This window comes from Megascapheus bottae, chromosome 10, assembly GCF_031878675.1.
Source record: "Megascapheus bottae isolate mThoBot1 chromosome 10, mThoBot2.hap1, whole genome shotgun sequence".
NCBI classification, from domain to species: Eukaryota; Metazoa; Chordata; class Mammalia; order Rodentia; family Geomyidae; genus Megascapheus; species Megascapheus bottae.
In genome coordinates this window covers 3,854,628-3,998,806 of record NC_143518.1, presented here as the reverse complement: position 1 = coordinate 3,998,806, position 144,179 = coordinate 3,854,628, and the positions used below count along the sequence as shown (strand labels likewise).

General features: G+C 40.6%; 1 protein-coding gene across 4 annotated transcripts; it reads left to right on the top strand.

The window, feature by feature from the left end:
* The first annotated feature begins 26,013 nt into the window (after positions 1-26,013).
* Positions 26,014-140,114, top strand: Znf608 (zinc finger protein 608). Of its 4 annotated transcripts, none has more exons than XM_090340096.1 (10): positions 26,014-26,094; positions 29,858-30,941; positions 72,989-73,244; positions 125,750-125,837; positions 126,329-128,783; positions 130,607-131,024; positions 132,008-132,180; positions 135,536-135,689; positions 137,863-137,944; positions 139,123-140,114. In XM_090340096.1, exons 2-10 carry the CDS (start codon positions 30,036-30,038, stop codon positions 139,127-139,129), a joined length of 4,539 nt encoding a protein of 1,512 aa, XP_090196222.1. In that variant the 5' UTR covers positions 26,014-26,094; positions 29,858-30,035; the 3' UTR covers positions 139,130-140,114. The 4 variants fall into 4 exon arrangements, with proteins under 4 accessions (XP_090196222.1, XP_090196221.1, XP_090196223.1 ...); XM_090340095.1 differs by lacking the exon at positions 26,014-26,094 and adding an exon at positions 28,235-28,810; XM_090340097.1 differs by lacking the exons at positions 26,014-26,094; positions 139,123-140,114 and adding an exon at positions 28,235-28,810 and having other exon boundaries at positions 137,863-137,948.
* Positions 140,115-144,179: the final 4,065 nt, after the last annotated feature.

The following is a 144,179-nucleotide window of genomic DNA, read 5'->3' as shown; positions in this document are numbered from 1 at the left end:
AGCACTGTCAAGGTCTGTTTATATTGCAGTGTGCATCAATCCTTAGTTCCTTGTTCCAGCTGAACACTATTTTGTTACATGTATATTCTGTAATTTGCTTAGCTTTTCATGTGCAGATGGGCATTTGGCTTGGTTCCAGCTTTGGCTGTTGTGAATAACACACCTAAGAAGATAGAGTAGGTTTCCTTTGTGTGTGTGTGTGTGTGTGTGTGTGTGTGTGTGTGTGTGTGTGTGTTTCCTTTGTGGATATGTACTAACAATAACCAGTGTGGCTTGAATTTAGGCACTGTCCCTTAGCTTTTTTAGTTCAAATCCGATACTCAACAACTTGAGCCAAACCTGCTCTTTTGGCTTTTTGCTGGTCTCTTGAAGATTTTTTTTTTTAAACAAACTCTGGAAAAGCCAGGTGCTGGTGGCTCATATCTTTAATTCTAGCTACACAGGAGGCTGAGATTGGAGAATCACAGTTAAAAGCCAGCTCAGGCACAAAAGTCTGTGAGACTTTCATTTCCAATTAACCACCAGAAAGCTGGAAGTGGATCTCTTCTTCAAAGTGGTAGAGCACGAGTCTTGAGGTGAAGAGTTCAGGGACAGTACCCAGGCCTTGAGTTCAAGCCCCACATCCAACCAAAAAGCAAGCAAGCAAGCAAGCAAACAAACAAAAATCTCTGGGATATGTCTGCCTTGGCAGGCTTTGAACCAGCATCCCTTCAATCTCAGCCTTCTACCTAGTTAGGATTACAGATGTGAGCTACCAGCACCTGGATAGATTTCATTTCAAGTTCCACCTTGGAATGTGGGACATAGGCAGTGTGGGAAGCTCATTTCCTTCTTGCTCATTTCTGACTTTTTAGCTTGGTTTCTCTGGCTCCAGTTTGCTCACAGTGGTTGAAAAGAGATTTCTAAACATACCTGCTTCATCACCACAAAATTCAGGTTCTGAACTTAATAGGACTGGAGACACATCTAAGGGTAGACAAAAAAAAAAAGATGCAGAAGAAAGATGGTGAGGAGAATTAAAATCATAACTTAAAAAATATACTCATTATAAAACAATCAGTTGACTCACCCAGCACTGAACCATTTTGCTCAGAGATACTAGCAGCTTCCACGGCTATGTGCATTAAGCATTTTCATTCCCTTGGTGGTCTGTTCAGTGCCATCTTCAGCATTAGAAAGTTTTAAGCTGCAATTAGATATATATTAAGCTATTAAAATATCATTGCCTTTTAATGATTTGAATCTATGAAAATATGTAAATTAGTAATGGCTTATTAAACTTTACAGTTTTGGGTTATTGTAAAAAAAATTGATCTGTACATATAAAATGTTGGGGGGAGGAAAAGCCTTTGTGTATTTTATTACACCATTCCTCAATGAGATGACAAGAATGAAAATGTTCCCGCAATTAATAATTTAAAAAATAAGTATATTAGCTCTTATGAGCAGGGACTATTTCTGTTAACACTGTGTGCAAACAGTTGTTTGGGTCTAAGCACTTTATCTCCATCTCTCTGGCACTCTATTTGTGCTTTGAAGAAAGCTCTATTCAATTCAGAGCATAAATTTAGAAAAGGTTTCCTCCCCGAAACCCTCTGAAAGCCTGTAGTTATGGTGGTTACTTAAATATTATTTCCATAGCTACACTGGCTTCCAGCCACAGCTGAAATGCATATCAACAAGCTTGGTGTGAAAATGGGAAGGGAGGAAAGAAAAAAAAGGGGAGACCAAGGACACTAATTTTCCCTCCTCCGAGTAGGAGGTATAATGTCTTTATAAAGTAATAATTAAAAGAAAAACAATTACTAGCCTCTTATCTGGACCAAACAGCTGTACTTCTCCCTTTTTGCATTAGCAGAGTTTCTAAGGTTATGACAAACCATGAAAATTGCATCTTTAGAGGAGTTTTATTCCTTTTCCTATGATTTGATTGAAATAGACAGCTACATTTTGTGTATATATAATTAGGCAGTAAAATAGGCTTTGAAGGCAGGTTTCCATTTAGTATGTGAGTCACACGTACAACAGATTTTCATTCAACAGCCAAAGACTGATCTTTTTAAAGCCTCAACTGGCTCTACATGTTTTCTGAATGCACTAGGGGAAAAAGGGAAAGGAAAAAAAAATCAGCTTTTAGCCTGTATTTCTTTTTTCTTTTTTTTCTTCCTTTTCTTTCTTCCTTTTATTTTTTTTTATCTTCTTTCCAAAGGAAAAACAATCTGAAAGGCCAATATGGGAAGTCTTTGGTGATTTAACCCTACGACAAACTGATTTTTATCGTCTTTTTTCCAGATTGTCATTGGGGGCACTGGTGAATGCTGAGCGGTTCTGGGCGTATCTAATCCTTCTCATAAAAGGCCATTGTGGCCGTAAAACTGAGACCAATGGCCTTTTCATTCTCCACCTCTCAGCTCTCCAAAGTAAGGGCACTGGGTCTCTTCATCGTGTTTTTCCTTTCAGATGCCTAGTTTCTCCCTTTAATGAGGTTTAAAAAAGAGCGAGAGGGAGAGAGGTGGGGGAGGGGAAGCACAATCCTATTTTCTCATTGGTGTCTCCATATGTGGTACTAAGTGATTTTTCCCCCCTGAACTTAAATTAGGAAGAGCTTTACCATGATGCTGTTATTTGAGATGCAGTGTTTTCATGAAAGAGATTTTCTCTGAGATCTTGTGAGCACAATGGCAACAATTCTAGATGTATTCCACTATTTTCTTTCCTTGTAATAGAAGTCAGGCCTAACTACTGTGCATCATCATGTGTTATCTGATTAAAAAGCAGTTGTCCATTAATCACCATGCTTTCATCTCACAGTATCCTTTGCTGGCAAAGCCCAAAGATAGAGAGAAATAATATCAATCTACTTGGTTGATTTATGCAAACAATAGTTGATGTTTGTAGAATGCCATTCGTCTAAAGACCTCACAGCACCTTAGGAACCTTAAACATTGACAGAGCCCAACTCCCGACATAAAGGGCACAGAAGAGCCATAGTCATGTAAATCCAAGTTTCCAGAGTGATTAGTACCCTGGTAACCAGAAGAGATGGGCTAGCTTCTCATTGCTGATGTGAAATTCGATGTTCATGCAAGAATTTCAATTTTCAATTCAGACCTATTCCTTGGGTAAACCACTCAGCATTCAATTACTTCCTGGGATGCCCCCCTGGGGAGACTAGTTTCCCAAGATGAAGGGCTTTACATGACAGGCAGGTGTATATATTTCCTCAATTGGCCTCATCTAATAAAGCTGGACATGATTTATATGTGAAAAATGTTGCCATGTTAAATAATTCAGAATGCAACTGCATCTCCTACATACACTACAAATAGATGTCAATCTACGTTTGATGCTGCCTGGATCCCCACAGGGATTTGGGATCAACTGGAAGAAAAAGATATTATTGCACTAGTTCTTTTTTTTTTTTTTAACAAGAGGATTAAGGACCAAAGGTAGCATCTTGCTCTAGTTCTAGGGAAGAAGTCTAAGGGACAACTCACCTCACTGAAGCCTATGGAACTGGGTTTAGACCTAATGACATTTTCAAAGCGGACCACCCTTCTTGGTTCTGTTTGTGAAAGGAACAGCTTCCACTGGAAGAATACGATAACCATCAGATTTCTGTTAAATCATACAAAGACTTCCTCCAGAGGGAGGACTCCAGGCTTAGATAACAAGGTCAACCTTCCAATTGTCCCATTGTTTTCCTGATACTCTCAGTTATTTTCCCTTTTCTGCCTTTTGCTACCTCCCCATAACTCTCCCAGCCCCTATTCTTTGCTCCTAAATTATGGGTTTTTATGCATTTATTGTTTTCTGTGTTGGTATTAGGGCTTGAGCACTATTCCTTAACTTTTTAAATTGGGTCAGAACTGGTTCTCTACCACTGAAGCCACATCGCCACCTTTGACTTTTTGCTACTTAGTTGTAGATAAGAATCTCACAGACTTGTCTTCCTGGGATGGCTTTGAAATGTTAATGCTCAGGTCTCAATCTTTGAGGAAGCTAGTCTACCAGCCACCAGCCCCTGGCTAAAAACTGTATCTTGAGCCATTTTAAAGTAGGTTATCTCAAATAATGTTTGCATAAGGATTGTGTTCTGCTTCCATATAAAGAGTACAGACACAGTGAGAGCTGTCTGTCTCCAGAATCCACATTCTAAATCTAACTTTTACTGCCTAACTCATTATCTCACTTTAGACTTGAAAAATGGTCCCAAAAGTCAGAATATTAAAGTAATCCTGCCTCTATCTTAGATGTATGGCCTTAGACAAATTATGTGCAAACTAAGTTTCCAAGTTTTCACTTATAAAATTGAAGGAGTTGGATCTGAATGTTCTCTAAAATATTGGCTATGGACATAGAATCTTCAGGCTAACTTTCCAAAGAATTTCTACTGTAGTAATACCTTTAACTTCATTCTTAATTTATTAAATGTTAGACTAAAGCCGAATGCCTATGGCTTTCACCTATAATCCTAGCTACTCAAGGACAAGAAATCTGAAGGTTATGGTTCAGAGCCATCCCAGGTAGACAAGTCTGAGATTCTTATCTCCAAATAACCAGCACAAAACTAGAAATGCAAACATAGCTCAAGCAGTGTAGTGCCAACCTTGAACAGAAAAGGCTGAAGGAAAGCATGAGTTTAGGTTCTAGCACTGACACACAAAAAGTTAGAATAATATGGATTGCACTGAACATTTCTTATAAGTATACACTTCTAATTTATTGATTTTTCAGCATACAATTCAGCTCATATATACATATATATCCACCTTCTCTATGAATTCATTACAGAAGAATAATTTCAGCTCTTAATATGAACACATGTATTATACGTGTTTAATTCATAGCAGTCAAGATGGAATTATGTCTCCTTATATGTTTATTTTGTAACCTGTAATCTCGGTGGACAACATATAAAGTAAAAATTCTTTGCATTTATGGATGGATATGTTAGGATTTGGAGAAAAACACCCCAAAATGAGGGATTTGAAAGCAAAATTTCTCTCTGATCAGCTCCTACTCTCAGATCTCTTACCCTTCATTATTCCCTGAAGAAAAAGGGTAGACATTTTTCTCTTCAAAGCCAGCCACAAGTCTTAAAAATACAATTCTGAGCAGGTGTTGGTGTGGTAATGCCTGAAATCCTAGCTACTCAGGGGGATCCTGACTCTGAGGATCCTGACTCAAAGACAACCCAGGCAAAGAAAGCTCAGGCTCTCCAGTTAACCACCAAAAAGCCACAAGTAAAGGGAAATGTGGCTCAAATAGCATGCCTGCCTTGAGTGAAGAAACCAGTCAAGAACTCCAGGTCCCAAGTTGAAGCTCTAGCATCAGAACAAATAAAGGAAGAAAAAACTCTGACCTTCTCCCACATTTCTCTGTGGTGGCTCTTGCTAGTTTCTTCACTCTGTCTCTTACAATTAAGCTATCTCCTTATGGTCCAGTGACAGGTCCGCATGCTGTTCCTGTCTCACGGAACCTAAAGGCATAATACAGACACTGCCATGTCTGAAAGCTCTGTGTCACATAAAACTGTGATTAAATACATTTGTTACCTGTTTCTCTTGTTAACTTGTATTTGTTTATAGGGATGTCAGCTATGACCCTTTACAGTGACAAAGAAAGGTATCTGTCAAGAAAAGTAGCAGCACTTTCCACCACAACTAGCTTTATGTATTACAAGTACATTTATACACTTTTTTTTTATACATTTATACTCTTATGATCCTCTGTACAAACTAAGAAGGTAACTAGGGCAGGCAGGTCTAAATCCTCTTAATTTATACTGGAGGAACTAGGACACAGCAGAAAAGTGAGGTGGTTTCTGTAGGCCCCAGTGTAGATAAGTGACAACTAGGCCAGAGATTCAGAATTCTAAGGTCAAGACCCAGGCTGCTTCTCTGATGCCTGCCCTGCTTGTCTCAGCAGCTGACTCTCCCCACTAGTTTCTCACTGTTGTATCTGTCATGGCTGGATGAGGCAAATTTATCTTCCCTACACCTCCCCCCACATACGGCTTTCATTGGACACAACTGGTCAAAGAGCAAGTCTATGAAAAGGAAAGTATGCACGCATGTGTACATGCCCCTTGGGACAAATGGCTTTGGGTAGACATTGGCAGTTTATGCTTGTGGATGAAATATGCTGCTGATGATAGAAAGTCCTGGTTAAGCTTGAACTGGTGCCTTATTGCCTTTTCCAAGGTGTATGTAGCCTTGTAGCTAAGTGTGCCAAATAATCAGCAAAAAGGGATAACAAGCTATAGGATCTAGTACAGAAAGGGTACGTAGCATGTTTGTTTTGGAGAAGCAGTGAAAAGTTCTTCCTATTTATAACCCTGAATGAATCATTAGGTCAGACGTTTACACTTGCTGACTCCTACTCATTTGCCTGTGTTTATCGTTATATCATGGGCCTTGTCTATCAATCTCTTTCAACAAAAAGCCTAGAGGACATAAAGATGTCGATCAAGCAGTAAAGCTCGAGAAGTGAGAAGAAAAAGACAGCATCCAGGCCTTGAATTCAAGTCTCAGTACTGGTGTACACACACACACACACACACACACACACACACAGAAACTTTAAAAAAAATTAAAATGCAAATGCTCATCATACATGGTTATAAAAGAAATGTGAATAAAAACAATCCTAAGGTACCACCTTACCCCAATCAGAATGGCCAATGTTCTGAACTCAGACGATAAATGCTGGTGGGGTTGTGGAGAAAGAAGAACCCTACTGCACTGCTAGTGGGAATGTAAACTAGTTCAGTCACACTGTAAGGCATTTTGGGGGTTCCTCAAAAACAAAAAATAGACCTTCCCTATGACCCAGCCATACCACTTCTGGGCATCTACTCTGAGCATCATAACTCAGGATATGATAAGGATACCTGCTCAGCCATGTTCATCATTGCACTATTCACAATAGCCAAGTGATGGAAACAACCCAGATGCCCCACTACAGATGAATGGATAAAAAAAAATGCGGTACATATATACAATGAAATTCTACATAGCCACCAGATAAGATAAAATATTGGCATTCACTGGGAAATGGATGAATCTAGAGCAAATCATGTTGAGTGAGAGATGTGAAGACCAAAGGAACAAAAGGCACATGGTATCCTTAATATGTGGATATTAGATCCAAACAAGAGTGGTGTCTCAATACTTGGGTACTAAAAATCATGGCCATCAACTTGGAGATATAAATATAACTATATAGACATATAAATCTATGATGGGATATATATTCTATAGACATATTGATATATAGATAAGTATGTATATGACATACAAACTCTCAGCTTAATTTTAATTTTGTTCTTAAATTTATGTGCCAGTGATTGCATATAGAGATTCCATTCTTGAACACTTGTTTGTTAAACTTGACATTTGAAATATGATGTAAAAATTAGAGTTAATAAAATCTTTTAATAAAAAGAAAGAACATGAGGACAAGCCACAGGAAGCAGAAAGAAAGCCAGAGATTTATAATTTTGCTGTGAGTCAATGCTTTGACAAACTCTTTAGAAATAATGTGCTTGATGGATGAGCTTTGGTTCTTTTTTATAAAACTTGTTTTGGTTTCTAGTTTGAAAAAAAAAATCAAAATGCCTAAATGATTTTATTTTTTTATCCCTTCCTCAGTCTTGCCTCACAGACCTCTGTCTAGTGGATCTACATGTCATATTGGGTCTTTCATTTTTTTATCTATATATTCTGTAACATCAGAGTTCACCAGTATATTGCTCACTCTGCTACATGTCTAACCACAGCTTAAGGCTATGAAAGAAACATAAATGAAGAAGAAACCATCCTGTCTTCACAAGAACTCTCAAAACACTGGGGCATAGAAGAAGGTGCCTATTATGTGCTCAATGTTTGTGTCCCCTTGAAAAACAATCATCTACTAATGTTCCTAGTGTAGTTATATTTGGAAAGAGTGACTCTAAGAGAATAAGTTAAGGTGAAATGAGTCATAAGATTGGAGTCTAATGACCAGAAATGTCTGTCTGTCTGTCTGTCTGTCTGTCTGTCTGTCTGTCTTTCCTCATTATAAGACATCTGTATGTTAGGAAGAGAACCTTCTCTAGAAATCAATCATGCTAGACCTTAATCTGGAGTGTAAACCTCAAGAATTGTGAAAAAGTCAACTTCTGTGGCTTGTACCAACTAGTCAATCTCGTGTTGTTATAGTAATCCAAGCTAATTACTACAGAATTTGAAGAACAAATATATAACAGCTTATAGCAAACTAGGTTATATATATGATACAGTGCAAAGAGAACCTAGTGGATTTAGATTTACTTTTTTGGGGGGCCAGTCCTGGGCCTTGAACTCAGGGCCTGAGTACCCGATCTCAGTGCATGCTAGGTAAGCATTCTACCACTAGGCTAAACGCCCTGCCCTAGATTTTCTTTTTAACCTTGAAAGATGTGTATTTGGATTGTAGAAACTAGTGAAAGGCATGTTGAATTGGCCGAGCACTTGCTCAACATGTTTAGATCTTGGGTTCAATCACCAGCACTGAAAAACAAAAAAGGAGTGGTAAATTGGAGATATAGCCACATGACCTTGGTTTTATGAAATAAAATATAGAAGTCACAAAGAAAAATAATGAGATGGGTTCAAATCTGTTGTCTTTCTAGCCTAAAGGAGTAGCTGTCATTTAAACGCCTCTTTTGTGCCAAATAATATTATTACATAATTGACTTAATTTTGAGCCTCCAAACACTTGTAGGAACTTGAGTAGTAGACTATGATCCCTGAGAAAATGAGGCAAAGGATGTTAAATTGTGTGTGATGAGTAACAAAAACTAGAACTAAAATTTTAACAAAATCTGTGTAATAGAAAGATTCAAGGGCTAGGAGTTTGGCCTAGTGATAGAGTGTTTGCCTAGCATGCACGAAGGCCCAGGTTCAATTCCTCAGTACCAAATATATATGTGTGCGTGTGTGTGTGTGTGTGTGTGTGTGTGTGTGTGTGTGTGTGTGTGTGTGCTGAGGCTCAAGTGGTAGAGCTCTAGCCTTGAGAAAGTCTAAGGACAATGCTCAGGCCCTGAGCTCAAGCCCCAGGACTGGCAAAAAAAAAAAAAATTCAAATAAAGTTTTCTCAGAGTCCATGGTCATATTAAAATTTTGTACTATACTCTATAGCACATATATATATATATATATATATATATATGGGTTAAAATAACCATTAGAACAACGCACAGTATAAAGTGACGTGGAAGAATAGAAAGAATGAGGAAAGCAATAGCATTTCTAGTTTTACATTTTTAGTCACTTAAGGCAATGTGTTTAGAGTTGACAGAACTTCAAATGACCCCTGTAAAGCAAATATTTGATGTGATGTTTGCTTTCGTTTTCATCCATGGCCATTGTTGGTTAGCTATTACTGTCACATAATTTTAATCCTAAACATGAGAGAATTACATGCCTTTCCCTGAATACTATCCATTTGCTTTCTTCAAATACTGGTCTCATAATATTTTCTACACAGATATAAGGTATTAGTTGATACTCTTGATTCATAAAATACCTAAGTAATTCTCTGAGATGTTCATTGAATCTGAAGCTTCTGAGGGACAGCCTAAAGTAGACCCTTGAGCAGCTATGTCTAAAATGAGAGTTCTTACAAGGTGACCAACCCTTCTGTATTTCTTAGTACCAATGCATGTAGACGTTGCCATAGCAGATAGTGCTAGTCTGGGGTGCAGCCCCAAGGGGTGGTGAGATGTCACTAATAATGAATAAATTAACACCATGAATAACACTCAAAATCAGGAAGCAGAGCTAAGCCCCTAAGGGGAGAATTATAGATTTAAACCAAGAAGGCTTAATATTGTGAAAGATTTGAGAAAAGTTCATAAATGTTTTGACATGCCTGAAATAAGAAAGAAACAAGGGTGTCCAGAAGAAAAAAAAAATGGTTTATGAAATAAAGGCCCTCAGTAAATGGGAGAAATAACATAATGGACATGCTCGTGATTCAATTAATGAACAGGAAATCTGAACCCAGAGATCTGCTAGAATTCCAGGTAAAAGGTCAGTGTAGTGGGCTGAACTGTGTTCCACCCAAATCTGGTCTCTATTTCCTCAGAATGTGAATATATCTGGAGATAGGTCAATAAAGAGGTAATTAGAGTTAAACAAGGCCACAAGAATGAGAATCTAATCATATAGGCCAGATTGGCCCTAAACCAATCTGTCTGGTAGTCTTAAAACAAGAGGAAATGTAGATACAAACAAAACACATACCTAGCTACTCTTTTCTCCAATTAATTATCCAAGAAAGTCAGAAGTAGAACTAAAGTGGTAGAGTTCTAGCTCTGAGGAGAGAAAAAAAAAAAGAACCACAGACCAACAGTCAAATGTGTGCATGCCCACAGAGGAAAGTCCATAGGAAAGTCAGAAGGTAGCCAAACCTTGATACAGACTTCCAGTCCCCAAAACAAGAAATATATTTCTGTTGTTAAAGCCACCTAGTCTGCAGTATTTTGTTATGCCAGCCCTAGTAGAACAATGGAAACAAAAAGCCTGATGCGTCTGGGAAAATAGCTTAAGAAACAGAGAAGATACACCCAGAACTTTTAACATCAATGCAATAAGACCTCCAGAGATCATAAAAGAAAGTATGTAATCAAGGAAAGTAAAAGACAAAAGAATTTCCAGAACCAAAGACACACAGTGTTGTAGGTCAGAGAGACAGGCAGAGTGTCAAGCACAATTTATTTAAAAAGACCTAGTATGGGCCAGGGCGCTCAATAGTACAATATTTCCTACTGAACATGCAGGCTGGATTCCATTCCAAATGTGACGAAAACCACATGGAATTGAATAAGTCATTGAGAATAGGTGAGGTGAAGTTCTCTTTCAACATGAAAATCAGATAATATGATATGAAACTACTCAACCTACACATGCAGTGAATTTGTCACAGCTCAGCAACAGCTCTCAATGCCTTTTTGGTCTCCCATTGACAGAATCCAAGTTAGAGCTGGATCAAAGTTTAGAAACTGATTATTACTCTTACTTTTTTCAAATAAAGAAATTGAGAGTCAGAGGAATTAGGTGGCTTGAGTGCTTTTTATTTTTATTTTTTAATGGCTTGGCTCTTCTAAAAAATATATATATGCAGTTCCCAGTTACTGTACACATTTTCAAAGATCCACATCAAAATGGGGTCTAAGTTTGCTTTGCTTGCATCTGGGTGGCCCATGCTTCAACGGACCCATATGACACTAGAATGAGTGCCTTTCCCTGTTGGAAGGATTGTTCTCAGATCATCACTTTGAGTCTCCTATGAATCCACTTGGAAGTGGACGAATCAGGGTAGCGAGTCTGCAGAGAAGGGACTACCTGACCCCTAAGAATGGATTCCCCGAAACACATATCTATTCTTTCCTTTGTTGGTTGAGACAATTATCTTGGAAGCCCTAATGTGCCACATAAGGGATCTGACTCCCTTGAGACAGCACACTACAATGGCTGTGTTGACAAGTCCTTGCTGTGCCAGATGTATGACTGAAATCATGCTGGTTCTTCTAAACTCTCCTATATTCCTAGTGAGTGTCATCAAATAAGTTCACATGAATTGGACCTTTCAAAATACTAAATATGTAAAAAAAAAAAATCACCTGTTACTGTAAGCTTCTAGGTTTGGGAGCTGCTTGCTATATAACCATAGAGAACTGGAACTGTAACTAGCATTAAAAAGATTCTCCAGGCCTCTGTCCTCAGTTGTTCTAGTTCCTTATGATTTTTTTCTCCCCCCACCCCATCTCTCTTTCTCACTTGTACCCTCTACCTATGATGCTGGTGCTACCATGACAAAAAAAAAAGAAAAGGTATTTAAAGGTTCAGATTCCCTTTAACAGAGCCAGCAAAAAAAAAAAAAAAAAAAAAAAAAAAGATCAAAAACAGATCGGAGCTGAGAGGCCAAGAACAGATAACTGATATAATTATTATGAATTATACATTAGGATTTAAGTTCTTCCAGCAAGTTTTGCAGAGGACTACTCAGATATTTTCAAGAGGTAAGAAGTTTAGTTACTATTGGTCATATACTATGATCAAATGCATTCTCTTCTATGTATAATGTTTCTGTGAATACAGTAATGAATCAGTCAATGTAGTTTCCTAAATTATTATTTGAACTACTCTTATCTTGTTTTTGGTCATGGGCTTGAACTCTAGGCTTAGGCACTAGTGCTCTACCACTTTCAGACACAGTTCCTCTTCTAGTTTTTTGTTTGTTTTGTGATTAATTGGAGATAAGAGTCTCCTTTCCTGTCCTGGCTGGCTTCAAACCACAATCCTCAGATCTCAGCTTCCTGTGTAGCTAAGATTGCAGCCTGACATGAACTATTGGTTTTGTTGTTGTTGCTTGTTTGTTTTACTATATACATAAATATGCTATTTCTTTTTGGCAAATAAGAATGTGCTAACCTGGCACTGGTAGCTCATGTCCTTAAGCGTAGCTACTCAAGAGGTTGAGATCTGAGGGTGGCAGTTCGAAGCTAGCCTAGGCAGGAAAGTCTGTGAGACTATTGTCTTCAATAAACTATTCTGAAAAAACCAAAAGTGGCACTGTGGCTCAAGTGGTAGGAAGCGTGCCTTAAGCACCAAAGCTCAGGGATAGTGTCCAGGCCCTGAGTTCAAGCCCCAGGTCCAGCAAAAGAAACAAAGTATGTTTTAAAATTAGATTCTGGTGACGGCCAGAAAAAAAAATTATTTAATTATGCTCTTAAAAGTAGTAAGCCTTATATATGGCACATAAATTATGTCTCAGTAAAGCTTTTTAAAAATCAGATATTAATGCCAAACATTCAAATTGAAAAATATATTTAAAGATCTAGGAAATGCTAGGTAGTTCATTTAATATCTAGGGCCAGGAGATTGGCTTAGTGGTAGAGTGCTTGCCTAGCATGCACAAAGACCTGGATTCTGTTCCTAGGTATCATATACATAGAAAAATGCCAGAAATGGTGTTGTGGCTTAAGTGATAGAGCTCTAGCCTTGAGAAAGCCCAAGGACAATGCTCAGGCCCGGAGCTCAAGCCCTGGGACTGGCAACTACTGTTGTCAGATGTTATATTCTTGAAACTGATTTTTAAAAAGTATTCCATTGCATTGAAGTGTGTCTTCTGTATTGCCGCTAAGAAATGCTTCTGGTTTTAACCCTCAGTGACTTGCTAACTTAAAAAAGGAATAATTCTGAAATATATTAAAAATAGTTCTTTTCCAATAATTAACCAGTGTGTATGTATGCAAGTATGTATGTATTTTGCCTGTATGTAGTAGTTATGTATGTCCACTCTGTGGCTTAAACACAGGGCCTCGTGCTCTCTCACTTTTTCTTTTTTCTTCTTCTTTTTTTTTTTTTTTTTTTGCTCACAGCTACGTTCTACCACTTGAACCATGCTTCCAGTCCCATACCCACTGCCTTTCTTTATACGGTCAACTTTCCCATGTTCCTTGGGACAGAATAAGTCTCAATAAATAACACATCAATGAACAAATAAAACAATTCTATAAACCGTATGAATCTTCTTGGATTTTCTTGGTAATATCTACGAATGTGGAACCACACCATTTCAAGACAGTTTGACTATGCCACCCACAATAGCCAATCCTTTTTACCTCAGCCTCCCATATGCTGTATTACAGACTGTGCCACCATACACAGCATTAGTTGCTCATTTTATGTTGAAGCAATGGCATATGTGGCTCAAGCATAGAAATTCAATTTAAACTCAGCCTATTTAAAATAGGGCTCTCTGGGCAAGTACACATATTATTTACCTTGGACCACCAAAGCCCACTGGAATGTCAGGTTGGATGTAAAAAAAACAAAAGATTCAAACACCCTGCTTTATCTTTGTCAAGTCTAAACCCTATTTAAAAAACAAACAAACAAACAAAAACTAGAAAAACCAGGCACTGCTTTTGCCTATAATTCTAGCCGCTCCAGAAATGGAAATCTGAAAACATAGATTAGGAGCTAGCTTGTTACGCTTATCTCCAATTAACCAGCAAAAAGCTTGAATTGGTTTTCATTTAGGTTCTCTCTGTTTTTATTCTCTGGTACTGGGCTTGAACTCAAATCTAGGTCTCATTCTTATTCTGCTTTTGAGCTCATAGTTGATATTCTACAACTTGAAACATGCCTCCAGTCCTGCTTTTTGCTAATTAATTGGAGAGGTATCTCAAGGACCATTCTGCCTGGACTGGTTTTGAACAGAAATGTTACATGTGTCAGCTTCCCAAGAAGTTAGAACCAGCATATGAGTCACTGGCAGGGTTAGTTTTTCTAAGACCTTATCCAGATATATATGATACCATGTAGATATCAGTTATTTATTACTTCCTGGATATTTTCAGTATATATTTCATATATATGCATGTAAACTGTATATGTATATATTGGGTATACATAGTAGACATATAGAAATTTAGATGTATGCAAATAACAAAGGCAGCTGTGAAATCAAATCTGGTTTTATGCAAACTTTGGTTGGACATAGGCTCAAAGGCTGCCCTTCCTTCAACTTACACAGGATTGAGGCAGACACTCAGCCTGCTGAGCACGACTTGGCCCCATATCAGCTTCTATTCCTCATCAGAATTTTTATCCATCACAGTGGTCATATCTCTGATATCCCTTCAACCTACAGCTGGTAGTCATTCTATTCAAGGGGCTTGCTTGTAATATTACCAAGCTGTACTTACACTACTGCTCTGTAATTTTTAGTTTTTCTTTTTGCTGCTACATCTGTGTTTATTTCCTCTGTCCAAAGAGACCTTTTCTTTAGCCTCATTCCAATGTCCCTCTCAATCTAATGTACTTCTTCTCCATAATCTAAATTTATTGCTTGGAATCTAAGGTTTGAATTAACTTAGCTTTGCTTCTTCCTCAGTTACACATTTTGTACTTATTACCATTAATCAATTTCTTTTCAGAGTTTGGCAAGTCCCTTATCTTAGGAAGCTTGAATTATCTCAAAGACCGATGTCTAATTCCTTTGTATGCCTCCTGTGAACTTTAAAAACACAATTGAGGTTGGCTGACTTGCTAAATGAGTGAAAAATCTCAAACTAAATCACATGATGAGTTAATATTTAGAATTTGCTTAGCATCTTGCTTTCTATCAGTGTTATGTAAGTGTTTGTTAAATAAAATGAAGGGCTGATAGGGCATAAGTTTGGATTTAGGAGGCCTATTATTATAATTAATGAAAATTGTGTCTATGATTTATTAACAGACACAGATCCTTTCCTCTTTATCACTAGAGTTCTACTAATACGGAGTCATGAGTAGATACATTCCTTTCTTCTTATATTCTGTTCCTTTTTAATTACATATCATTTCTCTTGCCGTGATAGTTAAATCCCATTATATTTAATGATTTATGCATTTTCTGCTGTAACAGTTTTATCAGTGACTCCTTGTATTATAATCTCATTATTTCACAAAATCATATCCTATTTGTTAAGAATAGAAACTGCTACCATGATTTTATCTTTGGTACTTTCTTTAGTGGCAATGTTTTAGCCTGCTTTGTGAAAAGATTAAATTTTTTTTCTTTTCTTTTTAGTCTAATTCTTTTCAGTATTGGTTATATAAATGTCTTTCACTGTATTATTTTATTTAAAGAAGTTAATTCTTTAAACTGTGTCTGTTTTATTTCTACATTTCTATTTCTTGGAGTTAGACAGAAAATACACACTAAAGAAGTTTAAATTACCAGATATTTTCCTTTATTCCAAAGTACAATATTCCTATAATAAAATAATGAATCTTTATTCCTTAATTTTTATTGACTATACTTCCTTTGGGAATGACTTTTTATTTGTTTGTGTTTATTTAATTTTTTCTGGACTGAAAAGATTGTATCAAGGAGGTTAATCTGTCCATCTAAATGTCAAGTGTTTTCCATTCAGAATCATCCCTTCCATCGTTCTCCACCTGTTCCCTCCCCTCACACTCAATCCACATTTCCTACTTTGGATTTTTTTTTTCTTGTTTACTGAAAAACTTCATGCAACAAGAACCAGTGTTCAAATGAGTTTCCTAGGTGCCTATTGGAAATACAGAAGTAGAACATAGCAGATCTTCATCTCTATATGACCTTGCCAAGTACATTTGGCCAAAACAAAATAGAACAAAATGAAAAACTCTATGTACACAATTGATTGAATGCAGATGTGATCTGCTGCCACCTCTGTGCTGTGACAATGTCATTTGAATTATTAAAACAAGGATTCCAAAGCCAAGATTACTTTGTGTTTATGAACATCTTTCCTTTCTCAAGACATAGTACCTTTTTATACCCTTTCCTTTCCTTTCCTTTCCTTTCCTTTCCTTTCCTTTCTTTTCTTTTCCTTTCCTTTCCCTTTTTCTTTTCTTTTCTTTTTCTGGGGGGGAGGGGGAAGGGTGGGTGCAAATCCCAGGTCTTGAACTCTGGGCCTAGACACTCCCTGAACTCCTTTTGCTCAAAGCTAGCATTCTACCGCTTGGACCACAGCTCCCTCTTCAGCTATTCCTGTCATAGATTGGAAATGATTCTCACAGACTTTCCTACCCAGGTTAACTTCAAACTTTGGTCCTCAGATCTCAGCTTTCTGAGTAACTAGGATTACAGGCATGAGCCACTAGTTTCTTTTCTTTCTTTCTTTCTTTCTTTCTTTCTTTCTTTCTTTCTTTCTTTCTTTCTTTCTTCTCTCTTTCTCTTTCTTCTTTTCTTTCCCCTCCTCCTCCTGCTCCCCACCTCCCCTTCTTCTCTTGGAACTCTATACCCGATCCTTTGTTCATTGGCAGACGCTCTACCATCTGAGGCACACCTCTAAACTCTTGACTTTTAATATAGAAAATTTCAAACAAAAACATGTTACATAAATAATACAACCTCAACATACACTTGACCAGCACCAATAATGGCCAGACTTGTGCTATTTTTTACTTCACTCAATATAATAATTTTTTACTTCATTCAGTATAATAATTTTTAAACATTTTTATTACTTTCCTCATCCCATGATAATTGTACTTAACTCATTAGGCCACCCTGAAGATTGAACAAATTAATACACATAAAGAAGTGTTTCTGCAACATGGTAAACCACATGTGTGTTTCTTATTATAATGTATATGGTTTTCAAAACAATTTATGGCCCCTTTCTCTCCTTCCTCTCCCTCCCCGGCAAATTTATCCATCCTTAGGATACTTTCGAGTCTTTTGGAATAACTAAAATTTTAAATGCTTTTTAAAAGTATAGGTAAAATGTCAGATTTAAATAATGAAGAGAAATACATCACCTCCTGAGTTACCCAACGGCTGCAGCCAAATACTAGTATGATTTTACCATGAGAATCTTATACACCTTACATTACCACTGAATACATGTCTCCAAACAATGTCACCTTTCACCACAACATTAGGGGGTGATTGATGAAGTGTTTCCTTGAAAGAATGAATATGGTTTAGTAAATTTATTATCCAGTATTAAATCCAAACATTTTTAATTTGTGCTATAAAAAAATCATGCAGAAGAGTAAAAGAAAGGATGACATTGATTGAGATACATTATCCTCATAAACTGATATGTAGAATTGAAACCTCCTCTGTACAACTACTTACAGATTATAAAAATAATTTTAAAATATAGTGAAGAAAATTTTGTCAGAGTAGATCATGTTTTGAATTATAAAAATTAAAATATGTTTGGAAATAATTTGTTCATTTAATTTTTGTGAGATTCCTCTAAAATGCAAAAGCATTTGAGAACTGAAATAAACAGAACACAGTAAATTTGGTTTAGACAAATTTACTTGAAAATCTATTCTTAGCATTTTCCCAGTATGATCATTATCTTCTAAGATTATGTTAAAAATAATAAAGTGTGCATTACTGGATGAAGAGGAGGAAAGGGGAGGAGAAAGGAGGTGGAACTGTGATTAAAATACTTGGAGAAAAAGAAGGTCCCAGGGACTGGTAGGCCTGCATGTGTGTGCTGAGCTGCTGGAACCAGAACATCCCAGGAGCCAGCCAATCAGGAAGGTGAGAACTACATTTCCATAACGATGATTGGCTGGTGGGCTGGAGCTCCCCTGAGCTGTAAGAGGATGCAGAGAAAATACTCTGCTGAGAAAATAGCAGAACAACTTTCTGGCTTTCTGTTGTTTATTGCATATTCTCCAAATGATTGTAGTGATTCATCCTTTAGAAAAGCTTGTTTTGAAAACAAAAGAGGCATAGTGTTGTTGGTTTTTTTTTTAAACAACAAAAGTGATACTTAAAGCTGAGTACAATAAAGCCCTTTTATTCTTTTAAAGTACAGTTTAGCTTTCTGATTTCTTCTAACCAAGCCTATTAAGACTTCTTAGGAGATGCATAACGATTATGAACTATAAATCAGACAGGATTTTCTGTTTTAGCTAGGCACAATTACTTCATTAATCTTCTGTCTGCTTTATGACATATACAGAGTACAGTTCATAAGGTGTGGGAAAAATCCCTAAGTTGTAACACCAGAAATCTAGCAAATATTTTCACCATTAAGGGAATTCTACACTTCTAAATGAAGATATCACATATGTAGGAGATTCAATTATCATTGTATTTTACATTATTCTCAAACTTTTTTGGGGGTGGGAAAGAAGTGGTTATGCCAGTCCTAGGACTTGAACTCAGGGCCGAGGCACTGCCTCTGAGCTTCTCCCCGCCCAAGACTACTGTTCTACCACTCCAGTTGCAGCTCCACTTCCTATACTTCTATTTTTTAGCAGTTTACTGGAGATAGGAGACTCATGTCCTTTCTTGCCCAGACTGACTTCACATTATGATCCTTATATCACATCTCAGCCTTCTGAGTAGCTAGAATTAAAGTTCTTCTAAAATAATTTTATTTTTTTTTTCTTATTGTTCATAATGGAAGAGGTAGAGAAAGGGAGGCAAAGAAGAAAGAATATGAGCCTGGAGATGTGGCTTGATGGTGCTTAAGTTAGAGTCTCTGGGTTTCTAGAATCACTGAAAAGAAGAAAGGGAGGGAAATAGGGAAGAAGTGGAAGAAGGGAAGAATACACAGAGGATGGAAGAAAGGAAAGAAAAAGGAAGGCAGAAGGAAGGAGGGAAGAAGGAAGGAGGAATTGATAGGGAAAGAGAAAAGAGGAGGAACAAAAACAGAAGGAGGGAAGGAAGCACAAAAAGGAAAGGAAAGGGGACCCGGGAGTTTGGCCTAATGGTAGAGTGCTTGCCTAGCATGCACGAAGACCCGGGTTCGATTCCTTGGTACCACATACATAGAAAAAAGCCAGAAATGGTGCTGAGGCTCAAGTGGTAGAGCTCAAACCTTGAGAAAGCCCAAGGACAGTGCTGAGGCCCTGAGCTCAAGCCCACGACTGGAAAAAAAAAAAGGAAAGGAGGAAGAAATAGGCAAGAGGGAGGGAGGAAGAGAAGGAGAAGAGAGAAAGTTAGGAAGGGAGAAATAGAGGGAAGGAGGAAGAGCAGGAAGGAAGAAGAGAGAAGAGATGAGAGGAAGGAGAGGAAGGGAGGGGAAGTAAAAGCATTGAGGGGAAAGGGAGGCCAGAAGTGAGAGAAAAGGAGGGGGAGAGGGAGAGAAGGGGGGTGGGGAAAGAGAGAAGGGAGAAGAAAAGACAGGAGGGAGACAAGAGAGGAGATAGACTGAGTGGAATACAATGTGTCCTGCTATGTTTTGATTTTTTTCTAGTTGGTAATGTATTTTGTTACAATTGTTTTAAATTCAAACAAACCAGTAACAACATTACCCCCTATAAGTTTTACATTTAGTATTAGAAACATTGTTTCTACAGACCATCTTTCTGGAAATGAGAAGAGGGTTGTAATGCAGATTAAGCAGAAAAGCATTTTGCAGTCTCTCCCAGTGACCGTTCCTTGGCTAGCTAACAGACCAGCCATTCAGAAGCAATTTTCTTCAGGCTGAAATTATGTGCTGACCGTGGCAGATCACTTCCCATAATAACCCTTCCCCCACCCAGCGCTAAATACAATCTGTCTCCTACTCACTGTAATAACGTGCAAATGACTGTAATTTTGCCGACAAGAAACAGCCCAAAGTGAAACGTGTCTAAACAGAGGTCGATTTGAAAAATCAGGCCTATTACCTAAATCTGTAAAATACATATTGTAATAAAACCAGCAACAGCAATCTCCAATAAGTAGTTCTTTTTTAAAAAAATGTAGCTTGTGTTTTGATCTTCTTTATGCACCCAGTTTCCACACACATAAAAGAAAAATTCCTTTCTATAAATGATTTCATTATATGTGATGTAAATTGCCTTACTCTGCTAACATATCTGCAGACCTTGCTAGGGTACCCCTTCAGATACAGACTCCACTCCATACCACACAAGCTAAGGAGTCATTGCAGACCCTTTACAGTGGTATGAAGCTCCTCAATGCTATTTTGCAATATTTTGCTAGGTTCTTTAGAAGCAAAAACTTTTCCTTTCTTCTTTCCTTTATTACTTCTACAGTATAGCTGGGCATTGAACCCTTGCTAGGTAGTTTTTCCTCAGCTAAGCCACACATCCTCAGCCCTCTATTTCAGACTTATTAGATGAATATAGTGTTCAATGTGTATCATCATTTCTCTGTGAGCTTTAATTATTTTAGTTACTTATTTACTTCTTTTTGCAAGTAGTGGAGTTTGAACTCAGGACCTGGTGTTTCTTGGCTTGCTTGCTTTACTGGCTCTCTGCCAATTGAGCCAAGTCTTCAGCTTGTCATTTTTTCTGGTTAATTGGAGATGGGACATTGTAGACTTCTATGGTCAGGTTGGTTTTGAACCGCAATCTCTGGATCTCACTCTCCTGAGTAAGTAGGATTATAAGCAGGAACTTGGCTCATTTTGATTATTTTAGGGTACAGGATTGTGCTATGGAATTAAAGGAGAACTATCATGTTCTTATGTCTGTCTTTCTTTTCTTTCTTTCTTTCTTTCTTTCTTTCTTTATTTCTTTTTTCCATGTTTTTAGATATGCACTTTCTCTCCCTCCTCCCCTCATCCTTCTACCCTTTTTCTCTTTTGGTGATGGTGGTGGTGAGGATTCTCAGAGCTCATCTTCTGAGAATATTGTCTAACTCTTCAATGACAGGAATCCAGAGGTGGATACAGTTGAAAGTAGCCTCCAGAAACTTGAACTAGATTTACACAATTGTACAAGGGCAGAGAGAGAATTTCCCTAGAAGCTCTTTAGTAAGTAAAAGTTAAGATACTACCAGTAAGTAAAAAGAATAAAGACCTAGTGTTTGTGTGGGTGTTAGATAAATCACCCCATTTACAGTCCCTAGAAACCCCTCCCATCACCTGCTGGCTGCCTGCAGGCAAAGAAACACTTAACAACCCTAGGCAGATAAGGATCTTTATCCTCTAGTTAGGCCTCCAGTAGTTTCTCATTATGCCTAAAGTAAGTTCATTTTGCTGTAATTTAAACCTAATTCCACATAGGATTTTTTTTAATAACTTAAAAAAAGTGTTTTCCTTTGATGTTGAGTAGATTTCAAGTGTTGATGCTGGCTGATATTAAAAAAAACAAAACAAAACAGGGTCAGGTACAGACTTGCTTCCAAATAAACAAAACTTAAGAAATTATTTCTGCTCCACATAAAAGTCTCTATTGCCAACTACTAGGGAGGTGAAGGCAAGGAAGTCTCCAGGTTGAGATCAGCCTGAACCACACAGCAAGACCCTCTCTCAATCATCTTTTGCCTACATTTATATTCCTTAACAACATAGTCCACATCAGAAGAGTCACATGTTACTGCCTGAAATCACTAGTTGCTACTTGAAGTTCTTGTTTTGATCAGCCCTGTATTCTGCTATTAAAAAGAGAGGGGAAAAAAACCCCAAAACCCACTGGGTTGTTTCTGCTTTTGTCTATCATGAATGAAGCTCTTCTAGAATTTGTTGTTTATTGGTGGGGGGAGGGAGGAAGAAAATTTACTGCTAGGATTTTTCTATCACCTGTTAAACATGTGGTATGGCAGAAAACAGGAAGTGGTGCTCTAAGTGGTAGAGCACTAGTCTTGAGGAGAAGAGCTCAGGGACTATGCCCAGGCCCAGAGTTCAAACCCCATGAGCAACAACAACAACAACAAAAATAGAATACAAAGCCTGGTACGGGTGGTTCATGCCTATAATTCTAGCTACTCAGGAGGCTGAGATCTGAGGATCACAGTTAGTAGCCAGAGCAGGCTGTAAGTCTGTGAGACTCTCATTTCCACTCAACTACCAATAAAATCCCCAAGTTGAACTGTGGTTCTAGTGGCAGAGTCATGAGTATAAGAAGCTCAGGCCCTGAGTTCAAACTCCTGGACCATCACACACACACACACACACACACACACACACACACACACACACACACACACTCCAAAAGTTAGGGATTCTTAATAAAAATGAAACCATGAAGCTTTTCAGATGCCAAATCTGACCAGGGTTGGTAGAAGAGAAGAGTGTAGTCACAAGCACAGACGGCCTCAATGATTCTGCATAAGTAATTGTGAGAAATGAAAAAAATATATGCTATGGGTAAGGCAGAGATGGGTTTTGTGGCACACAGAATAGGTGAGCATGATTATTAGAGGTGGGGTGACACTCTTAAAGCTCTTTGCATGTCCCTTTACATTATCTTCATGCTCTACCTACACTTATTTCCAGACATCTTCCTTTCCTCCATTAAATTTCTGATGAAGACATACTGCAATATAAAATGACAAAGTGCAGATAGTAGTCAGACTTGGTAGTTCATACTTGTAATCAGAGCTACTGGGGAGGTAGGAAGCTGGAAGATCTTGAACGCCAAGCCAGAAAGGCAAAATTAGGGAGGCCCTATAAAAAAAAAAAACCCACACAAAAAGAAAACAAAACAAAAAACCCAAAACAAAACAAACAAAAAGACCCTTAAAAACTCAAAAAGGGCTACGTGGAGAGTGCCTCTGAAGCCCAGGCCAAGTGGGATTCACTTGCCCATTTGGGATGGGGCAGGAAAGTAAACAAATGAAAATACAGTGTACCAGCATCATCAAATATATTCACATGAGTGTTTGTATGGAGACAAGTATGTTTGCTGTTACCTTGAAAGAAATGAAGAGCAATTTTTTTTTCTATAAATAGTGTTGGGCTTCCCAGTTTTGTGAGGGAAGTAACTGATTTTCGGAACTCCTAGTTAATTATCTTACTTTCAGACATCAATTAGCTGAGAGTTCTGTGATGCCTGTTGATTGGTCCCCTTGTCTAACAATAGAAAACAAACACAAGCAAAGCAGCACAACAACACCGGGGCATTCAAAAGTTTCCTGGAAGAATTTGGGAGTCAAGAGTTGGGGGTGGGGTGTAAATGGAGTGTAAAAATGTTAGAATGAAAGGGAAGGCTTTGATTTACCCAAATGGTTTAGCTAGGTTGTGCCAGTGGTGTTTATCAAAAGGTTTAAAGTTTAAAAGTAGTTGTTTAAGTTAAGGCTAGCTTAGATAATTGGAGTCTGAGGGAGCTTGAACTTTGGTTTTAGTGACACTGAATAAATCTGTGCTGCAGATTTTGTGATTTTGCCTTGACTGAGGGAGTGTATTCAAGGGGCTGTACCCTTCTCTAGTGTAAACTAGGTCTCCTTTTCTACATTCTGTTTGAAATCCTGTGGTCTTAAGAGCTAACCATTGATTTTCCTCACTCCCAAACTAATATGACACATGGAGTAGCAATGGCTTCCAGAGGGTGAATGGAGATGACACCCCAGGGACACAGGGAGTGCTTGAGAGTGGCCTGCTTCTTGAAAAAGCAATCTTCTAAAAGAAGATGAATTTAGGACGAAAATCACCAGATAGGGTGACCACACACTACTGTAAAATGTGTACATTCAAAAAATAGAAAATATAAAATCCAACACAGAGGACAAGTAGGTATTAGGAGTCTTTGTCCCAGTTTAGTTGTTAATGTATTGCTTCAATTGAAGGACAAATGGATTTAGGAAGATCTAAGGTCTATTCCAGGTTGCAGTCTTCTGTCTTACATACACTAATAAAAGATTGAAACTACCATTTGTAACTATTTGCAACATCATATCTTCTTATTCACATTAAAAGCCCAAACACGACTCTGTAACGATCACTTAAAACAACTGACATAAATAGTTTCATTGATTTACAAATAGTGTATCATATGCCATCTTCTGCTAGTTCTAATCCCCTTTATGTTTCCACCAGCTCAGCAAAGACACATTCTCACACTACCATCTCAGTAGTATTGGATTAAAACAATAACTTGACCCATTAGTTTTAAGGTGGCCACAAATGGCTTCTAAAAAGTATAGAAAGTAATAATGAAAAACTAAGCATCACATGTGTCCTAAAGGTTTAATATGTAAATCCTTACTTAAAATATGTATTAGCAATGTGCTTTCATTAACTGTTTAGAAAAGATATATACCATTAGCTTGGTTTACATTTATCCTATAATATACTGTAAAACAGTTTCTGTTTGTGGATTACAGATGTAGCATTTAGAGGATTCAGGTAATACCCTTTCACCCCCATAGGGTTAAAAACTTGCAGGGAAAGGGGAATTCTGACAATCCAGATGGTTTAATATTGAAGCCTGGGACTGTTGGAAAGGCTTAATCTTTCTAGTATATTTTATCTTTCCAGAAATCGATTTTTTAAAAAATGAGACTGGCCCGAGGAGTTAATATAGTTGGGGGTGAGGTGGCCTTTTTTTTTTTTTTTTTTTTTTTTTTTTGGTGGTGGTGTGGGGAGCGCAGAGGAGGAAGGGAGTTGCCTAAGACCAGGTGAGAAGGTTTGTGGCTAATATAAGGGGAGAACCATTTTAGTAGCGTTCCTGAAAATATTTCCAGCGTTCATGCTTTAATGGCTTGCAGCCTCCGAGTATGGAAACAAAAGGGTTACTTGCTCCCCACTGCTGCTTTTACCCCCAGATCGATTTTTCTTATTTAATCAGTGAACAAAAGAGGGGGGGGGACAGAGGGAGACAGAGACAGACAGACCAGAGACAAAGACAGACGGACAGACAGACGAGGAGGGGGCGGGGGGATTGCAGCAAGGGCAAAGAGGTGGGGGCGGGGAGGAGGGTTGAAAGCCAGAAGCTGCAATACAGAAAATCGTTCCTGGGAACAGGGAAGGGAAACTGGCAGGACGCTGGCTGCGGTTTCTTCGCCGCCAGCCGCCCTCTCCTCCCGGCTGCCCGCGGCAGCGGCTGCTCTCCGGGCTACCCCCGACCCGCCGAGCAATCGCCGGCATTCCTTCCCCCAAGACAACACGACCAAACTTGTATCTACAGACATGCTCTCCTCGCAGCCTGGTTGAGATTTGTTTTCACAAATAAGTGCTTTATGGGAATGAGGTAGGAATGGAAGCGGGCGTACCATTTCCCCCCTGCCCCCACCTCCCCTTCCTTCCCATTCTTTACTGCGGGAAGTTCCTCAACCCCCCAATCTGGTTGGAAAAATAAAACGCTTTGTCTCCACCACTACCCCCCACCGCACCCCTACCCGCGCTCAGTGTGTGTTTTATACGTGTGTGTATCTCAACCCCCTACAGTAGCCAAGAGAAAGCAGCCAGCCAATCAGAGAGCCCAGTTTCATAAAAGCTGCTCTCTGATTGGTCAAATGCGAAAGGGCACTGGGAACAAAGAAAAGTCCCTTTCAGGTACAGAGGCTGAGAGCGCCACTGCTACACTCCCCGAGTGTGTGTGTGTGTGTGTGTGTGTGTGTGTGTGTGTGAGAGAGAGAGAGAGAGAGAGAGAGAGAGAGAGAGAGAGAGCGTGTGTGTGTTTCAGTTCTGATTTCAGTGTTGCAGAACAAGCTTGAGTGTGTGTGAGCACCAGGGGAATTTTCATTTCGTTTTCTGTTTTTTTTTCTTTATATATATATATATATATAAAATACACAGAAAGGTCTGTGGCATTTGATGGTCCATCTTCTTTAATAATAAAAAAATTGAAGAGATTAGAATTTCCAAAATAAAGCGGCTGCAACCAATCACATTCAATGCAGTTAGAAGGAAAAGGTCAACTCGATCCAATACAGACCGTAAGTACGGTTGCGTGGTGTGTCTCTCTATAGCACTTAGCCGGGACTTCATGCAGGGGAATGTGCGACTTTTATGCATTGAAATGAGGAACTCGTTACAGGGTTTGGCTCCCTCCTCCCCCCTCTTTCTCTTCCTGTTAGAACAACCCAAGAAGGGTGAATTTTATTCAGTGGAGGTTGAAGCATTTGTAACTTCTCCACACAAATTAAGCTTGACTGGGCACTTGGGGTAACTTAGTGTAAATTACCTTTTGGGCTCTAACCCAAAGATAAAAAGTGGCAAAGTTACACCCCCCCCCTCCTTCCAGGCCCTCGTGTCCATTCTCCAGTGCACCTTAACCCCCCCTTCCTCCCTCTATCTGGACAGACCCCCTCCCCACCTCCCCACTACTTCCTAGCCGAGCCCAGAAAAATGGGGGCAAGGACAGGACAAGGCGATTTCTGTCTCCTGTCACGTCCTACTGCCTAATAATTTAATATTAGACAAGGGAATATTCACCCATTACATGTAATGGCTATAATTATCATTTTCCACCTTCTAAAAAAAAAGGCCAGCAGCAAAGACACCATTAAGAGAAGTGTGGGGGGGGGCGAGCCCCACCTAGCCCCAACAAAACCCACACATAGTAACATTGGGGCGTTTATTACAGGACCCCGCTCCGGAGCTGTAGCAAAGTGTTTTTCTTTGTTTAGTACACGGAGAGGTCCCTAAAATCCCCAGTGGGTAACGTGGTGCTCTACTCTCCTTCCCTACCCTCCCCCCACCCAAACCCAGGCGGCTGGGTCCCCGGGCCCCAGGAGGAAAGGGGTGTGTGTGTACGGGGAGGGAGAGAACCCGACAAATTGCAGAGAAGTTGAGGAGAGGTTTCTAAGGTGTTTTCTTTCCAACATCTGCTTGGCTCTGTAGCGCTGGTTACATTTCACTCCTTCCGAACTTGCGAGATGCTGCATCTCAGAAATATTTCACATTCATAACTTGTAGCTTCGCCCCCTCCCTCCCCCCCCGCGAGGTTGGGGGGGAGGAGGAGAGATGGGCGGTGGGGGGGGAGAGAGAGAGAGAGAGAGAGAGAGAGAGAGAGAGAGAGAGAGAGAGAGAGAGAGAGAGAGAGAGAGAGAGGAGTGTGTGTGTGTGTGTGTGTGTGTGTGTGTGTGTGTGTGTCGGGGGGGAGGGGAGAGACCTTCAGCGTTTTTGTTGTTGGTTTTTTTTTTTTTTTAAAGACCAGATCAGTATTTTCTTGATACGCTTGTCACCATTTTTGTTCTCACGACAACCAATTGAGCCCTTGATCCTCACGTGATGTGAAAGGGTTGCACTGTAACAAAATCGCTCCTTTTCGATGGTTGGTGGTTTGCTAACTTGCCCATCCCCCCCCCCTCCTAGCCCGACATTTCCAGCAAAGCGACTCTGCACTTCCAATCCATCAACAATTCATTACTGCTTTTAGCTTCCAAACGCCAGCTAATTAAAAATACTAAGCCAAGCTCTAGGGCCATCTGACTAAGCGCAGGAGGGGGTGGGCGAGGGGAGGAGGGAAGAAGGGGGAGAGAGGGAAAAATAACTGGAAAGGAGACGCGCCGTTTGCTGCGTGAGTGGGGGGGGATTTGTCCTGGAAAAGGTCGTTGTTTTTTTTTTATCTTTTTTTTTTTACTCTAATTATCGAATTACCACATGACGGATTGGCTCGCGCGACAGAGGATTTTTACCCCCCCCCCCCCCAGGGACTCTGCTAGGAACTCCAGTTCCTTTTTTCTTGAAACAACATAAAACAGGAAAACAGCACATCCTTTGGTGTGTTGTTTTTTTTTTTTTTGAGCCCACTTTAAACGCCGATGTTTTACCGACCCCCACCCGGGAGCCAAGGCTGTTATAACTGGTTTATCAGCTCACTGAATCCTCTCCTCCCTCTTCTACACCTTTCTGGCTCAGCTTCGTAGCCCATCTTTACCCCCTCCCCTTCTTATTCTTCCTCCTCCTCCTCCTTCTCCTTCTCTTCCTCCTCCTCTGCCCCCACCCCCATTTTCGTCCCTTCCCCCCTCCTCCTCCTTGTCCTCTTCCTCCTCCTCCTCCTCTCCCTCTTCCTATTCTTCCTCCTCCTTGTCTCTCAAGTTAGTTGGAGAAATCAAATCTGTCACGACGGGCGGAAAAATGCCACTTCCCGACTAACAGGCGGAATCCAGCCCAGATTTTCAATCCTTTCTTCTTATTCTTTCTTCCCTTTCACTAATTTATCGCGGTGTTAGCACATTCTGTCTTGTTACTAGCGGACGCCTGTAGGTTTGCTACACGGAATCATTACTTACTGCTCACGGTGACTGAAGTCTGGAGCTGAAGGCGGAATGAGAAGTTGGGAAAACTTTTTTCTCTAAGCTCTCTCGCTCGCTTATTTTTTTTTTTAAACACCCTATTATTCTCGATGCTTGTTAAGAAGAAAAAAAACCTCTGGGGCTTCAGTTGTGAACGTGAAACATTATCTTCCAGCTGTACAGTGACACATTTTTTTAAGGAGAAAAGGACTCCTGGTCCGTTTGCCAAAAGAGGGGGTGGGGAGGTGGAATAATGTTATCCAGTGATTATTCTGGCTGAGATGTGTTATTCGGTTTCTTCCTTCTTGATCATTTGGTGTTTAAGTAAAATGAGGCACAGGCTTGCTTGCTGAGTGGAGTGGGAAATGCATTTTGATTTGCTGGCCTAATTAAAAATGATAAAGGATTAAAGGTAAGCAATGGCTCTGCTCTGTGTGTGTATTTATATGTGTATATTTATTTATTTTTCTTGACAATCCACTGTTAAAAAGGGGCTGATCCCTTTAAAAACCATTTTAACTGCTCTTTGTCAAACACACAGTCATTTGCGGTCACTGAGGCCACGTTGGCTCAGGTCACTTAAAGTGTATGTCTTAATCAGTTTCTCCCTAGTCAGTAGCGCCGTCTTTAACAGACTGGGGATTCTGTAACCTGGGGGTATGGTAGAATTGTTTAGATGATTTTTTTTCCCCTCAAAGGGCAGATATTTAATCTTGTATGCAACACTGTCTTTTTAGTAAATGATCTTAAAGACATGTGTATGTATTTTTTTTTCAAAAAATGCATTGAGTGAAAGAGAAGACAAGGAAGAGATATGAATGTACATGGGATTATTGTTTTATTATTTTTTTTCTTGTCCCTCACTGGGAACAAAAACCAGATTGCTCAGTCAATTTGTAAAAAGAGGCACTAAAATTAGAATTTAGTAACATCATTCTGAAAACTAGACACAGAGAACTTCCAGAGTCTGGTCTTTTAAATTGCTGGAGCGAAGACATGTTTAGGGATATTTGTTCTGTGTTTCTCTTGTCTGAGTTGTTCAGGTTGTATTCCTGGGGTAGAGCTAACCCATGTGCCAGACCAAAATTTTAAACTTAAAAACAACAATCACCCCCCTCCTCAAAAAAAAAAAATAAAAATCCTTTTGGACTGCAATCAAGTCCTTAAAGATAATTTAATACTTTGTTTTTTTGGGAAAAAAAAGTGATTCTCCTTGTTTTTTTCTTTTTTAAGGTTTTCTTTTATTTACTGTAAGGTGCTTTCTATCATGGGCATCTTTTATATTTTGGGGGGGAACTGGTGATTTTTCCATTACACTTGGATTAGACTGTGGAGACAATACATAATCCACTTTACCCTTCCCTGTACTTCTACGGACTCCCCAATATTACTAAATGCTTTTGAATTGTTTCTGTGCCAATACCCAGACAAGAAATATCCGACTTTTCCCCCTTCACAGGAAAAGGTGCACCTGGACCTGGGTGTATTTTGTGGAGAAGGAAAATAAAGAAGATTGGAAGAACTGTTGTTATTCCTATTATTTTCTTTAAGAGCAATCCCAGCGGAGCTAAACGAATGTCCCCTCATCTCCAAAGGAAAGTTCATCGGATTTTTATTCTAGAGAGTTCATCTTCAGGATGTCAGTGAACATTTCCACAGCAGGAAAAGGTGTGGATCCAAATACAGTTGATACTTATGACAGTGGCGATGATTGGGAAATCGGGGTTGGAAATCTGATCATTGATTTGGACGCTGATTTGGAGAAAGACAGACAGAAATTTGAGATGAATAATTCCACCAACACCACGAGCAACAGCAGCAACTCGAAGGATTGTGGAGGGCAGGCCTCCGGGGCAGCCGGCGCGGAGGGCCTAAAATTTGCTTCTGTTCAACCCTCCGCTCCCCAGGGGAATTCACACAAAGAGACCAGCAAATCAAAAGTGAAAAGGAGTAAAACTTCTAAGGATGCTAATAAATCTCTCCCTTCTGCTGCCTTGTATGGGATTCCTGAGATCAGCAGCACTGGTAAGAGGCAGGAAGCCCAAGGGCGCCCTGGAGAGGCAAGTGGCATGAATTCAGCACTGTGTCAAAGTGGGAGCGGTGGAGGCGGCGGCTGCGGCACCCCAAACAGCAACGGTACCGGTACTGGCACCCCGACGGTCGCCGCTGGGGCAGGCTCCTGCGGGAAAAGCAAAGAGGAGAAGCCAGGTAAAGGCCAGAGCAGCCGAGGCACCAAGCGAGAGAAGGATGCAGGGAAATCCAGGAAAGACAAGCACGAGCCGCTGCAGGGCCACCAGAATGGCAGTGGAGGCCAAGGCCCTTCTGGGGGACAGCTCTACGGTTTTGGGGCCAAGAGCAATGGAGGAGGTGGCGCGAGCCCCTTCCACTGCGGGGGTGCTGGAGGTGGCAACGTGAGCATTGCTGCAGGGGAACTTGGCAAAAGTGCCCCGGATTCAGGCCTCATGGGAAACTCTCTGTTGGTCAAGAAGGAGGAGGAGGAAGAGGAGAGCCACAGGCGAATCAAGAAACTGAAAACTGAGAAGGTAGGAATACAGTCGTCTTGCTCCAGGCCCACCCCCCACTCCCCAACATTCGGGGTGCACTTGGTGTGTGGATGTGTGTGTGTGCCTCTGTGTGCCACTTCGTGCTTCTTGGTTCTCTTGTGAGCTTTCCGATTCGTGACTATATGTTATAATTGGATGAAAGGTGCATGAGGAGCTCTGGCTTGTCTCTGCTGCTTGTGGGGGGGGGGGCGAGGGGGAGGAGGGGCTGGGGTTTGGGCCTCGCGGGAGGGGAGTGAGGGGGTGAAGTGGAGGGGGTGGGAATCTGATCGAGCTCCATACCTTTGGCCCTGGAGGTAGTCTCCTTGGATAGCCACGAGCTGCCCTGTGCTTGTTAACAGAGAACCTGTTTACACACCCACTTGACTTTGTCAGGGTTCCTCCCCCCTAAAGAAAACTGTCTCGTGTTTTAATTTACTTGTGGACGTTATTGCTTGTAAGCTTACCTGTCCTTAGGTGCAGGGTTCAGCTTCCCTTTGTGGAGAGGAGTGTCCAGGTTTTAATGGACGCAACCCCCTCATCACTTTTATTGTGTACTTATTTTTTTCCAAATGTGTTCCTTCAGAAGCTATCCTTGGATGGCTTCTTCTTCTAGGTCGTTGATGTGCTGGGTCATTAGTTTTACAACTGCAGCAGAATCGGGATGGGTTTGGTGGCTGCTCAAACTTTTCTGTTCCCTCACCTACTCTTTAGCTGGAAATGGGAGAATATTATCACTTGGGCATGCACCTTCTCTGGAGATCTGGACAGAGTTTGTTGGATTGATGCTCCTGAAATGTGAAGATAGATCCAGGGCAGTAAGAATAAAGGGGAATTGTGTGTTGGATAGTTTATTTAGGCCATTTGAACCCTTTCTAGCATCTTCTTTGGTCATTGTCTTAAAGTCTGCAGTGAGACATTGACTTGGAGAATTTGTCTTCAGTGTGGTGGGGATCAGGGTTGGAGGCCTGAGTTTTGCTGGCCTGGCATTGATTATCCTGCGTTGAAGAAAATCTGAGAATGGAAGGTTTTGTATCTATCAGTGAAGTAGGGGGTATGAGTGATTGTTTTGGAAAATGAATCTTTAGAATAAGTCTATAGGTTGTGGCTTAGAAAAGCAGTCATTTTTCTGTTGGTATGTTTGTTTTTTAAATCATGTGTTTTGTGGCATGGTTGTTTGGGGATATGCTTACAAATTGATTTGCTTTTTGGTCTTTCTGACTTGATCAGAATTGGACTTGTTGGTAAATCTGTCTGGATAATGATTTCTGGGTAAAATGCTTCCATTCTCCATTCCAATTCTTTTAACTTTGTTCACGATTTAAATTGGAGTATAATAATAAAGTTGGTCGAGCGATGTGAAGATTGTAGATAGCCAGGTCAAACTTGAACACTTGAAAAGCCCTACTTCCTTAGCATTTTACAGCACTGAATGTAAATGAACTTCAAAAAAATAGCAGGATTTGATTCTGAGTGTAAATATGTAGTTTCACATAATTTCTACTAAAAGGCATTTTGAAATCTTATTACTTAGTACAGTCGGGCATTTACTTCTGTTGCCAATAGTCTTCAAATTGCAGTTCTAATCTGCTTTAACTATCTAGATGAATTGGCCTAATCCAGTGCTCACAATGGCTGTGGTTAAGGAGTCAGAGAGATTTGATTGGATTCACCGGCTGCTTGGAATGTGGGAGGTACTGCCCTTTTGCATTCCCCTTAGCCTTTTAATCTTCCAGCCAAATGTTCACATTCAACAATTTTGTTTAGCTGGCAATCGGAACATTTCAGGATCTCAAAGGCTGCTGTCATGGCAACTGAGACTAGAGCATGGTGTCAGGCACTCCAGTGTGTGTGTGTGTGTGTGTGTGTGTGTGTGTGTGTGTGTGTGTGTGTGTGTGTGTTCTTTTTGCTTTCCAGTCACAGAGAAGACTGGATGAAGAATGAAAGAATTGAATTATTTGTCTGTGCAACTGATCTTCAGCTGAAGCATTATACATGTGATAAGTTACATAAACGAAGAGCAAACTAGTTATGCTTGGTCTTGGGCCAGGGGCTAGGAGGGAGCACGGTTGCTTTTAGATTTACTTTTGGCCCTGTATGGGGTGGGGGGAGGGGGAGACTGCTCCTCTAACCTCAGCCACTGGTGATGTCCTCAGGTTGTCCTGGGATGCCTGTAAGGGGCTTGGCTCTTTAGGTGTGGGCCACTTGTGTCAAGCTGGTATTAGCTCTGGGATCTCCAAGAGGATTTCTTAAGTCGTTCCTCTTGCCCCTCACCCCACCCAAGCAGGACTTAAGAATGCTTTCATTCTTGGCACACCAAGATGGCACTCCTGGCACACATGCCACATAAAGTAACTGGTAATTTTACCAATGGTTGTGTCCAATTAGGCTTCAATTTAGAAAATATTTTCTAAGGATACAAAGATACCTATTTAGGAAGTAAAGATTTAACAGTCCAAGCTTTGCTTGACAAAATGTTTCAATTCTGAAGTATCTTTACAGAAGATATTTTTCTTTAACATTTTCTGAAACATTGTAATTTCAGCTTTCCTTGACTGTCTGGGTTTGTAAAGAGTAATTGCTTTCAGAGTAGAGATGATTAATTTTCAGCAATCAGATATGTCTTAAAAGGGTCACATGTGAAAACCAAAGGGGAGTGTATATGTATGCTTTTTCTTTTCTGGTTAGAAGGCTCACAGATTCATAAGACTGCCTGTCACCGGTTAATTTTCACAGCATGCTTAAATGTCTATTTTTGGTCTGTTTATTCTGTTTCCTCACTACACAAAGTCATGTAAAACATGATAAATTGGACCTTATGAAACCTAATTAAATCAATGAGTGTTCTACTCTTTTATGTGGAAACCACAACTATGCTGTAAAAGTCGCCACTCCCTTAATACGTGAACAAAATCAAAACATGCCATAATTCTAAGAGGGTTGAGCTATATTTCTATAGCTCATTTTGTGGTTAAGCCACCAGTGACATGTCTGAATAAGTAGATTTGACGGGTTGGCTCTTGGTTGTTAAAACCTGCCTCTCCACCTTCCCTTCCCCCTCTTTTTTCTTTTTAGCATAATAGTTTACTGAAGCTTCTCTTTAAGCATCCTCTTAGTCATCTTATAGTGTTCACTTATTATGGGAACATTCAGCTGAGTTAAATAGTTATGCTGAATACTGTACACGAGATAATTTGATCAATGAGAAATTCCAAATAATCCAGAAAAAATTAAATACTGAAACAAAATGAACACAGGAAGTCACAGAATATTCTTGGGGTTCTCTTCAGTATTCCAATTCTTTCTGTAAGACCATGCTGTTTCCTTGTTAAGATAATTCTTGTCATTCCTAAAAGCGATATCTACAGATGGGTCTGGCTATAAAAGAGGTCATTCATTGTGTTCTTACAGAAACCAATTCTTGTAGAAGCCATTTGACACTTCACTAGGGAATTCTAGTGCATTTTCTAAATCAATGTGAGCAGTTTAAGACCATATTTTCATTAATGAGCTTTGTGGGCAATATGCATTTGTTGTTGTTGTTGTTGTTGTTATTCTTTTGGCAAATATAGAGCTCTTTAGGAATTGTGTCCAGTGAGGACAGTTTGTCTATGGTGAAATGAAAAGTCAGGAAGGCTACTCACGTGCTATAATTAAAGAATAAAGTCCATTGTTGGACTTTGAAAGCTACATAAGGGATTTTGCTGTTAAAAACACTGGTAAATAAAGAGTGGTTTTCAATCAGCCTGGATACAGCATCTTACATTTATGTCAGGTTTCTCAGAGGGTGACTTAGCTGTTTGAGGTGGGCTCAGAGTAGAGCTATGCTATCTCCTTGTGGCTTGGGTGATTTAGATGGTCAGGTCTCTTCCCAACCAAGTGTAGCATTTGAAGTCTATTAGCTTTGCTAGAGAGCTTTAAAAAGATATAATTGCTAAAAAAAATGGAGCTAAAAATGTTTAGCAACTTTAATAACTTTGAAATCTGGGCCACAAAATTGGGCTGAGGGGGGCAACTGATTGTCTAAATGTCATAAGGTTAAGAATGCTCTTCAAGTGAAATTGCTTAGCTCCAAGATGGTTTTAATTAGAGTGTTATAAAGACTTATTTTTTTTCCTAAGCAGCATTTTACAGTTAGTAAATGAAATGGATGCGAAAGTGCAAAGCAGAAATCTCCCTAACCACAGAGGTGTTCAATATCCAACATGGAAAGTACCATCTGTTCTTCGTTTCCAGCATAAAAACACAGGGGTTGAATGGCTGAGATTTGCTCCAGTTTTGATGGTGTCTGTGTGCCTATTTTTTTTTTTAATTTAAAAAAGTTCACCTGGTACTTCACAGAAACTTGAAATTGCAGTAATATGAGCAACACTGTGAAAACACATGTTCCTACATTCATTTTTAACCAATTCCACTTTTACTTAAAAGACTTCCAGAAGCTCAGCTATTGACCACTTTATAATGGTTATCCAGTGCCCACAAGCACACCCCACTCTAAGATCAGTTTTTCAAAGATCTGACTAATTCGTTAGTACCTGAATTATTCTGTCAATTTTCCTCCTAGAGGCAAGGGGGGACCCTGGTCACCTCTCATGGTTAATCTATAATTGTGTGTAATAGTACTGTGTTGGTATGTACTGTATATGCACCAAGTTCTTGTTTGGAGATGTAATCTAGGATGGCTGATAATCATAGTCTTTTCAGAATAATTTTTTGGTTCCTTGACTTTTTAGTTATTTAGGATGCTTAGACATTTGGATGCTTTCTTCTGGGAGCCTTGGGTAAAACCGTATCTGGCCTTTGTTTGAGGTCTTTTATTGAAGCTAATGACTGGGCTTGTGCCTCCCTGAGATAAATGACATTATCTCTGAGTGGGCTGACAGGAAACAGACATGTTAATGGTGAAGCTGCGGGGAGGACCTACCCCAGCTCTGACAAAAGAGTGGAGATGGGACCCCTGGTTGTGGTCATTAACACATAATGCATTCCTGTTCCTCCTAAGAGGCCCTTGATAATTGGAAAGCTATTTTAGCCACAAGCACTTAAATCATAAATCTACCAGTCCTACATAGTTCCTTTGCGTTCTGAAAACTGGCAAAGAAATATGTTTTTGTGAGTAAGTGTGTGATCTACCTCTTGGACTCAGTTGATCCTGGGTCACACTGGGAAGAGTTGCAGGTAAAACTATTTCTGTCATTCAACATCTCTCAGCCATGCCCACACATTAATAAGGTGGAAAAAAAAGTGTCCCCAAGGCCTCAGAGAAGTCATTTTTTTAATAGTTGAAGATGTCTTGTGGAAGAGAGATGCAATCTATCTATCTATCTATCTATCTATCTATCTATCTATGCTGAGAAAAAAAAGATTTTGCTCAGTGATTTCAATGTGATGAAATCTGCCTTTTGAAGTGTATGCTTAAAAAAGTCCTGGGTATAATTGAGTTTCAATGCAGTTGAAACTGCTTCTTGAACGAAGATAATTGCCATGTTGAACACACTCTAGAGGTGTAGGAGAGGTTGCAGGATCATGTTATTTTATTCTTTAATATTAAGCACTGGAAGTTTTCATAGTAATTACTGTAGCACAACGTAATTTTGATTGCCAGCACTCTGAACTTGCCAGAGATCTGAACATCAAGGGTTTTGTTTGAATACTAAACAGTTGATTTCTGAGTTAGTTGTATCATGTCTGAGTATACAGATGGAAGCCAGAGTTTATAAAATATCAAGTGGAAATGATTTTTGTAACCTAGGATTATTGCACATACCTTGTAACATTACCTAGGAAGAGAAGAATTGAAATCTTTGCATCATTAATGAAAGAGGGCCTCATTATAGAGTAACTAATATAAAGATCATTCTGGTGACTTATAACTGGCATTTTGTATATGTGGATATGTGCATTAAAATGCGAATATGGGAATGGGAAAATTTGGTTGTACTAGCTTGCAAATATATATATATATATATATATATATATATATATATATATATATATATATGATCATTCCACTCTGTTGGAGCTTAAGTGGGGCCCTTTCTCTGTGGCCAATTCTGTCTCCCAGCTGAAGTTTCACTAGTGACTACTTGCTTTCTGTTGCAAGTGCTTTTTAATTTAAGCTTAAGATTTTTGGCGACCAGAACAAACCCTTTGTATCTGAATGAAAGGTTAAACTTCTCAGGGTTGGTTGATTAGCAGTGGGGCTGCTATCATGTTATTTTGAGAGCCCAAACATATTTAGAAGCCCAATGCTTCACGTTTGCTAAATCTTGCTTAGAAACTCCTTTGGGAATGTGCTGGAAGAGATTATGAGTTTGGCCTGGAGAGGCAAAATGATCACAAAGCAAATGCTTATATTTTTTATAGGTCAGTGGGCCTTGAATTGCAGGGATCTAACTCATCTGATATTCAAAAGGATCTTTTTTTTCATCCCCAGGAAAGCAAAAAGAAACTCTGAAAGTGTAGTTGTACTGGAAAACTCAAAGGAAAGATGTTCCAGTTAGAACAAATGGGCTTGAAATAGTGAATAAACACTACCAGCTTTTCAAAGCCATTCTCTCTTTGTCATCCCTCCAACCCCCTTTCAGTTTGATTATTATTCACTGTGACTATTCCTGAGCCACCATGGAGCTTTCTGTCTCCCGAGAATCCTCATTGTCAGCTAACTTCTTTTAAAAGAAAATGTACTATACCTACAGGAACATTTAAGAATAATCCATTAATGCCATATGAATGTAGTTCTTGCAGGTTCAGTGTAAATAAAAATATATCGATTATATTTTGTGTTTTCTGTAATGATTTTAGAAGACAGATATTTAGGTTGTGGAAATGGGCTTATTATGTTAACTAGAGAGCAGATGGCATGGTGCCACAGACGTATAATTTTACTTAAAGGGACTTTTAAGGTTTTGATGTGTTTTCTTTTCCTCTTATTTCCCTGATGGCTTCTTTTTATTGAAGGGTAACTTAAGGAGACCTGGTAGCGATTTTACTGCCTTCCCTGACAGTTTGAAATAATAGCTTGGTCTTTGGTTGTACTGATCTACCCAGTCAGCTTGATTCTGGTTTTTGTCATGTGGCAGTAAATTTTTTTTTTTTAAAAGTGTTTATAGAATGTTTTAAGAAATAGGCTCTTTTATATGTTTCAATTAGCAACAGACGACAGGGTTTCAGTTGGCCATACTTTCATAAACTCCTGTTCGTCCTTTTGATTAAAGCAAAATCCTGGATTGATTTCTTAGAAAAGCACATCTGGCTCTCTAGTTGTCTTCCCTACACGTTTTCTGTCCTTCCCCTTAGTCACTGAGAGTTCAAAGGTCATGTCCAAGTCGTTCCTTGTCAGGTAAGCAACCCGTGTTGCTGGGCTATTTAGTTACTTATCTCACTTTTGAAGTCAGCTGGCAGAGAAACACCATTTGTGTTCTCATAGATATTTACAGTTCAATTCATTCTTTACCTAAAACATCAATGGATGATATTTTGGATAGTAACTCCTAATATTTTCTTCTTTTCTCTTTTCCTTTTTTCATAATATGCATAGCTAGACCAGATTACTTTTACATTTCTGTCACCTCCGTGACTGATTTTTATGGATGGATTTAATGTTAAAAAACAGAACAAATATCCAGGTGCTCAGGAAGCTGAGATCTATGGATTAAATGTAGTTCAAAGACAGCCTGGGCAGGAAATCTGTGAAACTCTCACCTCTAATGAACTAACAAAAAGCCATAAACAACACTGAGACTCAAAGTTGTAGAGCACTAGCCTTGAGCCCAAAAGCTCAGGGAAAATGCCCAAGACCCAAGTTTCAGCCCCAGGACAACACAATAAAAGGAAAGGAAAGGAAAACAAACAATATCTAACTGGAAGGATAGAAAACTAGGTTTTCATTCCTTCTAGAGAACTATTTGTCCATCTCACCACAGTACATGGACAAAACTATGTTATCATATGCTGAGGTCTAATGCAAACAGAAGTTACGTGTTCTTGGGCCTTAGTTTTTCATTGCCAATTCTTGTTCTTGGGCTTTAATTTATGGCTAATTTTTTTTGGTTGCTTTTCTTTCTTTCTTTCTTTCTTTCTTTCTTTCTTTCTTTTTTTTTTTTCATTGGTTGTGGAGTTTGAACTTAGGGCCTGCATGCTGTTCTTGAGCTCTTTTTGCTCAAGGCTATTGCTCTAGCACTTTCAGCCACAGGGACACTTTCAGTTTTCTGGTGCTTAACTGGAGATAAGAGTCACAGATTTTTCAGCTGGAGCTGCCTTTGAACCATGATCCTCAGATCTCAGCCTCCTGACTAGGGAGGGTTGCAGGCATGAGCCACTGTCAATGCCTTGCCAATTCTTTTGTGATGGAAATGAAAGTCTTTTCAGCCATGAAGTAAATGGGCACAAGAAATAGAACCTGCCTCCTGAGCTGTTCAAAGGTAATCCTTGCTGATTAAAAAATAAAAAGGCCAAATAAGTGAACTAGCGAGAAAAGCATCACTGCTTAACATTCTGTGGCCATGTGTGGAAGATGCGAGTGCTTTGACAAATGTGATCTGCTCCCATAGCTAGCCTATGTCTCTTAGTATTGTTTGATGTTTTAAATAACTGATCAGGAATGCAAATCTACTAACTGCTCTGAAGGTGGAATTTCAGTTCAATGACAGTGTTTGTTACTGCTTGCTAAAGGAGGCAACATGATTGTGTGTGTGTGTGTGTGTGTGTGTGTGTGTGTGTGCGCGCGCGCGCGCTCGCTCTACTGGGGTCTGAGCATTACCCTTTAGCTTTTTCTTGAGGCACAGCTCCAATTCCCATTGGAGATAAGTGTCTCTTAGTCTTTCCTGCCCAGGCTGGCTTCGAACTGTGATTCTCAGATCTCAGCCTCCTGAATAGCTAGGATTACAGGAGGGAGCCAGTGCAACCTTATTTTAAGAGAGAGCAACTGAGCTTTTTTCCTGCAGTAAAATCCATCTGGGCAATTGACTCCATTTATATTCCTTGCCCCAGACCTTCCCTCCTCTCCCTTGAAGCCACAGCAGATGCCAGGCACTGAGGTAGGGAGGAAGCAGCTGTCTCCAGGACTCCATTCGGCTTTACTCTTCATCAGCGGCCGGCTTTGGCTTCCCCTCTCCTATCTCAAACCTAAAGCTGCTTTTCTCTCCCAGTCATTTTTACATCCTCCTGCTTATCAGCCTGTGGGTTTTCTATCTTATCGGTAGCTCTGGCTTCTTCTGGGAGGCGGGTTTATTGTTTTCAGAGTGGGAGCAGATGGGGCGCCCAAAGCCGCGGGGGGGGGGTGGCCTCTGGCTCGGGGTTGCGCCGCGCGCTCCCGGCAGGGCGGCGGAGACGCGCCCTCCTTCCTGCCTGAGACCTGTTTATGGCCCTGAGCGCTGTAAATCTGTCAGCCCTTCGCGACGCCTTCACCTCTTTCTTCATTTGCTGCAGCTTCTAGTTTGACAACGTTCCCCTGAGGCGGAATTCTAATCTGCTTCCAATTAGTTGCAAAATGTGACTGAAATTTCCACATTATGACTGTTGTTTTACTTGCACGCACACATCTAGAAACAAATTAATCCTCTTGAATATTTACTTTTTTTTTTTTTTGAGGCCTCGAATTTAAGGGGAAGAGTTTCTGACCGTTAGGAATGTCTTCAGGATTTGCCATTTCCCCTCCCCCAAAGCCACATCTAGCTTGATGTAGTGAAAGGAAATTGAACACCAACGGCTGGGGTCTTTCTCCATCGCTTTGCCAGCCTGTGCCACCTTCCTCAAGACTTCCCTAAATGTACTGCACATGGTTCAAGTTTTGCAGATCAATTTTGTAGTATTTCTAGAATAAATAAGCCAAGCATCGTTGGTTCAGAAGGGGCTCCAGTGTACTGTTCTAATGGAACACAAGTGCACACAAATTTATTTCTAAATATAGCTCAAGTGCAGTTGGCTAAAACACAGACACATTTGTCTATAGTTTTACCTTCTCATTTGATATTTAAAATCCCTCCCCCTCAAAAAAAACCACCAAAATATACCAATTGGCTGATTATTTGACTTGATAAATAGCAGTAGCTGTGAGTGTTGACTGTGTGGAAGTCTCTGAAGCAACCTCTCCTGTTGCTGAAGCACAGCACAGCTCTGTGACTTAAATCTCCCCCTTCTACCTGTAATTCTAGCTACTCAGGAAAGCTGGGATCAAAGGAACAAATGTTTGTGAGATTTGTATGTTTGGTTAACCAGCAAAATGGCAGAAGTGAAAGTGTGGCTAAAGTGGTAGAGCACCAGCTTTGAGCTCCAGAGCCAAGAGCTTGAGGCTCTGGATTTACACCTGAGAACTGGTGCCAATATATAGATCTAAAAAATACTGTTCTGACAATGGTCTCAGAGGGCTTAGTGTTTTCAGAAAGGTGTGACTCTTAAGTTAAAGAATGTAACTGGTGAAATTTATTGGTGCATTTTATAGCAGATGTTGGTTCTCATTGCATCTGGGCAGATAGATACTAACAGTGATAATGGGCTTTAAAGAGGTGCGCTGGACTTGATAGCTGGCAAGGTGGTTATGTTGCTTATGTCACTATTAGTTTCTAAGTACCACTTTCACATGTAAATGGATTCTTTCATTGTTTCAACCCCATTGCCATATATCATATGTCATACATATTATGTCACATATAATAGCAAAAACTAATTTTTTTACTACCCACGTGTGTGCTAATTTTCATTCATTAATCAAGAGGTGAAGCATTTATTTTAATGGGTAAGCCACTCACTTTGCATCATTTATCATATATTGAGTAAAATTATTTAAATGATTATTTGTTTAAATATTATTTTTAGCAATGCCAGATCCATGGAGGAAATAGGAAAGCTTTTTGCACTGCTTTGTTTTTCTTCTTACTCAATGACTGCTAATAGGAAGAAAAATAGCCCGATTGAAATCCTTAAAAAATTTAAAATGTGGGTCTTTCAATTTGTAGAGACCTCCAGGGTTTTAAAAAAGAAAAAGCAAGCAAGAAAAGAGTAGCCCCATAGTGCAGCCTTCACAATAGGAATGATTGTGGTAACTCTCTAGTCCTGGGGTACACTAATTACCCTTTAATGAGGTCAGTCTGCCTGGCCTTTTCCTTACCTTGAGAGGAAAGCACACATGACAGTTGGAGTTCAAGTGGATCTTGCTGTATTTGCAACTTAGCATAACTGTTCTGAAGGCCCCTAGGGTGCTGAGTTGGGGCTGGGGCATTTTTGTTGGAGGGTGAGGGAGACTCCACAGAGCTCTTCATTATCTACAGAAAAGCCACTATGCATCTTGGAAGCATTATGTGCTTTTGTTGATGGTGCATAGTTTTATAAACTCCAAATGAGCTTATTGCCTTTTAAACCATTTGGGAGAACTAAATAATGAAAGAACCTAGAAGTTTTGGGGGTTGGGTAGCTGCCAAGCAGTTTAAAAAAAAAAAAACAAAAAAAAAAACCTATGAATGGTTTAATTGTAGAGCAAACCATTTGTTTACAGATTAAGATTTATTCGGTTGGTCACTAAATCCTATGGGCCTGGAGGTGAAAGAATGAGACTGAAAGGTACAGGAATTGAATACCCAGTGTTATGTTTTGTGATCTTGCTCAGCAGCTTTTCCCTCCTCCTTTTGTCCCTCCCTCCAATCCTCCCTCCCGCATCCAATGAGGCAAAAGAGGAATGAATTTTTCAGTGGCAAGACCTGTCTAACTAACTACACAGTTTAAACTGTGAAAGAGGGAGGAAGGAGAAGGCAGGTTTTTCTTCTTTCGAAATATTTTGTTTTATATCTTTAAGTCGTTGAACAAAGGGGTTTCAATCCAATAGGAGTTTATAAATACATCTCGCTCCACTGTTTTTCTTCATCTCTCCAAACCCCCATTCAGCCACTCAAGTTACCTGTTTGCATTTTCCCATGTGTACATTGAATATAATGACTGTATTTATTCATCCACCCTCCCTCTTTCCTTTAGTCTTCTCTCCCCTTCAGTCTCCTTCCCCCACCTAACTAACCTCTGCCCATGAATGCAGGGTCTTTTTTTGCTGCTGGAGCAAGACGTTAAAACCCACATTCTTCTGAGAGAACAATGACAAGATTATGCATTTTCCCATTTGTTGGAACATAGGGAAGTGGTAGTGAGATGAGGAGTGTGCAGAAAGAGGGTAGAGGCTGGAGAGCCTTTGTGGTTCTAGTCCTAGACAATGATATATCATGAATACTTGGGGCTGGATTGCAGACCCCCCCATTTCACACAACTGAATTGAAAGGGTCCCCCAGGAATGTAAATGAGGCCGTGTAGTCACAAAGTGAGGGGAGGTTGGGGAGGTTATTGCCTAGCAGCTTTATTTTGGGGCCTGAGTGCTATCTCTTAACTTTTTCTGCCCAAGGCTAGCACTCCATCTTTTTGGTGTTCAACTGGATGAGATTCTCATGGCAGGGGTGGGCGGTGGGAAATGGGGACAAAAACATGAGAAGGGGTATCAATGTGTGTGCGTAATGCACCTTCTATCTGGCGAATATAACTAACCCTTCTATTAATTACAATTAAAAAAAATTCTCATGGACTTTCCTGCCCATTGTTGGTTTCAAACTTCACTTTGCAGACCTCAGCCTACTGCTTAGTGAGGATTACAGGTGTGAGCCAATGGGACCCTGCAAGATTGCATCACTTTTTATTCCAAACAATGGCTGATAGGTTTATTAGCCATCTCCTTTGTGTTATGTGAGCAACTGGAATGGAGGAGCTAGGGACCAAAGAAGGTATGAAACATAAAGTCTAAGTGGTTTCAGTCTTACTAAATAACTAGGGACTTTTAAAATAATGCTTTGTTTATAGCCAATGTTTTTCTATTTAAAATTTCTGTATTGGTGAGGAATAAGACTGAATTTTACTTCTATGAGCATCAGCATAATTAAAAAAAAAAACAAACTCCAGACTTTAAAATCTCATGAAACAACACTTTTTATAGTGACTAAATAGACTAAATTTGTGGGAACACATTTTCAAGAAAATCAAGCCAAAACAAAACAAAAATCCCATCATGTTTTACAAATTCTGAAAATGCTCACCTAAATTTGATCTCTTTTGGTGTCTGTTTAAATGCTAATGTGTGCTCAGTATAGGTTTACTTAGCAAACCAAAATATAAATGCAAATCAAGCCCCTTGTAAGAAGCTGTGTAAGCTTGGAATCCCTCTTTCAGGCTTTTCTGGAAACAAAGTCTCTTACCAAATTGTCAGTGCTCTGCACTATCCCTGCTTCCAGAAATTAAAAAAAAAAATCACCTAAATATAAGATTTACTTTTTAGTTTAGATTTATATGTATTATGAAGAATGAGGTGTTAGTCACACACTGCTGGCTCATACCTCCAATCTTAGCTACTCAAAAAGCTGAGATCTGAGGATCATGGTTCAGAACCAGCCCTTGCCAGAAAGTTGGTGTCCAATTAACCACTAGAAAATCGGAAGTGGCGCTGTGGCTCAAACTGGTAGAGTGCTAGTCTTGAACAAATATTGCTCTCTTCGTGCTTTCTATTGGCCATATAAAAGGAAAATTCAACATGCCTAAGATTTCAAAAAAAGCCTAACCTAAGAAGTTCTGAAAATGATTTTTGTAAATTTGCTTATACTGGTGTCTAATTCTTTTTATTTGAACTTGATTAAAAGGCCCGAAACCTCATCTGAATGGCTAGCATGTGAATCTGTAGGTTAGCTATAAATTCATGTACAGTATTTCCTCATAGGAACCTGTGCTTTCCATTTATCTGGAGTTAGTTCAGTTGTGGAATCACTCTCAGCAGATAACCTCATTCAACTTTAGACCGATGGTAGTTCTTACTACGTTCAGTCAAATACCACAGATTGAGTGACTATACACCATCATTTGCCTTGTTGGATTTCAACAAGAATATATTGAACACGTTGAATTTTCTTCTTCTGACGCTTGTAGTAAACTCTGAGAAGACTGGAAGACTTAAAAACATAGACACTGGCTGGCCACAGTGGCTCATGTCTGTAATCTTAGCTTCTCAGGAGGCTGAGATCTGAGGATCATGGTTCCAGTCAGCTAGAACAGACAAGTCTGAGAGATTATTTCCAATTAGCCACTAAACATTATAAGTGGAGACATACCTCATCTGGGAGGGCACCAGCTTTGAGTGAAACAGAAAGAGTGCAAGGCTATGAGTTTAAACTCCAGTACCGGTACACACACACACACACACACACACACACACACACACACACACACACACAACTGTCTAGTATTTTTACCAGTATTCAGCATATAAGTACAGATCTCTTCCACTAACTTTTTAGTTTGACAAATAGCTTGCCAACCCACTAGTGGTAGGAAAATTAAAAGAAAAGAAGGGGGGGTACTGTTTTGTCTGAAACGCTTTTGAAGAATTCCATTTTGAATTTGTTGCAAGTCACTTTGAGATGTAAACAGTAATACCAACTGAACAAATAGTTGTTCTGTGTAGTTACAGTGGACTCCATGTTATCTGAGCCTGACTGTGCGTGTATAATTGGAGAGATTATTGGAGAGAGGGTGTTTTGCTGTGGTAGATGTGGTTTAAATCCTAGCACAGAGCATAGCATTTAGTTTCTCAGCTTACCCACAAAATCTGTGACTAATTTAGTGAATGTGAAAATTTTTGTCCAGATGGTTAGGTTTAATTGTAAAAGCTGGAAAGATTTCAAAGCACCCTTTGGGGGGAGAGTGGTGAAGTAAGTAAACAACAACAACCAAAAAAAAAAAAAGAATTAAAAGTAACGATGAATCACTAAATATAGCATATTACATATTTTATATTTATAAAGTCAGCCATATATATTTAAATGCACATACATGCCGACAAAGAAAAGCTTAAAGAATTGATTACAGCAGCATAAAAGAAAGATCTAGAAGAGGAGTGATTGACATGTTTTTACTCTGGCTTTTGTTTCTTTCTCTCTTTAATTTATTTTTTGTGTTGGAGCTTGAACTTAGGGTCAGAGTGCTGTTCTTGAGGTTTTTTTTTTTTTCTCAAGGCTGATGCTTTATCATACGCACACATACACAGACATACACATGCACACACTCACATACTGTGTTCTTTTTCCAAGTGTTTCCTGAGATATGTGTGTGTGTGTGTGTGTGTGTGTGTGTGTGTGTGTGTGTTTGGCTGTTTCTAGTCTCAGAATAGGTAGGTTTTTCCTAATGTGTGTTAAGGAATTACTTCTGGTTACAGATACTTCTTTGTAAAAGGCAAAAGTAACACTCACCAAACATAACAACCAGGCCTCCTTTGGCTGGTGTATTTGATTGGATGGTGTTCTCTTTCCTCTGGTGTGTGTGAGGCCTAACCCAGCTTACTGTCTGCACATGGAAGATGGGAGCCCAAAGAGGGGCCAGGTAGGTGGTGGTTAGAGATGAATTAAGCAAGCTTCCTTCTGAGTGTCTATATCTCCTTTCCACTTCTTATGTTGAATGGCCAAGTCAGCTTAAAAACAATAATCTGAACTGATCCTTCCTTCTTCTGGTTGCTTCATTATTGTTTAAAGGATAGAACATATATATATATATTATTTACATATATAGAGATATACATATACATGCACACATATATTTTATAAGCATGTATTCATTGTATGATGGAAGTTTCATAAGTATGTTTCACACCAGAATCCAGTGCATTCTGATCCTGCTCATTCTTTTCTTCTATCACTCACCCTGTCCCATTCTCCTTTCTTAAAACAATTTCAATGGATTTTACTGTTCAATTTCCATACATGTAAATACACTTTATGGGCTACATTCATCCTCATTTACCCTGTTCACTAGCCTTCCCCTCTCTCCCCCCCCCTTCCCCTTCACAGCCTGTTTTCCTTTCTTGTCATTCATTTTATTTTGAGTGTGAGGTAATTGAACCAAGGGTTTCCATCCTTTTGGATATGCATAAATTATATTTTGCTTAGAACAACACCTTTCATTGACCTAACTCTTGAGCCTATAACATGTCTTAGAAACTGGTACACTAATTACAGGCTTTTCAATGAACTTTCTTACACTCTGTTAACAACTCAGTGAATGACCCGCAGGTGATTTTAAGATGAAAATGCCATTTTTCACCAAGAGTGACTGATAAAGACCAAAGTTGTTGAGCTCTGATTGTGAAGTCTATGTAGGATTGTAGGCATGTGCCCTGTCCCTCTGCTCTGTGAGACTTCTATTGATAGCAGCTGCTAGGAAGGGGTGAGGCTAGGAAGGGGAGGGGCTCATATAGTTGAAGCTCCATTACAGGGTGGGAGGGGAGTGTCAAGTACAAGCTTGAGGTTGGAGAGAAAGAGCAGATTCAGCATAAAGAGCAGGGTCAGCAGATTCGGCATCCATCTGCCTCTCAGTGGAGAGGAAACCAGAGCTTGGAATCCTGATTGATTGGACGTTTGCACTTTTTTTTTTTTTCTGGACGTGCTTCCTAGTCTTTTTCTTGGCTGACTGCACATGCTGTTAAATCCACTCAGATAACACATATGGAATGTGTTTTGCACAGACCATATCCAGATTGACTTGGGAGTGGGGCACGGGCCTGATTGTCCAGGGGCTTTTAGGCCATCTTAAGTTAGGATGCAAGTTTTGATTATCTCAAGAAATCTTTTCCAAAGCCTGAGCAAAGGAAGAACATTTTTCCTATTCAGTCTTTTTATGTTGTGTGGGCACGTGTGTCCCTGTGTGTGTTCCTATGTGAGTGTGTGCATGTGTGTGTGAGTGTGCTGGTTCTAGGGCTGGAAGAGTTTCTCCATCTCACTTGGCTTTATCTCTCAAGGCTGACACTATCACTTGATGCATTTTTTTTTTTTTTGGTCAGTTGTGGGGCTTGAACTCTGGGCCTGAGCACTGTCCCTGAGCTCTTCAGCTGAAGGCTACCGCCCTATCCCTTGAACCACAGCCCCATTTCCAGTTTCTAGTAGTTAACTGCAGATAAGTGTCTCACTAGTGCCCAGGCTGGCTTAGTCTCCTGACCAGCTAGGATTACAGGCATGAGCCACCACACCCGACTGACACTGTCACTAGAGTCACATCTCCATGTCCTGCTTTTTGCTGGCTAACTGGAGATCAATGTTTTTCAGATTTGTCTGTCTGCCTCAGATGTCAGATCTGAGATTCTCTGATCTCAGCCTCCTGATTAATTAGAATTTGAGATGAAATAGAGATGTGAACTATTAGTGCCTGGCTTCTTATTGACTGCTACTTGATGAAAATTGTGTGTGTGTGTGTGTGTGTGTTGGGGAGGTGGGTGCTGGGGCTTGAGCTCAGGGTCTGAATGCTGTCCTTGAGCTTTTCTTGCTTGAAGCTAACACATTCTACCACTTGAGCCACACTTCCACTCCTGACTTTTATTTTTTCAGTGGTTAAGGAGGGGGTTACATAGAGCTGAGAGTCTCACAAACTTTTCTGTCTGGGTTTGCTTTGAAATGCAATCCTTCTATCTTAGCCTCTTGAGTAGCTAAGATTGCAGGCCTGAGCCTTTTAAATCTCACAGCAGACTTCTCTAGTAGTTACAGACAGACATTCTAGGAAGTTCTTGAATTATCCAGAAGCAAAGTTAAGATAGGACTCGGAGTACTGACAGAATGACAATTAAATATCTGGGTCTTCAGGGTAGGTGGGGTCAAGGACTTTAGTATAATTTATGTTTTGATGTTGGTTGCAGGCTTGGACTCTTGGCCTAGGTGCTGTCCCTGAGCTCTTCAGCTCAAGGCCATGGTCCTACCCCTTGAGCCACAGTGCCACTTCCAGTTTTCTAGTGGTTAATTGAAGATAAGAGTCCCACGGACTTCAGTGCCTAGACTGGTTTTGAACCTTGATCCTCGGATCTCAGCCTCCTGAGTAGCTAGGATTACAGGTCTGAACTATCATGCCCAGCTCTCTTGACTGTTTTTATAATGAGCTGTGGCATGCAAGGGAATGTTAATTATTTTTCCCTGTCCCCCATACATGCAAATATTTTGCACTGTATAATTAGTTTTATAATTTGATTCTTTTTATGGCTCCTGGGTTTTGTATTGGTGTAGAAAGACGTTTTCCTCCACGATTATTAAACATTTTTTCCTTTTATTGTTTTTTAATGATACTGACTCATCTTTGTAAAGATTAACCAAAAGTTAGAGTATTCACTTTTCTTGTGGCTCAGAATCATATCTAAGTAAAAAGTTTTGATCTAGTATCTCAAATTCTTGAGCTTTTATGTAAACATTATTATTATTATTATTGTGTGTGTGTGTGTGTTTATGTGTGCACACGTGCTGGTTCTGGCACTTGAACTCAGAGCCTGGGCTCTTCCCCTGAGCTTTTTTGTTCAACGTTAGTGCTCTACCATTTGAGCCACCAATCTATTTCTGGTTTTGGTGTGTGAGTGCCTGCCTAACTGGAAATAAGAACCTTCCTCATTTTCCTGCCTGGCTCAAGCATAATTTATTGTTCAGAGGTGTGTGTCTCAGTTCTCTGAGGAGTTCTTAATTTTGTTCATATATCCATATATATAGTACCAGGCTTCTTGGTCTAATTCTGATTATCTAGTTGCTTTGTGTGCAACTAGAAACAGCTCCTAGCAGTTAAATCTGAAGATCCAACCCCACTTCTCTTTCTCAAGGGATAGATGATAGGAATGTTTATTACAGTTTTTTGTTTGTTTGGTTTTGTGTTTTAAAGATGAATCTTTAAGCTGGATGCTGATGGCCCACATCTATAATTCTAACTATTCATGACACTGAGATCCTGATGACCGAGGTTCAATATCAGCATAGGCAGGAAACTCCTTCCAAGTACAGAAAACTCTAGCCTGAGCAAAAAGCTCAGGAATAGGGATGGGAGTTTAGCCCAGTGGTAGAGCGCTTGCCTAGCATGCATGAAGACCCAGGTTCCATTCCTTGGTACCACAAACAGAAAAAAAGCCAGAAATGGTGCTGTGGCTCAAGTGGTAGAGAGCTGTAGCCTTGAGAAAGTCCAAGGATAGAGCCTAGGCCCTGAGTTCAAGGCCCAGGACTGGCAAAAAAAAAAGAAGAAGCTTTGGGATAGTACCCTGGTTCTGAGTTCAAGTCCCAGGATTGGTACACACAAAAAAAGTGACACTGTTCAAAAAAGAAATACACTTATTACCTGACCTATGTAACTGTAACTTCTCTGTATATTACCTTTACAATAGAAATTTTTTTTAAAAAAAGAAAATTAGTATAATATTACCTTATCTACACTTCATTAAGATATTTTACAGGTGCTTAATTAGTATACACAGTCAAATAAGAGGTATTGCAGAAAGGATGGATGATTTACAGCTCAAGCCTGTAGAAATATTTAGAGCCAGCAAATAATTTCAGTGTCTCCTAGAATCCCGGAGCAGCAATGTTCCTGGAGAGGTGAATTGCTTAAGTAGCAGAGAGGAGTCAAGACTGCTTGGTTAGCCCTTTTGGTTTAGTGGATGTAGAAAATAGCTGTGGAGGCAGGAAGAAAGCCTGCAGTTTCTTCAGTGTGCTTTTGAATTGCTGCTGCAGGTCTGCTCTGACCTTGGGCAAAAGCACTGTTTCTAGGCCTTAGTTTCTTCTTGAGGGTTCTTCCAGTTTTACAGAGAGTTATAATAATTTCCCCCATTCCTACTTACTGCGCTGCAGATAGATATGTATTATCTATACTTTTCCCATTTTATTTTATTCTGTGACTTTTGAGTGTATGCTTTCCTGGCCAGTTTGAAAAACCTCTAAAGACAGGGCTCCTTGCTCCTTATTTTTTGTTTTGTTTTTTTTCTTTCGCTTAGTAGGGTTACAGAATTTTAGGACTGGCTCCATGGGTGCTTTTGTCTTTTTTTTTTTCCAGATAAAGATCAGAAGCAAAAGCAGAGCTTTGAATCATGAGTGTTTTTATTCTATCTTACATTTATGTGGCATTTTTAATTCTTTATAAGTAATACTATCTTCTGTGTAGTCAATCACATGGCACCTGCTTTTTATTTTATTTTATTTTTTTCCTGATAGAGTCCGTCTGTTGAATTTTAAAGAATAAAGATAAAGATGATTTACCCACAGGGGTTTTGCAGTGTCAGAATAACAGATTGCAATGGCAGCCTGCTTGCTGGCAGATTTTTGTCTGATGATTTCTTTGTTACCCATGAAACCCACAGGGCTAAAATGGAAGGCTACTCTAAAAAAAAAAAAAAAAAAAGGAGGTGGGGAAGTCATTATTTAAACGATAAGAGAAGAGTCTCTATACATAGGAAAGTTACATCAAGTCCAACAATTTAGTTTGCAAATTAAAAAACAAAACCAAAAAACCAAGCTCCAGTTAGCAGCATAATGAGTGCTTAGGAACTCAAGCATAAATTTGCTAGTTTTTCTCTGTTGATATTTATAAAAGAACTCAACGCTCAGTCCTGCCCAATCTGAGGACTTTCACATATAATTGTTGATCTTATTTTGCTGTCATTAATTGCCATTACTATTGTTAATATGAACAGGTAACTATTGTTAACATGTGTGTGTGTGTGTGTGTGTGTGTGTGTGTGTGTGTGTGTGCGCATCTGTGGGCCAGTACTGGGCATTGAACTCAATGCCTGGGCACTGTGCTTTAGCTTTTCCACTCAGGGTTGGTATTCTACCACTTGAGACTTAGTTCCACTTTGGTCCTTTTGGTGGTTACTTTGAGAGAAGACTGATAGACTTTCCTGCCAATACAGGCTTAGCTCTCAGCCTCCTGAGTAGCTAGGATTACAGGTGTAAGCCACCAGTATTGAGTGGTGCTTTGATTTTTATTTTGAAGTTGCCTTTTAAGTTCAATATGTTCTTAAATTATATTTCTTCAAAAATGTGTATTAACCAGTAGACTGCAATTCTACATGTTTACTGTGAGAGTCTTTTTACCTGAATGAGTTCAGGTAAATGCTGACAATGTATTGCATTGATTCTGGTTCTTGTAGTTTTTCTAAGACCTTCACATTTTAGATAGTTTTTTTTGCTGGAGAAGTGGTTAGTGAGATGTCAGTTACATTGTAAACCATGTGGAAGACAGGGGCCAGCAGTTGTTCATTGGAGCTAAGAGTTTCTCGCTGGTTTCGAACCAAATGGCCATCATCAGATCTCAGCCTTCTAAGTAGGTAGGATTACACACTGGGCCTCTTGTTGGCTTTTATGACAGTGTTTTAACAGTTATAAGCCATATTATTACTCTGGATTATAGGCAAAGAAGCTGAGGTTTGGAACAAATGTCAGTGCCTTGAGTTTCAAACGCTTCTTGAAATGTACATGCATATTGTCCTTGAATTTACTGCTGTGTCAGTCCTTCTCTCTGAAGGGTTTTACTGCATACTTATGGACTGTCTCCCCAGGAATTTCACAAAAAGAAGAGTGAGAGCAATAACAATAATAAAATAAAAAAGGTTCACTGGGTGCTTAACTACTCAGGAGGCTGAGATTTTGAGGATCATAGTTCCAAGCCAGTCTACACAGAAAAGCCCATGAGATCTTTTTCCAGTTAACCACAATAACCTGGAAGTGGAGCTGGGGCTGAAGTTGTGCAGGCTCTGAATTCAAGCCCCAATACTTGCACAAGAAAGGAGAGAGAGAGAGAGAGAGAGAGAGAGAGAGAGAGAGAGAGAGAGAGAGAGAGAGAGAGAGAGAGAGAGAGAGAGAGAGAGAGAGAGGAGGGAGGGAGGAAGGAAGGAGGGAAGGAAGGAAGGATACAAATCTTTACTCTTATAATTACAGGCTCTCTCAGACTCCACAAAGTCTTTGAACTCCTGGTGGAGAATCTTTGATTTAAAATTGCTTGTCAACAAACCCTTGAATTAAGTGACTTGCTCAGGGGCCTAACTACTGAGAAGTAACAGGAACACCAGCCTTCCTTTCCTTCCCTTAATTTTTTCTCCACTACCCCATGCTGGTTTTGAAATGTGGAACAACAAATGAAATAATAGTAAATATAGAGTGTTTTACAAATTGAAATGCAAACAAATCTGTGAGTGGCAGGGAAATCCAAGCCACATATTTTGTAGAGGCTTATGTTCATCTATTAGGGTGGGTGCTGGAACCCCATTAAATGCTTACTTACCAGCTGTTTGCTTTAATCTGATCATTTATAAAAATAGAGCAATCCTCTCTGATTTATATGTATTATATATATATATATGTTAAGTATTTGTAGAAACAAAGTGAATACTGTGCCTGTAGCTTATATCTTTGCAAATGTTCTCTATATGGGCTGGATGAACTGATTTAAAAATCCATGAAATTTACATGTTTTTTTTTTGAGATACTAGTCGGAAAGGAGAAATATCAGTATAGAACTAATTAGATTAATTGGAAGCAACCAATTAATATGCAGGTTTATACTAGTCTTTTTTAAAATTATATTTTTTTACTAGCTTTAAATAGTTATACAAAACATGTCACTTTATAAGTATGATGGATCTTGATCAATGTAACCCCCTTTCCTTATTCTCCTCCCATCTCTCCTAACTCAAATAACTCCCTCAATTAACCTACTTATACATTTACATATGTACATTGATTATCATAAGTATATTCATCTACTCTTCTCTCCATTTGTCCTAGTAGTGTCTCTGAGTTAAATTGTGGTGAATGGTAGAATTCGATTCTGCAAAGTTTCTGAATCAGAGTGTAGGAGTGGTTGTGTGTATTTCTATTGTGCATGTTAATTTAAAAATAATTCACAAGCTAGGCACCAGTGGTTCACGCCTAAAATCCTAGCTACTCAGGAGGCTGAGATCTGAGGACTGCTGTTTCTGTTAGTTGGGACAAGAAAGTCTGTGAGAGGGAGGGAAATGGGAACATGTCATAAGAAAGGGTATCAATGTTTGTGAAGTTGTACACCTTCTATCTGGTGAATATAATGTAACCCTTCTATTAATCACAATAAAAATTATTTTAAAAAAAAGCAAGTCTGTGAGAACCTATCTCCAATTAAGCAGCTAATAGCTGGAAGTGGAAGTATGACTCAAAAGGGTAGAGCTTTCTGAGAAAAATCTAAGAGACAGCATCAACACTCTGAGTTCACTCAGTACTGGCATATGTGCATGAACATAGACACACACACACACACACACACCTGCATATACACACATTCAATAGTGACTTCATTTCTATTATTCTATCATTCTATCTGACATGGAGAAGGCATGCCTGTCTTTATTCACCAAATCTCAGTTTTGCAGACCTTTACACATTCCCATATGTTAGTGAAAAACATTTTTCAAGAAGTTGGCAGTATTATACTTTGTAGCTGATGCCAGCTTTTCCTTGGGCCAATTCATGGGGGTGGGGAGGAGGAAGAGAGAGAGAGAGAGAGAGAGAGAGAGAGAGAGAGAGAGAGAGAGAGAGAGAGAGAGAGAGAGAGAGAGAGAGAGAGAGAGAAAGAGAGAGGGAGAGAGGAAGCACCTTGTTTTAGTGGCTGAATTACTTTGACAAGCTCTCACCTCGCCACTCCTCTTATTAATATTCTTTTTGATGTGAGCTTGTAAAACAGAGGATTGGCTGTTAATCTCCAAGATCTCAAGGGCTTTTGGCAGTGGCCCATAATTGATGTGTTCACATGGCTGTTGTCTGACTACTAATGATTAGACAGCAGTGCAGTGTTATCTACCAGCTAAATCAGTGTTGCTTATAAATCACACTTGATAAACTGCAGTTTCATTTCTTCAAAGAGTCCCTGCATGTCTACATACTTTGATAGAAACTGCCAGAGGCATTTCATGCTTCTATGACAGCTCTGATTAGGTTTATTTTTCATCGCGGTTGACAAAACATTAGACTGTAACTTGTGTGAAAGAGAATTTCTTTTGTCCCTCTAACAAGGCACTGGGCAAAGGAGAAGCAGGAGAAGATGCCGGATTCACAAAGGGAAGGATGGTGGGTTGTGTCTTTGTCTTGGCTGCTAAGCTAAGGTAAATGGAATGGGGCCAAGGCACTCTGGAAGAAGAGCAGAGGCTAAAAGAGGGAGTTGTCAGAATGGACGCATGCGCATGTGCATAACCTGTGCACATACCAGTACTCAGGGCCTGGGTACTTTCCTCTTAGCTTTGTCAGACTTTGGTAAAGGCTGGCACTTTACCACTTGAACCACCTTCCTCCCTCCCTCCCTCCCTCCCTCCCTCCCTCCCTCCCTCCCTCCCTCCCTCCCTTCCTTCTTTCCTTCCTCTCTTTGTTTTTTCTTTGTTTTGGTTGTTGTTAGCTAATTGGAGATGAGTCTCAAGAACTTTCCTCCTGGTTTTAAAGCACAATCTAGACCTCAGCCTCCAGAATAACTAGGATTAGAGGGGGAGCCACTCGTGCCCAGTTGATTTTAACTAGAGGAATTTCTTAACTTTTTTTGTTTTTTTGCCACAACTTCTGTGGGTTAAATTTCTGAGATCATTTTACTGATTTTTCTGTTAATTTTTCCTCCTTTTTTTTATCATTAATCATTCTTTGCTTTTTGATATCAGAGTTTTAGATTTCAAAGAAATGGTCATCTGAATTGTGATGCTAAGAAACAGATTATATAACAACAGATCATAGTTCTTTTAAAAGAGTTTATGTTGTCTTAAAGTATATCAGAAATTTTAGCAAGATCCATGACTTCTATTCAGAGTCAAATTGGGTTCTGTAACAAAAATCAAGGGTAGAAGATTTGTGCATATTCATAAAGAATTATAGAGAGTTATGAAAATGTGTCCTTTTGTTTTTTCTGCTAGTAATAGGGCTTGAAATTAGGGGAGGGAAATGGGGACCATGACATGAGAAAGGGTATCAATGTTTGTGAAGTAATGCACCTTCTGTCTGGTGAATATAATGTAACTCTTCTATTAGTTACAATAAAAATATATTTAAAAAAAGAAATTAGGGTTAGGGAGCTCTCCCTTAGCTTTAACATTTTTTGATCAAAGTTGGTGCTGTGCCATTTGAGTCACACCTCCACTTCTGGATATTGATAGTGAACTGGGAGCCTAAGGCAGTAGAGTCATTGTGTGTTTTGTAATTATTTACTACTGCACCCATTTTTCAGTTAATCTCTGGAGGCAATGTTCCCAGTCAATGTAGCTCAAAGCAACTGAGGACTGATTTAGAGTAGTTGGCTGGTTCTTCAGAGCATTGGTTTTTATTCATCTTGTGGGGGAAGAAGCTAGGCCAGTGTTTTCACCTCAGGTTACGCATTAGAATCCTGTCATCTTGAACTGGCTTTTTCCTCAAAGCTGGCACTGTACCACTTGAGCCATACCTTCACTTCCACTTTTTAATTAACCACTGTTTGCTAGTTAATTTATGATGAGTATTTCACAGTTTTCTGCCTGCGCTGGCATCAATCCTTGATTCTCAGATCTCAGCCTCCCAAGTAGCTAATCTTACAGGTATGAGGTACTGCATCCAGCGAGAAGGTTGTCTTTTAACATCTAGCCTTAGGACTGGGGATGTGGCTTAGTGGTAGAGTGCTTGCCTAGCATGCATGAAGCCCTAGGTTCAATTCCTCAGTATCACATACACAGAAAAAGCCAGAAATAGTGCTGTGGCTCAAGTGGTAGAGTGCTAGCCTGGAGCAAAATAAGCTCAGGGACAGTGCCCAGGGCCTGAGTTTGAGCCTCAGGACTGACAAAAAAATAAATAAATAAAAATAAATAAAACCTAGCCTTAACCCAGAATAACTAACTTACATTATTTATGGATCTGCCCATAACATAGTTCATTTAAAAAAAAAGAAGTAAAGCTCCTCAAGTTATAATGCATAGCAATTTTAGAAACTAGGGACACAGACAAAGCGATTGTGCATTTTATTTAGCCAAGGAAGAGTAAAATCAAGTTCATAGCTGGGCTTGGTAGCTCACACCTGTAATCCTAACTATTCAGGAGGCTGAGATCTGAGGATCATGGTTCAAAGCCAGCCTGGGCACTAAAGTCCATGAGACTCTTCAGAAAACCAGAAGTGGTGCTGTGGCTCCAGGGGTAGGGTGGTAGCCTTGAGGTGAAGAGCTCAGGGACAATGCCCAGGCCCAGAGTTAAGTCCTACAACAACAAACAAGAGTCTCAGACTTTACTTCCTGGACTGGCTTTTAAATTTGATCTTCAGAACTCAGGCTCCTAAGAAGGTAGGATAAAAGAAATGAGTTACTATTGGTTGACCAGACAAATATATGAACACTAAAGCTACTGGAAAAAAATTCAGTCTTCAGATCAAAACACTATCAGAAAGCTGAAATTTTATACCTGGAATTCTAGGATCCCTTAAGGGTGGTTTGATATGAGCACTGTTTTGGGTTTCTTTTTTTTTTTCTTTTTTCTTTTAGGTTTTAGTGCTGTCATTAAAACTAGCACTACCATCAAGGGATGGATGTTTATCGATGAGTACTAAGATGATTAATAAAAATGATTTAGTTAAGTTGCTTATCTCATGATGCTTGGTAGTTGAAGATAATATCCTTTTTATTAAATGAATTTTAATGTAAGTTACTTTGGTTAAGGTTATTAGATTTTAATGTCCTAGAAAAATACCCATGATTAATTTAGAGAAGGTGATCATCTAGTTATTTAAAGAAGTGGTCCATTTAGTTTTGACAGATAAAGCAACTACATCAGAGTCCCTAAATGTAGCTGTGAAATGTAAGGAAAGAAAGAACTAATAGATGTGGAAGATAGTTTTCATTATATGAAATGTATATGGTTATGTGAGAGGCAGATGGTGATATTAAAAACCAAAAATAATGAGTATGTTTTTTTAAAAAGTTTTTATTCCATCTTTAATTAATGTTTTTTTTTGGTTAGGGATAAAAGCAGTACTTTGGCCTACAAATTTTAGAAAATGCATCAACATTATGGAAAAAATCAAAATGCATTCTTTAATTTGAGAAGTTATCAGTTCTTCTTGGCTGATTATTTAAATCACGATTCAAATTAACATGATTTAAATTTAGCTTGATCTAAGCTAAAACTGTTTGCAGGTGTTTGTCTACCTACTGGAAATAATGTAACCTTCAGGAAATGTATATTAATTTATACCTTAGACATGAGAAGCCTGACTACAGAGTGCTGATAGTTTGATATTAATATAAAGAATATATCCCCACCCACTTTTTTGCTTTTGCTTTTGCTTTATTGTGACAGTACTGGGGCTTGAACTTAGTGCCATGATGCTGGGTCCTATCTTTTAGATTTTTCATCCAATGCTGACTCTAAACCAGTTGAACCACACCACCATTTTCATCTTTTTACTGGTCGATTGGAGATAAGAGTCTCAGGGAAATTTGGCTGGGCTGGTTTTGCATTGTGAGTCTCAGACCTTTACCTCTGGAATATAGTTAGGCATATAGCCTCTTAGTCAGGAATACACATGAGCCTGTGGTGTCCAGAATCACTTGTGTTTTAGGGACCACATTATATAAAATGGCTTAGTCATTGTAAGAAACTATGGCAATTGAGATCATCCTCTATAAAAAACTGTGTCCACAGTTCATTTTGGAGCTCATCTCTTAGGTAGTATTTGTGAGCGATGAAATTATGTTAATCAACTTCCCAACTGAGTCTTAATAATTTCTTATCTAGAAGATATTCTGAAAATAAACACATATATACAAATACATAATCTGAAAAGAGATTGTATCCTACTAACAGCTCCTTGTACCACAGCCTTTAGTAATTTCTTTGTCAATCTCAAAATGAAATGAATTAAAATCTATGCAATTACAAATGGAATGTCAACATTTCTTTTCACTGATATTTTTGCATGCTTTTAAGACTATTTTCATACAGTCCATTGCATTTTTGTGGAAGAAACCCTATAAACGAGCTGGACAACTCTTCTAAATTCCATTTCTAGATCTCAATACACGAAGTTCTTATTACTCTTAGACTGAGATCCCTCCTTGGATATCATCTTTGAGAAGAGGAGGAGGAAGAAGAAAAACATGCTTCCTCAAAATAAAATCACGTTCTATACTTGGCCCTAAATAACTGTAAGGATTCAGTTAGAAATCGGTTTCAATTTTCATCACACTTACCACCCTGCAAAAAACATCCTTTTTCAAGAGTTATAGTAGCATGGCTTTTAGTATGTTTAGCATGGTGAAAAGTTGAAAAAAGCCATAAGTACTGGCTATCACTGGGAAGAGAGCATCAAGTGGGTGATCTGAGAGTACCCACCAGCTTTATGATTCAGTTCTCATTTTCTTCTGGGCTGCTAATGGCACATTAAGAAAATGACATAGAGCCTGATTTCCTCAAAGATCATGAGTCACTTAGGAAACAGGATGCTGGGGTAGAGTAGTGTTTCTTTATCAAGATTGGGCCAGAAGATTCCCAGCTAGTCAGGGAGCCTCACTAACTGCCATTGACTATTAAGCCAAGTTTCCCTTTTGGTAGATGGAGGGTAGGAGACTATAATCAGAGTGTCTCCCTTCTCCCTCCCTCCCTCCCTTCCTTCCTTCCTTCCTTCCTTCCTTCCTTCCTTCCTTCCTTCCTTCCTTCCTTCCTTCCTCACCCTCTCTTCCTCTTCCTCCTTCTGTATGTGTGTGTGTGTGTGTGTATGTACTTGTGCATGCATGTACACACATGTCTATACTGAGGCTTGAACTCAGGACCTCTCACTTACTTGGTTTGCTTGCTCATGGCAGATACTCTACTTCTTCAGCCATGTGCCTCTATTTTTTGGTGGTTTACTGGAAATAAGAGTCTCTCAGATGTGACAGAGTGGGCTGGTTTTGAACCTCAGTCCTCAGACCTCAGCCTCCTGAGTAGCTAGGATTACAGGCCTGAGTCAACAGTACCTGGCAGCTGGCACTTTTTTGACTTCATCTTAGAGAAGGCAAAGTCAGTCCTCAGTCCATTCTGTGTGTTTAACTGACTGGAACCTCCCCAGACACCCCTCCTCCTCGTCTTCACCACTGTTGAAGTCCACAGCTTCTGCGCCTTTCCCTCAGTACTTAATTTCTCCTTGGCATCTCACCCCTTCCACTGGCTTCATTACTCTCTCTGTCATGGACTTTAGACTAAATCACACCCTTGAATTCTATAATTTTGTATCTGTCTGGTAGACCGCACCCTCCAGGCTAGCCCTCTGTCTCAGCTCCTCAACAGAAACGGACATCTGGACTTCTCTTCTCGTTTATCCCCACCCCCCACCTTCCTGAGTCCAGCCCAGGTTCCTCATTCTCCCCAGGACTGCCGGCTCTTCCTTGGAGTTCTGTTACAGCTTCCTAACTGTCTTTCTGCCTCTCTCCTCTCCTTGCCCATAGATTCTAATATGCTTTTTACCAGATGAACAATCCCTATAGTACAAAACCTCCCCACTTTCTTTCAAAACCTCACACCCAATCCTGGTTCTCGGCCTGCCCTGGGCCCATCCTAGGAGCTGATTCTTCAGTCTTAGCTCCCCCCTGTTCTTCTTCCTAGGCTCCTCAAGTTAGCTGGCTTCCCAGCCCCTAAGCTGAATGTGAATCCAGATTGGCTCAGCTCTGAGGCTCAAGCCTCCAATCCCTTCACCAGACCAAGAGCAGCACAGTTCTTAGCCTAATCCACCTCAGCCTCATTCCCAGCCCCACCCCCTGGGTAGCTCCCATGATGCCCTGGGCTTAACTGACCATCTCAGCCCTGACTACATACTCACTGTTCATTTCTCTCATCCTGCTGGAGTTCCCAGAGGGTTCCTGAATCAAGGCTTGGCACTTGGTGGCACCTGGATAAGAGAATGACTTCTCCAACTGTGAGCTTTTAAGGCACTTTTCTTAGAGAGGGAGAGCAGGAGGTCAATGTGTGTTCCTCACTGTCACAGGCTAGGTTCTTATACTGCCTTTGACGCCCTTGTTGCTGTCAGTTTTCTGTATTAGGAGTTGAACTAAAGCATCTTCCATTTTGTGCCCTTGTCCTCAGCCATTGGTGTTTGTTTACTTTCATACCAAAGCACAGTAGCTAAGCATCTTTGTATTAAAAAGTCTTCAAAGGATGTAAATAATGCTGGTTCATGTTCATATTTGGGTTTCTAGATGAATAGTGATTGTGTTATTCCATGGATACAATTTCAAAAATAATCCACAGAGACTGTTAGAAAAGAGATTATTTCTGGATTTTCAGATGTCCTTTGTTCTCAGGAAAATACTTCTGAACCTGTGTGTGTGTGTGTGTGTGTGTGTGTGTGTGTGTGTAAACTTGAAGTTTTTTTTCTATCCTGGTATATATCTTGGCTGAGGGCCACAACAGGTATTAATAGCAGAGTCCCTGGATTTGTACTTGTCTCTCAAAGATGACTTCAATTTCCTTAGTTCATGAGAACTAAGCAGATGAGAAAAACTTCCTTTGCCTTTCTGTAGAGATTTGCTAAGAACAAATGTGTCTGAAATAGAAGGGTGGTAAGCTTTAGGCATGTATGAAAATTTTGTGTTGGAGAGAAGGTCAGTGGTAGAACCATCTGACAGTATTATGAAGCTTTAGATTCACTCTCCAGTATGGAAAGTGAATATATCATGTATATATGCACACATATATATGATATCCATATACACAGACCCTATATATAAGTAGTTGCATAAGAGTGTTATGATTTTATTCAACTTTCACTCTTCCATCCTTTGATAAACTCTGGTGAGCTCAGTAAGTTACATGCAGTCAGTATTTGGATCAGTATTTGCCATCAGAATTCAGAGATAGGGAAGGAAAAAGAAAACATATCCACTAAGCCTACCAGACTTGTATTGAAATTGGGGAGCTATATGAAGACTTCGCAGAGAGGCCTGGGGTGGATGGTGAACGATTCCTAGCCAGGAGTGGTGCTACAAATTTGTAGTCCTAACACCTCAGATGCTGAGGCAGGAAGATTGCATTTTTGAGGTCACTTAGGACTATGTAATGAGTTCAAGGCCAGTCTTAACTCAGTAGCACCCTGTCTCAAGAATCTAAGACAGTGACCAGGTGCTGGTAGCTTCACTGGAATTGTAGCTACTCAAGAGACTGAGATCTATGGATCATGATTTCTAGCCAGCCAGGGCAGGAAAAACTGTGAGATGCTTCTCTCAAATTAACCAGCAAAAAAGCCAGAAGTAAAGGTGTGGCTCAAGTGGTAGAACATGAGCCTTAAATGAAAAATCTAAGCTAAGCAAGAGTGGAAGGTAAAAGTCCCTGAATTCAGTACTGTCATACACACACACACACACACGCACACACACACACACACATTACTACTACTACTACTACCACTAATAATAATAATAATAATAGCAAGAACAACGATTTGTGGCTTTGGTGGTTTGTCTTTCTGCAAATCACCTTGTGAATCCGCATTCCTCATTCATTCATACATTCATTCATTTAGGGCTGGTCTGGGTCTTGAAGTCAGGGCTGGGTGCTGGGTGCTGTTTCTGAACTTTTCTGCTCAGGGCTGGCACTCTACCACTTGAGCCACAGCTCCACTTCTGGCTTTTTGGTGGTTAACTGGAGATGAGTCTCATAGCCAGGATGCCTTGAAATCATGATCCTCAGATCTTAGCCTATTGAGTAGCTAGGCTTACAGATGTGAATCGCTAGTGCCTGGCTCATTTAACTTGTTGTAAGAGGCGTGCTTTATGTCTACAATTCAAATGTTTAAACTTTTACTTTAAAATACTCATTTTGGGGGACGGGAGTTTGGCCTAGTGGTAGAGTGCTTGCCTAGCATGCACAAAGACCTGGGTTCAATTCCTCAGTACCACATACATAGAAAAAAGCTGGAAGTGGTGTTGAGGCTCAAGTGGTAGGGTGCTAGCCTTGAGAAAGTCCAAGGACAGTGCTTAAGCCCTGAGCTCAAGCCCAGGACTGGCAAAAAAAATAAATAAATAAAATAAAATACTAATTTTAGGTGATTGTAAATGAAATTCCCTAAAGACAAGGACCACTTTATTCTGAGGGGAAAAAAGGGGAAATGGAGGGGTTTTCACCCCTCCTTAAATAGATTCCTTACTCCTGAACCTCCTGTGTTCTTAAAATTGTGTCTGCCAATGCTTTTCTGATTTCAGCTTGGCTTTGAGGAGAAATGGGAAGGTCCACAAAGAGAGTCATCATTTCTAGCAATGGTGAGGCAGCCCTAAAACTCAGGCATTATTCTCAGCATGTGACACTTATCTGGTGTTCTTGGGTGCATTCTGGGTAAGCAACCTTCAGAGTTTGCCACTGAGCTCTCAGGACTGGGAACTAGATCCAAGCAATAGAAATGGAATTTGTGTGAAGCTTTTCAGGAATTGCAAAGGATTATTTGAAGAAGGCAGGTTTTCTAGTAATTTACAATGATGTCTTTTCCTTGTGGCTTATTTTCCTGTTTGCCTTTGGCAATAGGATGAGTGGAAGTCAGAGAACCCTTTTAAACTGGGTATGAAAACATGGTCATTTATGGCTACTATTATAGCACACCCAGCTCTCCGAGCAGTGGAAGATGTCAGCGACACTTTTAGAGCAGATTAAATATCTATGGCTCTGTAATGACAAAAATACATTTTTGGAAGGCAGCAATGAGGCTGGGTGTGAGACATCTGATGGGCCCGGTGGCAGGCTTCCAAACCCAGGTCTCTGTCCTTTTTGCCCACAACAATGTCATTTTGCTGGGAGTCTGTGTTTGGACAGCTGTGTGTGTGTATGTGTGTGTGTGTGTGTGTGTGTGTGTGTGTGTGTGTGTGTGTGTGTGTGGTGTGTGTATGCACCTGTGCAGGCCCTAAAACCAAGGACCTGTATTATCTTCCTTAGCTTTTAGCTCAAAGTTAGTGCCCTTCCACTGAGTCACAGCTCCGCTTCTAGCTTTTTGGTGGCTAATTGGAGATAATGAGTCTTATGGCATTGTTTTTTTTTTTTTTTGTTTTTCCTTTTTCTGGCTTCAGACCATGATCCTCAGGTCTCAACTTCCTGACTAGGTACGATTGCTGGCATGAGCCACTGGTGCCTAGCTGTGGATGGCTTTTGAGAGGAACTTTAGTTTGGCTTCATAATAAAAATACTGTAGGCACCGAGTTGAGTAATTTAATTATATCCTGTCTGTGCATGCTTATTTCCTTCTGTTGGGCTTTGAAAACTGTCAAGGCTGGGGAATGAAGTTAAAAGTTGTTGCTGTTCCTTAAATTGTGTTTTATGCCTGTGATGGGTCCTGGTGCCTCAGCGCTGTGACTTGAACGCAATCCCGCTGTGGGGGTGATCAGGAGCCATGATACCTTCCCCCCAAGTAGTACCTTGGAAGTTCTGGATTCTAGACGTTCTGGGATCTCAGCATGCCCAGAGTCCTGGCTGGATATGGAAACAGCCATCTTACTGATCCAGGCCCAGAGGCTCAGAAGCTCCTTAGCAGCTGAGGCTAAGGAGCTTCTGAGCCTTTTATTTAGGGTAGTGGTGGTTTTCATAGATGGTAATGAGAAATAACAAGAGATAGAACCTCCAAGTATAGGTAGATAGTTGTAGTTCTTAGCAGAGTTTAAACATAATAGCAACAAAGAACCTAAACTTGAGCTCAGAACTAGCTTCCTTCCTTCCTTCCTTCCTTCCTTCCTTCCTTCCTTCCTTCCTTCCTTCCTTCCTTTCTCTCTTTCTTTTCTTTTTTTTTCTTTCTTTCTCTCTCTCTTTCTTTCTTTCCTTTCTCTTTCTTTCTTTCTTTCTTTCTTTCTTTCTTTCTTTCTCTTTCTTCTTTAGTGGTGCTGGAAGTAGAACCTAGGGTATCATGTATGCTAGAAGCATTCTACAACCATGTAGAATGCTACCAAATGCTCTACTACTAAACCCTGTCTATACTCCCCCCTTTTTTTTTGCACTGATTATGTTCAGATAGGGTTTTTTTCTTTTTTCCTTTATTTGCCAAGGTTACATCCTCTGTTTCCTAACATAGCTGAGACGACAAGTTTGCACACTAAGCCTTGTGTCTTCTCCTGAGATGAAGTATTGAACTTTTCATTTTTCTTTCTTTCTTTCTTTCTTTTTTTTTTTTTTTGCCTAGGCTACCCTGAAACTGCTTTCCTCTTCACCTCTGCCTCCTAAGCAGCTGAGCTGCAAGGCTTGGGAAGCTCTGGTTTGAAAAGGGAAGGATTTCCCATCTATTTCAGATTTGTCCAGTCTGGCTTCAAACCTCAGTATTCTAGTATTAGTATCTGGAATTCTCACTGGGGTTGGTGAGGAACATTTCTAAAGAGATTGCAGTGTTTACAGGGAGGACCTTAAATCATAGGATCTTAAACTATAGGCAAAAACAAAAAAAGATCAGGTGTGGCATCAAATGCCACAAAGGTTAGTTTCACTTAGAGTTTCTTTTCACCTCTCCTTCTATGTTATTATTCGAAGGAGATTGCTTTTGACTGACTCATGAAGGTTTCAATTCTGGAGCAGCTACACTGTCTTGAATGAGCTTTCAGCTCTCAAGCTTGAGAAGTAGTTGACAGATAAGAGAATAAAATGCAGGGAAAGATAAGTGCCTTGGAAGATCTACTCTGAGATCTTTTGTTGCGTCTGTACAATGGGTCTGAAAGGGGGGTGGGGTAGAGGAGGTCCAGTATGTAGTGAGAATTTACCACCTGGTTTGCACAGCAAGCTGTAAAGCACATGTTGCTTTGATCATGGTCCTGAAAAGTATCACATTTACAAGAAGCAGATTAGGAATGATCAAAGTTAAGGCTGTTCAATTACCTGTCAGGAATAGAAACTCAAACTTGATTAATTTTGGAAAAAGTATCAGTACCTAACTTAAGGGGGGGAAAATTGGTTAAATTAAAGAAATTCTTGATGCTTCCAATCTTTACCAAATAGCTACAATTACGGCCTTGGGCCACTGTGCCTGCTAAGGCAAGTGTTTTTAGACCTTGCCTGCATTATTAAGGTCTGTGGCTACGGTCACCTCTAACGGCCTGTGACTGTTTCTGTGTAGTACAGTCTCTGTCTAGTGCTTTTAAAATTAAAAAGTGACTGTGGGACTTCTCCCAAACCAGCCAAAAATACCAGGACATGGAAGAGATGTGAACAGTAACTGTGACTGTGCCCCAGCAGGCTCATCAAACATGAAAATGTTGAATCTGAGCAAAATGAACCATCATTTTCCCCTTTGGTTGTTGGCAATTTTAGACTCCTGGGATGGAGGGGTTAAGCACAGGACAGCTGTGGAGATTTGTGGTGACAGATGGGAAAAGCACAGAGCCAATGCCCCTTGTCAGGGTTCAGCCCTGAGCCAGGCCAAAGGAAAGGGATCTCTGTGCATTGAGGAGGTCTCTGGCTTGTCCTGGGTATCCCTTCTCCTTCCTGGCAGCTGAGGCCAGCTCCTGCCACAAGATGTCTCTTTGTGGTGGCCCGGTGGGACAGGAGACCTCTGCATCCACGGTCAGTTTCCTGGGCCTACACAGTCAGAAGCTCCAATGGTGGCAAGCTGCCACTAGCCGCACTCCAGCTTTGGAGCCGTCTTGACCAATCAGCACTCAGGAAGCTCTTGAAAGAAGGTGAACAGAGAAAATATTGCCAGGACCTCTGCAGATTTTCTCTTTCCAGGCCTCTGATTACACACACTAAGTGCTGCTATCTGTGTAAATAACCTTCTCCTCCCCACCTCCCTCCAAGCTCTCTGCTCCCCCCTCCCCTGCTCTTAGGTTCTCTGGCGTGATAAATAGCCAGGCTACTGCTCAGCGTGCACCAACACCTGGGAATAATCATGCAAAAATAACAGTGAGAGACTGCCGTGCGTCTGTTCTTGACATTAACTTTCCTCAGTTTGACAGGCTGCCACCACCAGCTGTTAGACTTATGGGTCTTTTTCCTCGCTCTCTCTCTCCCTCTCTCTCTCCCTCTCCCTCCCTCTCTCTCTCTCTCTCTCTCTCTCTCTCTCTCTCTCTCTCTCTCTCTCTCTCTCTCTCTCTCTCTCTCTCTCTCTCTCTCTCTCTCTCTCCCTCCCCCTCCCCCCTCTCCTTTTCCACTGGAGATGGCTTTCTTTCCTGCTTTCCTCTTTGGCCCTCTAATTAGCTTACATCAGTGTCCCATCCAGATGACAGGAAAGAGCTTTGGCAAAAGAACCCTTGCTAAAATGGGCCAATTCTTCATTCTGATTTTTCAAATTCCAGTTATTAGTGCTATTGAGTTAATATTCCCCTCACTGATTTTTAAATGTCCAATTAGAACTATATTAGAGTACTCCCCCAGAATGGTATTCATAATAACGTTCTCTCACTCTCTCTCTTTCTCTTTCTCTCTCTCTTTCTTGCTTTCATTTATATAGGTGTTTGAACTCAGGAATTCCAGCTTACTTAGCTTGGTTGCTTGCTTGTTTGGCTGGCACTCGACCATGCCTACTCTACCACATGAACCATGCCTTTAGTCTGCTTTTTCTGGTTGATGAGAGATGTCTCATCAACCTAGGCTGGTGTGAATGTCCACCTTCTAGAGCTCAACTTTCTGAGTAGCTTGGATTACAGGCATGAGCACTTGGTGTCTGACCTTGAATGTCTTTCGCATGTAGCAAAGTCTAACATTTGGCTGTATGCTATGCAAACAGATCACCTATTGATTTCTTTTTAGTTCAGAGCTCCAATATCCTTGTAATAATGAGAAAAATATCGACCAGAGCAGTGGCTCTTAATTATTGAATACTCTCCTGTACTTGGCTCTTCTTTCTTTGTAGTAGTCATATTAGCTAGGTGCCATTTCCAAATTATAGATGAAGACTGTTCTGGAGTGCAAATGGCTTGCTTGGTTTGCTTTGGTGAATGCCAGATGTGGGACCAACTCCAAAGATCGTTATGTGCCCCAGCCCCTACTGGCTTCCACAAGGCCCTTCTTTTTGTACTCAGGCCACCTAAGGGGCTGTACAACTACAGGTGTGATTCTGCTGTTGTTATGAGATGATGTGATGAGTGTCACAGTGGAGCTGGGTAAGCATTCAGCCCAATGGAGTGAGAAAGAGATGGCATGGAGCCTGGCCACGCATCGTGCACATTGATCATGTCTCAGGCGAACGTCATAGAGTTTAGGTGCGCATGAATAGACGTTCTGGGCAGCAGTGCATTTAGAACTTAGAAGATTTGTACTAATTTAAGGTTCATCCATAGTTCCCTGCAACATGCCCAGCATGGGTACAAAACTGTAAAACAGGGGTGGGTGTGGGTGTGGGCAGTGGATGAAAGGCAGAATTTCCCCAGGCTCAGCTTCTTGTGGCAAAGTCTCTTTTACTTTCCACTTTTAACACACTTTAACCACACTTAGCCATGCCTTTGGAGGGGATTACAGATTTATGTTAAATATAGTAGGATATAAAAAGGAGCTTTGTACGGTTGTTCTGGGGTTAGAGAGCTGTAATATCACACATAGCAGACCAGGGACTTACCTTTTCTTTAGAAACTTTTCCTTCTTCTTCTCTCCCTTCTTTTGTCTCTGTCTTTTCTCTTTCTTCCCTCTCACATTGGGTGAGCACCTCACTGAGTGTTCTGAAGCTTGGTGGGACAATTATTTTCATCGTTCCTGACATGGGGCCTCAGAGCAGCCTGGAGCCATGCTTAGGTCCCACCCAGCAGGGATTGATAAGGCTAGGACTTGAACCTTAACTTTATTACTTGGTATCCTGCTCCTTCACAGGAGGACACCCATAAAACTGGTCACCAACTGTCGTGTGTGTGTGTGTGTGTGTGTGTGTGTGTGTGTGTACGCGTGTGTGCAGTGTTGTATAAGTGTGCACAGGTGTACATACGTGCAGATTTTAGTGCCAAGAATGGGGTTGAACTCAAGGCCTGGGTGCTGTTTGTTTTGTACTTTTTGGGCTCAAGGCTAGTGTTCTACCACTTGAGGTATGCCTCCTCTTCTGGCTTTTTTTTTGGGGGGGCGGGCGGGGCTTAATTGGAGATAAGAATCTCATAGGTTTACTGGGCGCAGTGGCTCATGCCCAGCCCAGTAGCTGTAATCCTAGCTACTCTGGAGGCTGAGATCTGAGGATTGCAGTTCAAAGCCATCCTTGGCAATTCAAAGCCTAGACTCTTATCTCCAATTAATCACTAGGAAATGAGGCTGTGGCTCAAGGGCAGGGTGGTAGCCTTAGGCTGAAGAGCTCAGGGACAGCATCCAGGCCCATGACCCCTCCCCCCAAAAAAATTTAAAAAAAGAGTCTCATAGGTTCTCCTGTCTGGCCTGGCTTCAAACAGCAATCAATCCTCAGATATTAACTTCTGAATAGCTGGGTTAGGTGCATGAGCTGAAAGTGACCTGAGAAATCAGGGTGGCAGGCAAAAATAACTATTGAGGCCAGGCACGGTGGTACATCCGTAGTGCCAACTCTTGGAGGTTGAAATGATTGGTCAAGAGTCTGAGGCTATATAGTGAGATTGGCTCAAAATCAGTTAAACAAGCCACTTAATAGTCTTTAAAATCTTATTTTACATATGATCCTTGTGGCTTTGTGCTTGACATCATGAGATAGACAAAAGAACTGAAGTGTTTGGAGGAAGAATTGACCACATGGTTTGAATTATTTCCTTTCTACAACTTTTTTTTTTTTGTGGGGGGGGAGTAGGTTAGATTCTTCCAGTGTAAAGTATGCTACTCTGAGCTGCCATGAGTTACACGTGCCACAAATGCTACATTGCACAAATAATGGCCAATATTATCTGTGGAGAGCTGGGCAGGTAGCCTTCCCTCTGGAACCTTCTCAGGTTTGTCTCAGGAAAGGACAGCAGCATGCATTGAAGTCTATGGCTGTGCAAGTCCAATGAGAAGGCTGAAACCCTGTCTAGCTCTGGGGTGAATTCTTTGTGGAAAATGAGCCCTGCCCAGAACATTATCTAATCAGTATCTTAAGAGAGGATGGAAATTCATTCTCTAATCTTCTAAGTATTGGCAAATCACTGAAATGTTTTTAAAGGTACTTGGGTAAAACCCTTCTGGGCGGGGTGGTCATTCCCCACCCAACTCCACTTTCCATTTAGTGGCCTCCAGGGAAGAGAGGCCTACCGCAAACCTCATGGGTGGTCATTGTGCTCACCTCTCCTCCCCTATCCTGACATTTTGTATGAGGAGGTCTCCGGGAGATGACAAGGGCTCCCTTTCCCCTCTTCCCTAGTAGGATTGATCTGGTACTATAGAAATTTTGAGCTAACATCAGGAAAGTGGCACAACAGGAAAACTAAGAACTTGAACTTTGGTTTAAATTGAAGATTCCAACACGCAAATTTAAAGGGTTAACACTGAGGTGCTATCCTATTTTTGGTTGAGCTGAACTACAGCCTTCTCATTTAACACTTGTTGGATGTGCATCCCAGCTCCTTTGTCAGAATATCATCAACTCTGACATTTTCTTTAGCTGGGACTGGCCATTGAATTCAGAGCCTGGGCGCTGCCCCATAGTTTTTTTTTTGTTTTTTTTTTTTTAAAGGCTAGTTACTAAGTTAGCCAACTCTTATTTCCCACATTTGATAAGTAATTGGAGATAAAGAGTCTGATGGATTTTCCTTCTCAAGCTGGCTTTGAATCTCACAAATCAGAACTCAGCTCCCTGAGTAGAATTATAGGCATAAGGCAGCAGGCTGGCATCTACTCACACTTTTTTTTTTTTTTATTGATTATTGTTAAATGTTCATTGCAGCAAAACTTTTACTTCTTGGTAGTCTTTTTAAAATATAGGGAGGTTTTGCTCAATATTCTTACATTTTAAAGTCTTGCTTTATGTCCTAAATTATGATCTGTTTTTGAAAACTTTCATTCTAGCAATTGGTAAGAAAAATGTTTGAATTCCATGGCTGTAGGGTGAAATATTCTGTGACTGGTTAATCTGCTGATTAACCACTCACACTTTTATCATTACCTTTTCCTTCTGTTGATGGAAAAAGACACATTTAACCCATGATCTTGAACCTCCAATGGAAGTTGTATTTCTTCTTTCAATATTAATGTAGGCCATTAATCAGGCCATGTAAAGACTATTTTCAGAATATTGTTCCATTTAGTTCTGTTGGTTGATATATATATAGCATCAGTTGATAGCCAATTTATAACTAGCCCTACAAATTAAGATGTTAGGAAACATGCAAAAAACATGACAGTAAGTGATGTCTAATTTTCTTTTTTTCTTCTTCTTTTTTTAACTTTAGGAAGTGGTTTTAATATTTCCCAGCTTTTCAGCTGTGAACACTACAAGGTAGCCTTGGGTAGTTTTCTCTATTTAAATTTCCTTCCTCACGACCTCTTTCCTCATTTGTCAGCCCAATTTTGAAATAGAAACTATCAATAAGAACTTTGATCTGCATTAAGCTGCAGCTACACAACAGCATAAATCATTATGACCTGTGGGTCGGGATTGCTCAGGGCTTTTCTTTCCTTGGATTCTGCGACCAAGAATGTCAAATAAAAAGCAGTAGGCAAAAAAAGCTTGAGGGTAGTTTGGAGAGCCGGAAATTTGATTTCTTGTAGCATGCAGATAGGTGAAGGGCTATTCTGCATCTTGGATAACTCAGGCAAATGAAGGGCAGTTTATCATTTTCATGAAATGCAAACTGTAGTAGACAAAGTCCCTAGGGTCATTTGAACAAGGAGCCACCTAGGTGACTGCTTCAACAGTTCAATTAGGAGTTGATATTCTCATCTGACAGTCTGGAAATATAGTTCATGTCTGTCTGTCTGTCTTTTTTTGTCTAGTTTTTAATTTTTAAGTTTCTATGCGTTGGTATTGGTGTATGAAACACAGGCCTGGGTAGTGTGCTTTACCTTTTTACTCAAAGTAGGTCCTCTACCAGTTGATTCAGAGCTCTATTACTGCTTTTGTGTGTGTGTGTGGGGGGGGTTAATTCGAGGTGAGATTCTCTCTGGCTTGTCTGCGTTGGCCAGTCTCATGACTAGCTAGGATTATAAGCATGAGTAACTGGCACTGGCTTTACTATTCTTTTAAAGTACTCATAACTATATATTAGCACTGCAGCCAAATGCCTATGAAGGGTAACTCATGATGTATCAACAGCAGATAAGATAGCATTTTCCCAGAATGATCTCTTCTGCATTATTTTTAACATTGACAGTTGGTTAGCCCAGCTGACAACATACACAAATGCCACGCCCATGAGTAGCAGGAGCAGACAGAAAATCTGGACAAAGATGCTTTGTGAGGCCTTTTCACAAGAACAACAAACCCCCAAAGTATCTGAGGATTAGAGCTATTCTATAACAGTCCAACTAGTTGATTACTTAGTGGCCAAATGGGTTGAGGTTATCGGTGTATAGATTTTGGTTGTATTATGGCCAGACTTTTAAACTTGTGAAGAAATCCTTTACTTCCCTTCTGGGGATCAAGGTACACCTAATGTCTTATCTTTCTCCATCATTCAACTTGCTGCAATGTAAGAGAGGACTCCTGGGCCTTGATCAAACCAACCCATGATCTTGAAATGTTTAGTCACCAGATATATGCATTGGCAAAAACTCACGGTCTGTTGATATTGAGCATGTACATTTATTTTTCTTCTTTACAAATTCTGCTAAACTTTGCAAAAGTTAATTAAGAATTGCTGTTGCATATATGTTAATAATATCCACTTTGTGTTTTGGTGTGTGTAATCAAGTTTATATGTGTTACATATTCAGTAGACTTAAGTTAATATATTTAAGTAGTGATTTAATTCATTATGGTTTATAAAGTGCTTGGAAAACAATTTTAGTCTGTTTCCTTTGCTTTAAGTGTCCAATAATGTAAACACAAATGTTTATTGAAATGTTTTTTGAAATGTTTATTGAAATGTTTTTTGAAAAACACGTTACAATTTTGAAAATAAGATTTCAATCTGAGTGGAAAATAGTCTTACTTTTGCCCAGTATTTTTTATTCACATATTGAAACTAAAAAGGTTGTCCAGTTGTGAATTTTGAGCATAGAAAGCCCACCTGTGATTCAGGAAGAGTGCATTCTTAGGTTTATCTCGTTTGCCATGAAAAATGAAAACGCTTGTTTCTGTTCTACCCTGTATTTTTGGCACCATTCAAGCCCTCGATGCACATGGTAATTGCCAGTGGAATTTGGAATGGTGATCTGTTCTAGAAGGATGTAAAGAGATTGCACTGCAGAGAACTGGCCGCATGCAGCTCCACTGCAATAAGCCTGTCTGTCTTTCAGGTTGACTCCCTGTTTACAGTGCCGGCACCACCACCGCCGATTTCCAGCAGTCTCACGCCTCAGATTCTACCCTCCTACTTTTCCCCAGCTTCATCCAATATTGCAGCCCCCGTGGAGCAGCTTTTGGTTCGGACTCGTTCCGTGGGTGTCAATACGTGTGAAGTTGGAGTAGTGACAGAACCAGAGTGTCTTGGGCCCTGTGAACCTGGGACCAGTGTGAATTTGGAGGGAATCGTGTGGCACGAAACAGAAGAAGGTAAATACAATTTCTTATTATTGTTTTTAATTTATATCCCTCTGCCTTCCTCATCATGACAGCTTTCTGTCCCCCTAGGAAGGGGAATTGCTTGCATGATATATTCAGAGAGGACACAAAAATGATGATTGGTCACTCTGGATTTTTGTTGAACTAAGAGCCATGCTGAGCTTGGTGTAAGGCTGTTTTTACATCCAGGAGCTGGAATCCATAAAAGAGCTTCTGTTCTCTTGGCATAAGCATGGAAAGATTATGACAAAAGCAGGAGCTGGAAGAATGTCTGCACCTGTTGAAATGAATCGTGAAAATGTGGGTAGGGAGATCTCAAGGTTATTTTATTCTTTGAGTGCCGACCAACCTGTCTTAATGTGGTTGTTTGAGACTGCGGTTTATATTTATGCCTCTGAACCAAGCAAGATTTCTTGTACGTGGTAAGGATTGTTGTCAGGATGTGATGATGGCTGGTTGGTGTTCAAAGCTGATGAAGCCAGGGCCAAGGGCTTGAACCCTAGGGGAGGCAGCCATCTTTCTATGGTCAGAGAAAAAACCTTTTCTGCTCCTTAACTCACTAAGCCATTTGGCAAGTGCCGTCTATTAGTCACACAGAAATGAGGTGTAAGGGAAATGGATCCATTTATCATTGCTATTTCCTAAGTATAAATCAGAGCATGTGCCAGGCTGTCACTGGATCCAGATCAGCACAGGGCCCATCTTTTGGCACTAGGTCATCAGCTACAAAGTTTCAGATGGCTTCTGTCATTAACAGGCTAACAAATACTGATGACAAATTACCAAAAATCTAGACATGCTTTGCTCTGTCCGTTCAGATGAGAAGAGCAAATGGATTTCAGGGAGAGGTGTGTTCTGCCTCTCACCCTCCTGGGGTACAAAGAGGGAACTTTCTTCTCTGCCATTGAACTCGGGTTGTCAGAGATAAACAGGAGAGCTGGTATTGAGTGACTCAAACCTGTCATTTAAACTACTTAGGAGGCTAAGATCTGAGGAACATGATTCAAAGTCAGCCTACGCAGAAAAGTCCCTGAGACTCTTATTTCCAATTAACCACCAAAAGGACAGAAGTGGAGGTATGGCTTGAGTAGAAAAAGCCAATCAAGAATTTGAGGCCCTAAGTTCAAGCCCCCAGTACTGAAAGGTGCAAACGTGCGCATGCATGCATGAGTGTGTGTACACACACACACACACACACACACAAAGAGAGATAAAGGAGAGAGTTGTGGACATAATAGCAATCTCTGAGAGCTGAGGTTCAACTATTAACTAGGTTCCTCAGAGACAAGAAAAATGAATGGAGGACTGGAATGAAGAAGTAGAAGAAGGCAAAATAAGTACAGAAGAGTCTGAGGGGATGAGAAAGGGGAAATTCTGGTATAGGAGGAAATTACTGACAAAACTAATAGTCCAAACTGGTTGAAGAGGGACAAAGATTCTTAGAGAAATCTTGGCATACAGCTTATTACATTATATTGTAGGCTTGTGTGATCTGTTTTCATGAATAGACAAAACATTTTGTAGATAGTGTCTGTAAGGAAGAGAAAGTGAGTAAAAATACTAGCTATGTGTACTCTCTTGTACATCCGCATGAAAAGAAACAAAGCCTTACTTAGTAAGGTCATTTTAATTCTTTCAGGTACACATTTTTTTTCCTCGACAGCAAGAAAAGACTTAAAAGAAAAGAAAGAAAAAGACTTAAAAGAAAAAGAAAGAATAGAGGCTAACTTCCATACACTTGATAATCAGATTTTTTTCACTTGGAATATTTATGCAGGCAAATTAGCACCCATCAGTTTATTGTTTGTCAACATTTTACTTACACAAGGTGGGATGGGATTGTGGGTGACAGATATTATAAAGCTAGCCACAAACTTTCTGGGTCAGCTTGGGTTTGTTTTTCCAATTGCCGACTTAGTTTTGACTTTTACCTCAGCCTCTAGTAAGAGACGGGATTATTTAGAAAATAAAAATTGGAGTCATGTACCGGTGGCCCACACTTGTGAGACTTTTATCTCCAATAAACTACCCAGAAAAAGCTGGAAGTGGTGCTGTGGTTCAAATGTTAGAGTGCTATTTTTGAACATAAAAAGGCTCAGGGACAGCTCCCAGGCCTTATACTGGCACGCTAAAGAAAAGAAAAGAAAAGAAGAAAGGGTGAAGGAAGGAGAGGAAGAAGAGAGAACAAAAAAGAAAAAAAAATTAGTTTCAAAAATATATGTGTGTGGTATGAAATGTGTCAGAAATACACTAATGATACTTTGGTTATATGCTTAAAGTGCTTTAAGAGATTATTTTAGTGCATATACACAGAGTCTGAGCTATGGTGTATACATTCATGTTGCTGTGCTTCTGAGCTGTTGCACAGGGATCTCAAGGGATGTGTGTTTTGGCATTCGTAGACTGACTCCTAACTTCAAAAGGCAGGATTTTAGGTAGATAGTCCAGGACGTTGGCAGTTCCAATTTTTCCTTCTGAGCTCACATTTTCCAGGATTTGGAATGTTGGGATATTTTTCGGTAGAAATAAGGTCTTAGGGGGGCTGGGAGTTTGGCCTAGTGGTTAAAGTGCTTGCCTAGCATGCATGAAGACCCGGGTTCGGTTCCTCGGTACCACATACATAGAAAAAAGCCGGAAGTGGTGCTGAGGCTCAAGTGGTAGAGCCCTAGCCTTGAGAAAGTCCAAGGACAGTGCTCAGGCCCTGAGCTCAAGCCCAGGACTGGCAAAAAAAAAAAAATAAATAAAATAAAATAAAATAAAAAAATAAAAAAAACAACAAAAAAAAGAAATAAGGTCTTAGACTTGCTAATCCAAGTTATTTTTTGCTGAATAAACAGAACTCACTACTGTTGAGCTTAAGAATTTGTCTTTGTGAGGACTTCGATCACAAGATATATTTAATGCACAACCATTTTTAATAGAATTTCTTTTTCTTTTTCTTGGTACAGTGTGGTGAAAGCCTTTGCACTAACTTAAAAAATTAAGCTCAGTTGACCATTAATTTTCCCTTCAGAAAAGACACAGACAGACAGACAGACAGACAGACAGACAGACAGACAGACAGATGGACCCATACACACACATATATGCACAAAGAACTAAAACATTTGGAAAGAGTTATATAGCAGACTATTTGAGGCAGAAAGGAGGTAGAAGGTAAGATTCAGTAGTTTGTGGTGTGAGGTTTCACTAAGCAAAGAATTGCCAATGGAATGCATATAAAACTGCCAGGTGCCTTTGACTAATGTCCCATGGGTTGAGGTGAGTAAAATCCTTGCTCCGATACTTTGGTTTTGACAGTATTATAGAACTGATCATGTTATTCGCAAACCTCATCTGTTACTTGCCTCCACACGTGTGTGAAGAGTGTAGATGCCCGTGTTTTAAGATCATAGAATGTGAAGAATTTGCATTTGTGCTCTTTGGGGGAGTAGTGAATTGCTTTTTGGGGATCAGCCAGATTGGAATGTGAAATCTTGATTTAGTGCTTGAAATTCATCGCTCAAAAAAGGTTCATTCAGTGAAGTTTCTGCTCCAGTGCTGCTGTTAGCGTGCATTTCCTTGTAGTGTAAGGACCAAGTTGTGCTTGAGAGGGGTGCTGCAAGTGAAGTTCCCTCGGGAAAAAGTTAGTGGGTTTCAGATCATGTGTAACAAGAGAGAAAAACGATAATACACTTGGATGTTTGCTCATTTGACTCTGATCTTTCTCCTTTAAGGTGAATGCATAGAAGTGATGCTGTATTGTTCAAAATTGCTCTCAGATGTTGGAAAGTATTTCCTTAGTATTTTGTTTTTAACATTTGGGACACACATGCCTATGTATAGTTATTTGTTTGAAAATTTACTCTATTTTTAGGAGGGGGAACCAATGTAAAAACCATGATGTATCGGGCAATATATGTAAATACACATGTTGACTTGGCTTCTTAGCTCTTTTGAATGTGTTTTCCTTTTGTATTTTACAGAGTCATTTTTATTGTGTTTTTTTCTCCTTTCTTTTGTGATCACACTAGAGAACACACTTGGTTCCGAGAGGCCAGGTCACCTATTATTCTGCCTGTCATTCTATTGTGCTAATTCTTGCTCTGTCATTCTCTAACTGTTGAGCAAAGATATTAAAGAAGTGGAAAAGCAACACTGGCATTTGCCAACAATGGTCATTTAAGCATGCCCAGGTCATAGGACAGTGCTTTCCTATGCTGTGCCTCCGAATCATCTGAAGAACTTTCAGAACATGCAAGTGACACTCCAAGGACTGAGTAGTCAGGGTTGGCAGTTGGGTCTCCTTTGCCCAGCACATGCTGGTGCTTTATCAGATTTCCTAAAGTGATAGCAATGGAAGGCAAGGCTGATGGCCAGGGTCTGAGGAAATCGAGGGGCACCTGAGCCCTTCTCACATTCCTTCACCTTCTGCCTTTAAGGGAGCCACATGTATACTATGGCTTCATGTTCCCAACATGCTACCCTTTAACTTCAGAGACAATGAAGCTGAAGTATGGCACATGAGCACAGTCCTTTGAGGTGGTGGGAATTCGAGGACCTTCATGAACAACTGATTTACTCTACTCTTCCTGTTGTGCACATGGTGGGACTAGACCGTACTGTTGGGTTCTCAAATGGTTTTGGTACAATCATTTAATTTCTACACAGTCTCTGCTGAAGTGCGTGCGTGCGTGCGTGCGTGCGTGCGTGTGTGTGTGTGTGTGTAGTGGGGCTTGAATTGAGGGCCTAGGTGCCATCTCTTTCTTTTCTTTTGAGTCAAGTTGATGCTCTACCCACTTGAGCCACAGCTCCACTTCTGGCTTCTTGCTGGTAAATTGGAGATAAGAGTCTCATAGATTTTCTTGTTTGAGCTAGCCTCAAACTGTGATCCTCAGATCTCAGCCATCTGAGTAACTAGGAGCCACTGGTGCCAAGCTCCTGCTGTATTATTTTTGGAAGTGTTCAGAAATCCATAGTCGTAAGGAAAATAGTTAATATCCCAGTATAGAATTGTACTTAGAGAATATGTTTAATAAAACGACTTTGTCCCATGCGTGAGAACAGTATGTTGAAGATTATTTAACTGACATTCTGTGTGTTTCTTTACTAAGGAAAGAAAAGTGGTGTGTGTGTGTGTGTGTGTGTGTGTGTGTGTGTGTGTGTGTGTGTGTGTGTCTGTCTGTCTGTCTGTCTGTCTGTCTGTCTGTCTTTGTGTCTATGTCTGTGTCTGTTACCAGGGCTTGAATTAAAGACTTTGAGCTTTCATGGCAGATGTTCTACCACTTGAGCCAACTTTTCCCTGGTAAATGGGTGATGCAGGTTTGTAGACTTTCTTCCCCAAACTAACTTGAACCATAATCCTTCAGTTATCAGCTTTCTGAGTACCTGGGAAAATAGGCATGATCCACTGGGTCCTGGCAGAATTAATGTTAAAGGTAACTAGAGACGTAAATGCATTCTTGTGAGATAATTACAAATGCTCCTAAATTCTTCTGTTTCTCTTTTATCTCCAAACTAGTAAAGGCAATATAAGAAAGGACAAGCTAATTCATGAGAAGGTCTTTGAACCTAGGCTGCTGAGGCTGGCTCTAACCTAAGGCACTATGCTTCCCATTCTACTCCACATCCTTGCTAATCATATTATTTCAAGAAGATCATTGCTCTTGAAATCCTGATGAATTTGAGAAGAGATTACACATTAATCCAGGATTAATTAATATTTTCAGTAACTGAATTTGAGAGTCCTAAGATATTTAACAGAGTGAGACATCGTTGAGGTATATTTCTGTGTTTTTAGACATTCAATTTTGATTCTTAGGAGATTAAGATGATCACTTCCAATTTCCACTTTTCCTTACCCCCCTCAGCCTCGGTGATCAATTTCCCTGAGCATCCACGATGGCTAATTGATACTGCTCCTTACCTGTTCTGAGAGGGGATAGCCCAGCCCTCATTCAGTGTGTGAGTCTGGCATGTGACTAGTGCCACTCTATACTCTGGGCATGAGCTCTCCTCTCCCATTCTTGGCCATTTTGCTGTGAGGGCATCTAGTGAGAGTATAGATGATTTTTTCAGGCAGCGTTTCCTTGTGTTTTTCCCTGGGCTGACCTGGGACAGTGATGTCCCTAAGTAGGATTCCTGTGTAGCTGAGATCACCAATCTGTTTGGCATTTCACTGCCCTTTGGCCTATAGCCTCCTAGCTATACTCCCCATCAATTAGGATTATGGCATGAGCCAATAGTGAACGTTATGTTTCTTTTCTTGTGCTGGGGGTTGGAGTGGTTTATGATATGTTGCCAAGGTGACTTGAACTGAGGAGCTCAAGCAATTCTCCTGATTCCATCTTATAAGTGCTTGGCATTCTGGGCACATGCTATTGCGTTAAAAAAAAAAAGTAAAAGTGGTTGAAAGATACGCAACGAACAATAGAAATCAGCAGAAAAAAATTATTTTTCCTTTTTGTTTTGGCCAGTCTTAGGGCTAGAACTCTAGGCCTGGGCACTGTCTCTAAGCTAACACTCCACTACATGAGCCACAGCTCCACTTCCAGCTTTGTTTGTAGTTCAATGGAAATAAAAGTCTCATGGACTTCCCTACCTGAGTTGGTTTTGAACCTAGGATTACAGGCATGAGCCACTGGCTCCTTTCTTTTGAAGATGGAGAAAACGGATGTTACCCACTTCATGGAAAGGAAGAATGGAGGTGCAGTAGATAGGTAGTAATTACTGAATGGAAGGAAAGAGGAGCAGTTGGTGCTGCTTTCCTGGGTTTTGCTTTATTTCTATATTTTCTTGTAATATGTTTTTCTCATTAGATAATGCAGCCAAATATCGGATGCAGTGAATGATTCTGTGTTTCGCTGGAAAGCAGCAGGACTGTCTCTTTACGTCTTGCCAATGTACAAGAAATAAGCTGCTATTAAGAATAATTTAACTTGAAGTCAGGTACTATTAGTCCTCTGATATCTTTAATATTATAAGTTGATTAGTATCCATTGAGCAACTTCTTGGGCTTTTGATTAAGATTATATTGAACTTGTAGGTCACATTGGGGACCTGATTTTGAGATATTCCATGTGTGTTTTTTTCTTCTTTCCTCTGTCTCTCTCAAAAGCATTCCCTCCCTTTCCTTCCCTCCTCCTTTTTTCCTTTCCTTTTTGTTTCCCTTATAAAGATTTAGTACATATTTGATTACAATTATTTCAGCTTTTGTGATGCTAATATAAATGATACTGTATTTTAATTATAAATTACACTCTTAATTTCTGGTATATAGGATAGGGATCACAGTTTTTTATATTTAATCATATACTCTGAACTTTGTCTTAATCTCTTCTAAATAATTACATTTATGGTCATTGTCTTTTTTTTTTTTTTTTGCCAGTCCTGGGCTTGGGCTCAGGGCCTGAGCACTGTCCCTGGATTTTCTCAAGGGTAGAGCTCTACCACTTGAGCCTCAGCACCACTTCCGGCTTTTTCTATATATGTGGTACCAAGGAATCGAACCTGGGTCTTCGTGCATGCTAGGCAAGCACTTTAACCACTAGGCCAAACTCCCGGCTCCCATTGTCTTCTCTTAATTATGATACAAGCATTTCGTATGCTATTGAGCCACGATTTGTGTCATGTGTACTGCTACAGGTTTATATTCCTAGTACTTGTGAGGCTTAGGCATGTACCATAGCATTAGGTTCTCATCTTTGGAGGATCACAAATTTGAGGACATCGTGAAACAATGTCCAGCTCGAGTGACAGCAAACAAAACAAACCAGAAAAGAGCACCAAAGAAAACAACAATAACAACAACAACAACAACAAAACTCAAACCAAAAAACACCCCAACAAAACCACAAAATCTCCTCTGTTCTCTTCCTCCCTCCCTCCCTCCCTCCCTCCCTCCCTCCCTCCCTCCCTCCCTCCCTCCCTCCCTTCCTTCCTTCCTTCCTTCCCTCTCTTTCTTCTTCTCTTTCTTATTTTCTGGCTTGGCTTTGCTTGCTCAGCTTGCTTGTTTGGCTGGCGCTCTACCATTTGAGCTACAACTTTAGTCTGTGTTTTTGCTGATTATTATAGAGGCAGCTTCTCAAGAATTTTTCTGCCTGAGTTGTCTACAAACTATGACCCTCCAGATTTTGGCCTCCATAGTAGCTAGAATTTATAGACATGAACTACTTACTGGTCCCTAGCTAAAAATATGATTTTCTAAGACACAGTTTCCTTTGCTTTGAAATATTCCATGCAATGAGTACAGAGCATGAAAGCTTAAATTCATTTTTTGTGTGCATTGGAGATTTACATTGACTTTAACTTCTTCAGATAAATATAAATAGGAGAACAGGATTAGGTAGATTATCTTTGCATATGAAGGGTTTAGCTTTTTTGTGTTATGTGTTTGGAATTATTTTGTTCATATCAGTTTTCAAGAAATTGAGTTTCTGAATCAGTGAAAATGAACATCTTTAATGTTCCAGAACATTCATTGCTTATCTGCTTTCCTAAGGGATTGAATCAGTCTGTCCTTTCTGACTAGGGAATGCCTGAGTCAGCCTACCCGGCTCACAGTGATGTGCATGCTTGCTGTATCAGTGCCCAGCTCTTACTCTTACTAAAAAGAAAAGGAGACGTTCCCTTTGGAGTAATTGTCACAGCTACTGAGCAAGAAAAATCACCCGCAAAAGTGGCACTGGTAGGTTTGTGTCTCAATCAACAACTTTGCTCTGTGTGTCAGAAAGGTTTTGATATCACTTCTGCATATGTCTGGAATGTAGCATTGGGTCATCTACCCCATCCAGCCCTCTCAGACACAGGGGAAAGAGGTGAGAAGACTTAAATATGAGGAATCCAAACATGTGGTTGAGAATTTTAGTATGTCAACTATATATTGGGAACTGGGGAAAAATGAGCCTCTGGGATTGTGTCACTGCTCATGTCTCTTTTCTGATGAAGGATGGTGCATATATGTGTGTGGGTATTCAAGACACACACACACACACACCTGCTGGTAGTGGGGCTTGAGCTCAGAGCCTAGGCATTGTCCCTTGATTTTTTTGCTTAAGGCTTGCCTTCTACCACTGCACAACAGCTCTACTTCTGGCTCTTTGGTGACTAATTGGACATAAGAGTTTCACAGACTTTACTGGCTGGGCTGGCTTTAAACTGTGATCCTCAGATCTCAGTGTCCTGAATAGCTAGGATTACAGCCATGAGCCACCAGCATCCAATAATATACTTCTTGATATACAAACACAGTGTGCAGAGTTCCTTGTGACACACCAGGCCCTGCCCTGTCCTGTGTTACTTCCACCATTGATTTCCTCTCATTATTTCTCTTCCCCTGGAAGAAGCAAGAAGTAGCCAGGCAGCTTTCACAAGAATACTCACCAAGCATTCCCACATGCCCCACTCCAGCCAGCCTTTCTATTCTCAAATACCTTTGGCTGTATTACCTTAGAAAAAGGAAAATAAGCTATAAGATGGCAGAAGGTAGATCATAGGTTTCCAAAAGCTTGTTCTTAGCAAAGAAAGTTGGGGAAAATAGGCTCATGGGTATGATTACTGGGTAGTTGGCAGAGTCTGACATAATCCCGTTAGGAGCAGATAGGCAGTGTTGTGAGGTTAGGTGAAATCCTGATGGCTCGTTTCATAATTTCTCATAGCTGAAAAGTAAATCCAACAATGATCTACCCAGGACAGCCTTATATAGTTCTTTTATAATTCAGCCTTCCAATTCAGTGTGCAGCTGAGGCTCCTACCTGGGAACTCAGCCTTCTCAGCTGACATGTGGCACTTTTGCTGTGTCTGTTATTAAAACGCATGAAGAACTTTACATGGTAAGTCGATTCCTCTTCTTGGGGGGAAAAATGCTTAGATGCAGTCTAAACCAAATGAGTAGAGAAAGTGTGTTTTCTTCTGCTTTTCTGCCTTCCCTGGATTGGAGTGTGTGTTCGTGTAGATGAATATAACTAGTTATTTAAAGAAATATGCTAAACAAACATTTGCCTGCCAGTTTGAGGTTTTGACTGAAATGTGGGAACTCAAGTCAGCTTATAGTGAGATTTTTTTTAGAACTTAATATTCACCAAATATTTTTACAAAAAAAATACCCCTAACAGAGCTTTTAGCTATGTCTTTGTTAACAAGAAGAAAATAACCAATCACCCTCCCACCCCCGTGCCATGTCTTTTGGCTCTGTGGGAAGCTTGGGTACTGCCAGCTGGAGCCCCGGGGACTGGCATGCACAGCTGTCATGTGGATGTCTTCTTGAAAGCCATGTTGACAGACCACCTTTGAAGTAAGTCAAGTCAAAAGAGCTGACTGAGATGGTTGCACGACCGTCACTTGAAGAGAAGCCCAAGCCTGTTTGGAAATCTAACGAAATCCAGAAGTAGGCACTTTGCAGATTAGGACTAACCAACTAGTATACAAGTAAGTGAGTGGCTTCTAATTGACACCTGTCAAACTGTTGTTGTTATTATGCTGATAACGAGGGCACCAATTTAGGGCCTGGGCACTTGGCTTTTTGCTCAAGTCTAACACTCTACTACTTGAACCACAGTTCCACTTCTAGATTTTGCTAGTTGATTAGAGATAAGAGTCTCATGAACTTTACTTCCCAGGCTGGCTTTGAACCTCCATCCTCAGATCTCATTCTCTTGAGTAGCTAGGATTATAGACATGAGCCACAGGCCCCCAGCATAAAATTGTCTCTTATCCAAACAAACATGAGAGTCAATCACAAAACTAGGCTGTGCGACACTAGAGATTGAGAGCTTTGGCTTGCTCTTCTCCAATCCCACAACCAAGATGTCTGCAGGAAGATCAGGGCAAGAGACACTTTGGAGAAAACAAATGCATCTGGGTATTAAAGCACAAACTAGGCCAGAGGTCAGGGGACGAGGCTAGTTTTGGGGCTGTGAACCTCTTGGAAAACACTGGAGCCATGTTGAATTTGTCTCTTGGGAAGAGAAAAACCACAAGGGATTTTTTTTTTTTTTTGGTAAAGTTCTGAGTTGATAGTGGGACAAATACCCTAATGAGATTAAGGTAGAAAGAATTTGTTTTCAAAGAAGCAGAATGTGTGAGCACTTGAAAATTACCTTGGCTGTACGTTAATTTTCAATGAGTCAGGTGGCCGGTGAAGTCCCAGTAAATTGCTACAGAAGACTTGAAACTATACCTTTTAATAGAGTTCACTTTATGTCTGGCTTTTGAATAGAATGTCTTTTTGTATGTGAGCCGTAGCTACGCATCCAGTTTTTTGCTGGTTCACTGGAAATAAGAGTGTCATGGACTTTCTTGCCTGGGCTGGCTTTGAACCAGGATCTTAGCTAGATTACAGTAATGGTTTTGTTTTTTTTTAAATGAATGTTGTTAGCTGAGCTTGCAATTTCTTGTAAGTGGCATGTTTCTAAGTATGGATTCCAATAGAACATATCATAGGTTGAATGTCACCTTTGAGATGGTGCTTTAACATCACCATTTTTATTTTCTCATACTGAGCAAAATCAAGTATGGGTAATAGAGGAGTCAAGAAGGCATACAAAGGAAAACTGAAAAACACAATGTTCTTCAGCTTTAGTGATGTCATTGGGAGATAAGTCTACTTATCTTGTCCACATGCTCACCTCACAGGTAGAAAGGAGGGTAGGCTGGATTATGCTAGGATGTTCCTTTAAGGAATTCATCCTGACAGGTAGTTATGATTATAAAGTATTAGGTCAGAGCCAGACATGGTGGCGAATGCCTGTGATCTCAACACTCAAGAGGCTAAGGCAGGAGAACTGAAAGAAAAATCAATAAATTCAAAGCTAGCCTAGGTTGCCTACATGGCAAGACCTTGTGTCCAAAAAGGAAAAAGTAAAGAATTGGAAAAAAGTAAAGAATTAGTCGAGATAGCTAAGCCAGTTGCTGGGAGTTTAGATTTTGGCTTGTTTTTCAACAAGGCAACTTCTCAGTTGTTTTTCTTTCTCTAGGTTTTATTTTGCACCTATACTAGGGCTTGGTCTCAGGATCTGGACACTGTCCCTTAGCTGTTTCATTCAAGGCTGGCACTCTATCACTGGAGCCACAGTTCCACTTTTGCTCTGTGTGTGTGTGTGTGTGTGTGTGTGTGTGTGTGTGTGTGTGTGTATGGTTAGTTGGAAATAAGAGTCTCAGACTTTCTTGCCCAAACTGACTTTGAATGGAGATACTCAGGTCTCAACGCTCCTGAGTAGCTAGAATTACAGGATACTGTTATCCATTTTTTTTCCTCTAGATTTGAGTTTATCCCAACCCTGTTGAACTTTACTTACAGAAGGAACAGATACGGTAGACAAGGTTGCAAGGGGGCCTGCTCAGGCTAACTAGTTGGTGTATTTTGGAAAGGGAAAAGGGTAGGGGTGCTTCTAGAGGCGTGTCAGGAGCTTGTCAGGAAGTCCACGTTGTATTCCTTTGCTCTAGGAATTCTGGCAACCTGAGTTATTGGAGTTGTATGTTTGGTGCCATTGGCATTTGTTTCATTCTGCTCATTAATGAAAAGTGACAAAAGGATAGCAGGAGTACCAAGCCAGTTGGGAAGCATATTAAGATTGATTACAATCCAAAGTGGAAATATTAAAATCATGGGAGGGTTGCCGAAGCCTTCTATTACACATGAATGTTCTCCCACCCCACCCCATAAGTTTTTCTGGTTTGACAGTACCTGGTTTACAAAAAGCACATTTGGAGTAATATGTCTTTATAAGAGAACTAAACCAAAGGATTCTTTTATGTTGCACACTGAATGTTGTTTCTGATGCTCTTTTGAAAGTGCACAGCTCCGGGCTGGGAGTTTGGCCTAGTGGTAGAGTGCTTGCCTAGCATGCATGAAGACTCGGGTTTGATTCCTCGGTACCATATACATAGCAAAAAGCCAGAAACGGTGCTGTGGTTTGAGTGGTAGAGATCTAGCCTTGAGAAAACCCAAGGACAATGCTCAGGCCCTGAGCTCAAGCCCCAGGACTGAAAAAAAAAAAAAAGAAAGAAAGAACGAAAGTGCACAGTTCCATAAACTGGTAAAAACCTGTCATATTTAGATTAAAACTATTTGTCATTTTTCTTGACACTTTTCTAATCTCTTTGGTTAGCAGTTTTAGAAATAAAATGTATTGTTGCAGAATCATTAAGAGTTCTTGGGAGTTTAGTCATAGCTACTCCGATGTAAATTGTTCAGAAATCATAAGAAAAACCAAATTAGAACAGTAGCACACTTGTTATACCCCAGAGGTAACTTTTTTGATGTGATGTGCCAGCTTTGGGGCTTGAACTCAGGACCCTAAATGCTATCCTGCACACAGCTTCTTCAGTTAAGGTTAAGGTTAGGGCTCCATTGCTTGATCCATACCTCCACTTCTAGTTTTGTGGGTTTTGTTTCTGGGTTTGGAGAAAAGATTCTCACAGGTGTTCCTGTTCAGGCTGGTTTTGAATTGTGATCCTCATATCTCAGTCTCTTCAGTCCTAAGCCATTTATGCTACAAGGAAAGGAAACGCTGCAACCATCCTCTCATTTCCCATTGTCACCATTTACTGTAGTAATAGATATGTGCTGGCCTGGTGAAATTCTTTCCTCTGCTTCTGTAAATATGATCCCATTCATTGTGGAAAAGAATGCATTTTATATAACTTGAAAAATATGGTGTAGATCAAAAAAGCTTTGGAACTTGTTCCATCAGATACAAGGGGAAAGAACTGTGGACGACAGAATTGGATTCGATGTCAAGAAAATCAGGTTGTTGACGATCATGGTAGCACAGGCCTGAAATCCCTGCATGCCTGGAGGCTAAGGCAGGAGCATCAGGAGTTCAAGACCAGCCTTTGTGTCTTGCTATGTACCAAGACCCTGTCTCCAAAAGGGGCAATGAAAGAGAGGGAAAGAGAGAAAAAACATAGAGAAAAGAGCCTACCATCTGGCTCTGTCCCCTTCGTTCTTGGCCAGACTTCCCTCTTGCTTGGGTAAACTGATGGAGGGTAAGAGTATGTGTCTGCCAGGACACACCTGAAGTTTAGGTAGCAGAGATGTGTAACATTCTTAAGCTGTTCTGCATATCAGAACCATTTCAAACTCAAAAAGATTGTGATGAAAATTCTTAGTAAATAGCCAACCACGATGATAGTACTCTTAAAGAGCCCGGGCTAGTTTAGTGGCAAGTCCCGTTGAATGAGTGGACATGGCTTGACTCTCCCCAGAATGCACCAATGTGTAGGAGGACTCTTTCTTGACCTGGACTATTTGTTGTGTTATTAGTACCATTGGTAGAGTGGGGGGGGGGCATCTGATCTGAGTAATCAGACACATTGGGATGCTCTCATCTCCTGCTAGGAAGTATAAGCCTATGAGAGACAAAAGGGAGGAGAGTCCCAAGATTTAGGTAGTAGTAGCATCAGATCCAGGTCTAGGACAACAGCTCCCCCCTGCCCCCAACACTGTCTAATGCATATACACAGTGCTCCCCATTCCTCAGGCTACTTGGACATACTGTGACTCCCCCTAAAGTGAGCAGAAAACTGCTACACAGATGCACTGGTGCCTAGAGTTATCACAGAAACGCAGCTTCGTTCTCTTTTAAACTTCTGTTCAGTTTACATATGCATATAGTTTAAAAGGCCTTTAAATTCTAAAAAAGCCTAATCAAAAAATTGTTTTATAATTTCATCTTTCCTGCTTCGCATCACTTTTATTCCCCAGAGACACCGATCTATTTTGAACTTGCCTTTTTCTGTTTTTTAAACATGTGTTTGTAAGAACATTTCTTGATTTACTTTTTTCTAGTTTAGCTATTTTAGAAGATAATAATTTGACTCTTGTACCTTTCCCAAAACAAATATTTTTTTTCCCCCTATCTGTCCTCCCAGGGTAGTTCTGAGTTATGGAGTGTCTATTGCAATGTGACAAATTATTCTAAAACATAACAGTACCTTAAAACAAGCAGGTTTTCTGGCTTACGAAACTTGGCTGTGCTTCTAGGACAAGTTCTCTTGTGAGTTAACTGAATAGAGCTGAAGACAGCTGAAGCTGAGGGATCTGCTTCCATGCTCACTGATAAGGTTGTTGGCAGGCTGTAGTCCCTCTGGCCTTTTGGGGCTGGGGCCTTAACTCCTTGCTAGACCACCTGGCCCTCTCTATTGAAGAGAAGCTGTTTTGAGCTTGGAACTTGTTTTTCTATTGAAATAGAGCGCAAAATAGAATTTTTTAAATAACGATGGTAGAAATGTTAACATTACATCTGGATGCTAGTGCCTCATACCTGTCATCTTAGCACTGAGACTAAAATCTGAAGCATCATAGTTCATGGCCTGTCCGGAAAGAAAGGTTTATTAGGCTCCATTTCAGCAAAAAGTAGATAGGTAAAGGTGTAGTTCAGGTGGTAGAACTGATCAAGTACTGTGAACAAGTACAAGGCTCCTCATGCAAACCCAGTATAAGGAAATAAAGGAAGAAATGAAATGATAGTTCATTCGCTACATTCATTAGAAGGAAATCCCACTGGAGGGATATCATTCAGGCACCAAGGTGGGGAGCGATTGAAACATATCAGGACCCCATCTTCTTAGAGACTTAGAACAAACATTTGGTGTTAACAATAATGTCAATAATGGCTTTCTCCCTGGAGTTAATACTTTATTTTTTTTCTAACTGTTCTGTACCCATCACTCGTTTATTATCAATTGTTTGCCAGAATTCTAAATGGTTCTCAGTGTGTGGAAGTACATCCAGTTCTGTGTGCGTTTAATTTTTGGACTGCTTTCTCCCCTTAGTCTGACCTGCTCCAGTCTCTACTGACTACACAGGCTTCATTCGTAGTTGTCCTACTCTTAAGATCTCTCCGAGGGAAAATTTCTCTCTCTCTTGAACTCCTATAACTGTCTTCTTGTTCTGTCCCCTCATTGCTGTGGATAATGTCTTTTGATAGTTTCCTCATCAGAAGAAACAATTTTGAAATCTCAAATAGCTAAAAACATGTTCCTTTTCCATTCAGGCTTGATTAATAATGGGGATAGAGGAAGACTAATGGGGATGGACTTTTTGGAGCCTCTGAAAGTGGTGCTGAGCTGCCAAGGTAGTCTTGGAACACTTCAAGGTCATTCCCACTTGAGGTAGTTTGATTTCTGTGGCCATCTTCCTTAACCTTCATCTTTGTCTTATCCTTCTGACATAGCTCTGTGGCAATCTTTACCACAAATCTTTTAAGAAATCTGTTGTGTTGAGCTTGGTCCACTCATTGGAAACTGAAGCCCTGTAGTTACAGAGATTGGATAGACAGGTTTCTGTGGACAGAATATAATGGATATTTCATGTTCTCTCCTTTTAGAACTCTTTTTATTTAGAACTTTGTTTCAATCTTCTGATCCATTCTCTCCTTCTTCAGAGTTCTGACTTGCAGGGATTTCCTGATTTCTGGGGATTTTCCCCCACCTATTTTTTTTCTCCAGTCCTGGAGCTTGAACTCAGCACCTGAGCACTGCTCTTGGGCTTTCCTTAAGGCTAGAGCTCTATCACTTGAGCTACAGCACCACTTCCAGCTTTTTCTATGTATGTGGTATGGAGGAATTGAATCCATGTCTTCGTGCATGCTAGGCAAGCACTCTACCACTCCAGCCCCTCCCCCACCTTTATCACTGGATTTTTTTTCCCCCACAGACAGATCTATTCTAATTTTTTTTTAATTTAGAAAGCTAATTTTTAAGCATCAGGATTGTTCCTTATAAGAAGGTTCCTTTTCTCGTTTCATGAATCACTTTTCTGAAACCTTTCTAATGACATTTTCTCTTCCCAGAACAATTTCTCATTCCTGTTACATTTCTTTTTATTTGAATGCTTGATTTGGCCTCCCTATTTCATGCTTGTGACTTTCCTACATGCTTGACGATTCTTGATTGGCTCTTTCTAATAATGGGGTGTGAAGAAACTGAGTTGAAGTTTCACACGCGTCATTGGAACTTGTTGGTATAAGCATAGATTGTTTCCCTTCAGACTCCTTGAGCTGTGCCTTTTGGAATTTGAACTCAGAGCCTTGCACACGCTAGCAGGCACTGTCCCAGTTAAGTCACACCTCTAGCTTATTTTTTTATTCCTCCTGTAACTATATTTCTTATAGAGCCTTGCATTTTGCCCTGGGGCTGGCCTCCAACCCGAGTCTCCTACCTCTCCTCTTCTCCCAGCCTATGCACTTAGCTGGTGTGACAGGTGCTTTACCACCCTGGCTCATGTGCTGAGTTAGGATGTTGCTTTTTACTCAAGCTGGCCTTGAATTACAGTCTTCCTAAATTGTCCCCACACTATCTTGTATTCCCAGCGTATTCTACCATGTCTAGTTTTTGCTTTATATAAATCTCAGAAACAGTTGCTCTGTTTTTCTGACTACCATCATTCTTGGTATGAATTTTAGGAGGGAAAAAGGAAGAAGATTTTACTCTTCACTCTACAAACTTTGACTTAATCTTTCTAGGCACTTTTTTAAAAAAGTGGTCATAATATCCTCATCTTATAGATAAGAAAATGCTCAAATAGCCCTACATTCCTTTTTGATATTTGATAGCTGTCATCTGTTTCAAGGCCTGACATTGAGATAATTTTGGTCTGTGTAATCATAATGATCATTTCAAGTTTGGAAATATTGGGTAATTTAACTTATTGTTATAATTTATTCTGTTCTTCCAAGTGTGGTTTTAGTTACACGTGGTTTTCAAAAATACTATGAGGTTGAGAATTTAAAATCTTACAACAGCACTATACAAGTGGCAATGAAACATTTTTCTCTTGCCATTAGTGTGGGGAGAGGAAACTAACTCAGGACCCTGAATCCTTACTTGGCTTTCTTTCTCAAGGCTAGCATTCTACCACTTGAATCATAGCTTCCCTTACGACTTTGCTGGTTAATTGGAGATAAGCATCTCATAGACTTTTCTGCCCAGGCTGCCTTCGAACAGTTCTCTTTTGGATCTTAGCCTACAGAGTAGCTAGGCTTAGAGATATGAGCCATTGGAGGCTGGCACAAATGAAACTTTAAACAAATTATCTTTAAGTAGTTGTACAAAAGGGTTTCAATTCACTATCCGTTTTATGACATCTTTCAATGTCACCAAATGGCTTCTGTTGTCGTTGTTATTTGAATCTGGGCTTTAGAAATCAATATACTCCTCCATCCACTTCTGGACTTGAACTCTGTGCCTTCGATTTTACTGAGGTGTTCACATAGTGGATTTTTCTCCTTAATGTGTGTAGTAAAACTCTCACTTCCTTCGTTGAGCAAAACCCTTGAGTGTCTGCCTTTGTAAAATGCTGAAGTTGAGACTGGTCTCAGGTATTTTCTTTCTCTAAGGGCAGAGGCACTGGAGCCAAGGGCTGCTGCTACAATGTGTGGCAAGCTCTGGCCTGGGCAGGATATGGTTTAGAGCTCTGCTCTGGGAAACCACTGTGTGTGTAATTCCTTGTGCTTTCAAGTTGCGTTCTCAGCCCAGAGACATGCTGTTTCATTTAGTTCTCTGCTACTTGCCTTCCTCCTTTAGCACAAAGACCATAAAAGAGGACAGTGAACATCACAAGGGTATCTTCTAGGGCTTGATTTTTGTCTGTCTTCTTCATAACTACCCCCAGTGTGGCGTAGGCAGACCAATAGCCATAGTTGTTTGAGTGGATAAATGAAGAAAAGGAGGTCAAGAAAACCCATTACCATGTTCTTCAACCTGGAGCATGGTGATTCCCTCCCCTGTCCTTCTCCTCTTGTTCAAGGACAAGTTAACAGGCACCCCGAGAGGTACTTTTGTGGGGTTCATACTGCTCTGTCAGTAGAGCCAAGAAGGTGACGGGCAGTAAGCTGGAGGAAATGATTTTATATCCTTCAATGTGTTATCTTGGAGGAGCACAGTTTGTAATGGGAGAAGAAGCCAGCTTTCAGAGGGCCAGCCTGTTGCAGGCAAAGCTGCTAATTTGTTCTCAGCTTCCAGGAGATTTAGAGCCTTGGCCTCTGAGGCAATAGCAGTAGCTCATGGTGGAAATGTTTTCTTGCTCCTGCAGCTAAGTCTGCTACCCAGCTATGGGAGAGGCTGAGATGTTTACCAAACTGGCAGGACTAATTTCCTCCTCCTTTGTAGACAGGGCTAGAGATTTGTTGCTTGAGATTCTCTCTCTCTCTCTCTCTCTCTCTCTCTCTCTCTCTCTCTCTCTCTCTCTCTCTCTCTCTCTCTCTCTCTCTCTCTCTCCTCTCTCTCTCTCTCTCTCTCTCTCTCTCTCTCTCTCTCTCCCTCTCTCTCTCTCTCTCTCTCTCTCTCTCTCTCTCTCTCTCTCTCTCTCTCTCCCTCCCTCCCTCCCTCCTCCCTTCCTTTCCAAGTAGGATATTTAGTCTGTGCTTATCTATCAATGGCACTTCAAAAAGAAAATATGACTACCTATAATGCTAGCTATTAAGGAGGCTGAGATCAGAAGATCAAGGTTTGAAGCCTGGACAGAAAAGTCTGGGAGACTCATCTCCAATTAACTAACAATAACAACAACAAAAGAACAGAAGTGAAGATGACACTCAAGTGATAGAGCAGTGGCCTTAAGCCAAATAGCTAAGGGATAAAGCCTACAACCCAAATTCAAATCCCAGTATTTGAACTTGTGCACATGTGTGTGCATGCACACGCACCCCACACATAAGTACACACACACACGCACACACACACAGACATACAGAAGCATATTCTGTTAGTCAGAACTTCTACAATTGTGTACATAATCCAGGTTATATAACTCTCCTTGATAATTAGACTAATTTTAGTCCATTATAATTTCCTGGGATCCTTGTCCCGCCCCCCTACCTGTCCCCTCCAAAAAACCCATAAGGCTTTGGATACTGAGAGCTGAAGTCTTAGCATTTCTTGGTAATGCCCTGTTCAACATTCTAGGAACTGCTTTGTTGCCAGTTTTTTTTTTTCTTTTGGCAAAATAGAAATGCACAAATAATGCTTTCCTTGGAGGTTTAAGGCACACAATAAGCTAAGAACTCTCTAATTGAACTTTACAAGCTAAAAGAGCTGATGGAGAGACTTGGAACCGACTTCTAGTCCCCATAATTTAGTAAGGGTTGGCTGCCAAAAGCCATGGCCAGCTTTATTTGATCCATTTATGAATTAAGAGCCTGCAGTAAATTAATTACCACATATCGGGGCTAATAAAACGGAACGGGATGAGAACGCCTTTGGATTCATCTGCAGAGAAGAAGCAGGACGGATACCACTTCCTGGTATCTGAGAGTTTTGGCCCCTTTGGCCCCAGGGCCTTCCACACTTCTTGACAGGGATGGTGTTTGCTTGCTGTCCACCCAAGAGCATTTCTGGCTCTGAAACTGCTGGAAGGCTTTGCTTTATTGATCATAATAAGCAGTTCTGTCTTATTAAAGTTGCATCATGGAGTCTGGATTTTAGAAGCCCTATTGAGAATTAGTTGCAGAAGAAGTGATTTGCTTCTATTTTCCGACAGTTAACAGGCAAGCAGATGGAATAGCAGACCTGAAATCATTGGGCTGGCTACCTGCCACTATTCTGTGAATTTCCATTTGTACAGATATGTAATAGTTCTATTTTCTGTATATATATTCAAGTAGTTGCCTATGAGCTGGGGGAAAATGAATCCTTGTAGAGCCTGGACTGTGTCATGTGTCAATTATTTCAGGGAACCAGAGAGGATTCTCTGCCAAACACAGAAGTAGGCGTTTCTGTTTCCCAGGGCTTTGTAAGGGAAAGCTGTCTTCATTCATAATTTGCTTTGAATTTTAGGGTGTTTTACTTTTCACAGGGTTGGATTCCTTTTCCTTTTCTTCAGGTTGCCTTAACTAAAATACTGAATAAAATACAAGAAAGATGTTAAACAAGAAGAAATTTGTGTACAAATGTCAAGTAAACAAGGGTGACATGTAAGTGAAAGATCTGATTTCAAAATAACCAGATAAAAACATTTTTTTTTGTTTGCCGGTACCAAGATTTGAGTTTATAGGCTCAAGTTTGCACACAGTTGGTGTTCTACCATTTGAGCCATGTCTGTAGCCAAGCATTTTTCTGATTAACTGGAAAACTATTGTGGATATTTCTGTCGAGTTTTGAACCTCTGTACTTAGTTCAAGTTCTGACTCATTAGGATTACATGTTTGAACCACCAGTGCCCAGCTAAAAACACTTGTTATTTCTAAATATTGAATATAATTAAAATACTTTAATCTGTGCAAAAAAGATAGAAACAAGAAAACAAAAATGTATTTTCCAGCATTTACAACAAAAAGTAGAAAACTTCTCAGGGACCTTTCCTCAGTCCTAGCCTGGTTTACTCTCTGTATAACCACTACTTGACTTTTGCATTTCTATTCTCATTTTATCACAAATCTCTAAATTCTTCAATAATACAATATTTAGTTTTGCATAAATGGAATAATATCTAGTACTTGGCATTGAGCTCAATGGAGTTCATTGTCTCCACTTTATCAGATAATTTAATACTCAGTTTGTCATTCTGATACACAGGGACTTTTGGCTTGTGGCCAGTTCTTTGCTATTTTGAACCTTGTCTGTCTTCCAGTTTCCAAACCAGGTTTTAAACAAATCAGTCTACTTTAAACAGTATGATGGTATTTTTTTCCTTAACTTTGTTTTGCTAAGAGGGTGCAGTCACAAAATATTTCCGATATTAGAGATTATACAATGACCCTGTATTGCACACTTCAAAAGAAAGGCCTGCATTTACATAGCAGCACAAAGGAACAGTGAGTACCTTTGCATTTCTCACTCAACAGCCATCCAGATAAAAATCATCATGACTGTAAAATGCATTTTATTAATAATTGTTAACACTGCAGCTTGAGGAGTGAAGTGGAATTTCAACATCAAAAAGACATAAACAGAAGAAGCAAAGCTCAACTCAAGAAATGCTTAACTTGTTTCCATGGGCTGATTTCACCCTTCTCTATCTTTGCTTCATAGGCTATTTATTGTGTTGTGTGTATGAGCTAATGCCGGGGCTTGCATTCAGCATTCACGTGTAGTTGGATTCATTGCATGTAGCCGGACCACTTTTACTTGAGCCATGCCTCCAGTGCAGCATTTTTGCTAGTTAACTGGAGATGTTGTCTTGCAGCTTAGTCTTCCCAGGCTGATGTTGAACCTCATTTCTTCAGATCTCAGTTTCCTGAATATTTAGGATTCGATGTGTGAGCCTCCACTGTGCTGATCATGGAATCATTATTGCTTTCACTGGCCTTAAAGACATTTGTGGGCATTCACCATGGACCATATTTCCTTGGTTTTGTGTATAGTTGAGTATACACTAGGATTTCAATAAATATTTACTATGCTTCAAGCCTGTCTCTCAAGACAAGCACTACGTTTGCTGCCCTGGAGCCTTTGCAAGCCAAGCTCTTTCCTACCTTCCAGCTCTCAGTCCAGGTGTTTTCTGGCAGACAACATTCCTCCATTCCTATCAGTCCCAGAGCTCTTCTTTTGCTTATTTTCTTCAAAGATGTGGCACCTAACATCTCAGCTGTGCCTCTGGTCTTTTTCCTACGGACCTGGCTCTGTCTTTACTAGACTGCCTAACCTCCGGGGAGGTTTAGGAAATTCATTTTACTTAACTAGCAGAAGATATTTCTAAATAAATGATGGTTGTAGTTCCATTCAGTGAATCTTTAGAGGTACCAGAGACTACTAAGTAAGTTAGTAAACTACTGTGTGTGTGTGTGTGTGTGTGTGTGTGTGTGTGTGTGTGTGTGTCTCTGGTTTGCTCTCAGGGCCTCATACTTGCCAGGCAGGTGGTCTACTACTTAAGTCAAGCTCCCACACATTTTGGTTTCAGGTATTGTTTAGGTGGGTCTTGGAACTTTGTACCAGGGCTTGGTCTGAGACTGTAATTCTACTGAAGACTATTGTGTAAATTGGATCACAGGTGTGATCCACAGTACCCAGATTATTTTTAGAGATGGAGATCTTGCTAACTCTTTGCCCAAGATTCTCCTGTGTATGTCTTATCTCCCAAATACCTAGTGTTACAGGGTAGATGAGAGACATGTGATACAGAATTTTCCCAATGTGAAAACTACAGCCTTCAAAGAACCAGTGACAATACAGCTCCAGAGAACATACTCTTTTTCCCAGACCATTAACTCCAGATCAGCTTTAAGAATTTTTCATCAACCTTCCACACAGTTTGGAATGGTTTAGAGTTGACTAACATGAACTAGAAACCTAAGAATACTTTCAATTTCTTCTCAACATGGGAGGTGATAAGAGTTTCATACACATTAACCCTGGCTCCATGCTTTATCATTGTAATGAGCTCTTTTTCTTTCACCCACATGTAATATCTAGCTAACCAGATGAGTCTTCTTCAAAGGATGATAGAATCTTAGAGGATTTCCTGCCTGGGCTAGCTTCCAACCTCCATCCTCAGTTCTCAGCCTCCTGAGTAGCTAAGTTTACAGGTGTGAGCCACAGGTGTTTGGCTGATTTTGCTTTTTAATCAGATATATTTGTAACTGTAGTCTGTGCTTTGCAAAGAAAAGGTGCTTCTGTAAAAGCTTATCATTTGCTAGGCACCAGTGGCTCATGACTGTAATCCTAGGTACTCAGGGGAGACTAAGAAATGAGAAGCATGGTTCAAATCTAGCCTGGGCAGGAAAGTCCATGCAATTCTTATCTCTGTTTAACCACCAGGAATCTGGAGCTGTGGCTCAAAGTGGTAGAACACTTTGCCTTGAGCAAAAAGCTTAGGGACAGCACCCAGACCCTGAGTTCAAGCTCCATGACTGCCTCCCCCTAAAGAAAAGAAGGAAGGAAGGAAGGAAGGAAGGAAGGAAGGAAGGAAGGAAGGAAGGAAGGAAGGAAGGAAGGAAAGAAATCATTTATCTCTGTTTTGTTAATCTATGGACCCATTCTTCTCAGTCCATTCTAGACACATTCTAGAATAAATGCCAGGCCTTACATTTCAGGGCCAAATACTCTGATTCATTTGGTTGAAGGTGGAGTTTTAAGTATTGACAGACGTTATTATTATTAGTCTGTAACTTCCTCATGTTGCTTGGAAAGGGAGTCAGGGTTGAGACTCATTAAGGTAGAATAACTCATAAGCAGCCTGACGACTGGGCTCAACTAGGAAGAGAACATACATTGAGGGCCCCATTCCTCAGACCTGGTTCAAGTTATTTGTTTTGGTACTACTGGGGTTTGAACTCAGGGCCTTACACTTGTCAGGCAGGTTATCTGCTACTGAGCTATGCCGCTATCCTCTTTTTGATTTAGCTATTTTGGGATAGAGTCTTGCCGTTTGGCGCCAGTCAGGCTGGACTATGATTTAACTGTTTAGACTTTCTGCATACCTGGGACGACAGACGACAGGCATGTATCACCACACCGAGCTATGGATTGAGATGAGGTCTGGACATGTCTTTTGCTAGTGGTGCCCTCAAATCTCCACCCTCCCACTTTCTACTTCTTGAGTAGCTAGGATGACAGGCATGAGTTACTGTGTGCAATATTTCAGTTGATGCACTGCTGCCGACATGTCCCGCCGACATGGAGCTGTTTCCGAAACTTTGCATTTCCTTGAAATTAGTTCCTGAACCTGGTGCCAGAGAGACAGCTGAATCACTTCCACACTGGGCCTGTAAAACTTCCAAAACTGCAGATTCCTTGTCACCCTGTTCTGAATATACAGAGACAAGTTTGGTGTGCAGTGCAAGCACCGTAGGCCCCTGTAATGTGAGTTGGCGGAAGATGGTCCAGGGAATTATTGGCCAGGTTAAAATATTTCGTTTATCTCTGAACCTTTAGTCATGTTTTGCAGGCACATTCTGTCTTGAGTAATTGAAACAAAAGATTTTGATATTTACAAAAAATATATAAAAGCAGCAAAAGGTGTCAATTATGCCCTTTTAGAGAGCAATCATAATTGCATTCTTTCTGTAGTTAAAATCATCAGAAGCCACATGCTGTGTAAATCCTTGAAATAAACAGTCTACTTAGAGATAGCATTTGATCATAGGAAGAAGGCAAATTTTATCCTGTATTACAAAGAAGAAAAATATCACAGATAATTAAAAGCCAAAACTGATGAAAAGACTTCTTTTTTATTTTTTTGAGACTCATTTTATGTAAGGGTTCTCTCCTTATTTTTCTTTCTGTGTGTATGTGTGTGTGTGTGTGTGTGAACTTGAACTTACCTGGTTTGTATTTTATACTGTTTCACTTTGTGAAGCTATTCATGTAGCTGGATAAGATCAGCTCAGCCCTATAATCCTAAGGTAGTCAGGAGGCTGAGATCTAGAGGGTCTTGGTTTGAGGCCAGCTTATGTAGACAAGTCCCCATCTCCAATTGAGACTTCATCTCCAATGAACAGGCAAAAAAGCTGAACGGGAGAGTGCCAGATGTGAGCAGTGAGCAAGAGGATCTGAGTTCGAGACCTTGTTACTAACAAAACAAAACACCTGGAAATATAGCATTTTGTTTAACAAAATGAAAGAGGAATAAGCTAATAGCTTATTAAAACAAAAAGCCAAGTCCATTCCATAGAATTTGTTAAGTTCAGTTTGCGTTTGGCATTGTTTGAACTACTGGACAAGCCATCCACCCTGGTTAACCATGTCTGAGTCCTGCTTAGTCCACCAACTGGTTAATTTGTTGTGCAAAAAGTAAGGGCTCTGTGTACATATCTCCCCATATGTTTAAGATGCTTTAATATTGCTAATTATTTCTTTGAATAATAAACAACCTTGTGCAGGTTCTGAAATAATGTACAAGCTATCTGTTCCATGCTGTGCCTTAGCCCCCTTCATTACATGGGGGACTTCACAGGCCTTTTCAGGTCATGCTCCCACCCCTTTTACCCCCCAAATCTCTTTGAAAACTGGGTGCTTGTGGCTCACACTTGTAATCAAACTATTCAGGAGGCTGAGACCTGAGCATCGAGATTCAAAGCTAGTCAAAGCAGGAAAGTTGCTGAGACTCTCATCTCCAGTGCACACCAAGAAGGCTGCAGTGGAAGTGTGGTTGAGTGGTAGAGCACTAGCCTAGAGTAGAAAAAACTAAAGACAGTACTCAGGTCCTGAATTCTAGTCCCAGTACTGGCACAAAGAAAGAAAGGGAAAAAAAGAAGGAAAGTAGCTTTTCGGTTGCAGGTCCCTTCCTTCTCATTTTTTCCTTAGAGTCAACTTTGTTTAGTAGTAGCTTATTATCACCCTGAATAGGTTATAGGCCTATCATAAATAACCTGGGCTTATTGTTCCCAGTGAAAGAATTTCTAGGCGGCATATTTATTTTACACTACATTTTTTAACATTGTTACGATCTGAGAATTTCTTTTTTCTTTCCTTTTTTTTTTTTGCCTTTTAACATTTGAGATCTCAGAACAAAAGGCTATTCTTCAAAGAACTTCATATTGCTATTTAAATGGTAATTAATTTTTTCCACTTATTTAGCTCTATGCTTAATAAATTTAATTGGCTCAATCGTTCTTTATTCTATAGTGTTGATACTGGGATATGAGTATTTGAATCAAATCACCTATATTTGGATTAGAGATGGTTGGAAACCATCTTGGGGAAACATCTTAAATGTTTATTTTCCAGGGAGCATAAGGTAGTAGAGGTCGTTGTGCTTTTGGTAATTATTTACTACTGCACCCATTTTTCAGTTAGTCTCTGGAGGCAATGTTCCCAGTCAATGTAGCTCAAAGCAACTGAGGACTGATTTAGAGTAGTTGGCTGGTTCTTCAGAGCATTGGTTTTTATTCATCTTGTGGGGGAAGAAGCTAGGCCAGTGTTTTCACCTCAGGTTACACATTAGAATCCTGTCGTCTTGAACTGGCTTTTTCCTCAAAGCTGGCACTGTACCACTTGAGCCATACCTTCACTTCCACTTTTTAATTAACCAGTGTTTGCTGGTTAATTTGTGATGAGCATTTCACAGTTTTCTGCCTGCGCTGGCATCAATCCTTGATTGTCAGATCTCAGCCTCCCAAGTAGCTAATCTTACAGGTATGAGGTACTGCATCCAGCGAGAATGTTGTCTTTTAACATCTAGCCTTAGGACTGGGGATGTGGCTTAGTGGTAGAGTGCTTGCCTAGCATGCATGAAGCCCTAGGTTCAATTCCTCAGTACCACATACACAGAAAAAGCCAGAAATGGTGCTGTGGCTCAAGTGGTAGAGTGCTAGCCTGGAGCAAAATAAGCTCAGGGACAGTGCCCAGGGCCTGAGTTTGAGCCCCAAGACTGACAAAAAAATAAATAAAACCTAGCCTTAACCCAGAATAACTAACTTACATTATTTATGGATCTGCCCATAACATAGTTCATTTAAAAAAAAGAAGTAAAGCTCCTCAAATTATAATGCATAGCAATTTTAGAAACTAGGGACACAGACAAAGCAATTGTGCATTTACCTGAAGAAGAGTTAAAGCAAGTTTATAGCTAGGCTTAGTGGCTCACATCTGTAATCTTAGCTACTCAGGAGGCTGAGCTGAGGATCATGGTTCAAAGTCAGCCCAGGCACTAAAGTCCTTTTTATTGTTATCTTTAATTAACCATCAGAAAACTGAAAGTGGTAATGTGGCTCAAGGGGTAGGGTGGTAGCTTTTGGCTAAAGAGCTCAGGGACAGCACCCAGGCCCAGACCAACCCAAGTATTTCATACAGAGACCATACAAGCATCTTGTAAACACATCAGGATTGAATTACTGAACTCGTAGCTTTGGCCTTGAACTCAAGGCCTGGGCTCTGGGCATTTTCCTTTGAGCCACTTGAGCCACAGCTGTGCCTCCACCTTTCTGGTAATCATAGACTTTCCTTCCTGGGTTGGCCTGAAATTTTGATCCTTGGGTCTGAGCCTCCTTAGTCCCTAAATTTACTGGCATGAGCCAATGGGTGCCTAGAAACCAGAGAAAATGTTGATGGTTAAGACATATTTTGATTTTCCTTTTCAGATTGTGGGTGGAAGCCTTTAGAAGAAAGGATAAAAGTGAAATCAGTTGTAATTACTGTATGTTGTAACAGTTATTGGAAACTATGGAATGGGACTTTTGTAGTTTCAGCTGACCTTTGGTTATGGCAGATTGCTTAAATCTTGGAGTAGCAAGGTAAATTGACACATTACTGACCTAGGAAATAGGCTGGCTCGATACAGACCAAAAAAAAAAAAAAAGACTTTTTTCCCCCCTCACCCTGTGGGCTTTTCTCTACATTGTGTATCTCTGTTTTCTGACCATTTTTGTTAGCTCTTCCTTTGAATATTTTATTATCTACTTGGTTCATAATCAAGACCACCCACCTGATTTTAGCCCGCTGACTTTTTTCCTGCCTTTTTATTCCATCAAGCCTACAGTGCATGTGTATTCATGTTTTTGCTTTCCATTCACGGAGATCTCCAGCTGGGAAAATATAGTGTGTACAATACTCTGTGCCTTCAGCTGACATTGCTCATAAATTGCAGCAGAAACACTGCTATCAGCAGCTTAATAGCAGGTAAGATCCAGCTCTGCATATCACATCCCAGCAGGACACAGAAACTATGGTTACCAAATTTCCAAAGGAGAAGGGAAGGAGAGAGAGGGGAGGGGGAGAAAGTTTTCTCTCTAAGAATAACTGAAACAACATTGAAAATTGATTCACTGAAAGCAGCTATTTGAAAAGGGGTCGCCAGGGCTGACTCTGTGGTGGTCCTGCTGTCACTTTTTGCCGAATTGTTATTTTTGAAGACCTCACAAGAGGTTTTTGTGGTGGAATGGTGTAGAAAATGCAAGCTTATTCACTATCTCCCCCACCACCTCCTCTTTCTATCCTTTTAAAGGCAAACAAGAGGCATGGCTTTTGGTAAACAGAGTCACGGGGCGGGTATGGATTTAGAAGTACACTCAATTTCATATAGAGGCACCCAGAGCAGAAGAATTATCCTTAGCACAAGTTTGTTTCTGAGCTATCACCATTTATTTTATCTTGTACCATGACCTGTTCAGTTATTTGACTTATGGAACAAAACAGCATAAAGATGTTAATATTTCAGGCTATAATATGGATCTTTAAAAATGTTTTTGAAGAAAGGAATAGCTAGCTACTGTAGTATAAGAATTTCCAATGCTTTAGCACATCATTTTATCTTAATGAGATTATATTAAGAGTTCCAAATTCCCCTCGCAGAAGAACAGATTGCTAGGCTCCATTATCTTCTGTGAGTGGCCACCACAGACATTGCTGCCTCTTGCCAGAAGAGATGGTGGAATAATTCTTTTCTTAAACCAAGTAAAGCCATGGTATGAATATTCCTGTTCAAAGTCTCAGGAAGATAAAAACTTACCTTCATTGTGCAATCCTTTGTGACATTTTCCAAAGGGTAATTCTGTCACCTGCAATCCTGTCTCAGCCCTAACCCAGAATGCTGGCAAATAATTCATCCAAATCATGACAGCTCATTTCTCTCCCCAAAATATCAACATAGTTCATATATGTCTTAATGTATATGACACACAAAGTTTGTTAGCCTAGTGAATATGATGAGAATCACCTTAGAACTTTGTTTATTTATAGTATTTGGGGCTTGAACTTAAGGCCTCGGGTATACTCATCAGGCACTGTACCCCTGCAATCATAATACCATATCACAGTTAATATTTTCAATGAGTATTCAGAGATTTTTTTAATACTTCAGTGAACTTGGGAAAACATTAGCATTTCATAATCATGGATTTGAAAACTACATACTCCCTGCCCCTGGCTGAGTGTGTGTATATCGTGTGTGTGTGTGTGTGTGTGTGTGTGTGTGAGAGAGAGAGAGAGAGAGAGAGACAGAGAGAGAGAGAGACAGAGAGAGAGACAGAGAGAGAGAGAGAGAGACAGAGAGAGAGAGACAGAGAGAGAGACAGAGAGAGAGAGAGAGAGAGAGAGAGACAGACAGACAGACAGACAGACAGACAGAGAGAGAGAGACAGAGAGAGAGAGACAGAGAGAGAGAGAGATAGGTTTACATCCCGGGACTTATGCTTAGAAATATACTTTATACAAACAAGGAGCTCAAGCCAAGTCCTTGGTGACTCATGTCTATAATTCTAGCTACTCAGGAGACTAAGATCTAAGGATTATGGTTTGAAGCCAGCTGGGTTAGCAAAGTCCATGAGACCACCAAAAATCTAGAAGTGAAGCTGTGGTTTAGTGGTAGAGTGCTAGCCCTGAGTAAGAAATCAAAGGAACAATGCCCAAGTCTCAAGTTCAAGCCTCAGTACTAGCACAGAAAATAAAATAAAATGAGACAAAGAGCCCTGGTTCCCCACTTTAGGCTATGACATACCTCTTGAGGCATATCTCTACTTCCAGAACCCTGACTCTTAATATGTCAAAAGCCAGAATCTCACAGCCTGCAGCGCTCACTTGCACACACTCCACTTGGTGTGGGTAGGAGGTGTTCCCCTTGTCTCTGCCAGGCCCCTGGGCACTGTAGGATCCCTGCACACATGGATGCCTGAGGATCTGGCTCCCCCAGCCATCAGTGGCCCAGGTGTTTAAGCTCCTGAATTGCCCACTATAGCATTCCAGCCATTGCCCAATGAACTTCTTTGCTTAGACCTCCTAGAGCCTTTTATTGTCACCCCTCCCATTCCAGTCATTCAGCCCTGTGTTAGTCTACTTTAGCACCATCCCTGCAAGGGCTTGGATGCAGGTCAGCTGTGTGGTGGCCTTTATGGGAACCATATGGTCATTCAGTGTGAGAAGCACCCAGAGCCCTTTGGCTGTGTTCTGATCGCTCCCTAAACCAGGCTCTTCTGTGTGGGTGCTGAGAGAGGAGAATGCTGGAGACCCAGGTCTGGCTTGCCCTGGTTTGGGCTCTAGTCTTTTTCTTTTCTTTTATTACGAATTGTACTTTATTTTATTATATTTATTTTTTATTACTTGGTGTGTGCACTAGTTCTGGGACTTGAGCTGTCTTCTACTTATATTTGTTCATGACTGCTACTGTTACTTACGCCAAACATTCAGGTCCAGCTTTTTGCGGGTTAACTGCAGGTGGATTTGTTTGCCCCAGCCAGCTCTGCACAGTGCAGTACTCAGATCTGTGTCCCTAGAAAGTAGGGTTATTTGTGTGAGCTATCATTTCCCAGGCTGAGTTCTATTCTTATTAATTGTGGGATCTAAAACCAACCACTTATCCTCTCTAGATCATCTCAATAAAGAGGAAATGTTTGAAAGGTGATTCCAGAACTTTTTTTTGTGCTTGGGAATTCCATTATTATTATGTTGTTGTTGTTGTTGATGATGATGATGATGATTTGTTGGGAATCTGCGTGGTCCGATGAAGCTTTCTGTGTGGTTACTTTAACATACCATCTGCAGGCAGCCCCCTAACAAATGAAGGCGAAGGACCAATTCAATGAATTGAGGGCCAGAACTGCTACTATGTTTGCCTGTCTCTTAGCACAATTTCTCCTACTCAGAAATATCAAGCAGTTGGCAGAACCAGGAGCTGAAAATTACTTCTCCAGTAACCTTGGGCTTTTGCATACTGATTCTTTTCCCTGAGTTGCTCAGTGGAGGTAACATAGTTCCCCCTCTTAGTGTGGTCAGAGGATTTCCTATGTGCCAGTCCCTTTGAATAGTGCCTACCTCAAGGCCAGCACCAGAGGTGACCCTCCACTCCCACTGGACTCTCTTTAGGTGGAATTTCAACAAAGAAGCTCCTCCATTGTACCTGCAGTGACTAGAAGTAGTTATGCTACTGCAACCATGTTGAACTTGAGAGAAAGGAAAAGTTGTGGTCAGTGACCAGTGCAGAGGCAGGCTGCAGTAATGAATGCGTCTCCTGGGCCCAGGAGTCAGGATAGATAAGATGCAGCTTTCATCTGGGATCAGGTACAAAGTAACCCTAAGAAAATGTATAGTTAGGAGCAAGCATTTATTTGTAAAAATTATATATATATATATTATATATACTATTTATCTCTCTATATACAATATGTATTTCTCACCATCCCTCCTGTTATATCAAATTCCAAAAGCCATGTCAGTTTTTCTCTTTTATTTCTTTCATGACTAGAGTTATAAATACAGGCCAAGTAGATGCTATCTTAGATACTTGACCCTAAATATATCTTGCACTCAGGCACCAGGCATTTTTAGTGAATGGAATTTATATTTCTTTAATTCCAGGCTCCAAAGAAGATTCAGATACTCCTCATGAATACTGATCTTATTTAATTCATGCATTGTTTACAGGTTTTACATTGTGGCTGTTTTTATGGCCATTAAAAAAAATAATAGACTGATTCTTTTCACTGAAACATTTATTTTCTCTGTTTTATTTTGAATAATACTTATGCTTACATATTAAGATTTCTCCATTTTTACCAAGGTCTTATTTCAAAACATGCCTCAACATAAATTTAGACTAATTTAATTAACTAGGATTAAGTATTAAAGGCCATAATTTGTTAAACAGATTGAACACACACACACACACACACACACACACACACACACACAGCAAACCTAATTTGTATTTTGTTCATTTGCGTGGTGAAGAAGTTAGTCAAAATAAGTTACCAAACTTTTGTGAGAGTGGGAGTGTACCTTTATTGTATATCATAAAGGCAAGACTGTTAGTCCCTTTCTTTGTCCTTCCTTTATCTCAGGGCCAGGTAGAGGGTTACTAATAGCTTAACAAAATGATATTTCAAAAGAAATTCCTGTGTTTGTCTTTGGAAAGTATGAGCTACCTAGAAGCACATTGGGAAATCATATTTCTTTGTGCCTCAAATGGCACCAAGGAAACTCCATTTAGAGCCCTGGATCCTGCATTTAGGACAAGAGAAGCACATGCCCATTCACAGTCCTGTCATGCTAATCCAAGGCAGGTAAGCCATCTTTGGTGACCATCACAGCAGGACAGTGTCCTCTGAAGAGATATGTTTGTCCTGAGATTTTCATTGCCCAGCAACATGGCAAATATTTTTTTTACTTCCTCAATAGTCATTTCTGGTGATCACACATGCAGATTGAAAGCCATAGCTTTAAGATTTACATCTAGCAAATAAAATTTATGTTCCTTGAAAGGCAAGGAGGCTATCGTTTCATGCTTCCTGACCTTCATTGTCTATTTCCCTTTGGTACACATAAGCAGCTTAGTATGCACAAATATACACACCTATTACAGAGAGATAGCTTTCTGCTCTGTCAACTTGGTTTTATAAAAGCTCTGTTTTCTTTATTGCTTTTATCTATTACATCTGTAAAATTTATTTAAGCAATGACAAATCTCTCTTTAGGGCCCACAGTCTGGATGTGTAAGCACTGCCAAGCTATTGGGAGAAGATTTGTAGGATATGACTGTTCATTAAATTGCAAGCCGTGGGAGAAGCCAGTGGTCTGCATCTGCTATGGCTGGGCAGGTTATGGTCTGTATTTAGGCTTCTATGTTAGGTGAGCAACAAATGTACCTCATCAATTGCTTTCGTAATCCTTTAGTAAAAGTGGATGGCTCCTGTCCTGGAATCCCAGATGAAGGGCAGACCTTCCTCTTTCTTGTTTAATGTGGAAGACCACTTATTCCACAAATGGTTTCTATTGAAGAAGGGAAAGGGGAGATAGAGCATGGCAATCTGTGCATACTGCATTCCTTTATTGTTCTCTCCTATTATTTTAGAAAGTGGAGAATCCCTTCAGATGGCTCCTTCTTTCAGGAGCTACCACAGCCAGCTGATGAATAATTTTAGCTTTGCAATTTCTGCTTTTATGTTTTGACCTGTGTCTATATAATTATACTACAGAAGCTCTTCTATACTTTCATAAATCGTGTGTGTGTGTGTGTGTGTGTGTGTGTGTGTGTGTGTGTGTGTGCCAGTCTTGGAGCTTGATCTCAGGGCTTGGGCCCTGTTTCTGAGCATTTTACCCTCAAGGTAGTTACTCTGCCATTTGAGCTACAGTTCTACTTCTGACTTTCTGATGGTTCATTGGAAAAGAGAGTCTTGGAAATGTGAGTCTCATGGACTTTTCCTGCCTGATGTGGCATTGAACCAGAATCCTCAGATCTCAGGCTCTTGAGCAGCTAGGATTACAGGATGAGCCATGTATGCCTATTTTCATTTTTCTTTTTAAATTGTTTAATGCCTGACATTGAAAAAGACAGAATGCATAGCAAGAGAGAATGGCAAATAAAATTCAGAAATTCTGAACTTTATGTTAAGTGCTTTGGTAGAAATAATAGCCATAGGGGAAGTCAGAAGTTCTCAGGGGGTTAGGGGAAGGCCTTCTGAATGGAGCTTAGTGCACTTGAACTTGGACTCTGAGGAGAAAGTCAGGAGAGGCAGACCACTGTTTCCCATGCATAGATGGAGGTGTGAAATGGTGTACTCATGCTGTTGTAGGTTAAACTAGAAGGTAGTGGAATATACCTGGTAACTGTTGAGATTTAACCAAAGCCTAATTTGGAACTTGGTAAGGATCAAAAGAAGAAAATGGAGACAGGAGATACATTTATGTCCAAATAGCTCTGACTGGCTGATTCGGGAGATGAGATGTGAGCATTTAAAGAGAAGCCTGGGACTGTGAGTTGTTGACTCTTTTGGAACAACAACCCAAATCATGAGACCTTAGAACTTCAGTCTGTAGTGAGTGTGAGAATTCTATCCCAAGCACACCAACAGAACAGGCATTTACTCACGTGCCATTTATTCTTCCCTTACCCTGTTGGTGTGCTGGCTTTGAGCTGGGGCTACAGAAGGAAAGCCTTGGTCTGTCATGCTGGTCATCTTCTGCAATCTCAGCTACTAGGATACTGAACCTGTAGTTGGAAAGTATGTGATCTCTGGTGCATTGCTGGTTACTGTGACACAGGCTTGCTTACCGCTGTGGGTTCCCATCCAGTGTATATAGGGTTCCTTCGTGAAATCATGATCCTTATAAACTTACATTTCAAAGCTCTGATCTTCTAACCCCGAGGCAGTGTATAAAGCACTTTGAATTAATTTGTTCATCAGTAACATTATTATCACTACCAATATATCTCATAGTCATGGAGGAGTAAAGGAGATAATCTGTGTAAAAGCGCTAATTGTAGTGACCTTCATGTAGCAAAGCTCCGCATCAGTTTCTTCTATCCTCTAGGGACAGTAGCACAAACGTTAACTACTTAGTGTGTAAAATAATGCCATTTTATTAGATTTGAAGTGCCTTGAAACCTTAGAGGTGGCTACAGATTATACTTCCTGAAGTTTGAGCTTGCGAGTAGTGAATGCAATTTGTTCCTGGATTTAAACATCTCGGTATCTATTTTGTCTCTGTTGCCGGAACTGACTACTTGAGATTGGATAACTTATAATGAACACAGATTTATTTTCCCACAGTGAGGCGAAATCTTAAGATCAATGGGTCTGGAAAGTGCCTTCTCACTATTTCCTCCCATGGCAATGGGCGGAAGGACAAACAAGGAAGAAGTTCCCTTTGTCTCGCCCTGTTCCAAGCGTGCCCAATCCCATGTGTGAAGAAAGTGAGCTATGGCCTAGTTGACTCTCAGACCCCCATTTCTCAATATCACATTGGCAACACTGGGGAAGATTTATACAAATTGTACTGTTCACCTTGCAGCTTAAGTTGTATTGACTTAACACATACGTAATTCACAGTTAGGCCTTCATATTGCAAATTCCATAGCCTTAGATTCAACCAGCTGAGGATCAATAATGTTGAAAACATAATCTGTGTGAACATACCTAGAACATTTTTCCTTGTCATTGTTCTCTAAATAATACAGTAGCTATATTTATAGAGCATTTATGTTGTGTTAAATATTTTAAGAGAATGGGAGGATGTATGTAGGTGTTTTGCTAACACTTTTCCCTTTACATAATATATTTGAGCACCCAGGGTTTTTTGGTGTCTGTATTTAGGGTAGGAAGGTCTTTCCTGGAACTAGTCTCACATGGAAACCAGTGGATGACTGGTACATATGGCAGGTACTTGAGTGTTTCAATTGATTTTTTTCTGATTCATTTCTGATTGTATTTTTGGGCTTCAAAAAAAATAGGACATCTCAAAGTTTTTACATGAGAACATGTTACAAAGTAAATTTAGTTTTGAATATTAAAAATATTTAATGTATTGTATTTGTGCACTTATTTTGCTATGCCCAAGTAAGACTTGGTGATTTACAGATGAAGGATTCTAAAAATCAAATTTAAACTGCAGATATACCTACTACATATATATATATACATAAAATACATACATATATATTATATATATATATATATATTGCCCCGTCTGTGTTTTTTTTTAACTTTTCTTTTTTTTTTTTTTTTTTTGTGGGTCATGGAGCTTGAACTTGGCCTGGGCACTGTCGCTGAGCTTTTCAGCTCAAGGATACAGCCCTACCCTTGAGTCAAGCTCCACTTCCTGTTTTCTAGAGGTTAATTGGAGATAGGCTGGCTTTGAACCTTGATCCTCAGATCTCAGCCTCCTGAGCAGCTAGGATTACAGGCGTGAGCCTTTTTAATTAGTAGTTGTACAGAGGGGTTCGATTCAGCCTGTCAATTAATGAGTACAGTGCCGCTCTTTTTTAGTGCCATGCATCTTGATCAATATCACCGTTTCCCGTCATTCTCCCTGGTCTCTCACAACCCCATCCATACCCTCATGACTATGATTTTAAAGAAAAGAATTCAAAATTTTAACTTTTCTTGATCTTATTCTCTGTAAAGTTCAGTTGAATTGGACTCAGTAGTACTGGGAAAAGTCATCTACCACACCAAGAGACTATCAGGACTGACAGCACTGTTCTCTGAGCACTGCTTTCCAGAAAGCTTAGCAAATTAGGATCACTGTCACTCAACCTTGCATTGTCAGCATGCATATGGATTTGAATTTTTATATGGCCAAGGAAAAATGGCTGTACTCACTTGTGGGAAAAGGATGTATTCATTTATATCTGCTAATTCCTGCACTGAGATGGACCAGAGAAAGTACCATATATAATCAACTGGCATAATGTGCAAAGGTTTTTGTGAGCCAAATTTCTTCATCAAAAGCTATGCATTCAAAAATACTGATTTAGAAGATGTCCACCTGTTAATTTCCCCCTGAAATTCCAGTGTGACATTTGCCATTTTTTGAACAGCAAAGATTTTCTTTTTCTTTCCTTTTTCTTTTTTCTTTTTTTTTTTTGCCAGTCCTGGGGCTTGAACTCAGGGACTTGGTCACTCTCCCTGCACTTCTTTTGCTCAAGACTAAGGCTCTACCTCTAGAGCCACAGTGCTACTTCTGGCTTTTTTGGTTTATTTGGTACTGAGGAATTAAACCCAGGGCTTCATGCATGCTAGGCAAGCACTGTACTGCTAAGTCACATTCCCAGCCCACAAAAAAGAATATGTTTTGGTCAGTCACAGGGCTTGAATCTGGGCTTGGACACTGTCCCTCAGCTCTTCTGCTCAAAGCTACTGCCCTACCCCTGAGCCACAGCACCACTTCCGGTTTTCTAGTGGTTAACCAGAAATAAGAGTCTTATGGTCTTTAGTGCCCAGGCTGGCTTTGAACTGTGATCCTCAAATCTCAGCCTCCCAAGTAGTAGCTAGGATTACAGGTGAGAGCCACCACACATAGCCCACAAAGAGTTTTTTTTTAAAAGCATACCTAGGTTTATGCACAAGGGAGACTTCATTGTGACATTTCCATATTTGCATGTTATGCACAAAGATCAAATGACACCTATTCCTTATCCCCTTTCCACTTTTCTTTTTTTTTATTTTTATTTTTATTTTTTATTTTTTTGGCCCCTTTCTCTTTCTGGCCCCGCTCGCTCCGGCCCCGCTCGCTCCGGCCCGGCTAGGCCCCCTTTCTAGCTCAGGCCCCGCTCGCTCCGCCCTTTCCACTTTTCTTTAAAATGTTTTTGTTTTTCTTTTTAATTTTGGGTTTTTTCCCCTATGTTTTCATAGATTTTATGTGTTGGGAAGTTCATGTACGGTTAGGGTGATGATAAAGGCACAAAGTCCTTGGGAAGCAGAGAATGATACAACGATGAGTTCCTGTTGGAATGGCAGAGCCACTTCATTTTCACTTTTTATTTAAAAAAGTTATTGGTATACATTACTTATTTTCACTCACGGATACAATGTATTCTATTTAATTTCACCCTTAAATTTCCATTTAATTTCAGGGGTTTACTCCCCCTGTCCCCCTCCCTAAAACTATTTCAGCAAGTTTCATTGTTATATCTTTCTCCATAGAAACAATTTACTTCATCCATATTCCTCTCCACTGGAGAACAGGAGGCTGTGAGGCTGCTGTGTGATAGACCTGCCTGGCTGGGCCTCGGCACAATGGCCAACAGACTGAGCTGGCCCTGTGGTACTAACTTCCCACCCACCACTCTGTCCCCACACTTGTCCCTTGAGATGTCTATTCCAGTAAGGAAAGTGTATGGACAGCCTGTTGTTATTTCAAAGAGAGCTTGAATGCTTTTGACTAATAATTCTGCATTCCTTGAAAGTGTCGACTTGTTAGAAGAAGTCTGAATGGAATCTTGGATTCTCCACCCTGAGGCCGTGAAGTCTGTCCCTGCTGCTCACAAATACTGCTACCCGGTTCAGCTGAAAATGATCTATAGTTATTTTAAGCAAAGGACATCAGAAGGAAATAATGGGCTTATACATCATTCCTCCATCAGGCATTTTTCTATCTGGTGTATCAATCCCTTCAGCCATTTGCTATAGGGGGGAAAATCAGCTTATTTATTTCTCCCAAATGTCAGCATTGTCCAGCCAAATGTCCCAGGTTTGTTTTTCTATCCATATTAGATTCAGTAATTCAGGAACCGTTGTGGATACCAATTGTGTGTGTGTGCATGAGAGAGAGAGAGAGAGAGAGAGAGAGAGAGAGAGAGAGAGAGAGAGAGAGAGAGAGAGAGAGAGAGAGAGAGAGAGAGACGTTGAAATGTTTAGTCAGTGAGCAGAGGTGTGTAAAACCCAGCCTGATGATAAGCAGCAATTAACAGTGCATTACTTTCTGGAAATGACTTGAAGTCTGTGCCCCGCAGGTCAGAGTCAATAAAGACTGAGTTACTAACAATAGTCTTTCTCTCTTCATGGAAGACTTGGACTTAACCCTAACTTCATCAGCCCAGAGAAGAAGAGAAGAAGGGGAACAATAGGGGTCTTAGAGGTTGGCTTAGGCCCAACACTCAGAAGCTGTAAACGCTGTCAGGGAGTTTGATTGATTGGCTCCCAAGCCTTAGTCCCTAGTGCTCTGCAGTAATGTTTCCGCCTCTTCTGAGAGGGCTTGGATGTGCCACCTGCGGTCAGAACTTATCAGCCGGTGGGGCTAATGTTTCAGATGAGGCCAGAGTGCAGTCAATAATTTATTCAGAAACTTGCACTTAGATTTCCAAGGAAAGAAGGCTTTGGTTTGAATTCTTCTCTCTCTATTCATGGAAGAAGTTGGAGCAAACTTCAGATCTGCCTGCTAACAGCCTTCATTGTTGAGTGTGTGGATAATGCTTCATGGAAGAAGGGAATTGGAGTTGCCATGGATTATTCATTCAGCAGTTAACATATCGATTGCAAAATGGGTTAAGGAAGCATGTCATTTTAAATTTACTTTAAAAAAAAAGCCAATATCACCTCAATGTAAGCAACAAATCAGGTGAAATCTGAGTAACTTTGCAAACCATCACCAAGTATCCTGGGATGTGTGTGCTTACAGGCTCTGAAATTGAGATTTGAGATACTGACAACGTAGGGAGAAATGTGAGGTAATACGAAGGCCTGGGAGAAATAAAGGAATTAGATTTCCACTACATGCCTGGGATATCCCATCTCATTTGCTGAGAAACCAAATCAAAAGCTGGCTGAGATGGTTGTGAGTGAGGGCATATGGGCAGAATGCCTTGTTGTGCATGGGAAACAAGAAAATGTGCAGAAGTAGTACAGCCGCCCACTGAGCTGGGCTGGTCAATAAATAGCCAGCTAAGTTTTGTTCTCATCTGATGACTTTGCACCAGTAAGTGCTAACAAAGGCCCTTTACCTTCCTCCTTTAGGAGATCACTATTAGTCACACTTCATTAGTCTTGTTTACAGAAAAGAGCTGCTTGCTAAGCACGTTATTGAAATACTTGTTACTCTGTGGGGCTTTTTTCCCCTCCTTCCCTGAAAGATAAGAACTTTGGAATGTAGAAGGGGGGAGGGCGGAGTAGTATGGGATCATTGTTCAGGAACTGAGTTGGTTCTGATGGGGATTTGGGAAGGTGACTTGATTGTAATCCTTAAGGTCTAGCTGGATGTTCAGAGCCTTGTGGTCGGGTCATCTTTCTGTTGGTTTGAACGAGGAAGCTTCCATTTTGCCTTTTGTCATTTGGAGAAAAAACAAAACAAAACAAACTGTTCGCCTGTTTGGTTAGTCATTTCCAAAAAAAACCTGACCCTTAAAAGAAGTTTAGAGGTAGTTCAAAGGAGAGGCTTTAGGTGATTTTCTCTTTTTGTCTTTATATGAATCTGCATTTACTGTAGGTAGATGTGTGTGTGCGCGCTTGTCTGTATATTTTTAATTAGCATCTTTAAGAGTTTTAATTCAACACATCAATTCACGAGTATAATTTATCTTGCTCAATGTCAAGACCCTTCCATCATTCTTTATGGGTGATTTTGAACTGCATTTCTTAATTCACTTCACGGTCCATTTGTGAAATGAGGAAATATTTGCTTTAAGCAATGAATATATTTGTTAGGAAGGATGAGTTCATGGTGATAGAACTTAATACTGTGGAAAGAGATAATCAAATAAGTGGCCAGGTTAAAATCTGCAGCCCTGAGGAATCTAGAGCAGCCTGACCTGGAGACCAGGCATCTGATGGTGAATGAGGGCAGGCAGAGGGCCTTAACTAAAGGAATGAATGCCCTAATGCAGAGGGTGGAATTCCTAGTGTTTTGGCCAGACTTTCCCTTCTGCATTGATGTCCTGGTTTACAGAAGAGTTGAAAGGATATGGGAGCCAATGTGAATTTGCTGAAGGAGTACTTGATGTCCATGTTAAATGCTTTCCATAAATAACATGTTACTTAATCATGCCACTGGCCCTGATTACAAAATAATGGAACTGGAGCACAGAGAGCATTCCATGGACTTGAGATGAAGTAGCTACAAAGGGGACCATCTCCACAGTCAAATGTGCTCCATTTGATAACCTCTTGCCCTCTTCTTTTTTCTTTTCTTTTTGGTGCTGGTAGTTTGGCTTGAAGTCATGGCCTGGTCTCTGTCCTTTTGCTTTTTAACTCGAGGCTAGTACCTGTCACGGGAGCCCCAGCTTTGGCTTTTTGGTGTCTAATTGGAGATAAGAAACTCTCAAACTTTTCTGGCCTGGAGCCCTGATCCTCAGATCTCAGTCTTTTGAGTAGCTAGGATTACTGGCTTGAGCCTCTTTGCCTAGACTGATAACCACTCCTAACCAGTCTTCTTAGTTTTCACAATGAACTACAGACTAAATGGGACGAGACCTTCAGCTTTCACCCTCCCTCCAGCCCTAATTAAAGTTCTATAAAGAACCCCAAGCTGCCTTCAGAGCATGGCCAGCCCAGGTGAACTGGGAGGGGATAACCTCACCCAAACCCATTCACCCAGCTTTCCATTATGGGGAGATTACTGGGTGTAGTTTGTCAGGTATCCTCATTCTTTATTTCCTTTCTAGTGTGGCCAAGATGGAGGCTTATGGTGACATACAAATGTACCTCTTTGTGTGCTTTGTGCCTGCAAATCCTTCCCCCACCCTTTCCTTCCCTTCTTCCCTTTGCTCTCTCCCACACAGAGTTAAGAGAAGCAGTTCCCTGTTTTAGCGGCTGTTGTAAATTGCTATTTTAAATTTCAGTGAGTAGAATAATAGCAGTGATCATCTCCAGTAAATGTTGTTGGCCTTTGTAAAGAATGGCTCCTTCAGAGGTTTTATGATTTACAGAGGACACAGCTGGTGGTCAGCAGAGCTGTGGGATGTGTGCTCTCCTGGGCCTGGTAAGCTAGAGATGAAAAGGGGCCCAGAGCTGGCACAAAAGCAAATAAGCGCTCTGACTTTAAATAAAGCATCATAATTTATAGGAAGCCTGGCTCTTCAATCCCAGTGAGATACATGGATCAGTAGCAGCTTTTTGATGTACAGAATAATTGTCAATTGGTTCCCACTGTCTCCTTATAACTCAAGGACTGAGGATGGTCATACATACATACATACATATTACTTGAAAACATAGTCTTGTAATCGACAGTTGTGTTACAACTATTTTGACAAGCAATTCAACAGTATTTAAACTTGAAGATCTTCTCCATACCTGTGATCTCAATGGGTCTTGGGCCAGGAGGGAACATGGTGGGAAATAGGGATTATAGAAAGATCTCTCCTCCCCACCTCCCACCCAAGTCTGTGAAGATTTTTTGTACTTGCATTTCATTTCCTTTGCACTTTGGGATTTATTCCTCTTGAGAATTACTTTGCTTCCTCCTGGAAGGTAGGAAGAAGTAAAAATGGCTTCTGTGTGGCTTGAGCTCCAGCCTGGCCCTCCAGCATGCTCTGGGGCAGAATGGCATAGAAGGGACTTTCTGACCCCACCCGCACCCCCACCCAAGACAACTGATTTCTGTCCTTTTTTGCTGCTCTTTTTTTTTTTTTTTCCTGACTATTTTGCAACTCAAGTGATGATTTGGTTTGGGAGGCTTTGCTGAGCAATTCTGTGATTACTATGAAGCAGGGGAAAGAACAGAAGGCTGCAGGCTGCATTCTTTCAGTTTCTTATCTTTTATGACTGGTAAATTTGAATAGTGAGAGTGGGGAGAGGTTGTTTTCCTTACTCTAGAGACCCTGGCTGTGTGCTAGGTGCCTAGGGCCACTTATAGTTGTACTTAGCCAGTCCTAAATAACCCTCTTAAGAAAGGAATGAATCATTTGTGATGGCTCAGCTAATCTAGCTCAACAAATATTTATAAAAATAACCTCCCCTTTCCCCCACACACCCAGCTTATGAATGCTTTTCTATAAAGGAAGAAAAATGTCTCCTCTGGAGCTAGTAAAAAGCCTGTGAGATGGGATTAAGTGTGGGGAGCAACCTGAGGGAGGGGAGGAGGAGCAGAAAGAAACCATTCTGTTCCTTTTGTGTGGAAATAATGCTTTAAGAGGGACTAGGTGTGAGGAATCTATCTGCCTGAGGCTTTAGAAGTAATCAACTAAATCCATCAGATTTCTGATAAGCCTGGAAGTGTCTGGGAAATTCAAATTAGAAGTGGTTCTTAGAATTCATGGAGGTAGTAGTGGAGCTGAATGCCATGGCTCACATTTATAATCCCAGTTATTCAGGAGGCATAGATTGGAAGGGTGGAGGCTCACTGTTATCTCTGGCCTAAAGTCAGCCAGACCTCATTTCAACCAACAAGCCTTGTTTGTCAGTATGCACTTGTGGTCCAAGCTAGTAAGGTAGATCTGTGGGAAGATTCCAGTCAGAGGCTGGTCCCAGGTAAAAATAATAGGTCCTATCTGAAAAAAATCTCCTAAAAGGACTGGAGACATGACTCCAGTGACAAAGCATCTTCCAGAAAAGCATAAGACCCTGAGTTTAATCCTCAACATTGAACCCCTACTCCCTCCCCCTCCACCAAAGAAGAAATCAGCATGATGCCATTGCTATTTCCAAGGTACCAAAGCTGGGAAAGGGCAATTACTTCTCACCAGGGCATACAGACACTATGCATAGATTACAGGTACCTGCTTAGTTCATTAAGTTAATAAATTTCAGCTCCAGAAAATGTCCCCTCTGTAAACCCCCACCCCGCCCCATCTCATCTCTCTTTGTCCTTACCCTGCTATGAGCTTACTGAGTGCCAGGAGCCACACACCTTAAGGATATGTCTGTACGCCTAACTTCAATGCTAATATTTTGATTATTGATCATGCTTAAAATTACTTTCACAAGATCTCATGTTTGTTTGTTTATTTGTTTGTTTTCCCCATGATGCTCCTTGTAACATACAATGTCTGTAATGACACCTAGGACATTTTGTAACTAGGAAACTTGCTTGCTGTAACATAAGCTCCGAGTATTTAAAAGAAGTACTGCATCCCTGCAGCCAACATGAATTGATCTCTAATGATCCGTTTGGATTGGGTATTTTTCTCAAACGCTATGTCTTAAGTCACCACAGCTCTCATTAGTGCTTACACTTGCATAATATTTGACTACCAAAAATATTGTCCTCATTATCATATGGGATGAAGTCAGGCTCTCATGCAATGATGAGGGACAGCATTTTAGTGTTCCTGGTGGTGCCTGACAAAAGCCTTATTCTACTCTGGCCATTTACCCACTAGACCTCATAACAGGCCCTATTGTATTTTGCAGAAGAGGGAAAGGATAACATTACTAGGGAAGCAAGAAAAAGAAAAGCAGCCAGAGCTGCTTTGAGCCAACCAGTCAACTGAATATTGACCACCTGTCTTCCTGGGAAAGAAATAGATGGCAGTGCATAGGCGAGAGTCTAGTTTTCCAAGAAGCTCAATGATTTTGCCAAATCGATATAGCTCATCAGGCCTCAGAACAAAGGCTGCTGGGGAGGCGACAGTGATGGAAGTAGCTCTGTGTTCTTTTGTGTATTAAACCATAAGGCCCATGGGGAAACAAGATTTCTTTAGCAGTGTATTTTTTTTAAAGGTCTTCAGTGTATGGGGGAAGGGAATCCTTTTAGATTTAAAAAAAAACCAACAACTCCATAGTTGTATACTGATGTTCAAATGCATTCTTTTGAGAGATAGGAACAATTTTGTAATATTAATATTAATTAGTATTAGGTAATAATAGTATGCCACCTTTTTTTTTTTTTTTGCCAGTCCTGGCCTTGAACTCAGGGCCTGGGCACTGTCCTTGGGCTTTCTCAAGGCTAGTGCTTTACCACTTGAGCCACAGCACCACTTTTGGCCTTTTCTGTTTATGTGGCTCTGAGGAACTGAACCCAGGACTTTGTGCATGCTAGGCATGCACTCTACCAGGAGGCCCTATTCCTGGCCCATATGCCATCCTTTTTTAAGGGAGATTAGGGTCATATTTTGCCATTGTTCTTCAGTATTTGTTTAGGTTTCATTTTTGTCTTGTCATTTGTGGATAGTGTTTAGATGAACCCAAGAGAACAGTTCAATGTATACATTAACTCCTGGCAAATAAAGCCTCAGAATCCTGTCCTGATATTCTCAAAATAGTACCAGACTTGAGGTGGAAAAGTGAACTGTCAAGGAGAGCTTATAATGAATGTAGCTAGAGCAATGCCAACATATTATAGAGAGAGCCCATCTCCCTTGAAAACCAGCCGGTTTTTTAGTCCTCAGTCTTTTCATCGCTAAGCTCAGTGTGCTTTCATAAGGCAGTGCATTAATACTAGGCAGCGTATCTCTGGGGTGTATGGCTGGGATGGTGGCACACTAGGGCATAAAGTGTTTCATTACACTTCCTTTTGTTAGGCTGCCCTATCTCCCAAGCTCCACTGCCATACACTATTTGTTCAGATAAAGCCCAGTGTGCAGGGTGACTAATCGCTGCCCTGTGTTCCAGATGGTTTGATTACAGGATGTAGTTAAAATGACTCTTCAAACATTCAACTCAGCAGTAGGGCCCTTTAAAAAAATACTGCATTTTACGGTCATGTGACATCACTTGCTTTTCTTGTCCTAATGTTCTTGGCCTTAAGTAATAGGGAAGTCCCTTTGCTCTTTTCTTCAACAGGCAGGTAGGTATTTTATAGGCAAACTTGGTGGTAAATTTTGAAATTTCCCCAATGGTTATAAACTAAGCTCTGTCTTTTGAAGGTGGATCTGTCTGAATGTGTACAGGTTTGATGCCAGGAAAACAACTTAACATGCTTATTCATTTTAGAACAGGAAATCAGCATTGCTTTTTCATATTTTTTTTAGAGTACTTTCAATTTTTCTATGCCAGTCCTGGGACTTGAACTCAGAGACTTGTGCTCATGCTTGGCTTTTACCTCTTGAGGCAGATGCTCTAACTTTTGAGCCACATCTCCACTTTCAACTTTGGGTTGGTTAATTGGAGACAAGAATCCCACAGACTTTTCTGTCTGGGCAGACTTCAAACCTCGATCTTCAGATCTCAGTCTCCTGAGTAGCTGGGATTACAGACAGATACCTGGCTATTCAAATAAAAACAATGCTGTATCAGCAAAAGAAATGCTGAACAAAGGAAAGGTGCAGTAATCACCTTGAGTGAAAATGTGGGGATGCTCTATGTTTGAAATAGAACTGTACTTGTCTTCAGGAAAGGGGCCTAATGTGGCATCTTTACTATCATGAATGTTTTACTGTAACAGATTCCAAAAAGGAAAGAAATGTGTCAACTTAGAGAATAAGGTCTGAGGTGTAAATGAGCGTGGGCGTTGTTAGAATGATGTTATTCTGTTCTCCTTGAGTGCACACCAAGTCACTCCAGATGTGATGGTCTGAATAAGAGTTTAAAAAAAAAACCTCTGTCTGGTTCCAAATTCATCATTTGCAATGCTTGGCAAAGAAGTCTGTCTTAGGGATGAAGCACTTGAAAGGGTCTGAGACAGTCTTTAAACTGTAATATAAACAGAGTTATGCTGATCTTCTGGGAAATCAATATTTGCCCAGTTCTTGAGGAAACAGTTTCCCAAATACCAGAAATAATAATTCATAAGCCACATTTATAACCTCTTTAGAAGGAAATTCTCTCCACAGACTTTGCTTCCTATCATCTCCCAGCTAGTGAGAGATTAAGCTTATTGAAAAAGTATGGTAATAATGTAAAGTTTAGTATTAGTGAAATAGTCAGAGTTGGCTGAGATTCCAGTTAGTTCTAAGTGCTCAATGAACTCACAGTTTTCTAGGCCCTGTATACTCCCAGCGGGTAGGTGGAGTGTTTTCTAGTTCTAAGAGACAGGCTCACCTTGTCTACCAATGGAATGAAATGTTGAAGGGACTGTGGATTGTAGAATGAGACATAGCCTCAACCAGGTTTAAGCAAGGTGACAGTTTATTTGCTGCTTGTCTGGTAGATTCAGTTAGTTATTTCTGATGGTTCAAAGAGGTTCTCCATGGAAGTTGGAAGAGTAAAAAAGTATTTTACCTCTGAAACTAAAATTAGACTCTTTTTTTGAACGCTCTTTAGCCTCCTCCGCAAAACAATTTTTTAAGAGTTCTTTTTGAAATGAATACCGATGTTACATGCCTGTAATGCCTCTCAGGAGAACGAGATCTGAGAATCACAGGTCCAAGCCAGCCTAGGTAGAAAAACCACCAAAGTTGCGGCTCAATGGTAGAGTGAAAATGTTAAGGGACAGTGTGTGAGCACACACACAGATACAGACACCTAGACACACACACACACACACACTCACACAGGTTTGTCATTTAGGGCCTCAAATGAAGAAGACTGACTGACTCCTATCTCAGCCAACTCCAAGAGAGAGGAAGCAGGGCTTTGGGGGACAGGCTTGGAAATGGCCTTCATTCCTTCAGTAGAAAGCAGCTACATGAACATTCGTGGGAAGGATGAGGAAGAGTCCACCCATCAGAAAAAGAATGCAAACTGGATTGTGTGGAGTAAACATTAGTGGGAGAATTGTCGAAGGAGTTTAGTTTGGGATCCTGGTGAAAATGACTACGTATTCGAAGATGGTGGTACACATTATTTGTGTATGAGTGGGGAGAAAATTCACATGTGGGACAACTCTAGAAGCTATCTTCATTTGATCCTCATTTATTAGGACCTTCAACTTTCCTTGGGATTTGAACAAAGATATAAGTTTTCCTTTCAAGAGATTAAAAAAATGTGACACCAAGATCAGTTGAAGAAACTTATCTAATTTTACATAACAAAAAAGAGGATGACCCATGGGTGTGAAAACCCTATCTGTGAGGTGGAGAGTGGTAGATGTTTCTTCAGTGCACCAGCAGGCAGAGTCTGGACCCAGGTACTCAATCAGACTTTGAGGTCAACACAAGGTCTGTGTTTTAATATAAGATGACTGAAAAGGACAGAGGCAGACCTAGGTGGGTGCTGATGAGATCCTCTGTCAGTGATGATGACAGCCTGAGAGCCAGAGGTCCACCACTGACCTAGTCAGATTCACTGTGGTGTAGGATCCCTGGTCAGCTCAGGGTACCTCCGAGCAGGAACTAAGGCTGGAGTAGGGCTCGGCCCGCAGAATGAAGGGCCTATTCTGTAAAGACAAAACTGTAGTTCCGCTTCCGGATTCTGGTACACACCTATGTTGGTTTTAAACTTGTGGAGTCTTGAAGGAGAAAATTGGAACAGAGTTTAGTCCATTTAGGAGGGAATTCAAGAGCTCCAAACAAATACCTAGTGTCTAGCCCCACTGGGCACAGCCAACGCTAATAGAGCTGCCTAAGGACTAGAACACTAGAATCCTTCTAAGGGCCCAGAGCCTTTCTGCTTTGCAGAGATTCAGTTTTCGGGTTACATAACAAATACTGTGATTATTTAAAAATCTCACAGGTAGCATTTCTTTATAGGCCAGCGTCTTAGATTCTCCATCAGCATGTGATGGAGAATCCACTTTGCTATATTCTTATTTTATTAGAAATAAGTCTCAGGTACTTTTAAATATGAAATGTGATAGGGCAGGCCTTAACTCCCTTAAAGAGACCATGTCCCATCTAAGATGGAAAGAGGAAGATGACAGTCTGGCAGTTTCTTGAGAATAGTTAAAGCATTGCGTTAAAGATCTCAGCACCTAGCTAGACATTTGAGAGAATGAGTGCGCTTTGAGAGAAAGTATTGTATCTGTTGAAGATAAATGTACATTTGTTTCTAACTTATGTAAATGAGGGATACAACTTTATGCACAGATTTATAAAATTCAGATTTGTAATTTTGAAAGATTAATTTTCATCTTCAGCATGTATGCCTAACAGGGAGAATAATCTACTTTAAAATGGCTGTGTGAGATTCAGCAGAATAAGAAAACATTCATATGTTTTAGCGCTTAAATACTACCTTAATAGTTGGCTATTCCTAATGGGATGTTGTCTAAACATCGGCCTTCTTACAAAGAAACATGGTGTTGTGTTGTGTAGTTTATATGAGGAACATTCCTTGTGACTTCATTTCAACCCAGAGCAGAGATGTGGCTGTGTAAACATGTGCATGTGTATTTGTACATGGATTCTATCCAGATTTAAACACTCCGGTGCAGGAAAGAGGCCTGCTATGTGTAAGACAGACACAGACCCACATTTCTAATTAGCAGTGCTTAATGGAGAATACCCCTGGGCCTGGAGCGTTTGTTGTTATTGTTTTTAATACAGGGGGTGTCTACAAAGACAAGGGAGACTTTTTCTTCTTTTCCAGATCTTCTGAAAGTTGAAAATTGGTCTTCTTCGACAGGATTTTATCCCCGTGGAGGGCAAACAATAACATAGCTGTATTTAGATTAGGAGTGGGCTGCCGAGGAAAAGGGAACCCTTTGGCGGTGTGGAAGTTGTAACTGCAGTTCAGCCTTTGTGACCGTTTCAACCTGTAGCCCCAGATAAGCAGTGATGGATGCTTGTCCAGCCCCTTCCTTTTCTCTGGCCTCAGGTTCCCTTCGTCTGCCTTGTAAGGGGACTCCGAGGGGCTGGGGGTGGTGGAGGGGAGACCCTGCCAGGTGACAGGGACCGCAGCTTTCTTCCAGAGATCAGGCCTAGTGAAGAGTCCACGTGGACAGAAGGGGGCAGAGGAGACTGGGGAGGCCGGATTCCCCCTGTCTTTCTTCCCCCAGTCCCCCACCCCCAGCATCCCCTCCACCACCCCAGCCTCTTTCTCCCAGGCCGCTGTCTGGCGGGCTGGCGGCCCTTGGCCCAGCCAATCAGACGTGAGCATTGGCAGAAGGCGCTGGCCAATCGGCTGCCAGCATTCTCTGGAAACGCCAAGCCCTTAGGGGAAAAGCAATAACAAAAGCCTTTCACTGCAGACAAATGTTAAGTGTCTGTGCAGACTTTTCCTGTTTTTAATTTTATTACTGCAAGAATGGAGGGTTTGTTGTTTCTTTCATGTTTCCTTTCAAGCAATTTTAATTATACATTTGTGCTACATCAGGGACTCTGGAACGCAGTGATTTCAGCCTATTGCATCTAAAGCTAAAAAGCAGTAACCTTCTGGCAATACAAATATATTCCTGCACTGTAAATATAGCTGACATGCTAACGAATTTTAAGCAGCTGTGAAGGTCTTTGACACCACACACAGTGCCCCAGAGAGCAGATGACGAGAAAACCCATTCGGTCTTCCCCTCCCCTTTCCTGAAGGATATGCTCATAAAGAATCCTTTCCTCCAATTGTTCTGTGACTTTAACCAAATGCCTAATTACCACCGATTCTCATTGCAATATGAATTTCTATACTAACTTTTTTTTCAAAAAATAAAAATAAACAAAAAAAACAGCCCCGAAAACTTCCTGAGGGAATTACAAACGACCCAGCCAGGATGTGAGGAAATGCTTGCCTTGCTCTCTCCAAGTTTTTCTTCCTGTACTAGACTATTGCTAAAGGTCGAATTTACTCCCTGTCAATTCAACTATTACATAAGCAATAACAACATAGACCATATGGGAAACAATTTTAAAATCTCCTTTTAATACTTTTGAAAGGAAATCCTCTTTCTCCTCTGCTTGTGACTCAATCATTGAAATATTTTACCTGCTGTTGAAAGACTCTCAGAGAAATGGATCTTGCACTAAGATTTGCCTTTCCATGCATTAGTTCAGGTTTTCTGTAAATTTAAATATGAACCATGATTCTAGTTATGAGAGGACGAAAGGAAAGGAGAGTGAAAAAGGAAAATGGAGGGTGAATAATTTCAAAATACAGTTGCAACTATTTTTGAAGACGGAGTAAGGAATCTTAATGAATACTATTGATGGAACAGTGGATTGGGGTGGGAGAGGGAAGGGAAAGAAGGAAATAGAGGATCATTATGGACAAAATATAAATACTAGAATAATATAAAATACTAGAGTAAGATCTCTCTTGGTGCTGTTAACACACACACCACACACACACAATGACAGGCCCTGGTGGGGGAAGGGGAACGCAGCAGACACAGGGTAGCCTAACAAAGAGGGTGAATAACAGATATGGTTGAAGTCGTTTATTTGCATATATGAAAATAGAACAATGAAACTGGGTAAAATTGTTTTAAAAGGCAGGATTGGAATGGAAGAAGGTCATAGAGAGGCTGAGATTGATTGGAATACACTGTAGGCATGTATGGAAATGTCACCATGTAACCTTCCCTTGTACAACTAATGTATTTTTTAAAAACCTCAAAATGGCAGTGATAGCTCAAGTGAGTAATCTAGCAGATACAGTCTATGAAGTATGTGTGGAGGGATAGGCTGAAGAGAACTCAGTAAGAAAACAAAGGTTTGCTTAAATTGTTTTTTTATTTATTTACCCTGATGTGTGTTACATATGTCTCAAAATTGAGGTTCTTTCAGAATATGCTTTAAAGGAAGTTTGTTGTTTTTTTTATTTTTAAGTGGCTCTTGTCCTCAAGAGAAATAAAGACGATGCCATATTTTGTTTCTCTGTGGCATTTGGTATACTAAGTGCACTTAAGTTTAGTAATTCACAGATGCAGTGCTAAATTAAATTGTCTGTCTGCAAAGCAGTGGGGAAAAGCAGAATGGCTTGCAGGAAACAAGTGTGTTGGTTTTGAGATTTCTTTTCTAATCCTCTGTGGCAAATGCTTACCCAAGTTGATTCTAAAGATAACCCCAAGAGCAAAGCTATTGTGCACATTTATTTTCTTAAGAGGGCTATTTTAGGAATCCTTAATATAAGACAAGTCCAAGCAGTGAAGCAGAGACTGCACCAGAACTGATGATTGTCTTACAGAGTGGAGGAGGGAAAGATTAGAAAGGAGAAATCATAGCTGTCTTGTCTACTCTCTGGATTCTACATCCTCACATTCTCCCTCTGAACTTATTTTTATGCACATGCATAATTTTTTTCTTAATAAAAAATCAACATTATTTTATGTTGTTGAATTGAAAACAAAACCAATTCCTTTCAGTCTTGTTCTGGTTTAAGCACTGGTAACTGGCGCTTCGTTTATGTTGGCTGCCTGCCAAACGAAAGCAATTATGTGTAATAATAGAAAAATTAAGAGGTGAGTGTTGCTGTTTTACAGCAGGACATGGCAAAAACCATTTCCTTCTGTCAGCAGTATCTTGATTACACTCTCGCACACAGCCTCGCCCTTTTGTACCACATGCGCATGCGCATGAACACACACACACACACACACACACACACACACACACACACACACACACACAATATTTCCTGTGGGTTTTAACTTGAGGTCACCGAAACCAGAAAGAGGAAGAATGAAAACCGCAGCGTTTGAAAGCAAACGAGAACAGAGTGTTGCTGGTAAAAACTAATAACAGTAAATTAAGTGGAAATGAAATAATGTGTGTTAAATATGGTCCGTTTTCATTCCCCACCCCCACCCCACAGGTGTCTTAGTGGTCAATGTCACATGGAGGAACAAAACTTATGTGGGGACCCTGCTGGACTGCACCAAGCACGACTGGGCCCCTCCCAGGTACGCAGCTTCTTTCTTCCTTCCTTCCTTTCTTTTTTTCTTTCTTGCTTTCTTTCTTTCCTTCTTTCTTTCCCCCACCCACTCTTTTGCAAGGAAACTATAAAAAGAGATTAATAATACATAAAAGTCTTCCTGTAATTGAAACCAGGCAACAGAGAAATGGGCAATTCAGTACTGAACCCAGTAAAATGCAGATGCTGGCTTTCTTTTCTGTCAGGAGAGCTCTACTCCCCACCCCTTCCCTCTCTTCCTTTGTTTTCTTCTTTGTCAAAATGGGAATTGGAGCTGATTGGACTAGCAAGCTACCTGAACTGTGGGTCTTTGATTTTTCTGAGGACAAATATTAGCTAGAATGGGGACTCTCTCCCTTGCCTGGACACCGTCCTCCAGTTCAAAGGTTTTGACTCCTCTTTGTTGTACTGTTGACCTTGTGATTTCACCCAGCTCTTTTGGGACATGCTCATTTTAACATCTGTTCCTTGCTTCTCTAGGTTTTGTGAATCACCAACAAGTGACCTGGAGATGAGAGGAGGCCGGGGAAGAGGGAAGAGGGCCAGGTCTGCAGCCGCTGCCCCGGGCTCTGAAGCTAGTTTCACAGAGTCCAGAGGACTGCAAAGCAAGAACAGAGGGGGGGCCAACGGCAAAGGAAGGCGAGGCAGCCTCAACGCCAGTGGACGGAGGACACCCCCAAACTGTGCTGCCGAGGACATCAAAGCCAGCCCTTCCTCCACCAACAAAAGGAAAAACAAGCCTCCGATGGAGCTGGACTTAAACTCTAGCTCGGAGGACAGCAAGCCTGGGAAACGAGTCCGTACCAACTCCAGGAGCACGCCCACTACCCCTCAAGGAAAACCTGAGACTACTTTTTTGGACCAAGGCTGCGCTTCTCCAGTGTTAATTGACTGTCCCCACCCAAACTGCAACAAAAAATACAAGCACATTAACGGCCTGAGGTACCACCAGGCCCATGCCCATTTAGACCCAGAAAACAAGCTGGAGTTTGAACCCGACAGTGAGGACAAGATCTCAGACTGCGAGGAGGCCTTGAGTAACGTGGCTCTCGAATGCGGCGAGCCAAGCACAAGTGTGTCCGCTTATGAGCAAGGGAAGGCACCCGTGTCTCCTGGGGCCGGGAACCCTCCGGGGACCCCCAAGGGGAAGAGAGAGTTAATGAGCAATGGCCCGGGTTCTGTCATTGGTTCAAAAGCTGGGAAGAATTCTGGGAAAAAGAAAGGCCTTAACAGTGAGCTGAGCAGCCTTCCCATCATCTCCAACATGACAGCCACATTAGACAATTGCTCAGTCCCCGATGGCAGCTTGGTGGCTGAAATGCCCAAACTGGAAGCAGAAGGACTGATTGACAAGAAAAACTTGGGCGAGAAAGAGAAGGGTAAAAAAGCAAACAATTGCAAACTGGAGAAAAACCTCTCCAAACTGAAAAGTGCGCGTCCCATCGCCCCGGCGCCAGCCCCCACCCCGCCACAGCTCATTGCAATTCCTACCGCAGCCTTTACCACCACCACCACGGGCACCATCCCCGGGCTGCCCTCCCTCACCACCACCGTCGTCCAGGCTACACCAAAGAGCCCTCCGTTAAAACCCATTCAACCAAAGCCCACCATTATGGGAGAGCCCATTACCGTGAACCCGGCTCTGGTGTCGCTCAAAGACAAAAAGAAAAAGGAGAAGCGAAAGCTTAAGGACAAAGAAGGGAAAGAGGCAGGCAGCCCGAAAACGGATGCGAAGCTGGGCAAACTCGAGGACTCCAAGGTGGCTGGCAAAGATGTGGCGGGGCATTTTTTAAAGGATCATCTCGGTAAGAACGAGGGGCTGGCTAACGGGCTGTCCGAGTCTCAGGAGAGCCGCATGGCCAGCATCAAGGCCGAGGCCGACAAGGTGTACACGTTCACCGACAACGCCCCCAGCCCTTCCATCGGGAGTGCCTCGCGGATGGAGTGCAGCGCGCTGGTGAACGGGCAGGCGCCCATGGCGCCGCTGCACGTGCTGACCCAGAACGGGGCGGACAGCTCGGCCGCCAAGACCAGCAGCCCGGCCTACTCCGACATATCCGATGCCGCGGACGACGGTGGCTCCGACAGCAGGTCAGAGGGCATGAGGTCAAAGGCCAGTTCCCCATCAGATACCCTGTCCGGTAAGGACGGTGTGGTCAAAGGGCATTCTTCCACCCCAGCGCAATCGTCTCAACTGAAAGAGTCCCATTCTCCCTATTACCATGGCTATGATCCTTACTATTCTCCAAGTTACATGCACCCAGGCCAGCTCAGCGCCCCCACAGCTGGGAACAACGGGAACAGCCAGGGGATGAAGATCAAGAAGGAGTCCGAGGAAGATCCGGAGAAGAAAGACAAGACAGAGCAATTAGATTCAAAGAAAGTGGACCATAATTCTGCCTCCGTGCAGCCTCAGCACCAGTCGGTGATCACACAGAGACACCCTGCCCTGGCTCAGTCACTTTATTATGGCCAGTATGCCTATGGACTATACATGGACCAGAAGTCTCTCATGGCCACCAGCCCGGCATACAGACAGCAGTACGAAAAGTACTATGAGGATCAGAGGCTGGCTGAGCAGAAAATGGCCCAGACTGGGAGGGGCGACTGTGAAAGGAAGCCTGAGCTCCCTTTGAAAGAGCTGAGCAAGGAAGACAGTAAGCAGAAAAACATGCCATCAGCCACAATCTCAAAAGCTCCCTCTACTCCAGAGCCTAACAAAAACCATTCTAAACTAGGGCCAGCCGTGCCTAATAAAAATGAGGAGACAGGTAAATTGCAGCTTCTCTCCAATCACCAGCAGCAGCTTCAGGCCGACAGCTTCAAAGCTAAACAGATGGAAAACCACCAGCTAATTAAGGAGGCTGTAGAAATGAAATCTGTCATGGATTCTATGAAGCAGACAGGTGTAGACCCAACTTCAAGATTTAAACAAGTAAGATTGTGGAATGTGGCCCCAACAGAGAGAGCACGATCTGACACGTGTGCGCATGTCTGGGCTTGATCTGGTTAGACTTCTTCTATAGGAGGAAACCAACAGCAGGGTGTCTTTCCTCTTTCTCTTGAAACGTATCTTGGCAGATTCTTGGGAGTTATTGTGTAACTCTAAAAAGTACGTTTCTTGTCATGGTGTTCACTGAAAGGTCCCAAGAATGAGCTCTGCAGATGTGTGTCCCCCACCATCTAATCCTGAGTCCAGGAGGAAAGCATTCCTTCTCTGAACTGCTGACTTCCCCTGAACTATGGAATTCTATACTAATGTTTCTGTATTTCTGAGTATTTGCATCTACTTTTTAAAAGTGAATTCCTAAAGACGCATTTTCAATGCATCATTGTAATAAAATTTGGGATTCGTATGTCTTTCACATAGGGTTCAAAGACGCCTGATTTTTTTTTCTTTTATGTTCAGCATTAAGTATTCAAAGCAGAGCTGAGCGCCAACCATTTTATGAGGAAGGTCAGATGCCGGGTGATAGGTCTTGACAGTTGTCACAGGGCCTGTTGGTCAGCCAGGTTGAGAACACCTGAAACCATGAAACCACAGTCACCATGAAACCACACATAGGCCAGCACTTTCTGTCATGGTTCAGATGTCCTGACTCACTGCAGCCTTGCAAGAATTAATTCTGGTTATTTCCCACACCCCCTGCCCCTAAACTTTCTGTGTTTAGACCCTGGTGAATTGGAAGATTCCCTGTATGCGTTTCTTCCTGAAGTTGGGATGCAAGCCTACAACCTGAATGCTCACTGGGGTCCTAAGTGCTCTGTGGGTTGATACCATGAGAGGAGTGGGAGGTTGCAAAGGCCACTTGATATCCTCAGTCCCACTTCTTCCAGAGGCCTGGCTGAGGCTGCTATTTCCTAGGCTGTGTCAATTTGGAGAGCTTGTAGATAGCTTTGCTTTCTGATAGAGAATCCATAATGTGGGCTATTAAGTTGAAATTTTGCTTGGATTAAGATGTTAGAGCATAATGAGAAGTGAGCCAATAGATTAAGCCTCGGCTGTACTTGAAAAAAAAAAGTATTAGGAAACCAAGGGTTTTCCCTTCTAAGTGACGTTAATAGCTATAGTAATTACTTAAATTTACTACTGTTAGCTTGAGCTGGACTTTAAAAAATCCTTTTTACCTACGTGAAACATTCAAAGGAAAAGTGAGGATTGGATTAAATATGACTGAGGTTGTTATTTAAAGTGGAAAATGCCATTCAGAGCTCTGATGTGAATTCCAACCAACCTGAATTTGAAAGCCCAGTTCTACATTTGGGCAGCAGTGTGACCCTGATACTGCTTGAACTTTAAAAGCTTTGGTTTTGCCAGGCATTGGTGGCACACACCTACAACCCTAGCCACTCATGAAGTGGAGACCTGAGGATAGAGGTGGAGGCCTCTTAGACAAATCTAAGAAACTCCTACCATCAATTAACCAAAGAAAAGCTAAGAGTAAAAGTGTAGCTACAGTGATAGAGTGCCATCTTTGAGCCAAAAAGCCAAGCAAAAGCACAAGGCCCTGATTCCAAGCCATCAGTGCAAACATACACCCACCCACATATACAGAGCTTTGGTTTTCATCTTTTGTATAATACCTAACTGGGACTTCATTATTTCATGAGGGGAAGAGTTAACACCGGGCCTAGCACGAAAAAATAAAATAAAAAGTCCTAGTATGAGAAGTAATAGGTAATAGTAGCAATATTGTCATAATGTTTAAGGGGATTGCTTTAAAAAATTTTAAGACATATCATTTTTTTTAACACCAGGATCCAGATTCAAGGACATGGCATCATTATGTATACCAACCCAAATATCTAGATCAGCAAAAGTCAGAAGAACTTGACAGAGAGAAGAAATTAAAAGAGGATAGTCCAAGGAAAACTCCAACTAAAGAGAGTGCTGTGCCCAGCCTTCCTGTGTCATTAACAAACATTAAGGAGGAGCCCAAAGAGGCCAAGCGTCTGGATTCTCAGTCAGTGGAGGAAAACAAGTTGAAAAATGATGACCGAAAGACTCCTGTGAACTGGAAGGACTCTCGGGGGAGCCGAGTGGCAGTGTCCTCCCCAATGAGTCCCCACCAGTCATACATCCAGTACCTGCATGCGTATCCTTACCCGCAGATGTACGACCCCAGCCACCCGGCATACCGAGCTGTTTCTCCTGTCCTTATGCACAGCTACCCTGGTATGTGTCCTGAGTTCTAACTACATTGGAGGGGGAGACTGTGTTCAAATATTAGCTTTTAGAAACTCAAGATAAATCAGAAGCTTCAAGAATGGCATTTGTTTGGCTTGTTTTTCTACTCTTCCAAGTCTCAAAGATGAAACTGATTTATTGTAAGATTTTTTTTTTTTAATGAAATGTCAGGAATCTACAGCTTTCTTTGTCTTTGATAGTCTGCTGTAGACAGTAGGCTGGCAGATACTTTATTGCCTAGGAAAATATTCTAAGTACTTACTGTCATAATCATTATAGTTACTATTTCTTTCCCTCAAGGGGACACATAAATGTACAAAGTGGCTATAAGCTCTATTCTGTTTGTAACCTTTGTTCTTCGGGAGAACAAAATCAGAACCTAGATACAGTTTAGCAATGATGTAGCCCATTTTTCTTTTTTTTCATATATTTTTTATTGTAATTAATAGAAGGGTTACATTATATTTGCCAGATAGAAGGTGCATTAATTCACATACATTGATACCCTTTCTCATGTCTTGGTCCCCATTTCCCTCCCCCCACCCCCACCCCTCATCTTGTTTTTGCCCCTTCCCTATCCAATTTGAAATAACCAAATACAAATTTATCCAATATATCATAACAAAGTGAGATATTGTAACAATATGAGATAACCAAGGGACAGCAAAAGAGATGAGAGATAACATAGGACATTAAGGACAACAATCACTCATTATATGGCTTTTGTTTCTATATCCTAGTCCATTTTTCATATAACCTTCTTTTTTAAAAGGTGTCTGGCACTTATCCCAAATTCATGGAACCTAAATGACCTTTCTTTCTTCCTTTCTTTCTTCCTTTCTTTCTTCCTTTCTTTCTTTCTTTCTTTCTTTCTTTCTTTCTTTCTTTCTTTCTTTCTTTCTTTCTTTCTTTCTTTCTTTTTTAGAGGATGTAGCCTGTAACTTGATGTGGCATTTGTTGTTTGTCTGCAGGGGCCTACCTCTCGCCAGGATTTCATTATCCTGTTTATGGGAAGATGTCAGGAAGAGAGGAGACCGAGAAAGTCAATACCAGCCCCAGCATCAACACGAAAACAGCCACTGAATCCAAAGCGCTGGATCTGCTCCAGCAGCATGCCAGCCAGTATCGCAGCAAGTCTCCTGCCGTAAGCCCCCTTTTATTTCTCTTAAGAAGACCAGCTTGTGGGAGTGGGCAGAGAAGGGCAATCTAGAAGACACAGGCTTGAAATGCAAATGGTTTGGGAACCCAGCTGTGATTTCAGGATGCTGTTTTATCCTAAGACATAAAGAGTAAAATGATCTCTCACAGAACAGAAAATATTGGTGAAGCATGTATGATGTCATTCCGCTTTTCTCTTCCAAACTATGACCCCACGAGGGAGCTTATTAGGGGGAAACTTCCATTTATACGAAATTACTTGGGTTGAAAATTACTCTGGACAAAGGACTGAGAAATAAGCATGGGAGATTATAATATCCCTGTGAATAAGTAAAGAGGCTACAAACCAAATGTTGACCTATTGGGCAAATAGGCCTTTTTTAAAAAAAAAAAAAGACAAAGTGTGTGCTCATGCATGTGTACACACACCAGTAATCGTGTTGAACTCAGGGCCTTGAACTCTTGTCCAGTTTCCTTTCTCCCTGCAAGTGCTCTACCACTTGAGCCATGCTTCCAGCCCACCTTTTTGTGGTTAATTGGAGATGGAGTTTCACATATTTTTCACCTCTGAGCTGGTGTCAAACCATTATTCTCTGAAGTTTCAACTTCCTGAGCAGCTGGAATTACAAGAATGAGCCACCACTTTCCAAAGCAGAGTTTTTCATGCTAATGAAGATGCCTACTTTGTCATAAGACAATAGCAAATCTGGTCCAGTACTACCAAACCTGGCAGTCATTGATGGGCAAAGCCTCGAACCCCCGCCCACCCCATATTAGCCTCCCTTGGCCTGGAGCACTTACATCTATTTTTAGGCTGACCTCGGTAGGGGTTTGAGCTTCCAAATCTTTCTTTTGACTCTTTGTACTCACATGGTCAGTGTGAATGATTGGAGACCCATCTGCAGTGAGCTGACGATCCGTAACGTGTAATAACTATTCATTTATATCTTGCTCAGTGCAAGTTTGAGTCACTTAGCTAAGGAACACGGTTGCATCTTTTATGTTTGGTCCTTGAACCATTGTCTTGTCCCTATTACTCCACTGAAGTAATGAAAACGTATGTCCTTTGGGGAAAGCAATTCACCCCACTAGAAGGTTGTGTAAATCAAGGCTTAAGAAAGAATGTGTTGGGGCTGGGAGTTTGGCCTAGTGGTAGAGTGCTTGCCTAGCATGCACGAATACCCGGGTTCGATTCCTCGGCACCACATACATAGAAAAAAGCTGGAAATGGTGCTGAGGCTCAAGTGGTAGAGCTCTATCCTTGAGAATGTCCAAGGACAGTGCTCAGGCCCTGAGCCCAAGCCCAAGACTGGCAAAAAAAAAAAAAAAAATGTACTCTTTAGGCCAGGAGTTTGGCCTAGTAGTTAAAGTGCTTGCCTAGCATGCATGAAGACCCAGGTTCGATTCCTCAGTACCACATATAGAAAAAAGCCAGAAGTGGTGCTGAGGCTCAAGTGGTAGAGCTCTAGCCTTGAGAAAGACCAAGGACAGTGCTCAGGCCCTGAGCTCAAGCCCAGGACTGGCAGAAAAAAAAAGAAAAAAAAAAAGAAAGAATGTGTTGGTTCTTAGCCTGAAAAAAGGAGATTCAAAACAGTTTTAAAATATACTATCTACCATGTGAGTACTGTGCAGATACTGGAAAAGTTGATTTATAGTGTGTGTGTGTGTGTGTGTGTGTGTGTGTGTGTGTGTGTGGTGTTGTGAGATTTCACTGTCTTGGACACTGATTTTTTTTCCAAGTGAGAAAAAGAACTCCGATGAAAGGCTGTTTAGGCTGTAAAACATAGACATGCATAGGACACACTCAATCCTTAGCCAGACTGACAAGGGAGAACTCAGAGTTTGTGAGTGTGCAGAAAGAAATTGAAAGCTCTAGAAAGTGGCAGGCAAGCATCATCTGTACAGTGCCCTGAGTGTCCAAAGGGATGGGCCCTAAGGCTACAGGAAATTCACACATTCTGAAGATTCTAATATAAAATATGGCAGAATATTTGCATAAAACCTCCATTACAGCTTCCTACTTCATTACTGATTTGATTATATGCTGTGTAAATGCCCTATAAAGAGTTGTTATATTGTATTGTTCAGTATGACAATTTGCCCTTTTTTTAAAAATTTTTTATGCCCATACTGGGGCTGGAGTTCAGCTGCTTTTTTATTCATGGCTGGCACTCTACCACACAAGCCATACCTATATTTCTTATTTTTTGCTGCTTAATGGATATAAGAGTATCCTGGATTTATCTGCTCAAGCTGGCTCTAAATCTTGATCTTCAGTTTTCAGCCTCCTGAATAACTAAGATTACAGGTGTGAATCACCAGCACCCAGCTTTCTTTCCTCTCTCTCTCTCTCTCTCTCTCTCTCTCTCTCTCTCTCTCTATATATATATATATATATATATATATATATATATATATATATATAATTTCAAGGTTGGTTGAATCATGTGCAAAACCCATGGACACAAATGACAAATAACATTGATATGATGTTGCAATAGACTTCAGTAGAGCACAATGAATACTTATGGACTTACAATTATGAGATCGGTCCCCACCACAATGCATAATTAAAGATGTAAATGAAAACTAGACTCTAAAAAAATTCAAAGGAAAAAAACTACTCTTTTTGTTTAATCCATCTGTAAAATTTTGAGAGAATTACTCTGTGTGTATGTGTATGAGTGCGTGTGTATACATATATACATGTACACGTGTATGGTAGTCCTGGGGCTTGAACTCGGTCTGGGCGAGTGTGTGTGTGTGTGTGTGTGTGTGTCTGTGTGTGTGTGTGTGTGTGCATGCTCAAGCTTAGTGTTTTACCACTTGAGCCACAGTGCTTTTTGTAGCTTTTTTGGTGCTTAATTTGAGGAGTTTCTCAGGCTTTCTTGATTAGGTTGGCTTTGAACCATGGTTCTCAAATTTCAGCCTCCTGAGTAGCTAGGCATGAGCCACTTGTGCCTGTCAAGATTTGTTCTTTAACTATTTGAGGAAAACACTGATGCCATTTAACTTACTTTAAGTGGAGTTCTTTATTGTAGGTTCTTTATTGTATATTGTTCTTTATTTCAATGGAAAATAATGCCTGTCTTTTGGAATTATCTTCCATTATACAATATTTTCAGGATTAGTATTCTACCAGTTAAACTACAACTCCACTGCTGTCTTTTTGGTGATTAACTGGAGATACAGTCTCATATACTTTCCTGTCTTGGCTGGCTTCAAACCTAGATTCTCAGATCTCAACGCTGGGTAGCTAGGATTGCTGAAGGGGTTAAGGATGGTGTTTCATCCTGGATTTTGGAGCTTTAAAGAGGTGGAAATGTTTCTTTCTCTTGCAGCCTGTGGAAAAGGCTTCAGCAGAGCGGGAACGTGAAGCAGAGAGAGAGCGGGACCGCCACTCCCCCTTCGGCCAGAGGCACCTGCACACACATCACCACACACATGTCGGCATGGGTTACCCTCTAATCCCTGGTCAATATGACCCTTTTCAAGGTCAGCAACTCGCTTATTCTTATAGTTTTAAATGCTGCTTTAAAAACAGTTGCTAAGGAAAACTGCCTGCCACGATTTTAAAATGAAGTTAACATTAGCTGAATGGGGATGAGGGGAGGGGGTGCACACATGCTGAGTTTTGAACTCCAGACTTTTCTATTTCTGGGCAGGTCCTTTACCAGTTAGGCCACATCCCCAGTGGAAACCCACAGTAATTCTTGTAGCCCTTGTGTGGAGGATTTTGAATTTCTTTCCTGGTATTTCTTAGTGGCACAGATAAGTTGATTCCCACATGTTGAAATGGCAGTAGCCACTTAATAACTGTCACTAGTGGATGTTATCTGAGGCTTACTGTTATCTCACAGGCAGAGGGTGGTGGCCAGTGTCTGTGGGGGGGCACTGAATATAATGATCAGAAGATCAGATATCTACTTCTGAGAAATTGTAGAGCAGAGGAAGGGAAAGGGAGAGACCTCGGTGAAATTATTTGCCCTGAAAACTGTAGGCTTTTGAAGTTGCTCTTTTCTCACACAAATAATGTAGGAGTTTATCAGGCTTAACACTTCATAGTCAAATTCAGGAGCTACTCCAGCTCTTCACTAAAGGTCTAGAAAGAGAAGCCTTTCGTTAAGAAGTCATCAGCTGATGATGTACTAATTATTTGTCCCACTCTGTCACCTTGGAAGGTAAGGTAGTGACAGTCTTTACCAACTGATTAATTTGCCCAGGATCTTGTTGTCACTGTCAGCTCAGGCAGTTATAATGAAACCCCATAGATTTAAACAGCAGAAATTTATTTTACAATTTTGGAGGCTGCAAGTTGGAAAGTGGGGTGCCAACTATGCTAGTTGTTTCTTTTTTTAATGTATTTTATTGAGGAACTGGGGTTTTTCACTCAGGGCCTGGCCCTTGCAAGGCATTCAGTCTATTACTGGGCCATATTCCCAGCTCTTTCATGCACTGATTATTTTTTCAAATAGAGTCTCCCTTCATTCCTGGGCATGAACATGAGCTATCAGCCAGCTGTTAATGTCTGATATGATTTTGCCTGTCTTCTTCCATATTGCAATCCTCCTGAACTTGGCCCTTTAGGTAGCTAAGGTGACCAGTACATTTGACTGGACTCAGCTATGAGCTGAAGAAGAGCCCTTTGAATTTCTCTGCTCAGACTAACCTCCACCTCCCATCGGTCCTCCTGTTTTCAGCCTCCTTTCTGATTGGTTCTGGTGAGGACTCTAGCCAGTAGGTGAAATGTCTCACACACACAGAACTCCCATGTGCTAATGTGGCCTTTAGTTTTCTTCATTCACATCTTGTTACATGATATTAAATGAGACTCTACCTTTTTCCTAAGTGAGTTATAAAGCACTAGGAATAGAAAAGGGCTTCATTTCTAATATATTACAGCTATGTGTAAATGAGAATAAGAATATATTTTCTCATTTTCATATGTTGTCATATATACTATTATTGTCATAATGTCTTAAATTATCTCAGGGCAGGGGCAGAAAAAAAAAGAAAATATGTCCAAGTAAAGAAGATAGAAGGAGAACATAATTTTCTCTTAGATTTTAATTACTCTATTTTCCTCAGACTTATTTCCTGTAGAAAATTTAAAAATTCTCCGTTATACAGCTTAATGTCATTTGGAACTATTGTGTTTAATCTTGACTAATGAAGACTATTTTGGTTTATAGTTAGAACACTTCTTCAGTTTGATTTACTGACTCTACATACTTTATGAGATACATGTGGTTAAATCACTGAGAAAAAATGTTAGTATGATAAGAGTTATTATAAAAGTATTCTAAGCAAATAGCAAGTTGCTTCTTTAATTCTCATGACTTTTTGATTTCTGTTAGCTGGTATCTTTTTTTTTTCTCCTGAGCTTTCTATTCAGGAATGCATGCAAACCATTTAGCACCATGCAGAGCCAGAGAGATAGAATACTATATCCTCTTTGAATTGCTATTACAGAAACCACAGAGTATTCCTTAAATGGATATTGGATAGAACAAGTGGTTTACTGTCTGGCCTTGCTGCATGAAACATTTTGTGTGTTTAGAAAAGGACAAGTTACTGAATGGGCTTTGTCCCCTTTACCAGTGTCAGTGCCTGTACTCCTGTCTTTCTAAATGTCATGAAATACCTATGATTTTTTCCCCACCCTTAGGCTTGACCTCCGCCGCCCTCGTCGCCTCTCAGCAGGTGGCTGCCCAGGCATCTGCCTCAGGAATGTTTCCTGCACAAAGAAGGTAAATATCCAAAAGGAATTTGAAATTCTTTTCTAGATGGAGACTTCTTAATGATTCTGAGAAGTCAAGTATAGGCTTTGTAGATGAAAAGCATAGTTCCTTTGTGTTTGTTTTAGGTTTCTTGGTGCCAGTACCAGGGCTTGAACTCAGAACCTTTAGCTTCTTTACCAAGGTGGTCTACCACTTGAGCTACTTCTGAATTTATGTGGTTAACTGAAGGTGAAAAGTCTCATGGGATTTTCTGTCCTGGCTGGCTCCGAACCATGATCCTCAATTCTCAGACTTCTAAGGAGCTAGAAAAACAGGTGTGAGCCACTAGTACCCAGCTTGTTTTTATTATTTTTAGTTAGAAGCTATAAATGTGTCCATTCATTATAATATGAAAGGCAATGTTGTTTCTTTGATATCTTAAACTCCTAACTGCATGAGAAGTTAAGATCAAAAGGATTGCAGGCTCAGACCAGCCCAGGCAGGAAAAATATGCACGATTCCATCTTGGATGAAGCTAAGAGAAGTGACAGGTACCTATCATCCCAGCCTTGGCAGGGAATGTGCCCCGCAGAAAGTGCGACTTTTTTGTGTGGGTCATGAACTCAGCCTGGACACTGTCCCTGAACTATTCAGCTCAAGGCTAATACCCTACCCCTGGGACTGGGCGCTGTCCCTGAGCTCTTCAGCTCAAGGCTACTGCCCTACCATTGAGCCGAGCCCCACTTCCCATTTTCTAGAGGTTAATTGGAGATAAAGAGTCTCAAGTACTTTTGTGCCTGGGCTGGCTTTGAACCTTGATCTTCAGATCTCAGCCTCCTGAGTAGTTAGGATTACAGGCGTGAGTCACCGCCACACACCTGGCTAGGAGGTGAGACTTATCACAAAAGTAATCAGTGCAAGCAGGACAGGAGGCATGGTTCAGCAGCAAAGCACTTGCCTACTAAACAGGAGGTTCTGAATTTAAACCCCAGTAACACTCCCAAAAAACAAAGAAGGGAAATAATTTAAACAAATTAACGTACTAATATAAAATTAGCATTTTCCTGAAAATGCATACTGTTACTTTCTCTGGAATTGAATACTACAACTTGAATAGGACTATAAATAAACGTTCAATCGCACTGCTATTAGAATTTTCATGCCAGATGTTGAGGAACCCTTTGCTAAGATGTGCTTTTCTTTTGCAGAGAATAACAAGATTGGCAGTGTACGTTGTCATGTGACTGGATCACATGGAGAAGCGCTTTATACAGACATCAGTTCCATGGTGTTAATTTGAAATGCCTTAATGGCAGGCAAAAACCAGTCATTTCATTTTTGTAAATTACAGATTTTATCACAGAGTAACAAATGTTGCTGTAATTAACTTCTGTTTTATATATATATACGTATACATATCTGTATATATACATATATATATATATAAATATAAATATAAATATATTCTTTACTTTTTGTATCAGTAACCAGGCTCGCACACACAGGGTCTGTTGCCAAACCACTCAGTAAAGGAAATTTAAAAAAAAAAAAATATTTGTCACGTTGCAAAGTGTAGGTTGCTTCCTTTTCTTTTTCCTTTTCCTTTTACATTGTAAATAAATAATGTTATGTATCAGTGTGCCTGAACCCAGCATACCCTCCATCTATTTCCCATAAGCCCCTCAGAAAGACGAACTGTGATGATGACACTTGGTACAATTTAGATGTCTAATTGGTGGCTTCTGTTGACCATGCCCCGGATGTAAAACGTTCTTGTAGTCACTGTTTGTACTTGTGTATTGTGGAAAGAAGTACTTTGGAAGGCACGGGGTTGCCAGTACCACAAAAACTGTGTTGTATATAATGTAAAGATTAAAACGGGGAAATAATGAGCATCTGTGAATAATGAGGTGTCATTTTTTTGATAATCTTGAATGGCAAATAACCCAATAGCCTGCATACCAGAGACATCTGTGATTGTTCTATTACTTGAATAGTCCTGCAGTCTTTTTTTTTTGTTTCTTAATGTTTACAATTATCCAGTTTTAGAAGAGAAAGACTTTAACGCCATTGCCTGGTTACTTGTTTTATGCTGTAATCTAGTTTATTTTATGTAAAATGTATATTGAATGCTTTCCTTTTTTATACCTGCCTTAAATAATTTGGCAATCAGAATTAAAAAGGTTTTTTTTTTAATAATGCCTTCCTGTCTGTCTCCTGTTCTTTCAAGTTGACTGATAATGATTGTAGCTTTCAAAGAAGGTTTTTCTTTGTTGTTATTTTTAATGAGTGTGTATGACACGTGGGTGTGTGTGTGTGCACATGTGTATGCATGCACATGGACACACGAGTCCTGGGGTTTGAACTTAGGGCCTGGCTTCTGTCCTCGAGCTTTTGTACATTTGAGCCATTGCTGTACTTCCAGCTTTTGGGTGGTTGATTGGGAAGGGGAGCCTCATGGATTTTCCTGGCCTGTACTAGACCATTTTTATGCTAAATTTTAACTCCCTGCCTTCATCTTTCTTCATTTCTTTTTTCCTTCCATCTAATAAGTACCAGTGCAAGGAGATCTGAGGATCATAGTTTAAAGCCAGCTTCCTGCAAAAGAGTCCATGAGACTCTTATCTCCAGATAACCATTAAAATGCTACTATATGGCATCTCTCACAGGGTAGAGAGCCAACTTTGAGCAAAACACACACACACACACACACACACTAAAAAGGCACACTATTGAGGACCTACTTACCCTAGTTTAGGGGACTGTCCAGGGTCCTGAGTTACCATTACAATGTATTAAAGCAGACAAAAATTCCTGTCTCATATGCCTTGTATTTTCTAGTAGGTGGGACAAACATATGAAATATGTAAGGAATATATAAAATATATTAGATGATTAATAATCAATGATTAAACAAAAAAAATGAAGCGCAAGGGCCTTATGGTACACACTAGTGAATAAAGCTCTCTGGGACATTTGCTAAATTCTTACCAATTCACTAAATGAATGAGGAAGGACGCCCTTACACACTTTAACAGGAAAAGCATTACTGAGAGTTGGGAATGTGGGCCTTGCTGGGCAGGTTTCGGGTAATAGTATGCTTGATTTTTTTTTTTTTTTTTTTTTTTTTTGTGAGAAAGTGCTGCTAATGATAAATCCCAAAACTCTGGGCCTCAAGCATTCTAACCCCACCCCCACTCCCACACTCATCTAGCCAGGCCTGACTGATTTCATTGATTGCTTTCCACTCACAATTTTTATGACTTTACCATAATTGTTAATGACAGTTCCTCCACATGGTTCACTAAAAAGTGCTTTAAGTGACAAGAGTGCTTTTAAGTAACAAATGTATCTAGGTATTCTTGGTGAAATCTACTTAGATCCCTCAGCTTTACAGCGGAATTGATTTTTGCAATTGCAAAGAAGTATCTCTGCCTCAGATAGGCCAGTTTAGCCTCTAGCCTTTGCCTTTTGCCTCACAAATTGAATTCCTGTAGAAATAGTGTTTTTTCACCTCTTTCTTCTCCTTATTTATGCCAGTACTGGCTTGAGCTCAGGGCCTGAGCACTGTCCTTGAACTTTCTCAAGGCTAGAGTTCTACCACTTGAGCCACAGCACCACTGCCAGCTATTTTCTATGTATGGTGTATCAAGGAATCAAACCCGGGTCTTCATGCATTCTAGGCAAGCACTCTACCAGCCCCTCTTTTAATCATTTTTAAGACTTTTTTTTAAGTTCTTAAACCATATCTCTGTATATCCTCGAAGAGTTGATGCTCAATGCGTATGTGGTTATCTGTTGAGAATATCATTTCCACTTTGTCTACTCTGGCCCTTCATGCCATCCCAGTTTCTGAATAACCCCCTAATCGCCAAAATCCAGGAACAGGACTAAGGGTTCTCTAGTTCACTAATCATATACCTGTTATTTGCTGGGCCCTTCTGGGGATTCCTGAGCATTTCCCAGTTTTTAGCACTAGCTTTCATAACATGCATATGGAATCGAGGCAGAAAGACTGGGATGTGTGTGTGTGTGTGTGTGTGTGTGTGTGTGTGTGTGTACTAACACTTGCCCATGCCAGTAATATGGCTTGAACTAGGGCATTGGTTTTGTCCTTTAGTTTTTTTCCATTCAAGGCTGGTACACTACTACTTGAGCCACAGGACCACTTCTGGCTTTTTCTGTGTATATGGTAGCAAAGAATCGAACCCAGAGCTTTGTGCATGCTAGGCAAGCATTGTACCACTAGGCCACATTCCAACCTAACACTTGAGGCTTTTTGTTGGCTAATTAGAGATGATTCTCATGGACTCTCCTGCCTGGACTAGCTCCAAACGGTGACCCTCCATTGCAGCCTTCGGGGTAGCTGGACTGACAGGTATGAGCCTCTGATGATCCAGCTCCTTCTAGTTAGGCTTTGCGATTGCTTCAGCTTAGGTACTGAAGTGAGCCAGATTATAAATAGATGCATTTTGCCATCCTTGACTCTACTTCTATTAGACAGAACAATGCTGACACGTGGTTAAAAGAACAATGTAATTTTAGTTGTTTTTCCCAGTAGGCTTTTACTGGAACAGTATTTATAAGTGGTTTACATTAGCTACTACAAAAATTGTGTTTTTTTTCTTCTGGTTACTATTGTCTTTAATGAAGACAATACAAATTTCAAGTCTGGGTTTTTTTTCTTTTCTTTCTGTTTTTTTGGTTTTGGTTTTGGGTTTTTTTTTTTTTTTTTGTATTATGTGTGCCATTTTTCAGGCTGAAGATCTATTCAGTACCAAATGGTAAATTAAAGATTCCCAAAAGACAAGCCTACTTGGCACCATTATATTACTATGATGAATCTGCCATTAATACGCTCCTAATTGTTTTACTTTTATAGACATAAAATCAGTCCCCTTAGTGACTAATAATAGCGTTTATTGATTTTACTAAACATTATTCATTCCAGGCCTGCTCCGATCAGGCTGTCCTGAACATATGCAAAAAAAGCCTCCAGTGCTGACCCAGTGCAAATTAACTTGGAGAAATGAGAATGGAGAGTTGTTTACAGCTGTGGCCCCATTGAATACAGAATATTAAAAACAGAAATCGGCTCTGTATAGAACCATTTATTCCTAGATGAGGGTCTCAGATGGCTTTTTCATGGAAACTTGCCATTGATGTTCAACTCAGGTTATTAGCACACACAGAGTGAAAGGCTAGCCTTCACTGCTCACACTGGCTGTGACCCTGATTTAGTGTGCTTTCAGCCCCAGGGTCTATGAGTAACCACTATGAATAGCTCTGATACAGGAGAAAACAGCAGTTTAAGTGATAATTACTGGTCAGTTTATTCCCGCTTTGACTCTGAAAAAGAGATCAGACTGGCAAAGGCATTTATGATCATTTTTTGTGTGTGTCATTCACCACAGTCTTCCAATCGCTGCTTCAGGCAGGAGTCCCATATAAATACTATTTATGTTGTTAGCTTGGGAGAGAAAACAAAGTGAGATCCACAGTTCAACTGCCAGCAGGGTCTCAGCCTTGGATTCTCCTTCTCCTCTTCCTCCTCCTCTTCCTCCTCCTCTTCCTCCTCCTCTTCCTCCTCCTCCTCCTCCTCCTCCTCCTCCTCCTCTTCTCCTTCTCCTTCTCCTTCTCCTTCTCCTTCTCCTTCTCCTTCTCCTTCTCCTTCTTCTTCTTCTTCTTCTTCTTCTTCTCTTCATTTAAATCATCCTTTAAAGACAGGAATGAATAATTCTCAGCCTGAGCATCACTAGAACTCAAACCAGATAATTGTTCAGGCGCTAACCTATATACTGTAAAGTATTTTAATGGTATCTCCTGGCTTCTATCCAATGGCAACAGCTGCAACCTCCCTACAAAGGTTAGTTGTTTGTTTCTGTTTTAGTGACAGGAAGTTGAACTCACAGCCTTGCACTTGCTATACTGGTGTCCTACCACTTGAGCTATACCTCCAGCCTTGCTTTGTTACTTTAAGAATTACGAAAGCCATTCGTTCTCCTTGTAACCTCATACAAACACACACAAAAAAACCCACTATCATTTTTCCAACCGGACATAATTGCAACAAGAATATTTCTAGCTTTCTAAAGCAAATTGGATTAATACAGATTTTAACACAATAATTTGTAACAATTATGTATTTGTTTATTCATTTAGTGCATCCTGGGGCTTGAACTCTGGGCGTGGATGCTATCCCTGGGCTTTTTGTGCTTATGGCTAATACTTTACCCCTTATGCCACAGCTCTACTTCTAGCTTTT

Bases quoted from the DNA above. Each gene is read 5' to 3' on its own strand.
- Znf608 (XM_090340096.1), top strand. From the start codon at position 30,036: ATGTCAGTGAACATTTCCACAGCAGGAAAAGGTGTGGATCCAAATACA. The intron at 73,245-125,749 runs GTAAATACAATT...CCCACCCCACAG, and splicing joins GTGGCACGAAACAGAAGAAG to GTGTCTTAGTGGTCAATGTC. The intron at 132,181-135,535 runs GTAAGCCCCCTT...TTTCTCTTGCAG, and splicing joins ATCGCAGCAAGTCTCCTGCC to CCTGTGGAAAAGGCTTCAGC.